Genomic DNA, 118,688 nt, shown 5'->3' with positions numbered 1-118,688 from the left:
GAGACATTTCTGCAGAGCCTTTTTCAAATCTGTGATGGGGAAAACCTCAAAATTCTCAGATTTTCCAAGAGATCTGTGCAGAAATGGGCCCTAAATGTGCAACTCCAAATCCCCTGGCACTGATAAGGGCACAAACCTGGCCCCAGTGATCCCAAAAGCCCAAATGTGTCAGGAGTCTTGCCTTGAGGAAGGAAAGGCACAGGGAGTTGCTCTTAGTGAAGGATTTTGTCAGGTTTTTGTGATTCCATTTACAGAGGAATCAGAAATACTGAAATGTTTCCAAGGGTATTTAATCCCAGATGTCTTTCCCTGTGCACAGCAGAGAGATAAAGGACAGCTTTTTGCAGCAGTTCTTTGAAAGGTGGTTTTATCATCCATTTTTATGGTAACTTTTTTCTGCTCCTCTCTTCTAATAGGGAAAACACTGAAATTAATTCAAAGGTTCAGTGCTGGTTCATTAGTAAGGGATCAATATTTCAGGGAAAAGATGAGAAAATAATTCAAAATCTTCCTAAAAATTACTGTCTGAAAGGAAGGATGATAATGCACTTTTTTGATGTAATGATTTGGGAGAATCAATAATTTTGTTTACACAAATTAAACAGAAAAATAAAATCCAGAAGAAGGTAGTTTATGTCATGGCAGCCTTACTGGGAGCTGTAGTTGGTTCAGAGCTGGAAAAAGCCATTTCAGTCCTTCTTGCCCCCTCCAGGTGGGGCAGCAAGAGCTGGAGCTTCATGCACAGCCCAGCAGTGACCTGAGAGCTGTGCCCAGGCTGCTCTGCTCATTTCCCTGGCATCTCCCAGGTGGTTATTTAACAGGAATATGTTCACATGCTTTCTCCCAGACTGGGATTGAAACTCTTTCTTGATTGCTCTCTCCCAGAGTTGATTGAAACCAAGTCCCACAGCAAAGGCTCAGACTGGAGCTGCAGCTGCAAAGTCAGTGGAGTAAAGCTTGACTTTGTTGCTTTGACTGGGATCCCATTTCCTTAGGTTAATCTAATGTAATTAGCAAGAAATTCACCTCTGATTCAAAGCTGCTCATTGATACATCATGCACTGGGATTAGAAGATTTACTGATGTCAACCTGTCTTTGTTCTCAGAACCATCAGTGAAAACTCTCCCCCACATCTAGGACTGGTTTGCAGACTGGGCAAGCCCCAACTGGTAAATGTTGGCATAATGTAAAACTCTGTCTGTTGGTTTTATTTGCACTCAAATATCTTTCCTTTCTCATTTTGTCAGGCCACAACTGCAGAGGGCTGGAATCCTTTTAGCATGCTAACACTTCCTTGACAAACATCCTGCTGTTCTGTTGGCTGCCCTCTTGCAGTGCAGGAGCTCTTTCTTGAGGGGGAGAAAAGAAAAAAAAAAATCTCCAAACTCAAGGATTTGAGTTTGCACTTGTGTTTGGTGACATCTGCAATCACTGAGTGCAGATCTGCAGCCTTTTAACCCTAATCTCTAGGGCAGCAATTTTGTGCCCTAGTTCCTGTGGGCTCTTATTTGCCAGTTTTTCTTTTTCCAGGAGTATAAGATGCAGCTTCTTGCCGTAAGAAAAGCTTTGGTTGCTTACCCTAAGAGCAAAAATCTGGGCAGAAATCCCCACAGGGTAACAAAACCCTTCCCCAGGGAAAACATCCTTGAACTAGTTTGAACTGAGAGCTCCCAGTTTCACCGTGCCTGTGGCTGGGAGATGTAAATGTTCCAAGGGCTGTGGCAGGATTAAAGATTTTCTTGTCTCAGCTTCTCATGGAAGGGTGCAGATTCTCATCCTCCTATAACTGGAGTCAATGAAAACATTCTAGGGTGGGGGGGAGAAACAGACCTAGGATGGAAAACAGACAAATAAGGGTTTCTCAGGGCTTTTCCAGTTCTTTGCCCCTGCAGCTCTTTGCAGATTTGTCTGTGTCCCTTCCAGACAGTGACCCAAGAAAATGTTCTCAACTTTTGCCTCAGTTATAGTTCTGGTTTGGAACTGGGCTCTGACTCAAGGACACCAAACTCCTTTCAGAGAACTTTCTGGGTACTTGGTCACTATTTCTCTCAGCTCTCGTCTCGGGGAGAATTTTGCTGCAGGTTCAGTTCATTGCAGTTCAGTTTTTTTCCACCACCTGAGTATTATTTTTCTTTCCCAGCTATTTTCTATAAGGTTTGTTTGTAATTACTGTCTCCCCCAGAGCCTGCACTGCAGCATTTCCAAGCTCAGTGTGAGAATAGGGTAGACTTAGTGAAACTGCATTTCTGATGTGTGATCGTGCTGCAAATCCCCAATCCTTGCAGACAACCCAAAGCTGGGGAAGAGGGAGAGGCAGCAATATCCTCTCCTCCTGCAGATCCCCACATTCCACAGCCACTTTAATGGAGCTGAATGCTTCCAGGGGAGAGACAGTGATGTTTTGTCACACACAGAAATGGCAAAGCTGAGGCACCATTTCCATAAACAGATGCTAATTGTGGTTGTTTTAATTGATGAGAGGACAGCTGTACAGAATTATTTCCTACCTGCAGCTTCACTGCTCTCAGGATACCCAGCCCTGTCCTTCCCTGCTGCCTTTACTCCTTGCTTTGGAGGGGGAAAAGCAGCACCGGGCTGAGGGCTGGGCCCCCAAGAGCTGTAAAGGTGCAGGCACATCTGCAGAGGAGAGGAGAGCCCACCCCTGTGCGGGTTTGGGAGGGTCAGGAAGGAGTTAAATGACAGCAGAGGGAGAGGCTGTGCTATTGTTCAGGCATCCCTGGGTCCAGGGTGGCTGATCTCTATTCCCGGATCTGCCTCTGGCTTCCTGCACGACCTTGGACCGCTCCCTTACCTTTTCTTTTCCTTAGCTCCCCAACTACAACATGGAAATCCTTCTCTTCCTGTGGTGCCTCGTTCCCCGCGGGATTCAGGGGCTGAGGGAGATCAGGGGAGCACAGGAACGCGTTTCCACTCAGAAAGATTTAAGGAGAAGGCAGCAGTTTTGGGGGCATGCTCCTGTTCGTTCAGGTCCAGCACGGGCTGTGCATATTTGGGTGATTTTGGGGGGTTTTTAGCAGCAAACTTGTGCTGAAAGGCAAATATTGGTGCAGCTGCCCAGAGCGCTGCCAGCTGCAAGGAGCCTGTTCTTCACTAGATGGTGCTTTGATCAAAGATTTGGATAACCGCAGTTCTTTCTGCACAGAATTTCCTAATTTTTCCTTCCCCAGTCTCCATTCCTGCCCCTTTTTCTGTGCTTTAACACCACGGGGGACACTTAATGATGCTGGATATCGAACAAGGCTAATCTGTGGTACTGCAGGCTCCGAGCACCCACCAGCCCGCCGGGCTCCCGGGCTTTGGGGTTTGAAGTGTGGATCAGCGCTGCTGGGCTGTGGCAGAGAATTGAATTCTTTCCGTGTTTTCTATTCCCATAAGGAAAAGGCTTCAAAGAGCAGGTCCCCTCCCCCTCTCTGCTGGTGAAGGGCATTTAGGGAAGCTGGGAAAGAAATCCAGCCCTGACAGACGCATTTATTTAACAAACCACTGCCTTTCCCTACCTTAGCAGAAAACTGGGTGTTTTTTAAAAAGGGGATTGCTGCTTTTATATCCATCTTTGTATTCAGGAGATGGTTACCTAGCCAAGGTCATTGCTGCTGCATGCCTGGATCTAGCAGCGAGCAGCTCCCCTTCGCGAATGAGCGCTGCTTTCAGTGGGGCTGCCCCAAGGAAAAAATAGGAATTAGGCTTGGATCTGGGAGATCCAGGCTGCTGAGAGAGCCACAGGAACAGCGTCCCCTTTTCCAACGGCAGCAGAGGGGATGAATGAAGCTGTAATCAAACATTTCCTGTGCAGACATGCACGGGGCTGGGCTGGGCTGTGACAGCCTGTTCCAATCCGGCTCACACGGGGACAGCCAGCGCCTGGGCCCCCGCCACGTCTCCCTGGGGCTGTCGCCTCCCTGGGGACGGTGCCTGCAGCCCGGTGTCGCCAGTGCCTCGGTGCCAGGCGGCTGTGCCAGCGCCCGCGGGCATCCCCATCGCGCACAGCTCCCTCCCGCTTTGGCGAACATCGATGAATGGGCTGGGGCTGGAGATGGGGATGGAGATGGGGATGGAGATGGGGCTGGGGATGGGGATGGAGATGGGGATGGAGATGGATGGGGATGGAGATGGGGTTTGGTGGCCGCTCTGACCCCACGGCCCCAGACCTCGCTCCTGCCCCCGGCACCGCACCGGCCGCTGCTGCCAACGCCAAGGTCGCGGGTTCGATCCCCGCTTGGGCCGTTCACGTCCGAGTCAGGCTCGATGATCCCTGGGCGTCCCTCCCAGCTCGGAATTTCCTGGGATTCTGTGCCTGCAGAATTCTGTGTGTGCCCGCAGCACCCCGCTCCTCACATGCAGGATGTTGTGCTCAGGGCAACGGTGTCCCCATAGCAGGGACACAGCGATGCCGGGCTGCAGTGGGACACAAAACTCCTCTGGGGAGCGGGAGCTGACAGGGCTTTCTCTGTCATTCCCCTGTGAGCGTCCCACTGCACATGCATTTGTTCATCGTTCTTAAGAAATTGATGCTGACTAAACCCTGACCCTGCATCGCACAGAAATTCTCCCAGAACTATGGGGTTCAGGGAGAGTGAGAACATTTCCTCACATCTGCTCCATCTGGAGAGCAAACCCCTCTCCCGGTCCCTCCTGCCTGACAGGGAAGGGGTTTGGTGACCCAGGAATTGCATCACTGGCGCGTGCAAATATTTTTTTTTCTTTTCTCCCCGAAATGTGCTTGTTTTATTGTTTTCCTCCGATGGAATTTGCCAGCGTGTCCAGAATTACGTGGTTCTGAGATGTAAAAGCAAGATACCTGTGTGGGGGAGAGAATGAGTGGCTCTTCCTTCCCTCCTCCCTTCTCCCCACATCCCCATGTGCTGTGGAGCCAGCTGCTCCCGGAATAGTTTGGGAATGAAATGTCACCATTTGAAACTGGTGAGTCACACTTTTGGGAGGAGGGGAGGAGAGAATCTGAAATCTTGCCGTGTGGCAGAGCGTCTCCTGGTGAGTACAGAGAGATTTTAAAACCACAGACTCCCTGATGATGGAGTTGAGGGGCTTTGAGCAGAGGCTGCTGGGTGTGTCCACGCTGCTCTTTTTTGGTTTGGTTTTTTTTTTTTTTTCTTTTTTTTTTTGCAGGAGGATCTCAAAATCTTCTGCAAAGTTGAATTTTCTTCCCCAACATGCCCACAGCAGCTGGATGCTGGTGCCTCCTCGAGCAGCCCTGGGTTGTATCCATCTGACAACACACCTCCAGTGACTCTCTTAATTAAGTCTCCCGCACTGCTGCGAGGTGTGTAATTACAGCGAGACCTGACTTAAGCATCCACTCGAGGGACTAACAAAAAGAATTCTTTACCAGAGCAGGGAGGAACAGAACTTTACTGAATAAATTTTTAAAAATATATTCTAGGGGAAGTGTATTAAACGAGGGAGGGTAATTATTTTGGGTTTTCTTTCTCCCAAAATAAGAACGATGCCTTTAATATATTGAGAATTAACATAATCAGCTTTTCTTTCCCAGCCAAAAGCATACTCGAGAAATTATGTCCTTTAACAGAGATTACTATTAAAAAGTGTCAATTAGTGCAAATGGTGGCCATGATCTTGCAAAATGAACTACTGTTTATCAGAAGCTCAGCAGTTTTCCCTCTCTGCCCAAGCCCAGTGACAGATTATTTTAGTGGAAGGGCAGCACTCAGGATTTCAGTTTCAGGGTGCTATAACCACCCATTTTCAGCACTCCAAGATTATTTTAGTGGAAGGGCAGCACTCAGGATTGCAGTTTTAGGGTGCCATAACCAGCTGGCAGCTTGGCCTCGCAGGTACCAAGATCTGTAAGTCTGGAGGAAGCTGTAGCACTAATGGTGCCTCCCAAGGAGTGCAGCAGTTCCAGGAAGGTGGATTTTGGCTCTTGCTGCCCCAGCTCGCTGTCAGGGGTCCCAGTCCTGCCCCAAGGTGGCAGCTGGGCTGTGGATTAATACCCACACACAGCCCAGGGTATTAATCCAAGCCAGCAATCATTTCAGGTTCTGTTGCTATCCTGAGCACTGCGGTGACACGGAGAGATGTGCCACCCATCCTGCAGCCCCAGTGATCTCCAGCTGAAGGACAGGGAGAGGCTGGAAATAGGAATATCAGAAACAGCCCCCAGAGGGGCTGTCAACCCTCAGGTCCCACCTTCAGTGGCATTCTGAGTTCATGCTGTGAGTAAAACTCCCAAATCGCTCACCAAGCTTGCAGCGAACTTGGTGGGGATTTTGCAGGCAGAAGGCCCTGGAGGGTTTGATGCCATCTCTGCTTTATTTGGAAGACTGAGCTCAGAGCAAGATTTTATGAAGTGTGCATTTCTATCTCAAATTCTAGATAGCTTTAACTAGAAACCCACATCCTCCATTGTCACTGGATTTGACAGAAAACCCTGGCTGCAGAAATTTGCTGCAGAGCCTCAGATTTTCTTTAATACAAAATAAAACCTCAGAGACAGCACTAAAAAGTCAAATCTGGGTGCTACTCCACGTGCATTTTCTCAGCAGAAAAGCCTGTTTATTTTCTTAAGTGTATCACTGTTGTCCTTTTTTCTTAACTCAGACTGTCACAGTGATTTTGCACTGCAGAACTCCACAGAGTCCAACCAGCAAAGCTGCAGGAGCTGGAAGTTGCAGCAGCAATGCAGGAGTGAGCCAAGGAGCCAGGTCAGAAAAGAAAACCCCTCTGGGTACCTGCTGCACCCTCAGGTGGGAACTTGGAGCTATTCCAAACCAGTAACTCCTAAGAGATGGGATGTCAGTGGATCAGTAATTCTGAGGCACAATAACAGCATTTTAGTGCTTGGTATTGTCTTACCTGTGTTTGTTCTAGCAGAGGTGTCTGCCTGCTGGGTTTAGCTCCCCACATTCCTGATGGGGATTCCCTTTAGCCTGCAGCTTCCTGCAGATAACTCCCATGATAATGCTGAGAATGATCAGTGTAAATACTCCCTATGGAAAAGCAGCTTGTTTCTCAGAATGAGGTTATTGTCCTTTCAAATGGAGTAACAAAAGACAAATTTACTGAGTGTACAACTCACTGAAGTACTGCATCTTTCAGAGATATGTGATGATTTCTTTAAAACTTGGTGGATTTTTGCCCAAATCAAAGGATTTTGTCTCATCAGCTACACTGGGATTTCCCAGAGGGCCTGAGACAACACATCCTCAGCCTCTTGGACCTTGGCTGAACTGATACATAATGTGTGGAAACTTCCCAACAGGAACAAGCAACCCTGGAAGGCCAAGATTACCACTGATCTGGTTTTGAGGGAAAAAAAAAAAAGAAAAAGACAACTGAAATGACGTTGGACAGTCATTAGCAGAGCATTGTCAGAACACAATGGAAGAACAGACAAAAGCCAGTCCAGATTCTGTGGTATTTCCTAAAGGGCTCCCTCTGGCACATGGCTATTCCCTGCCAATCCTTCTGTATTGTTTTTGATAATGAATAGAAGCTGAACAGATGATTGTTGTATTGTCCACTAAGTGATTCATTTACATTAAATAGTGCTCCAAAAGTAGGCTTTGGGTGGACTTTTTTAGTCACTTCAGTTATTTATTTATACAGTTTAATTACTGTCTTTTAACTCTCCACTGTAATAATTATTTCCTGATTGCTTCAGCTAAATTACTCCTCTGAAGTCAGTGGTCCAACAAGCCCTGACATGAGAAGCAGCATCCACTCATTTTCAAAGGAGCTAATTTGGAATGGCCACCTCCAGGGAAGTGCTCCTGCTTTGGGAAGGTGCTGAGATCCTTCAGCACCTGCAGGTCCCTGGTGTCCCTGGTGCCTGGCACTGAATGAAGCAGGAGATTTGCTGCATAAACCATCTCAGTTCCATGAATTTCTGTGTTAACCTCTCAACTTCTCCTATATCTTCACCAAGGTTCTTGATTAACCCAGGGCTTCCATTGCAATTTCAGAGTTGTCTTACAGAGGTCAAAAGTTTTGGTTTGGTTTGGTTTGCAAATGTGGCAGATGTCATGTGCTCAAGGCCATATTGTTGGAGAAGAACTTCAGTGTGAGAAGATATTTAGCCCCAAATCCACATCCAGGGCTGCATGACCACTGATTTGGATGTACTAATAGGTGGGGGAGAATGACATGTACTGAAGGGCTCTTTGATGGCTGAAGAATTTAGGAAATCAACACTCCAGGCCTTTTGATCTCCAGTTCTCTGAGAAGCTGCATGACTTTTTTGAGTGACTGCAGTTGCATCTCAAATTCCCTGATTTTGCAATTATTCTCTCGTCCCTATGCCATGTACAAGGCAGGGAACCAGGGACACAGAGAGAGGAAGGGAACAGCCCCAACAGTGTTGAGCTGTCCATGTCATGTGGCCCCAGTTTAAACCTCCCAGGGCAGAGCAAGGCAGCCTTTGCAGGCTGACATTCAGTCCCCTCTCCTTCCATTTGGGAAAAACAAACTTGCTAGCCCTGTGCCAAGATCCCAAAGAGAGAACAGAAGTTTGTTTTGAAGAGTTTAGATGCCTGTACCTGCCAAAATGAGGCAAGATTGACTTTTTGCAACCAGTTTCCTACCAACTCCTCAGCCAAATGAACACAGAGGACAAGAACATTCCAGTTCCACTGCAGCCTTCCAGCTCCTTACCATTCCCTACTGCTGTGGCTACAGAAACTGGGCAGAAGCTGCTGTGTGAGTACCTAAGCTTTAGGTTTGTTTGTGTCACATTTTAGTTACCCAGCTTCAGAAAGTGCCTTTACCTGACCTGTGATTAAAGCAAACTACCCACCCTCAGGATGTGCCTGAGCTTCAGCCTTCATCTGGGTTATGTGGCATCATCATCAATGATGAGACTGAGCAGACACAGAACTAAAATCCTCCTTCCCCCTGCATAAACCCACAGAGCAGTGCCAGGGTTTCCCCTGCTGGCTCCCCTTTGCCCTGCAGCGTTGCTCTCCCGTGCTCCTGCTCTCCCCGGGGCTCTGTGCTCAGAGGCAGCCATGGAATCCAACCCTGCATTAGCAGCTCCATAATAGCTGTGCTCAGTGGAACCCAGCTCTCCTCATTAATCCAGAAAATGAGAGTTGTTTTCGTACATTTGAGAAGCTAATTATTTAAGTGCTGGGAATTAAGGCTCATCAGATGCTGGTGGCTGAGTTTGGCTTTGCATCCCCGGGGATGGAAGGAGACCAAGGGAAGCTGGTTTTGCTCAGGTGAGCAGTACAGCAGCTCACCAGCTGGGAACAGACCCCTGCCTACCTGGTGCTTAAAACCCCCTCTCTTTGTACATCTCTGTTCTTCCAGACATCATCCAATGACTCAGAGAAGTTGTGGATGCCCCATCTCTGTGTTGTTCAAGTGTTCAAAGCCAGGCTGGATGGGGCTTGAAGCCACGTGGTCTAGTGAACAGTGTCCCTGACCACAGCAGGGGCAGGAACTGGATTATCTTCAGTATCTCTTCCAAGCCAAACCATTCTATGATCCTGTGATTCTTCCCATTCAAATAGATTTTTTAATCACCACTGATCAAATAATTCTATATATATGATTTTATTTTTTCCTACCAGGAAAAGGTGTGCCCCACTCGAGGTTGACCTAACCTTTATATTTTGCAATAAATCAATATTGCCTTGTCTCAGGTGGGTTTTTAGAAAAGGAAATGAGTTCACACCATTTTTTCTCCTATAATCAGTTGTCCTTCGGCTTTACCTTTGACCACCATACTCAGAGAAAGGTTTAGATAGAAATGCTGCTCCCTGACCTAACAGGGGACCTTCCAGTGCCTTGGGAAACAGGAGATGAACCGGGTGAAAACCCCCCTCATCTGTGAGAAACCACAGATGAGGCCAGATCTGCTGTTCTAAACAAAGTTTGTACAACAGAATGACTTGCAACAGTACATGGGTGCTTTTGACATTGTTCCCAGAAAGTGACAGAAAATCTATTGATGCTATTGCCAATAACTATAGGGTAAGGAACAGGGACTTGGTTCCTGGATGTCACTGGATGGATCCCCTCTTCATTACAAGCAGCTTGCCAAGGACAAATGTTGCATTTTTTATGGAGATAGCCAATGTCCTGTGTTGTCTTCAGAGACTGAGGGAGTGAACTGCTCTGTGTGTTCACTCGAAGCCAGATGTTAAAAGTATTGTCTGGATGTAATTGCCTTGACAAATAGCAGGAGTGACATTTTAGCTCCATTCAAGTCAGTGGCAAAATTCCTGTTGAGTTCAGCTGGGGCCAAGATTTCACCCTCTGACAGCGCTGACGGGAAATTTAACGAGTGATCTGCAGAAAAATAAGCAGAGACATTGTGTTTTTCTAGGACTATTTTCAATCCACAGGCCATGAATCCTTGGAGCCTTGTGCACTGCTTTGAAGAGCTCTGCAAAAGATGTCAAAGACAAGAAATTTAGTGTCAGTACCTTTAAATTTGCTGTACAGGGTGCCATGATTCCAAGAGAGAATGGGAAGAGTTGATTACCAAGTCCAAAGTCAGCTTTATCCACAAAAATCCACCAATCTGTGCAACCCTTGGACTGACAATCATCCTTCTGGCAGGATCTGCTCAGCTGAACCAATCCTTTATCATGGAATGTTGTGGATTCAAGAAACCACTCTGTGTCCTGTGCCAAGACTGAGCCACATGGAAATTCTGCTCTGGCACCTACCAGGTGCCATTGCCAATGGATTGGGATGAAAACAAGAATTTTTAGAGAAGCTGGGACTTTACAACCCATCTGGGTTTGCAGCAAGGTCAGTACCCCATCCCTGAGATAAATGACAGGTACCAGTGTTTCCCTACAAACCTTCAGGAGTCTGAGGTCACTCAGCTGAACTTCACAGGGATTCAGAAGCAATCAGCTTCAGGAGAATCACACAATGGATTCTGCCTCTGGTATCTCCAGGGCTTTTAGCCCTGCAGCCACACATTCAGCCTCATCTGCTCTAAAGGCAGTGGATTAAGCAATGGCAGTACTACTTGCATGGAAGTTTACAATGCTTGGATGACAAGATTTGAGCTCAGGGGAAAAAAATCCTGAAGATTAAAAATAGGGTAATTTTTAAAAGTTAAAAGTGTTCTTTTTAGGCTTTAAAATATTTTTATGTGTGTGTTTAGGTAAGCATAGTAGTTCTGTAAATTCTTCCCTTTTAGAATGTGGAAGAACTTTTATTTTTTAGAGTGCCTGAAAAAATGCAGGAGAGGTACTGAGGAATCCTCACATATTCTGCACTGGTTATCAGCATGGAGAGCCCTTGTGCTTGCAGGAGAAAAGCTCCTGAACATCCCCCTCCAAATCCACTGTGGAACAAGGGGCTTCAGCCTCTTGCAGGTCCAAATTTAGGCCAGCTCCACTTGTAATCCAGGATTTGGGAGGAATCCCACCCAAATCCTTGATGCTGCTCACACACCTGGACAAAGGGAAAGGTTCCTGTTTACCTGAGAATGAAATTGGACATTTTAACACATATCATGGCAAAGCGTGTCCAGGTCCTGAGGTAACAGCTGATTCATGGCTATCCAGAGGAGCCCAGAAGTGCCAGCTTGGGATGACATGGATAGAAGAAGCAGTTCCTTTGCTTTTCCACGTGAAGAATGCTGCTTCTCCCCAGCTGAGCTATCATGGAACGCAGATGACTCTCTGGAGGAAGACTTTGCTGCACATTTGCAGTGTGTTTTAGCTACTATCAACATTTATATTCCACTGGCATTTGAGGGTAAGCACTAATTAGCATAATCATCAATGCTTTAAAATTAAAAATTCTTCCATGAGACACAGGAGAGAATGAAACTGTTTCCTCCCCCCAGAGGCAAATCCTTTCCCAAGCTATCTGCTGCACCAAAGGGTTTTTTTCTAGAAACAGTCCCAAGCTATGCCCAAGAGTAAATTAAACAACAGCAAGCTTGTAAACTTGTGTGTGTGTGTGGGCAACAAGCAGGCCCTGATTTAACAATTACTACCTGACAAAATGTTGTCACTGATTTCCACTCCTATTTTGTTTTGGCTGCTGCTCTGTGCTGTTGTGTCGCCTTCAGTGTGTGGGCTGCAACAAGCAAGAAGTGTTTGTAGAGTTGGAAGTTTTTATACTTCATAGGAAACATTCTGGTGTCTTCACAGGACAGAAAGGAAAGGGTTTTAATGACATGTGTAGAGTTTTGCCTCAAGCCCCTCAAATCAGGAGCTGGCCTCAAAAATAATCTCAAAAGCTCCTGTTTTCTACACTGTCCCAAAGTGGATTTTTACTCTGGTTCCAGTTTACCAAAAGAAGCTCAAGCTGAATTTCTAGCATAAATAAACCCCATTTATGGAGAATAAGGTGCCAAGGGAACCCTGGGGGAGCTTTAAGTTTGAAAGGTAACATCTACACTTTGGAAATATCCCCTAAGAATTGATCTTTAAATTTCTGCACTGCTGCCTTTGGGAAGTGACAGTGGGTGTCACCAGGTGTGCTCCAGGATAGGTGTGCTCCATGTGGGTCTTTTGTGGCTCAGAGGATGCTCCTCACACCCTCAGCAGGGTCAGAAGCCTCCAGGACAGGAGTAGGTAACTCTGCTAATTGTCCTGGAAGTGGCCAGACAGAGAAAGATCAGTATTTTCTCAAAGGTTCTCTCTTTGAAAGAGAACCACTAAAAAATGTGTTTCTTAAAGCAATTGTGTTTAAACTCACAATTCTTGTTATTTCTGCATAAGACAGCACACCCTAAAGGGAGTAAACACGGGGACTCTGCAAGACAGAGTGGCACAGAAATCTCCGTGAAAATTTCAGAGTCTGCAGGACACTGAACATATGTATTGTCTCTTTGGTATCCTGTTTTTTCAGCGAGATGGACATAAATTTCATTGGCAGAAACTCTGTCTTTTATCTTTATCTCCTGTTTTGATGTGGTAGCCATGGAGAAAAGCCCCAGATTAGTAACAGTAGGTTGGTGCAGAATAAGAATAACTTTCTTCTTGTATTTAGACTGTAGCAATATCTGAGGCTTTGTTTAATTGGAAATATTCAGAGAATAATTATTAGATGCTGTTAGGACACTAATCACCAATCCTGTTCCTTTCTATGCACTTTGAGCTGGCAATCCCTAACTTCCCTCTTTTCTGAGGGTGGTTTTCTCAGGGAAGGGGCTGGCTCTCTCTGACTCCTGTTTTTGAAAACTGGTTAACTCTCCTGAAAGTTGGGTTAACACAGGAAGGACGTGCAGCACCAATTCCTGTTCCCATTCCAAGGAGCTGTAGGCTGCACTGTGATGACTTAATAGGTCTAATGATTACACAGGGTCAAAGAGAAGGTACAGCCTCCCTCCACATTCCACTCATAATCTTCTGAAACATTCAGTGCAACTTGTGTACACAGCAGGATAATCGGGCCCTCTCCTGGCTCTTGGCACCTTTATTTTTCCACCTGTGGGGCAATTCCAGGTTTATCACTGGAGTATAATCCCCAGACTGCGTGTAAGGGGGATTTCTGGGAGAGGCTAATAAGCAGTGTGAGCCAGGAGGAGCAGCAATTCCAGGTGTCCCACGCAGAGGGACAGCGTGTCCTGCTGCTGCCTCAGCCTGGGGGCACAATCCCAGCTCTTTGCTCAGCCTTGCTTGGCCACCAAACCTTCTAGCTACACACAGATCATAAACCAACATTCCTACTATTTACCTTGCTTTCTTTTTAAACCAGCAGCAGCTCTGCAGGAAACGGAAAGTCCTCAGGTGATTGTCACAAATTTTTGTATTTATTTCTCGCAAGCTGCAGCAGCAGGTGAGGAAACTGGACACTATATGGGAATCTGCAAGGTGAAGATTTCAAGGTTACAGCTCCTGAGGAATGGGATTAGCACGCACTGAAAAACGGGATTGGTGAAATAATGTGGTGGAACTTCGCCACTTATTTCCTTGTGGCACAGTGTTTGCAGTGATTGTCTAAGAAGCCTCTGCAAAGCCTCTGCTCTCTCTCTTGAGAAACCACGGCATAATTCCCATCCTTTCTCTCCTGTCTCACTCCATTATGTAACCCTATACTGTGTGTGGCATACAAGCTGAAAACTATGTACAGATCCCAGCATTTTACACTGTCCACCCATTTCCTTGTATAGGAAAAAGCTGAAATAACACCAGTTCTGGTTATACACCGCTTTTGTTTCTCCCCTATGGAACACCAACATGCAGGCTGGCGGTATGGAGGGAACATATATGGTCCTGGGAGCCGGTCGGAGCAGGGCGCGGAGCCCTCCCGGGAGCCCGGGGATCGCTCTCCCCTCAGGAGACCCCGCTCCCCTCAGGAAGCCACTGAAGGAACGGCGAGAGCGGCACCAGCGGATGTGACAGCAGCGCAGGCTGCTCTGGGAGGGACCGCCCCCCTCACGGACGCAGCCAAACCGCTCTCCGCCTGCATCGTGACTGACGTCCAGCCCAGCCAATCACACCGCCGCTCCCACCACATAGACCCCACCCTTTATTTCCGTTGGTCAGATAAGCTGTTAATCGTCCGGGATGTCCCGCCTTTTTCCGGCGGGGGAAATGCTAGGTAGGAAGGGTGGAGGGGGGAGAGAAGAAAGGGAAAGCAACCAATGAGCCGCTAGAGATGGGTGGATTGACAGGTACGCGGACCAATCGGCGCGCTCCTTCCCCCCGCCGCTCCCTCCCTCGCGGGCGGCGGGGCAGAGGGGGCGCTCCTCCCGCACCTTCCCCGTTGGTCTATCCCACTTCGGGCCGGGCGGGCTGGGTTGAGTGAGCGGCTCGGACCATTGCTCGCGGCGGGCGGGGGGGGCGCGGGCGAGGCGGAGGAGGAAGGAGCCGGCGAAGGAGGCGGGGGGGCGGTTTAAAGGGACAAGAGCCGTGCGGGCGCCGGCGGGGGAAGCCGGAGCAGCGGCGGGCGGGGACTCGCCCCCTTCCCCACACACGCCCGCTCGCACCGCGGCCGGGGTCGCCGCCGCCAGCGCCCCCATCCCCTCCCTTCCCCTCCGCCCGCCGCTTCCACAGCGGCCTCTATGAGGTAGAAGGGAGCGGCGGCCACTCCGGGGGCGGCAGCGGCCGCTACAGCCGCCGCCTCCTCCTTCTCCTCGCCTCAGAGCGCCCCATCTTTGTGTGTGCGGGAGAAGGGCGGGAGGGAGTGCGCGCTGCCCGCCCGCCGCGCTTTGTTCGGAGCCGGGGGGCCGTGGCGGAGCCCCGGCTCTATGTGCCAGCGGCTCCCCGGCGGCGGCGGCGTGAGGGGCCGGAGCCCCTGAGGGCGGGGGGGCCCCGGCCCGTGTCGGTGCTGCGGGGCGGGGGAAGGGGCCGGCTCGCTGCCCGCCGGCCCGGCCCGTGTGCGGGCGGATTGATGTGGGGGGGTCTGACATGAGTCCGCCGGCGGCCGGGTGCTGCCATGTGACCGGCTTCAAGGTGGAGAACTGGAAGCAGAACCTGCGGGCGATTTACCAGTGCTTCGTGTGGAGCGGCTCGGCCGAGACCAGGAAGCGCAAGGTACCGGGGGCGGCTCGCATCCACCCCCCTTCCCTTCCCTTCCCTTCCCTTCCCTTCCCTTCCCTTCCCTTCCCTTCCCTTCCCTTCCCTTCCCTCCCTCCCCGACCCACCCGCCGCCGCCTCGGGGAGGGGACGGGTCCGGTCCCCCTCCAGCCCTCCCTCCTTCCCTCCCCACGGGGCAGGTGGGCCCGAGCTCCCGCACGCGGTCCTGGGGGGAGGGAGGAGGAAGCGCTCGGTGCCTCCGGGATGGCGAGGGGGGGGCACCGGGATGGAGGAGGGAAGCAGCCCCGGCGGGGCCTCCCTCCCTGCCACCTGCCCCGGCGGCTTTTCCGCAGCGGGGCTGTTCCGCAGCGCCGCCGCTTCCTCCTCCTCCTTCTCCTCCTCCTCCTCCTCCCGGAGGTTTCCCGGAATACCGGGGGGAGGGGAGGCCCGGGGCACCGGGCACGTCCGGCCTGTGGCGGAGCTTTGTGGAGCCCCGCGGGGCCGCGCCCGAGCCCGGGGGCTGCGCGGAGCACAATGGCTGGGAGCGGGTCCCGGCGCCGGGGGCTGCGGCTCGCTCGGTTGTGTGTGTGTGGTTTTCCTTAAAAAAAAAAAAAAAAAACCAAGGAAAAAAAAAAAAAAGCTGCTCGTGCTGATAATCCACTTGGAAAAGGGGATTCCTGCTCTGGTGGGGCGTGGGGAAAGGAACTGGCTCAGCCTGGAGTGCGGGGAAGGGCAGGAGGGGTTGGCCCCTGGGAAAAATCCCTGTAAACCAGGCAAAAAGCAGCAAGAGTGCTTTTCCCCACCTATCTCCTATAATAACATCCTTATACACATGTATGCTTCTGGAGGGCTGCTCTATGTACTGTGCGACTAATTACTGTTTTTCCCTAGAATCAACTAGTTTTTACTTCAAAGTGACTTGGCAGATTTCTGTCAGTCGTCGCATTGGTGACTGAGGAGGGGAAGGCAGCAGCTACACGGAGCAAAACTTGGGGTTTGGGACAGCACGGATTGTGTTTTTGTTGGAACAACCCATTGAAAACTTTGTGATCCCAGTGCTTTGCATTAAGCTGCTCAGCTTATTATTCATAATAGAACTAGAGCATGAAGGATGCACTTAAAGGGTGAGGTGCCAAACCATTTCTCTGTGCTCAGTTCATGTTCTCAGGATAATCCAGTTTCCCAGTTTTTTTACCTAAAGAGGAAAAAAATGGAATCTGAGAAGAAATATGTTTTAAATGGGTTTAATTACTTGATAGCCCTGCAAAGTATGGCCAGACTTGTTTTAAATACCTTACAATTCCCTACGGGTCAATATTATGGAGTATGTTAGTCAAAATCTGGGTTTATTTAGCCTATAGCATGTTAAAATACAAATTGGGATATAGTTGATGGTGTTTTCAGCTTAAATGGAGAAAAAATTGTGTCTGTGCTGTGGAAGAAAAAAATGGCAAGTGAGGTATGAAGATGTCTCAGACAAATATAAAGCAAGAGCTATGTGGAAGAATGAAAATAAAATTTCATTAGCAGAATTACCTTTTTCTAAATATGGAGCATCCTGTGTAACCTGCATACCTCCTGTGTGCTGCAACAGCTTTTTCCTTCTGAAATATAATGCAGGGATGTGTTCATCATTGCTTAAGAAAACAGCTGAAAATTGAGAATATTCCATTGTAATCAATCTGTTCTCACTTCCTCTTTGCACAGCCAGGCTCATAAAGCAGAACAGGATTGTTTCAAAATTATCTGTCAGCCCAGGAAAAACACCAGTTTTCCTAGTACATGCTAAAAATGCTTTTCCCCCCCACTTTTTTTTTAAGCAGGTTGCCAGTATGGAAACAATTAGGTTTCTGAATCCAGCCCACCTGAAATATGTGGGTGTGCATGATCAATATGGGGCAACATTTTGGGTAGCTAAATTTGGATTCAATTCCCTGTCTATGTTTTTAAGGATTGAAGGAAGTCTATAAGTGACAGTTATGGTACTTTATTCACCCTTTATATATAGGAACATGAGACCTTCTTCTGTGGAATTTTAATTCATTGAAATTCCCTGTACATATGTGTGCCTGACAGATTTACATGTAAAATTAGGAAAAGGGTGTTTTCTGTTTGGTGGTGTATTTATAGTCTAATAACTAGAAATAAAATTACCTAGATAGTCTATATAACTCAGAACCAATCCTTTGTCCTTTAGTAGTTAACATACACATATATTATGTATACGTGTATATATATTTTAGGAGCAAGCTGTGACTGCTTAAGAGCACCTATTCATTGGTGAAGATTCTTCTTAATCCTAATCATCAAAACGATGAGGCTAAATTAAAGGTTTATTAGCAAGAGATACTCTTTTTATTGCATGATCATGGACAGTCACATTATATGTTTATCACAGGAAACATTCCAAACATATAAAATTGATCTTTATGGAAGGCACTGGGCAGTTTAACTGCTGCTCAGATGAAGGTAGGTGTAAAAATGCCTTGGCTGTTGGTGAGAGCCAGCTGTAAATGGTTCTGGTTCTAGAATGGTAGCTACCATCCCTCCTAAGCCTGCCTTGGCAATCCAGGGAGCAGTGGGAACTGCAGGGGGCAGAAAGGGTCCGTTCTCGTGCTGTACCTCCGCTGCGTTCTGCCTTGGCAGACCATTTTAGTGCAGTGCTGTTGCTTTACTACGCACCTTTTCTGTGAATAAGCTTTTACGAGCTCCAGCTCACGGTTCAGTTTGCTTTACAGCCAGTGCTTCCAGCAGAATGGCTCTAAAGCCTGCTTTATAGTGGGAAAGCTGTCTCCTGAACGTGTATTTCAATCCTCAGTCAGAACCAGGGGGTAATTATGTACGTGTCTTTGTAGGCACTGGGATTCTGGTGAAGATTTTCAGTGTGTTTGCTCCCGAAGCGTTGGCTGTGCCGGGATTTGAGCTGTCATCACGGTGCATTGTTGTACCCACACCGAGGAGCGAGGCTGGGACTTGCCTCATCTCACTGCAGCTTGGCCAAACTCAAGTGCAGCACTGGTACAAGCTGTTCTAGGCACGGGGATTGCCGTGGTGTAATTGTGTTGCTGGTGGTGAAGCCTAAGCAAAGACAAAGCTGTCACGCTGAAGAGTGGAACAAGAGAAGCAGGAGAAATCCAAAGACTGACTCTTGAAATTATAGTTATTGTGATTAAATGTTGGAGCTAGGTTTTAGACCTCCAGTTGTGTGTGAAGTGACATAAAATTAGGGTGGACTTTTTCATTGTTGGGGCTTTGACTTGTAACTCTTGAGTTTTAATTTGCTGTAGTTAGAATCTGTTTAATAACCTGATGGCACAGCTCGTGTTTCTGTAGGTCATGGACTTTACCTTGAGTATTTTGATCTGAAAATTACCTCACACTTAATTAAGTAACACTCTAGAAGAGGTCCTTAAATTTGTCACCACTACTCCCCATTCAGGAATTAGGGAGCAGGCAGAGGATGCTGAAAAGGCTTGTGCCAGACCTTCATGTCAGCTTTTTCCATTTTTTTTCTGTAGAGTCACACTTGAAACACTTGGCTTATTCCTTTAGAATTACAGATGAGAAAAATCTGTTTTGCAGTGCTGAATGTAGCTTTTGTCCCCATCAGTGAGCAATTACACATGTAGATGTATCTTTGTGTCCAGGAGTTGGTAAGTAATGGTTTCATTGCTGGAAGGGCAACTGAATTTATGATTAAATTCCCTCTTCCTGGACTCTGCGCCTTGGAGGAAAACTGTCTCATTTTGAATGGTTCTTACTATCACTGCCCTGAAAAGGCTCTTGATGATAAAAGTAAACTGGTCATTGTGACCACAGTCGTGATATGCACAAGGTTCTGTGTGGAATTTCAGAATGTTTGTTCAGTGCTTCAGCCAATAGATCAAAGAATAATTGCCTGTCAGGGGCTGTGCACTTTTACTGACAGCAGCTGCATTCTGGCATATTTCTGCCTGTTTGAGAGCTTCTCTTGTTTTTCCCATTATTCTCTCTTTACATGGGTCCTCCAGACCAACTGATCCTTTCAGATAGGAAGAAACATTTCCTTTTATTGGTGATGACTTTTCATCAGGTATCATTCCCCCCATGAACTGGTGACTTCAGTGTGTGGCTCTTTGTAATATTTTGACAGATAATAAATTCTTAGACTTAAACCTGAAATGACTTTGGTTCATTTCCTAACTTTCAAAGTTAAAAAGGTTAAAATAACATGGCAGATAACTGCTGTGTCATGTTTTCAGTAGCAAGTATTGTGGTTCACAGTCTAAATCAGTGTGTCATGTTCTTGCTGAAGTGACTTTGCAGTCTTCAGGGTAAGCTGCTGGTGGAACTTCTCATCTTGTGCCTGTTGAGGCACGTTATCTTCCCAAGGGCCTTGCCCATGTACCTGTCCAGGAACAGGGAGGTGCTGCTTAGCTGATCTGCTTTGTGCTGTAACAGACAGGCCAGGAGCCTCACCAGGCTGTGCCATCTTCACAGGCTTGGTGTTTGGAATGCTTAAATTAACGAGGAAATCTTAGCTTGTTTTTCTTTAACGTTTTTAGCGTGTGCACCAAACTTCTGGATTGCAAATCCTGTGAAGCACTCGAAAGAGGAATCCAGGATTCAAGAAGCATGTCTCTTTTTCAGCTGTGCACTCTGCTGTGGCTGCCTGAGTGAACTGTGTGACTCAGGAAGGATGTTCTTTGCCATGTGCTGTGGGAGCTGCCTTCTCCCTGAAAGCCCATGAGAGGTGTCAGAGTCTACTGCAAGCTTCATTGTTCAGGAGTTTCAGTTTCATACCTGAGCAATCTTCCTTAGTTCTTAACCACTAAGGATTGAAAAGGTCCTTAGAGCTGCTCAAGGTAATGTTCTCTTTCTCTCAGTGTGAAGACATGACCTTTGGTGTGAGACATGCCCAGAAATGAGATTTTAGCTCTGTACTCAGCAGAGCCTGGTGTACATGGGATGTGCCAGATAGAGAATGCTCAGCTGAGCTTGTGTCTCTGGTGCTGAAGAACATAATACAAGACTTTCCTCTTCCTAGTGGTGCTAAACCCTATTTTGTATCCTGTATTGTGATTTTTTTTTTTTTTTTTTTAAATCACTTGTTGGTTTCTGGTCCAAAGGTTAGGAATTAGTCGTGCACCATGAGCCTGAAGATGGTGAATAGCAATTTTTAAATTGTGGGATCTGAACCATCAGGACTTTTTGGTTTTTGACATGGATGGGAGAGACAATAAATGCAGTTTTCTTCCTACTTGTATTTGTTCCCTTTTGTAGAGCAAGGAGATGGATCTGCACAGGCTGATGAAGGAAAGAATAGGGATATGTTGGACAAGAAGGCTTATTTCTTTTTTTTTCCTGTAGTCTTAGCGGCAGTCAAAGGTTTGCTCATAGCCAAGCTGTTTGTCAGAGTAGTTGTAGCATCTCTTTAATTTTGTCTGCAGTCAACGATTTCATTTGCTTAATGCTGAAAGCTTTTAAACTGAAATGACAGGCAGTAGTGTGAAGGTGAGCAGGGTGGAATGGCTTTGTTTGATTTGCTGGACTATGTGTTGAGCTTTATTTTAAGCCATCAAAGCTTTAAACCCCAAACAAAGGTTAGGTGATAGCCTCATTTTTGTTTCAAGCCTTAATCTGTGGCGTTAAGGTGAAACCAGAGCTGCAAATTGCTTGCAAACCTCGTACTCTCCTCCTTTCATTTGAGGATTTTCTGTTTCAGTAACCGGTGTAACAAATTTAGAGGCAAATATTACTGACTGGTAGTGGAAATTTTCTGCTTATGAATTGCTGACTCTCCTTCTCCTGAATTACTGCTCCTTGAGTTGAGCAAAAAAAAAAGTGTTTTCCTTTGGGATGGACTCTGGGGATCCTTTTTCGTTACAAATACTCTTGCAAGTGTTAGTTTGATTCCCAGTGGTGGCTGATTTGTTTTAAGCCAGAGAAACATTAACTCTGTTTAAAACCTTGTGTTTCCCACATTAAACCAAGCACCCGCAGTTTTTCCTGTTCATGTGCAGATCTATGAATTCTTGTGAAGAAACTGGTTTCTTTCTTTTCCCTGGTAGATATGGAGCTTTTTTTTTTTATTAGCCACACCTTTCTGTTTCACTTGACTGATGGCTACTTTAAAGCAGTGGGTTTGGGCTTTTTATTACCTATATTCCCGTGGTTCTCCAAGTGTTGTAATGTGTCTGTAGCCTGCAGCAGCATCCAAGGTGAGGAGATACACATGTCCTCTTATTATATATCAGGAGAAAGGCAGTCTGAAGGTGACCCATACACATCTCACTGGCCTGTTCAAAACATTATTAAAAAAGAAATTATTTTTTCCCCACCCTGCAAAGAGCGACTGTTGGAACTTTTCTAGACTTGGACAGAAAGAGCTGCCTAGAGCCACTGTCTCAGTCTCTCGTTAACCTGTGGACAATGGAGAAGTGAGTGAAATGCTATAATGACATTACAGTTTATTTTGTTATCCTGCACTGTGCTGACAGCAAGCAGGGCTGGAGTGTAGGGAGAGCCATATGTTACCCAAGAGGCCTGAACTGGGAGCCTTTCCTTAGCAGAAACAGTTCTAGAGGCTGATAGATCTGTTCTGACTGGATGAAAGCTCTGTCTTGGTAGTTGTATTCTCTTACATATTGATCTGGCACTCCTTTATGTACACTCGGCTTAATTCAAGCTCAGAACTTTGCTGCATTAGCTGGTAATAGAATCAATGTAAAGAGTTACTCCTTGCAGAATAGACCTGCGTTCTGATTGGGAGTGGGAGCACATAATGCAACTGCACAGCAGCTCAGGAACAATCTGTGGTCTGCTTTTAGCTGGAGCAGCTGCCATGGTGCTGATCTCTCTCATTGAAGAGAAAGAATCATTTTATCTGTCTCAAGACCTATTTGAGGATCGTAAAGTGAACTGTTACCAGACACCAGTTGACTCAAAGTAACCTGAGATTCACTTTATCAGTTGATAACTGATTAGCAGCAAGCAGTCCTGTCACATTCTTTTGTGTGTGGAATACAGCAAATACTCTACTTTAGATTTTGCATTTCTCTACTTAAGTAGAATGTTCCTTAAGGTTTGGTTTTATTTTTCTTAAAACATCTCAATGATAAGTGACGCTAATGTAAAACCGTTTTTTTTTTGGTTTGGTTTTTTTTTTTTTTTTGCCTGTCTCTGCTACTTTTAAAGTTGCTAAAGAGAACTTTTCCCCCTCCTCTTATTCTTCCTTTCCTGTGTTTAATGGAGCTTGAAATTAACGTGGCTCTTCTTGTCTACCTCTTGCATAGTATCACTGGTGATGTCAGCATATCCCTGGTGGGAAATATGTCTGTGAAGATCAACAGTGCACTAAATTTGTCATTGAATAAAAAAATTGGGTTTAGACAAGGTGAAACTTGAAAAAAACAGAAAAAGTGAATATTGGTAAGAAGAGTTCTTTTCAACATACTTCAAATGTAATGTCTTTTTAATGAAACTATTGAGGGCTAGTGCAAGTTTTCATACCCTGACACAAATTCTGACATTAAACATGACAAATATATTTAATATATCCTCATATTTCAGGTAGTGGTGAGAGGCAGCTCCCTAACTGACACTGCTGGATAGTTAAGTCTGAAGTCAGAACGGGGATTTGACTGAGCTTAAATGGTCTTGTCCCTGTACCATGCTGGTTTTGCCATGGTTGGTTTGAACACACAGCTGAGCTCTTCTGCACATACATGTAAGATGTGAAAATGTAACTATTCATACATTCAGTGAGTTGTGCTTGTGTAGAATTAAGATGTAGAGATCATTAATCTACATTCATTCAAGAGATCATTGGAATATCTCCTCTTTGTCATTAGTGCCTTCATCTGTGTTTCAGCTCTTCCCTAGTATATTAAACCAAGTTTTCATCCATGTATTAATCCATAGTTTGAAATGTATTATATTTAAAAATCACCTAGTTATTAGTCCCTTTATTTTTTTTTAAACTCATAAAAGAGCCTGCAGCATTTGAATGTAGTTCAGTGGTGGGGATGATGGAGGATCAAACACCCATGTGGCACCGAGTTCCATTTGCCTTGCTTGTCACTCAGAAGTTCATGCATCCAAGTAGCCTCTTTTAAATAGGGTTTGGCTTTGGATTCATCTCACTGAATTGACTGCCAGGGCTTTTATATGTATGTTTTGCTTCTGTTTTTAAAGGGCTTTTGTTTTTGAATCAAGTACAGACTTGAATTACTTCAGTGTTTATCAGCACAAGGAAAGAAAGCAGCAGTTTATAAGCTTTATTTTTGCCTACCTCCCCCTTGCCAACTTCTGTTTAAAAAGTATCTTTCCCTCCTTGTGTCTTTGTGCAGCCTGATGTTATTTCACAAAGTTTGTCTAATTGCAGTTTGTACTTCTGTCCTCTGCAATCAGCCTTGTTGTTGCATTGCAAGTCAGATTTTAAGGGACCTTGTCTACAATATGCTTGGTAAATAAAGGTGAGATTTATTGCACAGCAGATGCATGACAGCTCAGTGAGTGCAGACAGCTGAGATAACTGACTGATTTCAGAACCTCGTTTGTGTTAGGTGAGCCTTTGTGACCCTCTGCCCTCCAGGGACAGATGCAAAATTTCTCTTAAGGTTTTATGGTTTTCTTTGCTGTGCTTCATTATTTTCATATTACTGCCCAGTTTTGCCCCTGACTGGATCTCTGTCCTGGTGGCCAGGGTGAAGCTGTCACTCACACTGGCCTCTGTGCATTGCTGAATTCTGCCATGCTCTCTCAGCAAGCATCCCCTCCCGAGAGATTATTATGGGAAATGTTTATCTGCATGATGAACACTCAGTTCTTTGGTCACTCATGACTACATTTTGTGTTTTTGGTTGCGGGATGATCTTGATGTGGAGAACAGGATGAGAAATGCCATGAAAATAGTTTCAAAGTTCCTGCAGCTCTGTGCATAAAGAGGAACAAGACTTTCCTCTGTAATGATGAGGCTGTTCCCCAAGGAAATTTATCTTATACTGTGTTCAGCATAATTTTATCTTACTGCCCTTCGTGATGTATTTCCTTGTCACATAGTAGTTCTGCTACTCAGAACTTTTCTTGCTATGCAAGTTTCTGAGTTACTCCAATAAACTAAATTTGTTTTCTGCATCTCTTTGTAATAATTATGTCTTTATTGAGAGATTTTGGGGAGTAGGAGATATTTTCTTTGTCTGCCTTAGGCTGTGTACTGCAAAAATCTGACTATAGAAAAACAGAACTCCAATTTTGTAGTTACCTGAAGAATTACTTTATTACAGCAATTCTTTATAAAGCAAGCAGTTTAATTGTGTAAGCACGTTGTACCCATACGTTGAAACTGGCAGGCAAGTTGTTTTATGCAGTGGTGAAAAGGATGTTAAGGAGAAGGTGAGTTAGCAAATCTGACAAGTTTTAAAATCTTGAATTGAAATTTTGAAACTAGTTATAGATATGTGTTCCAGTGAGACAGAAGTACATGATGGAATTGGTAAATGGTTTGGGTGAGAAGAATGCCAATGAGGTAAAGGACAGGCAATATTTGATTTACCAGAGAAAAGCAAGAGATGTGAAATTTGAGCCTTTCTGTGCATTATCATGGAGACTGGTAAGTGAAGAACATGAAAACCAGCTCTTCTGCTCTGGGTGAAAAGGTGTCTTTCCTCAATAGTGTAAGGAATTACCAGCTCTGGGCTGCACATTGCTGCTGTTGTACCATTGCTGTGTCATGTTTGTGTGGTTGTGCCATGAACCAGAAAGAGCAGATGGAGATGAAATTTATTTTTTTTCCTCCTCTTACTGATATTTCACCAACCTGAGTAGTGACACTGGGAGGCTGCATGTGAATAATAACTGCTGCTGTGCTCTGGACTGTGCCAGTGACAGACCCTGTGCGAGTGTTATCCTAATGGTGCCTTCCTCTGTAAAGGATTTCTAATCCTCACTTCATCCAGAAGGTTCTGTGAAGGAACCTCTGTTAGTGCTGCAGTGCTGTGCTTGTGCCTGCTGTTCTCAGGTGTGTGCTGAGCCTGACACATGAAACTTGTCTTATGTCTGCAATTGTTGGAACTTACTCCTGTATGCAAATAAGTCACCTCAGTTTCCTTGTGAAAAATAAATGAATCGGGGAGTGTGGAATGGCTGTAATGTGTGATCAGCTATTACAGTAAATCTACTTTTCATATTATGTTTAATTTAATGAAATGAAGAGTGTTTTTCCAAGTAATCAAGTTATGAGCCACGTGTGTCCCTCTTTAAACAGGCCCGTCTCTAAGTTAAGATTTCCGTCTTTTACAATCAACCTCTCGTAAGCTGATGTAACTTTTTTGTTGGTTTAAAGCATGTGGTCATGGGCCGTGTGCCTAGATCATGCTCCTGCTGCATGTAGTTGAGGATGATGGGATAATGGGACTGTAAATTATCTCTTTATGGTGCTGGTTTTCCTCTGGCCTCCTCCCTTGTGCAGTGTGGAGCAGCCCCAAGGCTGTTCCGAGCGGTGCCAGCTGGCTGGAGCCCTGGGGGCCGCTGTGCCAGATGGAGACAGCAGCGCTCCAGTGAAAGCCAAACGTGCTTCCCTTCCCTGCCGGGGTCGTGGAGAGGTGCAGCCTCTGCAGCCCCGCCAGGATCCCTGGGCAGGAGCTGCCCTGGGCCTCGGTTACTGCTCTACTGCAGCCATGAAAGGACTGGGCTAGGGCATCTGTCAGGCTTTTTTTTTTTGGAGTAGATTCATAATTCAGTATTCAGCTATTAAACATTTTCAATGTGTTAGCATCTCCTTTTTCCTGGTTTATGCTTCTGTACTGTATCTGTGAAATGTTCAATTCCATAGCGTGTACAGATGCTTGGTATTGAGACAGATTTTTTCAATTTGATTAAGTGTGGTGGTTCCTGATGTGTTGTCCTGCTTTTTTCCTCACTACCAGCAAATGCTGTTATTCATAAGATACTGAGACTAGAAAAAGCTTGTTAATGCTGATTTTTTTTTTCACTAAAATGAAACAAAACCCCCAAATCCTTCATTCCACTGTCTGAAATGACAACTTCAGACATGCTCAAAAACAAAAGCATACCTTCATTTGCCTAGTTGACTTTATAGTTTTTATTGAAAAAAAAAAAAGGTTTCTTAGAATACCACTGAAGTCAGTTGTTGGTGTTACTGCATTGGATTCAGCCCTGTGGTTTTTTTGTATTCCAGAACAATCTTGGTGTAGAATAACCTCATCTGCACAAGATGTACTCCACAAAACCCATGTGTTTGAATAGTCCCATCTTGTGGAGATGAGGACAATAAATAGGTGAAACTCTTTGAAGAATCCAATTCCCTGGTGGCTGCTCAAACAAGTATTTGTTTCACCAACCTACCCAGTGTTTCTCACTCTCCTGACCCAGAAGCTTTTGTTCTTATTGACCCATTAATGCAGCTCACACTTCTAATCCAGGAACCCAAAATAGCTGCCAAGCCTGGATTTTACTGTGGTGGCATTTGCTGCACAGGTAGTTGATAAACCCCTCAGGCAGAGTTGCAGCTGAAAACCCCCCTGGGCTGAGGCACATGAGACTGTTTTGGGCAGATATTTCAAGTGTCTGATTTAAATGAGGTAATAAACCCAACTTGATAGTATGTACAAAGGATTTACTGCAAGAACAATACATTGTGAGTCAAGTCTCCCTGACAATCTCCAGAACTGGATGTGAGTGGGAATGGGGAAGGAAGGATGTGCCTTGTGGCTCCTTTGCCCTGATTGTGCTAGAGGAGTGAACTACAAGGAGGATGGACCACAGGAAGTGGTAGTTACCATATTCCAGCCTAAACAGAATTTATCTCTGCTCTTGTAGAAGGAATGGTGGTGTTTTTGTGATCTGCTAGGACATGAGTGAGGTTTGGGAGTGATCATTCAGTCCTGTATCAGCAAGGGAAGTTATTTAAGGCTGAGTCTATCTTGAAGGACACACCAGTTTGAAATAATGAAGCAGTGGGAAGAAATGTATGGTGAGAAATAATTTAAAGGCTTTAGATGCATTTCCCTGATTCTTTACAAAGTAGTTTTTTCAAAGTGACCTTCATTTGCAGGAACTGTTTTTACTCAGTGTGTGCTCCTCTTTGCTACACAATATTTTTGCTACCTTTTTACTTGGAGAAGCTTCAAATCACAGGGAATTGGAGGTAATTTCCTAGCAAGGTAGTAAATGACTTGTAATAGCTTCCTTACAAAATTCTCAACACATACTGTTCTCTTAATACTCTTTTTTGCAGGTGTGTTATATCTACTTACAGGTATCTGAAATAAAGCTTTTCAAGGAAATTGTGACATTTTCCTTTTGTCATGCAGAAAGCTCTGTTCTATGTAAACCCTTGCTGAGTGTGGTGCTTGCAAGACTGTTCCTGTCACTTTAAATACTTTTATATCCATAAAACTAATGAATTAGTTTTCTTTCAAGATATGAAATCCTTTTGTCCTGCTCTTCCTCAGTGCTAAATCCCTTAACCTCACCAATTCATATGTTTCAATTCACACTGCTTAACTGCTCAAAGTATTTCCTTCAAGTTAAGGTCCTGAAAGTAGAACATATAATATGTGAAATCAACTCCTACCAGCATTAATGTACTTTTCTTCTGCTTCATGAAGCAAAAAGATTGCTTTAGAATTGAAATTGGTGATTGGTGGAATTTCCAAAGTGTTTATTGAAAAAAAAATTAGCAAACCAGATCAAAGAGCAGAAGTCATGCTTTAGTTCTGTCAATTCTACAGAGCAGAAGATTTAAGTGTGGTGAGTATTCAAGCAGGAAGGAGATTGCACTGTGTGTTCTTCAGCTTTGTCCTTTGCTTCTGCAGTTTTTGCTTTAAGAACTTGTGGTGAGGAGCTTTGGTTCCAGGTTTCTTTGTGGTCAGTTAGCTGGAAAAGTGGAATGGATGACCAGGAGTCTGCTTCTTAGAGATGGATTTGATGTAATTTCCTCTCTGACCTTCCAGTGGGGCCAAAGCTGGTTTTGAACCTGCCCTTAACTCACAAGTAATGGTGAGTTCTGCTGCAGAGCACACAAGTTCTGACAGACTTTGAAATGTCCTGAGTTGGATTCGGTGATCACACCAAGCTCTCAGTGTCACTTATTTCACATCAGCTTGGTTTGACTGGATATGTCAGTGATTTTGTGCTAAGCAGGAGCAACCTGGTGCATTGTTTCCTGATTTTTGTTCTGTATCTGTGCTTTGGAGCAATCCTCTACAACAGACAGTACCTTGTTTTTAATGGCTACTTTTTTTAAAATTCTTTTTTTCTTCCATAACATGAGTTTTCTTTCATGTTCCTACTTCTCTGGCTGTACACTGCCTTTTCCCCTAGAAATTATCTGTTTGTTTACAGTTTAGACAAATGTCTGCATTTCTGTGCTCCTAATTTCTTACCATGAGCCCACCCTTTCGAGCCTGAGCACGGAGCACTTCTCCTGCCACAGAGTCTGAGCAGACTGTTCCTCATGCCAAGGTTGTAAGTGTTAATCTTGCTGCAGACTGGGGTGATAATTCATTGCTGTCACAGCAACACATGCTGAAAGTTGCTTCTTGCCAGATTTGTTGGCTATATGCTACACTAGAGAAAATTATTTCAAGAGTCTTATTGCATAGCCAGATGCTGCAGAACTCATGCAATCAACCTCCCCTCCCCCCTTTTTATGGCTGCTCTGACTTCAGGGAGGAAAAACTATTATGTGCTGAAACACATTCCTGTGTAACACTAGTAAAGACGTGGATGAACTTCTGATTGTGGCTAATTTTTCTCGTTTTTTATGTAGGGAAGTTCTGGTTTGTGTTCAGGATAAAAAGGAAGGAAAGCTTTTAAGGTGGGATGAGGGGTATTTAAAAAAGGAAATTAACAGTCTCTGCCATAGTTGGGTGCTGTGGAAATTTTGTGTTTTCTCTAAGAGGTAGTGACTGGGTTGGCTCAATTCTGAAGAACTGGAGCCTCTGCCATCTGTGTCCTTAGAATCTTTCAAAAGCAGGAGAACTTTTGTGAACTCTGGATATCATCATATCTCAGCACTGGCCTAAAGATGGTGTTTGGTTTAGTTATATCTGAGATGTAGAGCCCTGAAGAGGAAAATAAGTGGATTTTTGGTACAGAATCTGAGTCCCCTGTAACAACTTAACATTTGCTCTTATATATGTGCTGTAGAAAAATGCAAGTTATGTAGGTTTTTTTTTCCCAAGGTATCCATTACATTTTGAGCATAGTGGTGTCTGATTACCAGGGAGGTGAGATTTACTGACTGTTTAGTCAGACAGAAATACATTTTCCCAATGTATTTCCAGCATAAATCTCATCCTATCCAGTGGCTGGGCATTGTGTCACCAATAATTTTATCCTCTCTTTGTGTTTTAAGAGAAGGTGCCATAGAAGTTACATTATTTTGAATATGTTCCCATAGGACAAAATCCAGGTAAAAATGCAGTGTTGGAGAGTTTATTATTACCCACACATTGTGTGTCATGCAGAGCTCCCCTGCTTTTCATTTCTTTTGCCTCAGCTCTTTGCACTTCCAGATCGCAGGAAACACTGCCCTGAAAATCACAGCTAGGAAGGGCTTGTTTTAGACCTGAGCAAATCACCTCTGTGCTGGCCAGGGACAGCTTTTCAGCAATTTCAGGTACTCTAAGAAGGCCTGAGGCCTCAGTGCTCTCAAATGCTTTTTTAATCCTGCTGTAAAGCACAAGGCCATGTATTTGTCCCCAGAACACCACCCATGTTTATAACTGTGGAGACAAAGCAAGAGATCAGGACTATAAATCTGTACTGGCTCTCATGGAATATTTTTGCTCTAATCTATGTGAGATTACTGGTGATTTGCAATTGTAATACTCTCCTGAAGAATCCCTTGGTTTTACTTCAAGCTCTTAACTGGTTTTTCAAGTGCAATATGCCAAGGAAGTTCTGGCTTTTGTTCAGATAAAAGACTTTATAATTCACTTTCTCCCTCATTCCTGTGTTTCCTGCTGCTGTGGTTTGTGTTTGTATCAGCCTCTCATTTTCCCATGTGCAGGGGCTTTAGGAGCCCAGACAGTTCCTGTTGCTGGGGTGGCCTGCACAGCTTTGGGAGCTGAAGGGAGAAAGGCTGAGTTCCCTGCTCTGTTTCTGGCCTCCACTGCCACATCCAAATGATGGATTGAGGCTCAATCTGTGCATTATAGATGTTGGATTTATTCCTGGTACTGTTTCCGTGAATGCAGGAATAGGAATTTGTTTAGAACAAATTGACAGATGAGTTCTCTGTTCATACCAACATTCAGATTGCACTCTGGTTATTTTTAATAGCAAATACAATGTCTTTTTTTTTTTTTTTTCTTTTTCTTTTTAGCAATGCCAAGCACACACAAATGTCTGCTGCTATGTTAACTTTGGTGAGGGATTTGGAGCTTTGATGAGCTCTACTGTATATAGTTAATGTTTTCCCTAAGTGTTGGGAAGTCTGTCTGAGTTTTGGAAGCTGGGACAGGCTAGATCCATGGAAGAATGGGTAAAAATGTGTCTCATATGCCAAAGAAGATTTGTTAGTATGTTCAGGGCAATAAATTATTTAAAGTTTCTGAAAACTGTTAAGGTTTGTGTGATAGGGGAAGAAGGAAAGCAAATGATAAATACACAACTTCTCTCTTTCCCAGTGAGACTGCTGTTTGAGATCTTCAGGTCCAGCTGTTCCCTCCCAAATTCAGTTGCTCAGCTGGGAGACAAGAAGTGTTAAGTTGATCTGTTTGCTTGAACTGATTTATTTCAGACCTCAGTCATTTACAGCTTTGGGGCAGAGCTTGTGGAGTCCTACCTTGTGATGATGTTTCCCTGTTGGAATGCAATGTGGTAATTGCTGAGATTGCATCAGATGGATTCCCTGCTGAAGGGGAAGCTGTGGATTCCAGCAGCCCATCCACCTTCCTTTGGGGAGAGAACTGAAATTGAGAAGGGAAGGCAGGACCCACAGAGCCCTTGCTGCTGTCTGAGCATTGGTTATTGGGCTTCTCTGGAATTCAGTCTCCTGCTTGATTGAAATAATTACCTTCTGACACAGCCAAGCTTTGTTTCTGTATGGGTAGGTAAGTACATGGAAAATAATGGGAGATGGAAGCCTGTACAACATCTCATACAAACTGAGGGAATGTGGAAGAGTTGGAGGCAAAGCCTCTTTGTTTTGGGTGGGGGATGATGAGGGAAGAGTGTTTTTAATATATTGGTTGTTTAGGAAACCCCTGAATAGTGAGCAGTGAGGATATGGCAGGGAATTCACTACTTGAGTGTGGTAGAACAGCCCAGAGCTCTGTTCAGGTGTGATGATCCCTCCAGACCTTAAGGGAGAAATGGGATTTGAGGCTGATTCTGTCAGGGTGGTGTTTGGTGGCACAGCTGGTTCTGCCCATCCCAGCAATGTGTTCTGTACACAATTGTTAACACGAGGCCTTGGCACAGGAACTGTTGGCCAAGTTTGATTTCCCTGAAGGACATTGGAAAGGCAGCAGAAATTGCAGAGTAGATTCAGCTCACAGAGAAGTTATGGCTCTTTCCTGTGGATGCACCTTCTTGATTTTTGTCCTTTTTTAATGCATATGTCGAAATTCAAATTTAAAACCACATAACAAAGGAAACTTTTTCTGTCAATCTGAAACACAAAACCCTTTCACTTAGTGCTGTAGTAGCATGGAAGATTCCTTGATTGTACCAATACTCCTTATTCTTGGAGAGTCTTGAAGTAACATATTGGCTGATGGGAAGCCAGTAGGAAATGAGAACTCTTTTCTACAATTGGAAAACCAAATGAGTATATCCTTAAGTCCCTCAAAAGCACTGCTCATGCTATCTAATATCTGTTAATCATTTCTTAGGAGAAATTATGGAAATATTAGTCAATGCACTAATTCTCTACAGTGTTTCTAATTACTCCATTGATTATTTTGAAGCGTAGATTTGTGTAAAGGAACACTGGGGTATATTTGAACAAATACAGAGCAATAAAACTGTAATTGTAATTCATGTACATTCAACAAACAAAGCATTAATTTTATTAGTTTTTCCAGCAGTCTGTGTGTTTGAAGTGTGTGGCTGGTTCTTTCTTAAGTCTGTGGCTCATTAAACTTTCTGTACTGTATTGTCTCATCTGTCAGGCAATCTCACATTGATTTGGTGTTTTATATGTACATATTGTACAAGTAATTAATTTTAAAAAGTAAAAAAAATGTGTGCAAAGGTTGGTTTGGTAGTTGTTTGTAGTAAAGTTTTACCATTCTCCATGGTATTGTCTTAATCATAAAAGAAAAAAAAATGTTCCTCAGGTTGTTCCAGTCAGTCTGCATTCAATGAGTGAGTTCTGGTCCACTGAGCAGTCACTGCTCTGTTATATCAGAGTTAATAACACTGTGACTTCATCTATTGTTTCACTAAAAATGCCAATACTTATTGTAAGTGGTTATGAAATTTCTTTCTTTCAATCCCAGTGTCTCACAACAGGCTCCTATTAAACTTCATCCTGTATTATGAGAGACCAGAATAAGATGAGAAAATGTGTTTTGGTGTTTAGAATCCTGTAAGAGCGCTTTCTTATTTCATTTTTGTGATGTTGTCGTTGGGTGGAGCTCAGTGCTTGAGTTTTTTTTATTCCTGTATAAATGCATTTCCAGATGTTGACTTTTGAAAGTCTCAGTTTGAATTTTGAGGTTTTAATCCTTCATTTCAATGCACAGAACCATTGTAGTGGATTTTTTTTTGAAGTTTAATTAGGGGTTTTTGATGTGTGTATATATGTTAAAAACCCACACACATACAGTCACTGGTAATTTGCTTAACCTTGGGCAGGAAAAGTGGAGAGTGGTAACAGGAGATGCCTCAAGGTGTGTGGTATCCAGTGTAGTACAGAATCTGTTCTTTCTCTGCCTTTTTAAGCCTCAGGTTCACTAATTTAACAATCAATTAAAGAGGCTTCAAGGTCTGCTGTGTTTTGTCAGAGCAGCAGAGCCAGACCATATGGATGATGTTTTCTCCCTTTATCCTTTTTTGTAATTTCTTTGGGTGTGTTTGGCTGTTGGTGTTTGTTGTCTTACTCTGATTAAAAGATGAATTTAGTTTGTGATAGGAGTTAAAGAGCAATTTGTTTCACCAATGTGTGTTCCAATTTTCATTAGTCTTTTTTCTAGTTGGGAGTCTTCAGATAGATGATTCTTTTTTCCAGAGAAGTTATTTAAATCACATGATTATGATATTTATGCAACTGAAGTTTTCTGTGTTCTGCTTTGCACAAAAGTTCACGTGTACTAAGTACCCTCACACTCTCCTGATAAAATAAGCTCTAAATTACATCTGAGTAATTCTTCTGAAGCTGTCTGCAGCTTTTGCCCTTTTGCTAAATGCAACACTACTTATCTTAATTAATAGTGTTAATGGACGTGGTGTGGGCTCAGTATTTGCTGTTTCCAGGTAGAATCTCAGTTTTGTCTTTTTGTGCCTGACAAATGTGACAGAGCTGTAGCTCTGAGTGTGGTGTGTGAATGAATCAGGGCCACGTGCACCAGGAGGTGCTGGCAATCACCTGGAATGCAAAAGCAACTTCTCTTCTTTCAGGCATCTTCTGCAGGCACTGGTACTCCTGAAATGCCTCGTGCTCCTCATTTGTCAGGTGCATGTGTTCCACTGATGGCTTATGGTTTCTTCCTCTGTTTTTCTCTTCTTAAAGGTCTCTGAGCTCTTACAGAATCTGCTCCTGTCCAAGGATGCAATGTGAACTACTGAATATCCATGGCATTAATAAATAGATCAAAGCCTCTACAAAAACCCCACGTATTTTCCCATTATACAGACAATTCTTGTGTTAAGGTATCATTTTTAATTGAAATTGCAATGTGTCCCTGGTACTTGGTATTTGCTGAATGTTAAGAGTATATAAATTGTGTTCTGAAACCATCTTTGTCGGAAATAAGGATTCAAATTCTGTTTTCTTCCTTCTAAGTAAAATGGTTACACTTTTTAATACATTGTGTGTGTGTGTATGTACATAAATTGTATTTTCATTTGAGAAGGAAGATTAGTTCTTTCAAAAATGCAGAATTTCCCAAGAGCCAGTGAAAGAAAAAGGAGCTGAATGGGCTGAAACTGTTTTGATCTAGGAAGCTGTCACATTGAGTGGAGTTCTATTTTCCCTATTTCTTCACAGTATTCCTGACATGTCGACCATGTGGATTTTTTCTCCTTGTTGCATTTTAGTGTTGTCAGTTGACTTGTGTCTAGCACAACTGCAGCGATGAATTTGCTGTGCAAACACTTGTTCAAAGGGTCATGTGGAATATTAATAGATCTGATATTTTCTCCATGAGTTTTACCTGGGAATGGTGAACTGGAAAGTCCTAATGCAGATTTTGGGTTAAACATGTGTAGGTATCTCCCCCCATCAGTTACCACTGCCATCACTTGATTGTCAGGAAATCCTGCTCTGATTAAGTCTTTTGGCATGTTAATTTCAATTACTTCATTACTGAGGAAGAAGTGCCAGGGAATGGGTTTGCAGGACTGATGAAAACCACTTGAACGTGCCTGTAAAGTTTCTGAAAAATCTCCCCTCTCTTAAAGAATCTTTTAATTTCATCCTTAATTTCTGTGTGATTAATGAAAGAATAACTGGATTAATTCATTAACTTTGACAGGCAAATTGTCTTTTACATCAGAGTACTGTTCTAGCTCTCTGGCAGTGGACAAAATTAAATCTCTAGGAGGAACCTTAATGTCTTCACAAAAAAAAAAAAGGTGGAAAATGTTATGTATTATGTAGCATGTTACTTTTTCTTGCTTACACACAGGGCACAGACATAAGGGCTTGCAGAGCACCTGGAAGGTGAGAGGTTGTGTTTGAATTCTCCACTGACCTGGCTCCTCTAAGGGCAGGAGTTAAACCCATTCCTGTTCCTATTTAAAATCAGGTCTTTGTCACTAAGCTTTATCGGCATTTTTGGTTTGCATGTAGGTTCAAGATATTCTTTGACATCTTGAAACATTTTGCTTTGCTGTCTTGTAACTTGAGTTGTTGTATTCTGGTTTAAAGAGCATTTTGTGGGGATGTGAGGCAATGGCACATTATGAGTTCTGAAGTACTGTCAGAAAGATGCACTGTGGCATCGTGTCTGAAGTGTTCTGTCTTGCTGGTTCCTGTTCTGCAGAACTGAGCAGTTTCAGGAGCTGGAATAGTTTTAGGATATTTTTACAGTTCAGATTTTCAATTATTTAGGTTTAAAGCTGTGCCCCTTTGGAAATATCACCAACAACTGCTCGGAACTGGCTACCAGAGATAGTTCTTGGAACTGCCCACTTGCTCTGTAAGATGAGTCTTTTGTGGGGTTCAGCATTAAGGAGTTGTTCTGCTTTCTGGTTTGTTTGGGTGGGGGGGTTGTGGTTTTTTGGTTTTTTAGTTTTTTTTTTTTTTTTACTTTTCACACACTGTTGAAGACGCAGGATTTGATGTATTTGGTAGTATAAAGGCAGATGGATTTTTTATCTCCCCAGGACTGGGTAGCATTTCAACTGAAATATCATCTTCCTTTTTCATCTTTTATATTTTAATAGAAGCTTTAGAATTTCATGTAAACTAATCAATTCAGAAAGAAACTGGTGTTTACACAGACAAGTTATATAATGCCCACATTATATTTTCATGCTTTACATCCAGGAAGGAAGGCTTGCTTTAGTTCCTGCACTTCTAAATTTTATTTTGACCCTTTCTGCTGCAGCCTTTCCAACCCCTTCTTTTGGGAAGCTGAGGGTAGGTGAGACAAGCTTCTCTCTATAATATGGCAAGTCAAAAAGTGGAGGTGTCTTGGCTTTGGTTTATTCCATCCTCTAAAGAGACAGGAAAATAGGGAGAAAGATCTGTAGTTGATATTATGAAATAGACTTTGACTGTAATTAACAGCCTGGGAGTTTTTCTGCTTGCTTTTCTTATCCTGGTGTTGCAAAAGCTTTTGCTGTCCTGCTGGGATTTCTTTTTGGAATGCAGAGGTGTGCTCTAGCTAAAACATGTGCTTTGCCTAATAAGCTTTCCTGGCCACTGAGCCCAGCTGGCTGCTGCAGTCTGCATTTGTTTTGTCTTAACTAATTTTTATAGCCATGCTTTAAATGAAACTAACACTTTTTACATTAAATGACAAACCAAGCACAATGTCTAGAAATGAAACCCAACACTATAATCTACTCATTTTTGCTTTCAATGGGTAGCATTATATAACCAAGCAGCCTACTAAAAAGGAAGATGTGGAAATAATGCCGGTGGGATGTGAATGGGGCTAAGCTGAAGGGATCAGCATTTGTTGGAGGGAATGTCTGTGTTGAGTTAAGGGTTTAGCACTTCCTCTGATAAGAACAGAAGATGAGTGAAGACAGTGGGGCCTGGCTGGTCAGCACAAAATGTTCTTGTCAAATCTTGGTATCTTTTGCTGGAGGTGATGATGAATGTCATCAACATGTAGCACTTTGCTGGAGTCTCCCGATGGGTTAACTTCCAGGGTTGCTGCAGTCTTGCAGCTACCTTGAGTTGATAAAAAGTGTTCAAACACTCTGAAATTCAGCCAAATCTTTCCAATTTGATCCAAATTATGAATGAACAGAAGAAATGTTAGAAAATAAAACATGAAATAGAAAATCTGTTTCAAAATACTCATGAATCATTGTTTACAAGTCTACAGCAGTGACACTGGAATTGTTGTGCAAGTTCTCCATGAATTTGTGGAAAATAATGTTTTTGTTCTGACTTTGTGCTGAATGTGAACATTTTTCATATAGTACTCGTCAAATATACAAAGCTCTGGCCAATTCCTGCTTGGCTGTTAGTTTCAGTGGAGCTTTTTTTAATATGATGGAGCAGCTGCTTGGAAATTAAATTAGAAACAAAAAACAAACCCATAACAACAATAATAAAACCACTACCAACGAAATACCTCTGTAACCCTGTTTGTATATTTCTTCTCACAGATATAAGGGCAGATTTTTTTCTTTTAGTGAATTCACATAGCTCAGAGCTGCTATGAGCAGAAACTTCTCCCATAGCTGTGAGGGTGTCATCTGACCTGCACACAAATGTTCTTCTGGTCCTTGTGGGCAGCTGTGTGAGTGGGGTCAGGCTGAAGGTTTCAATCTTTTTGTTGGTTCTTTTTGCTGCTTTTTGAAGAATTGAATTGCAGTGAAGCTCTAGACCTCTTTTTTATTTTTTCCTTTACACAAATGTCAGTGGACAGATTTAGGGCCTGGATGTCAACTCCATTCACTTACAGGTTTGCCTCATGTTTATTAAACTGTGACTGGTCAGAATCATGGTAAGTTTTTTGGAGTCAAAATTACTTAGGATGACACCTCAGAAAGACACAGATAATTGCATTTGCACTATTTAAAAAGAGTAGACTTTTTCATGTGACTTTAAAAAAAAACAAACAAACACTTTTTTATTTAGTAGCACTCCTTTTAGTAATTTACAGAAGAGACTATGCAAAATATCAGGATGAATTTCTGTGTGCTCCAATTAAAAAATATCAATTCAGAAATTTGTCAGTTTAGGCTGCCTGAACTAAGCAATGACCCTAATATATAACTAATCTATGAATGGCCTCCAGGCAGCTGTGAGAAGAAAATATATAGATTTTTACTTAATACTTGTGATTGGTACATTAAGAAAACAAACAAACAAAGTGTTGTTGAGTGTTTGAATATTGCTAGGAAAAAAAACCAGAGATCTCTTTAGATGTAGTCAATAAACTGCAGTGAGGAAAGAATGCAGAACTTGCTTCTATGATGTTGTCATCCTACATCCTACAGCTCTTCCTATAGCTGAAACCTTGTTAAAACACACAATAACCAAGTGGTGTCTTTAATAATCCTGATAGCAGTGGGGCACATTGGATGACATTTTTGTTGTGATTCCAAAGTTCTCTGTGTGGGAAGCGCCCCTTCCCTGAGCCCTCCTTAACCACAGCAGGTAGAATTCCCTGTGCCCTGATCCTGAGGCACTCATAGTTTATCAGCACCTTCCTCCCAGTTCATTCCTATGGGAGGAGGGTAAAATGCACATATTTTGCAAAACAAAAATGTTCTAAATACATCACCAAGTGTTAGAACATCGTTGGCTGTGCACTCTGTGGAAAAAGACAGAAGCTCTTTGCTCAGAATCTATCGCCCACCTTCCTAAATACTTTGTGATTAATGTTTATTATATTATTGTGGGACTGCAGCAATTTGCAAACTCTTTCAATGGATGAAGGAGTAAATCACTGTCATGAGAATGCTTCTTTCCCAGCTGTTTTTCTGAAGATGCTTTCATTCATCTTACCAGTTTTAATAGGAAAAATCTAAGCTCCTTTTCTCTTCCAGAACATATTTTATGCTTATTTTGCTTTAATAATGCTTTAATAATGTTTTTCTATGCTGACCTGCCTGTCTGTAGAGTTCAGAATATCCAAATATCCATCTAAATCTTGCCCTCTAAAGGGTGAATTGCAATTCTGACTACCTCTGTCTTATCTCCATAACTTTAGGCTTGCAAATTAGCATAAATGTTTTGTAGTGAATGAAAGACATCTTATTTAGCTCTAGTAGCATGAATTATTAATTTGTTTTGTATAGAGGTGTGAGGAAACAGTAAACTTTAGCTCACTGGATATCAAACATGTTCTGTGCAAGCACATTGAGAATTTGCTTTCATTCTCTGGCTGTTCCTCAGCTTGGGGTATTCCTGGACATAAATACTCAGGTGCTGACTTCTTAAAATCATGAGTGGAACGAGACAAGCAGAATTTCTAATTTCATATATGTGTCATATATAAGAACTCAAATAAGTTTTGACAATAGATGTGCCCTCTTCAGTGTGGCCTTGGGGTTTTTAAAATCATAGAATGACTTGGATTGGAAGGGACCTTAAGATCAACCAGTCACTAACAGGTGCCCTCTGTCATTCTACTGCTGCTCATTTTCTACCGTTTGTCTTTCTTTGCCATATTTGTCCCACTAGTAAGTCACACCATGGAGAATCTGTGTTGTAGCATCATCCCATCCATCTTTCTTACAAGCAGAATTGCTCTGACTTTGATCTGAGCTAATTAAGTGTCTGTATTTTTATGGCTATCACAGAGTAGTTAAAGAAAAGATAGCTGGAATATATGTGCTTTTCCAAATGAGCCTGTAGGAGTTGTTAGGGCTTTGATCCTAAAGTTTCATTTTTCTTGCCTTTCTGAAAGGATGCTATCTAGAATATTTCCATCCAAATACTGTGGCAAACTTCCCAAGAGCATTCCTGTTTTCATAGGAAGAATCCCATTTCTTAGTTTTACACAGGGCAAACAGGAATCTCTGCAGCCTGGGCAGGGTTGAATGAGACTCTGCATAGCATCAGGCAGGTTTGGCTGTTTAGGTTATTCCTTGAGCCCACAGAAGAGATCAATATGTTACCTAATAGGACATTTAAAAACATTTCCAGGATTTGCTGACGTGGGGGAATGCTGAGGGAGAGGAATAGATTCTGCACTGATCTGAGCACACACTGCTGCGGTCTTGGCAGGGCCCTTGTTCTCGTGTGGAATTTGCTGCTGCAGTGGTGCATTGCAGGAAATAGATAAAAATCAACACAGAGAATGTATCCATGCTATGGATGTACCCAGGGAAGGAGCAGAGCATTTGAACCTTAAGCAGCTTATGTGTTTTCACAAGGCAAATAGACTTCCCACTGTTAAAAGAATCTTACTATAGAAGGACACGTGTTTTAATTTGAATAAGGTCCATTATTTAAATGGTTTAAAAACACAATAGGCTCTTAACTGCATCTTTTATAAAGGACTTGAGAAATCATTTAGGTTTGTAAATGCTGGTGGAGGAGATGAGCACCTACCAAAGGAGAAGCAAATAAGCAATTTCAGCATAGTCATTTGAATTCCAGAGAATTGCTTTGTTCTTGTTGAAATACAACTTTTTACTACTGTGGCTATGTACAGGAAAAGCAGAATTACATTTTTAGAGCATCCTCCTATTTTTCCCTCTAGCTCATGCTGTCTTTTAAATTGCACAACTCTTTTCCTCCCAAGTTTCATTTCAGCCTTGTACCTGTTGCAGAATTTTGTACCAAAGGAAAATTGGAAAAAGTTTAAAAAACTGCAGGGTTTCAATAACTATCTCCTGAAATGACATACATCCTCCAGAATAAGGAGAGCTGGAGAAAAATCTGTATGTAGAATTAATGATACCTACTCAGTTCTGTGTTTTGCCCCCAGACATCATTATTAATTTCATCTGGGTTATGTAGTTGTAGATTGGCTTGCAGGGTTCTCTTGATGAGAGCCCTTGAACCAAAGTCATGTTTTTGTAACTTGGATAGACCTTGGCTATGGCATGGTTCTCATTTAACAACGTCTTCATTTCAGAGTAAATTCAAAATAAATGTTGTATTTCTTTTGAGTATTGTCCATGCATGTAACCCCTATCAGATAAAAGGGAAAAAGTTTCCTCAAGTTGCTTTCTAGCATGTTGAGTTTCCTTTTTCTCTTCCACAGTTTATTCAGTTACAGACAGAAGTAGGACTCACTGGAATCAGCAGCAAGCTGCTCACATGGTCATAATGGTATATTTTTATTTACACTCCATCTGAGAACTGTGATGTTATTTAACAGCTTAGGCCATTTCATCTTTAATTATAAATTGTGATATTGTTGTCTTCAAACTTCAAGCAGATGGTCAGAGCCAAGTGTCCTGTTCAGTCTGGGAGAGCTGTGCAGACATCTCCTCTCTGCCTTTTTTTTTTGGTTCTGCTGCTGTCTAAACAAACATTTAAAATAACCCAGTTTATGAAGTTACCTGTGATATTCTGAGCACTTGCCAAACTCAAAAATTCTGTAACTAGTGCACAGTTTTGCTTGTACAAATATAACCTTTATGGGTACCCCTGACCTCAGTGGGTCTGAAAATAAAATTTACAATATTGATGGCATGTTCTCTTAAAGGCAAATTTGACATTTCCAATCTTTCTAATTAAGACTTGGTTGCAGGAAGTGAGTGAACAATACTTAAGTTGATTTTGAAATTATTTAGAGCTGATGTGTCAGAGCAGTGTACTGACTCAGAGTAACTGAATCATCCTATCAGCATGTGGAGGAGTGATTTATATGCCATATCATGCAGAACTGTAGAATCAATTCCTTCTTTTTGTCTCTTCAACTCTAAGAACACGGCTTTGAAGTTTAAATTATTTAAATATCTGAAGTGTCCCAGCCCCTGCACTGGTGTTTGATGGATTTGTGACAGACTGGTGTCAGGAGCACAGCACGGGGAGTCTGGGAGTAAATACAGACTAAGGAGTGACAGAATTGTTGTGAGGCAGATTTGACCCATTTTTGTTACTCTTGAGGTACTCAGGAGCAATAAATGCTCTTGGCTGTGCTTTCCCACTGGCTCTGTCCCCCACAGGGCAGAAGAAACTCCACTGTTGGAACAGCCATAGGGCCTCCATCTTCAGCAGTGGTTGGTTTCAGGGCCTTTTGTGATTATCTGTCCCTTTTTCCTTTCAGAAAATAGGCCAAGGGAAGCACACTGTTCATCACTCAGTGTGAGCTGCTGGGGCTGCTTTAGGTCTGGGAGAGAATTGGTTGCAAGATGAATGAATAAGAATAAAAATAAAACCCTGTGTCCAGGCTGTGATCTAAACATAGCAAGGGGAATAGAATAGGCAAAAATTCCCAGAGAGGATTGGCTGTTCCTAAAATGTGAATATTAAGGCCTGGAACACTGAATATGTGAGAAAATGTTTAACTTTTGCTTCAGTGTCTTGATCTGTGGCCCAGTGAAGGCATTTGCACTTAATATTAAAAATTTTCAGTCTAAGGTCTCTGACTTTGCTAGTTTGGGTTTGTTTTTTCTTCTTTCCCCTGGTCTGCTATTAAGGCAATGAACACTGCAAACCTTAACTCAGTCTCTTCACTTTTGTTCATGTGTCTGTAAGGGATTAAGGATTCAAGAAAGCAAAGTTTTATTGCAGGAACTGTCACAGATTCCTAAGGCTCTACACAAGTGTTGCTTTCACCTTCTTTCAAGTGCTCTGAAGCACAACCTTGTAAGGAATAGTTTGGCAGAGCTGAGGTAACACTTCTGGAGCACAAACACTGCTCCTGGGGAACAAAGCAGGTTTTGGTGGCAAACTTGGGCATGGAGGCAGAATTTCCCACATATAACTATATTCTCTGGGTAGACATATGCAGACCTGCCCAACAAACACCTTAATCTGTGCAGACTGAGAATAAAGTTGTCTCTGAAGAAGGTTTGGGCTGGAAAATGAAGCATCCCCACCAGAAACTTGCAGTAATGATTATAACATGTTAGAAAATTATATACTTCCTATTTCTTCTGATGTGTCTAAACATTATATCTGTTTTACACAAAAGACTGACTTTAAAAGATGGGAAAACAAAGTAGATTTGGTTTGGGAAGCTTTTACTTTCCTAATGCTACAAATCTGTACCTGATCAAACATTGCAGGGATCCATAACTCGTGTTTGCTTTAAGACTGCCTTAAGAATCTGCTTCTTTGAGTTACTTGTGAACACCTACAGGGTAGCAACACCTTCCTTATGATCTTTTAACCTCCCAAGCCTCCCACTGTCTTGTTAGTGTTACCTCAACCATCTTTTCCCCTGTACCTTTGTGGTGGAGATGTTTTGCAGACTGTGAAAGGTAGGAGGTCTTTGGCTTACAAGCTTGTAGCTAAAAACCTCTCTGTTCTCCAAGTGCTTTGATATATTTAGTGTGAGCATAAGAGGCAAGACTCCTAAGTACCACAGTGAAAAACTTCTAAAAAGATGTTTTCCTCTTATCATATACAGTTAAATAAAAATTGTACTTCTAAAGCTATTTCTGAAACAGTTGCAAATGTGGAAGGAGAGTTTGTAATAGCTCAGGTCACTGGATGCCTCTTGCTTTGCCTGCACTATTGGCTTTGTAGGGATGGTTTATATCAATTTCCATTGCCATTGGCTGGTTTGAGGAGCCAGTATTACAGAGGTTGAAACAGGTTTGTGGGTCTTTAGAACTACTGATGCTCCTGCCCTCCTGTGTGACCTCCTTGCTTTAGGTGGAGCCTGAGCTGGCCCAGGACAGCAGAGCAGGAGCAAGGACAGAACATCAGTGGATGTGTTAATTTTCTCCACTGCTATTCTGATGGTTTGATGGTAAACTAGTAATAAGCTGTTCTGATAATTTGGCAAGATTTGGAGTGTCAGCTCTCTAGGTTTTGTCCTAGTGATGCCTGCTGCTTTCTTTTTAAACTCATTTTGTATCATGACTGTTCACAGCGTTGAGAGCAGTTGTTGAACTCTTGCCTTGCCTTAGGGGTGATCCCAGCCAGTTCCCCTGTGTGTGTCAGGCTCTGATGTTTGCCCCCTCTTCTGCTGGGCTGAACCTCCTCTCTAGAGGGTCCAAAACCATTGCTGGGGCTGGGCCTGTGGGTTAGCCCAGCCCTGGTACCAATACAGGAATTGAGGGAATTCCTCAATTGAGATGCTGTCAGAACTGTCAGTAACACTCTGTATGTGCACACACCATTTATATTGTGCAGGACCATTCTTTTCTATCGTTTAAAAAGTGATTATACTCTTCCAGAAGGAAAACATTCACAGCCTCCTCTGGTTTCTATGTGTGGTTTGTTGGAATATCAGAGCAAAAACAAAGGGAACAGACAGAGGTTTAGTGTGGATTGAAGGAAGACTGGTTGGGGACATGAAGATAAGGGATTGTGTATGATGAGGTGAAAGATGGAGAGATGAGGGTGAGGATAATACAGGAAGGAAGCAGGAAGAGAGCAGAATAACAGTGGGAGAGAGTGTGAAGGAAGGGGAAAGCTCTTGGATAAGGAAGGGATGTTCCTGTATCTTGGGGGAGGAGAAGTGACAGGTTGATTCTGTAGCTGAAATCCTGGTTGAGTTCCCTAAAGTATCCAGCCATAAGCAAGACCTAACTTGCCTTTTTAAAAAGTTGAATGCTGTTTTAAAACAAGCTGGTGACTGTATGGATCCAACTGCTTCTCATTACTCATTTGCAGTATTCTGTTTCATCTTAAGACTGTAGCCTCAAGAGATGTGAGCAGGGTGGGAGTATTATGAAACAAAGTAATTTGATTATTTGGGGTGGGGTAGGAGAGTGGCAGCTTTGTTTTAACTTAGCAAATTGTTTAAAAGCACAGACAGATGACAAGGAGACAGCTAATCTGGTTAAGAATAGCCACTATGGTTTTTGATATTGATTTCTTTCCTCACTCTCTCTTTTAACCTTGTTTTCTTACAACTTCTGAAAAGCCACCTTGAGCTAAACTGAACAAACAGAGGATATGGATAAAACAGCTTCCTTCCAAAAGGTCATTGAACTGCTCTTTCAACTTTCACTAAATTCCTTATACATTCTTCAATTTAGTTTAATTTCCATTGCAATAAAAACTCTTTACAGTACGAATTTTCTGCCTTTTAGCCTAAAATGACCAGCTTTTACATGCTTGTTATGTCATGTGTTTACAATACATTTAATGCTAAAAGATTTATTTTTAGCTGGCTCAGTAAAATAGCTGCTTGCTGGAGTTGTTGTCATAGCAGCAATCTTAACAGATAGGCTGATCCCATTTAGCTTCTGCAGCCAACGAGCGGCCGTTAGGCAACAGTTTGACAGTTCTGCAGCATTTTTCTAAAGATGGAAATTTTGCTGGTGGTGGTGAATTTTTTTTGGCCCAACTTTAAAATATTTCTTTCTGTAGGTGTGTGGAGTTCGATTCAACATTTTCCCCTAACAACTTATGATAACTTTGAATACACAACATGTGAGATTCAGAATTTAAGTCTTAATTTGTAAGAGCTTGAAAATAAATTACATGGTGCAACATATTGCAAGCTGCTTTGATTTTTTTTTAAAAAAGCCAAAAGTATTCTGAGAGAAAAATGCCAGACTAGAGAACAAGATTTTGCATCATTTATTCAGCAGTAATTTTAAGTTGTGGCAGACTGGGCAAATATTACTGAAGAATTTTGTGGGTTGTTTTTGATAAAATGCACTGCCTGGGTTAGATAATATCTTAGGATTTTAGTAATCCCAATTCTTTTTTCTTTTTTTTTTAGTATGAAGAGAAATGGGTCCTTCTATATTGTCAAGCAAAGAAATAGTATTTTCAGATTAGGCTGTAAAATCAGACATAGCTCTAAATATTCTTTGTAGCTCTAAGCTGTTACAGAAGTTCAGTTGCCCTCAGACATAGGTCTGAATGCAGTTCTGAGATGAAAAGTGAATTTACTGCAAGGAATTTCTCCTGTCTCTGTGAGTTCCAGTCAGATGGTATTGAACCTAAATTGCTTTCAATGTGGTTGAGCAAAAGACTTACTCTGAAAACTCTCTTAAGTCTCTTTTTAAACAGAGTAATTAAAAAAATATTGAAGTACTTTAGTTTAATGCCAAGAGATGAGTTTGGATGCTGTTGGCTTAGAGTGCTTCAAATGTGATTAGGAGTCAAAAAGTCTATTTAACCTTCCAGTGACTTTTTTTAGTCCTTAAGACTCACTTGTTAAAATATATTGCTATCATAGACTGTCATATCAGGGGTGTGTGCTTATAAATTTCCAATGAACCAGGGTAACTTTCCTCAGACCTGCCCGTTCTGGGCAGTTTTGGGGAAACTTTCATTGCTCCTGGTCCAAAGCCAGGCTCAGAATGGCAAAGGCAGCTTCTGTAACTCTGGCTGGTATGGGTTTGATACTGTGCCACTGTTCTTTGGACTAATGTAGAAAAATCTAATGAGGGAATCTGGCAGAATCTCTCAGCAGAGCAATGAAATATCAAATACCCACACACATTTTAATGTCCAAGTTGTATTACAGCTTTTGAGAGCATCAAGGAGGTTGGTGTTGTGAAAAAGGAGAGTTCTTGCTGTGATCCCACCACCCCAACTGCTGCCTCTTCACCCCTCAACCTCCCTGCTGGGCAGCTCCTTTGCTTGGGTTCTGGTGTTCATCTGAATAAATCTCTTGGACAAATGGAGGAGTTTCCTGTGTTCTGTCCAGCTGCTGGTTTTGCACATGAGGACAGAACAGTTTCCCTGTTATGCTGGTTTTGCACATGAGGACAGAACAGTTTCCCTGTTATGCTGGTTTTGCACATGAGGACAGAACAGTTCCCCTCCTGTTGTGCAGCAGTGCACAGTGAAAGGGAAGGGTGGCCATGAGTGCTGTGCCTGGGCTGGGGGATGCTTCTGGCTCTCACAACCTGTGTCTGTTTTGCTGTTTCAGGCAAAGTCGTGCATTTGTCATATGTGTGGTGCCCACCTGAACAGACTCCACTCTTGCCTCTACTGTGTCTTCTTTGGCTGTTTTACAAAGAAACATATTCACGAGCACGCGAAGACAAAGCGACACAATTTAGGTGAGTTCTCCTCCCAGTGGTGTTCATCATCCTCTCTGTTATCCCTCTCCATTCCAGGCCAGCAAAGTGATATTTTCTTGTAGTTACCTCAGTAGGGAGAGAGATAATTTTATATTTGGGTTAGTTTAGTGGTATTATTCTAAACTTGGTGCTTAAACTTCCATTGCATCACTGTTAAGTTTATCTTTGCAGTTAAAAATTTCCTTAGTAGCTTGGTATTTATGAATTAATGTCATATTTAAAAATGTGAGGAGGCAGAGTTTGGGTTTTTTTTTTCCTAAGTGTTAAAAATGGTGGGTTTGATGCCTGGAACTAGAACATTTATTTCAGTAAACTTTTTTTTCAGGAGGTCATGTTCACTTCTTTTATTGCTGAGGAAAACACCCATCATTTCTATCACAAAGAAGGCTAATCAAGTAGCAGAATAATCACAATTATTTAAACTGCTGAAGTTTGGAGGCAGGGGGAGTTTCTTCATTTTTCTGTGTTGGCTTCTTGTTTCTGTTGGGGTCAGTAACCTAAGTAGTAACAAAACAGTTTAATTCATGTGGATTACCTTTCCCTCAACAGTCTCATAAAATGCTGATTTGAAGGCCAACAAGTTCTGTTCTGTCAGCTTTGGTGCTATTTCATGTTCAAAGCCAATAAAGCCTTTTTTTTTTGTTTCAAATTACCTATTGCTTATAGTTCAGAACATTATTGAGTTATAATGCAAAATCCTGATCCATATTAAAATTCTGTTTTAAAATGGATGAATATAATTTTTCTCCAAATTAAAATACATTCTTAGTGGGGTTATGTAAGAAACAGGGAAAAAAAGGCATTATTTCATGGCATAAATTTCCTCTTGACCAGTGTAGCCACCATTCCTAATTTAATTTATCCTAAAGTGCTTATGGAACAAACTGTCTTTATTTTCCATGAAGACAGAGAAGCTCCAGAAGGCCAACAGAGCTGTGTACTCCTGTGCTTAAGAAATGGGTGTGTAAGTTTACTATTTATGGAAAAGATTATTTAAACCAGCAGATCGTTATAGTTTCTTCCTCCATATGTGTCAAGAAAGAAAAAGATGAGGCTCAGTAGTGGTAGAGTTTAAGTTTGTAAATGTCTTGAAAAACAGAATACTGGAAAATAGTACTGAAAATTCCATCATGGTGTGGCTGAGAGCTCTGGGACTGCTCAGCTCACAGGAGAGGCTCAGGGGAACCTCATGAATGGGTACAAATACCTGAAAGAGGGGTTAAAAAAGTGTCCTGGGCTCTTTCCAGTGGTGTCCAGGAGGCAGAGAAGACAAAGTGAAATACAGGAAATTGTGTCTGATTACCCAAACTGGAACAAGCTGCCCTGAGAGGTGTGGAGGGTCTGTCCCCAGATATATTCAGAATTTCTCTGGACAAGGGCCTGGCAGCCTGGATGTGCTGGGTGGCCCTGCTGGAGCAGGGGCTGCACAAGGGGACCTCAGAGGTCCCTACCAACCTCAGCCATTCTTTGAAAACTGAAAATACCAACCCAACCCCATGTGACATCTTCTAATTGCTTTTTGCAGAGTGGGATCTCAAAGAGCTTTTAAAGTCAATTCATTAGCTGAATTTTTTTTGGAATCTCTACCAATGTGGAAGTGCAAATTATTTGAGGTAAACGTGAAGAATTTCTGGTAAAAGGGGTGTGTGGGTGTATATATATATATATATATAAAACAACCTTTTATGCTAGTACAAGTTTATGGCCACATTTAAGGTTTAAAAAATACTGTGCTAAATTGAGACTGCCAGCAGTATTTACCTGTTTATCTGTGGACACTTTGTAAACACTGTAATATTTTTACCACTAAACTCACCATATTTATGGAGAACCTTTTAGAAAAGCTTTATAACTGCACACATTCTCAGCTGCTGTTTATGTATTTGGGAAGCTTGAATTCAAGTTATTTTTTCTGCAAGACAGAATTTGGTGTTGTCTGCTGTAGTGAATTAGCTTGTGTTTCCTTAAAGGAAAACCAAAACTGGATTGTGGAGGAGGGAGATTCTTAAAAATGCTCTTGCTTAGGGACTGTTGTGGTTATTGTCCTGGTATTTGACAATTAAGGCTGTGTCAGAAAAGGTATGTCCCAAAAGGAATAGCCTTTAGATAAAAAGGGCAAGAGTTAATTAAACCAAAATGCAAAATACTTTTCTGAATAATCCCAAAAAGGATTCTTCTGCAGCTAAATATAAATTACTTGGTGCACAAATACACATAATGTGAAGATTGTGCAAGTGACTGCTTGATTTCTAGTTTTGGAGATTCCTTTCTCTCAATTTTTTAATGTATATTTTGATGTTTAATTTCCAGCTGCATGTAAAAGGAGCTTTGAAAATATTTTTGTAATTTTACTAGTGCTTTTGGTTGCTTTTCCTGCTGCAGTGTTAGTTGGGAAAATAACATCTGATAGGCAAAAACAAGTTAAGTGCTTTGAAATTTCAAAACGAAGAGGAATTATTTTAAAGCACTTGGTGACTTTTTGCTGAGCCAACATCAGTCTCCATGGAGACAGGCAGGAGCTGCACACTTTATCACAGTTGTAAGAAATACCATGGATTTCAGCTGTAACAGCTGTCTGAGCATGGCAGGGATGTGTTTGCAGCTCTGCTGTCTTCCAGGAGGCTCCAGCATCAGATTCCAGAGTGGTTTTAAACACATCCCTTGCTATCTCTGCCTGCCTGAGCCATCTGAATTAGGCACTGACTTTACAGTGATTCCTGTCCTCTTGAATCTGCCTCCTGTTCAATGTATATTAATAATGCTGGACTTCATTTAATGTATTCTGTGAGTTGTGGAAGTGGGTGATGGGTAGGTGAGGGAAGATCCAGCTGAGGAGCTGCTTTTTTTCATCCCTGCATTGCTCAGTCCCCATCAGACAGCCTCCAGGACAGTCTGATACTCCCACTGGGCTCTGTGTGTCTTTTGTCAGAAGTTGTGAAATGCTGAGAGCAAAGTCCTTACTGAGCTCCTCTGGGATTTTTCCTGTTTTTGATCCTGTCAGATGTTTCCTTTTCCCCACCCGAACAATTTTTACCTTTTCTTATTGAAACTCTTGTATGATTCTCATTATCTTCATCATACTTCACTTTGCCAGTTCTAATGTGTCCATTTCTGGCGCCAGCCCTTTGGATTAAGACAGTTTGCTGTGTTAATGACTTGCATTCTTAGTTAATACTTCCATGACTTCTATTTTGTGCTTCTTAACCTGCTGTTCAACACAGAGCTGATATTGTTACTTGAGATTTAAATTCAGGGACTCCAAAACTTCTTTTCTGATTGGTGTTACTTGTCTGTCTCTTTAGTGGGTGGAGTTTCACTCTTGGTGCTATTGCCTATTTGCTAAAGAACTTGAAATCCTTCTGCATTTACTTTGATTATACTAAACGAATGTGTGCCATCAACATATTCTGTCAGCTTCCTAAATAATCCTTCCAAATCAGGTTCAGCACCTGGGGAATCTGCTGGTGGATTCTATCCTTGTAAAAATTGATGGTCTCTTCCTTATCTTTTCTACAGCTGCTCAGTGAAGGAAAATACACAATAACTTAGTCCCAGAGTAGCAGAAGCAGGAAGATGTCTGTGAACAGTAGCTCTAAAAGAGAAGAGAGGTTGGTACTATGAAGTTCATCTCAAAACTGCAGCAGTGATTAATTAATCAGTTTCCTGACTGGGACTGAAAATTCCTGGGCAGACACCAAATGAAGTTTTAGTATTCTTTCTGAGTGAATATTTTCTGTTGTTTTTTAATACACACACACTCATAGCTGCAGAAAACCCACTGCTAGAGGGTTTACAATCCATGTATTTCTGAATGGGGTCAAGGAGCTGGAATTAATATTCCACTCATAACAACATAAAATGCTTTGACACACTGTGGTTCCTGTAAATTAACAGTTAAAAGCACATTTTCAATCTAGATTCCATAGGGACACCAGGACATTTTTTCTTCATCTTATCTTTCCTGGCTTGGATTCATGTGGAGTTGTAGGATGATATTCTAAACCATCACAGAGTGTACAGCACAGGGGCTGCCCATTTGGCTCCTGGTGTTAAGTGGTTTGCAGGATAATATTGGGTGCTTGCCATGTTTGGATTGCAGGCAAAATGAATTTAAACATTAAAATTCTAGATCCATATGGGGCCAATAGGCATCTTGAAGACTTCAGAGCCACAAAAACACTTCTCACCTGTTGACTCCTGTTTTAAAAAAAGAAGAAAAAGCAGTACTAATGGAATAGTTCTACCTTGAGTATTAGGAGAAGATACTGAATGTGAGAGGGAAGGATAATGCTTGACTGACTGTAGTTTTTAATGTGGATTAAAAAATTTTGGCAACAGAAGGAAGCTTGGGGTTTGTTTTGTTTGGCTTTTTTTTTTTTTTTTTTTCCCTGACAGTAAATACCTGGAGTTCTCAATGGCTGGATGATAATTTAGCAGGAGTAGTCCCTTTTCCACCTCTTTTCTTCCCTTCTTACCAGCTCAGGAATTCTGAGCTGTGGTGCAGGTTCCAGGTGCCAGGAAATCAGGAGGAAGGCAATCATATGCCTGCTTTGTGCTGATAGATCACAGACAAGATCCAGTGGAGAACTGGCTGAAGTTTAACAAATCACTTCTTGGGAACCTGAGCCAATTACCTGGAATGGGTTTAATGATTAACACTCAAGGTGAGAAATCAGGGAGCATGAATTAGCTTTGGATATTGGCTTAAAATGGTCTGAAAGAATTGCAAATTTGGCTTCTTTTGTTACAGAAGTTGAAGGAAATGCAGGTTTCTTGCATAGAACACAGACAATGTTGATTTGAGGTTGATAATATGCCAAGACTGAGTCACAGAAATTCACAATGGAATTAATTTCAGTGCAGGTAAAAACTGACCTCAATTCTGAGTTGCTGCTGGATTTTTTTTCTTTTCTACTTGAGTGCACCCAGTGATCCAAGGGAGATGATACCACAACATGATTCACAAATATCTTCTGTCTGCTGAATGGTATCAAATATTATGGTAAAGTATCCCATTCCCAGCTGAGCAAAGTCAGTTCTTTTCACCTGGATCGTTCAAAATCTGAACATCCAAGGTCTTTTACCTGGAGGAGATATGCACACTCTGGATGTGGCACACTTCCCTGCTTTTGTTGTATTCCCATCCTCTCTGGTCTCTAACATTTTCACAAGGACATCAGTTGATATAGCTGGAAAAATAAAGCCCTTGGGCTTAACTAAACCACTTTACTTGGCTCCCAGCTGCAGTTTGAAGACTTTTTGCTGCCAGATTTAAACTTTCACTCCAGAGCTGTTGTTTTTTAAAACTTAGTGTTCCTTGCACCATAGATGAAGTTGTTGTCGTTCCTGCATGATCATCTGTGCTGCCTCCTTCTTTCTCCAGGCTGATAGTGTTATTTTTGATACTGTTATTTTTAAATGAAAAATAAAATATATTTGCATTCCTCTCTTGGGTTGCAGCTGCTTATAATTTTGTATGTAAAGGAGTGCAAGGAGATCGGACTTTAAGGAAGGCAAGCTTGTCAGGACAGAAGGTATAAAAAAGCAGAGAAAAATGTTACATTCCAAGAGGTCTTTTCATTCTTAAATTGCTCTGCCTGTGATCACCAAGTAGGTATTTTGAATTCCTAAACCAGGAATCTAGATTGATCAAATTTAATAAAATGACATTATGATTCTTTTAAATTGCTTTTGGTTCTTCCTTGTGAAAAAAGGTAGATTTCTGCTTGCTGTATATTTTATTTTCCAAGGGTAATAAATTCTGTTTGTGTATTAAGCTAAAACTGAAGTTCACTGATTTTATCCCCCTGTACCTTCCTGAGAGAAGGGTTGGAGTAGTTTTAGGAAAAGCAGACCCTGGAAGTTGGGAGTAGCAGCCATTCCACAGGAGCTCCCTAAAAGAGAAGTTCATTGTGAGGAATGTGGGGCATCCTGCAGGCTTGGCAGTGGGTTAATCCCAAACACCTGGGCATTATTCCTAGGTTGGTAGTTTTCAAACTTTTTATGAATTTGAGGCCTTTTTGTTAGTTTTGTGATCTAAAATATCAACACAAATACCAGTGCTGAAGTTTGCTACATGTGCATTCTCATGCTTTACTGTCATGTTTTGTAAGGAATTTTCTGGCCAGGTGTTTCAGTTTGGGATAGAGCTTCATGGCACTTCAGTTTAAAACAAAAAGGATTTAGCCTAACAATGAGGTGGAATTAGTTTCAGTCCCCCCAGTCCTTTGAGGGAGAAAGTTTTGTGTGGACTTTGTCCTTTGGGTGTGGTAACTTCAGTCAGTGCTAAGGAATTGCTTGCTTGGGTAGAGTTTCTGCCTGTAAAACAGCCCCTTCAGTGGTTCCTCTGTTCTTCTTCACCTCAAGACAACCAGCATAAGAAAGTTTAAGTGTATTTCAAGGAAAAAAATTCAAATTACATTAACCTGAAGCAATTAATTCCCAAACTTTACTAGTGGGCTCTTTTCCTGAGCAGCTCTGTTCAGGTTCCATGAGAAACTCCTGCCCTTCCTCGTGCTGTGGCCAGGCCTGTGTGGCTGCCTTGGCACTGGTGCTTGAGGTAATTTGTCCAAAACCCCCTGCAGTCATTAAAAAGGCATTGGAAGTGTTGGCAAATGTACCACTGCATTGTTCCCATAAGTGTGTTGGAGAGAGGCTATTTCCTCAAGAGTCCTTAATCAGGTGCTGGACAATTAGAGCTTTAACTCCACCAGTGTTTCACAGAAACTTTCTGATCCTTTACACCAGAAATTCTTTCTGCTCTCTTGTTGGTTTAGATCTTGACATCTCTATTTCATTGCTCAGGCATGTAAATCCAGCAAGAAAGGAAAAGTAAGGAATCCTCTGAGCGCAGCTATGCCTACATGTTCTGATGGTAAATTGTAACTATTAGTGCTCACAGGGTCCTTTTTATTCAATATTCTACCAGCCCTGTTCTGTTATTTAGGGGCCTGTTGGTGGGATCTTTTAAAAGTATGTGGAGAGCAATATTTGGGTTTGTGTTTTAAGACTGATATTTTGGATTGTCTACAGATTTTTTTGTAGAAAACTGTGCAGAAGTGGTAATGCAGTAAGTAATGGAGTAAGTATTGTAGAACTCTAATACTCTGTAAGTTGTGATATACCATCCCTGCAGTTACTGATTCTCCACCACAGCTCACAGTCTTATCTCCTTTTGGAGTATTCTGCTAAAGGAATTTATTCAGTCCTCTGGGCATCAGGGTGAAATATTCTGGTGTTGAGACCCTACACAAGGTAAAGAAAATCCTGAGTTTGTGACTTTACATGAGGTAACACAGTCCTTATCCTCTTCCACAAGCTGAGTGGTCCAGAGAGGCAAAACAGAAGAATGGAGCACATCAGCAAGATGAAAAACTGTTTAAAGTAATTGGGATTTATTGAATAATAGAAGTAACAAACAGTTGGCATAATCATTGAAAAGGTGATTTTAAAAGAGAGGAAGGAGGAAAAAAAGCAGCTTGCAACAGACTAAAGAGGAGGGACAGCAGGTTGTGAGGGAGTAGAGGCTGTGAAGGATGAGGAGATGGGGTTAGAAAGGAACTTTACCAAAAACCCTCCCCACAAGCACTGCCCCACTGCCAGGGCAGCACAGAGACTTCACCTGTGCTTGCCTGCTGAGATCCATGGCAGAATTCCTGCTGCATGGCATGTGCTTTGGTTTATTGAGCACTTCAGAGTAATTCCATGCTGTTTCTTGCAGGCTGCCTAATGTGGTAATGGTTTCCTGTGCTTAAAACAAGTTTCCATTGCAGTAAGACTATTCTAATAATGCTATTATCTGGAAATAAAAGGAATTAAAAAACAAAATAAATGAAACCTCTATACTTGAGGGAGAAGGGTGATGTATTTCTTAGCTGTTTGCTGGTGCAGGTTGTGTTTTAGTAAGATTTGTTAGTGCTCACAGATTTTTAGCTTTCCTGTGATTGTGGCTTTTTTCATATCTGTATACTGAAAATCAGCAGTTTACTATGATTACTTTGCACTTTTTCCATGGTATATGTTGGAGTAAAATGACATTTCTCAGTTAGGTATTTATTTTGTTTCTTGGCTTTCTTTTGTTTAAGGTTCTGCAAGAAAAATATTTTTAACATTGGGCAGTGTTCATTTGTTTATTCTGAAAGGGTGTGTGAAATGAAAAATTGAGACAGAAGTAACCTGTGGCATAAACTACCCTGGAAAAGCTTTCCCCTGGAGAAATAGCTCTGAATTTGCTGTGCTGTCTTCTGTTGGAGCCTTCATCTGTATTTTAACTAGGTGCTTCCTAATTATTTTAATGGCCTTGAAGAGAAATAGCTGAAATCTTAGGAATAGACAGTTCAAACTGATACATCAACTCTCACAGGACTGGTTCTGTGTGTGTTGTAGTCAGTCACTGTCCTGATGCCTCTTGGTAACTCAGGTGTTTGAAAGGTAAATTGTGGGTTACAAACAGCCTGAAGGCAGCTGATGCTTTGTTGTCCTGCACAGTTTTCTTGCTGTGCCAGAAGCAACTGAATAACTCACACTGAAACTGGAAAAATGTCTGGGTTTTTCTCTTTTTTTTTTTTTTTCCCTTCCAGATTCTAAGTACAGATTTTTCTTCTTTTGTGGACTGCTTGGAAGAAGGAGTGCCTGACTTGGAAGCCTGCTTTAAAATGCCTTCTGGTTTATGAACTCACATCTTTTTTTCCTCCTCCCCAACTTCCCTTCTGTTTTGCAGCCATAGACCTTTTGTATGGGGGTATATACTGCTTTATGTGTCAAGATTACATATACGACAAAGACATGGAACAAATTGCCAAAGAAGAACAACGAAAAGCTTGGAAATTACAAGGTTTGGTTTTCCTGCCTGAATTTCTTGTTTCTGTTTTTAATCATACCTGTCCCTCCCATTTGTTCAGTGGCAAAAAAAAACACTAAGGGGAAGAAAGAGCTCTTTAGAGAGAGTAGTGCAGGCAATGGGAGAGAGATGTTCTTCCTTTCCAGGAGTCAGACTGTGGGTTTAACACGTGCACCACACCTAATTGTAGCAAAAATATTTTATCTTTAATTGCAAAAAAAATACAGAAATATCTAACATTAATCCTGCAAAAGCTTGCATATCAAAAGTTAGATCTGTATTAGGTAGAGAATGTAACAGTTTGCTCCTTTAGGCTTATTTACGTGGTACAGGCAATAAATGTAATCCCCTCACATGAAATGCTACCCTTGTGTGTGATTTTTTTTTAACTTTTTTTTTAAATAGATCATTCCAGCTTACTTACACACCTGTGCTTTCAGGGTACACGCACAGTATCTATGTAGAAATATTTACACACAAATATATGTACACACATTTGTTTTATTCAGTTTGCTTTCCCTAATTTTTTCTTTTTTAGCCTTCACCCCAACAGTGGTTTCTCACTACCAGTGTACAATGACAGGTAAGAGGCGTGGGCTGGCGACGCACCTCACTAACAAGCGTCCCTTTGCTGATTATCCTGCCATTCTAGACATGAATCACAGTTAAGAATGCCACTTTTATCGTGCAAATCGTTTTCTTCTTGTTTGGATATGTTCCAGTGATTGAATAATTACAGCAGACTTGATTTCATATGCTCTTTCCTTGATAGAATTCCTCCAAAACAAACCTTTTCTCTTTTTTTGTTTTGGTTTTTGTTTTGGTTTTTTTGTTTGGAAAGGAAATATAATTTATTCTAAACTGAGTAGTTTGTAAGCATCAGTTTTAAAAGCTTGTCATCTTCCATTTCCAGTGGCCTCTGGGGGGTATGTTTTCTTAAAGTGGGAAAGTCTCTATTTGAAGACAGATGACTTCTGTCTAGTAATGTCTCTTCTGGAATCCATGGCATCCTGTTTCAATGTGACAGCCTTAGTCAGGGCTGATATGACTTCAAACCATTCTTAACCTCATTTCCAATTTTAAAAATAGCAGCTAACATCGTATTAACGAGAGCTTTTCTGCTGGCTCAAAAGATAGCTGCCTTCACTTGGTTCCTACTACAGATCCCAGGCTGCTTCCTGCTTGTTTCCTCTTTGAGGGAAGAGAGTCAGGGGAAAGGAGGATTGTGAGTCCTAGAACAAGGAAATACACCTTAAAATCTTTTAGCACAAAGCACTGGTTTTCAAAGCAAGACAAAATGGGAGTAGGTTTAAAAACCTTTCATCCAAACTAGCAGCTATTCTGGAAACTCCTTCAATCTGAGTTTGGGGCACCAAATGAATCAGCTGCAACAACAACAGGTCTTCATTATTCCATAGAAGAGGAAACCTCCCCCAGTCCTTTACTTTTAAATATGCAGATTTAAAGAGTAATGTCTTTTGTTATATTGTCCTTACCAATTGATACACCTGTGCCTTGTGGACTGAGATGCAGCCACTTTGTCCTGCCATGGACATCAGCCTGCTGTAGTTTATATTCCAGGGAATTACAGCTACAGGATTGTTCCTCTGGTCATCTTGGACCCCAGAGTTGTGTAGAGAAGGTCAAAGAATCACCCAGAGGAACTGCCAGGCAGGAATCCTTTGTACTGATTAACTGGCTATTGAATGGCGCATTAAATATATATACACAAATGCATATTTGTGTGGATCTGCACATTCTATCTTCTGTCCCTGGAGAACTCATCTGCAGTGAGCAGTGAACACAGAAAATCAAGGAATAGACCACAACACTTCAAATTACTGGAGTCTGCAATGTAGACTTTTTTTTTTTTTTTTTAAGTCATGGCATAGGTTCTTCTTTGTCTTTTTATTATGAAACCATGTGTTTCCTCAAAAATTTATCTAAGGAATGAGAGAGAATAATGGAGAACTATGTCTGGTTTTTTCCTTCTCTCTCTGTTGTTCCAGTCTCTGTGCTCCCTCCCTCCTGTCATCTCCAAGAGCCCTTCTTGCTCCAAACTGCATGTCAAGAGGAGCACAAACCCCAAACTCAGTGTCTTGGGTTTATATTGCTACCACAGAGTTAATTTACCTCAGATCTTGCTGCCAACTTTAAGAACTTCAGAAGTGAATCCAGTCTGCAGAAACTGATTGGCCTTAAGACTGAAGGCTGAATGCAGAAATGTTCAAATTTCTCTCCACAGTGCTGGAAGGGTGTTAGTTTATACTTTAATAGATGCTCACATAACAACATGATGCCTGGAGAAAAAAAAAAAACTTTAAGAAAACCCCCAAATATCATGAGATTCATTTCACACTCCTGTAGTATTAACTCCCAGTGTGCTGAGTTCCCCAGTCCAGCTGGAGTTCGGGGTTGTCTGATGTAATTCTGAATGTTGCAACTTGGCTAAAATTTTTTCCTTTGGTATCGAATATTAATAACAGGGGAGGTGAGAATACACAGAGCCCTTTGTTCTAATTAATGTCTGAATTTTTGGGAGAGGAAAAATTGGAATTTGCTGAAGTTTAGCAAAGTAAACAGTGATTGAAAAATTGTGACTTTTTATACACCTGAGCCTTCATTGCCTTTTCCTTCACTCATCCCTGCTCCCCTGATGAATTCTCTGAGAAATGCCAATTTGAGTATTTCACCCAATAAAAGAATTTCTTAGATGGAGATTTCACGTGCTGACTTGAATCTCTGACTATTTTATAGCAGCATTTTAAAAATTAGTAATTTTCACTTGTCTAACACTACTTTCCTTTAATTGTAAATGGTGACCTGTGCATGGTTTGCAAATCTTTGTTTAAGGTAGATTATATTGGAGTTTTTGGCATGCTTGTGAGTGTTATTAAACCTTTTTATTAAACCTCTCTCCTTCTTTGTCTTTTGGTTATTTTTTGTTGTAGTTTTTCATTTTTAAACATCAAACCATTCCTAATAAATGGGTCTGCCTTTTCCAAATTTTCAAGAGTAATATAACCTCAGCATTCCTGCTAAGTTATATAGCTGGAATGGAACATGTTTTAATTTCTGTGTCTGACTTAACTTGTGCTCCTTCTAATGAAAGGCTTCTGCAAGAATGTTTTCTGTCTGGTTTGCTCTGTTTGTGGCATTAATTGCACATGATGTTTTGTTTCCTTTCATTTCTTTTAAATTGAACAAATATTTCATTCACCCAGAATCCTTAAAAGTAATCCAGTCTGTCATGTTTAGCCTTACCTAGAGTTGCTCTTGTGACATGCTTTAGTCCCATCCTCTACAGTATTTAAACTATATAATTATATATAGATATATATAAATATATATTAATAGTGCTGCTGATATATGTGGAGCTATTGCATGCCTAAAGTGCACATGTGTTTCCAGGTATGAATTTTGTTGTATTTGACTTAAACCAGGATTTAAACATATCCAAGGGGTTATTTTTTAATTGTTATCAGGGTTCATCACACTGACTGGCTGTGTTTGGCCATGTTTTACCTGTAGTGAACCCAAACACAGCAATTTACAGCTGCACAATGCAATTGCTGCTGCTAACAAGGTGTTACCAATACATTATATAAATTCCTAAGGGAGCATTACAAATATGACCAGGATTGCTGGAGACATCCAGTGCCAAAGCTGTTGGAAGCCAATGTTCCATCCCTGTGAAGTGTCCATCTGTGCATCTCCAAAGGGTCTCTGCAGACATGCAGTGTGTCCAAAGCATTGCAGCTGTGTTATCTCATCAGTCTCAGTCATTCCCTGCCTTTTCTGTTGCCCTGGGTGTGTAGCTTGATGCTGAACCTTGGATAAAGGAAAGGGATTCTGGAATTGTTCCTTAAGTTCCTTGCATAATCTGTTGTTGAATCAAATAAAGTGAGAGATGGGTATATTTGTGTAAATAAGAATTCTCTAGGCCTTGAGAATCTAAAAATGAGACCTTCTGTTACTAGAACCTGGAGGGTCAGTAGTAACTATGAATTGAACATTTTTGGGAGGGTAGTTTCTGACAAGCATAGCTATTTCTGAAAATGAAGATCAAAGAGCTATTAAAATTTAATGTACATTATGCAGAATGTGTAAGCCTCCAGCTATATTTTTCTACTATCCTTTTCATATGTATGATTTATAATTTATTTTCTGTAGCAAAGCGCTGCTTCTGCTCCATGCATTCTGTGAAAAATAACTCTTAATTGACTTTAATTCTCAGTTTTAGAATAGACTGCTTGCCATCTTATAATTCTTTATTTTTAATGCCAAGATGCCTTTGTGACTCACAGTAATTGACCTTGCACAGCAATTTCTGTGCTACATAGAAAGCTGCAGCAGTACTGAGCTGCTCAGCACGTGAGTCTTCACTGTTGTGTTTTCTTGTATCAGGTTTACACTGAACACAGCTCTGTGCTGCTTTCAAATCTGGTCTCCATACTACTGACCTGGCTCATTTCTACTGCACTTTCCTTTTGAGTAAAAGAAATCTTGTGGAAATGCAGTGTTGGTCTTCAAAAAGAAAAATGACACATTTTAGCTCATGAGAAGGGGTTTAATATTTGGAGAGTTTTGACTGGTTGGTGGAGGGAGGGTGGTGTTTAAAACCTACTACTAATTTCATTTTTAGATAACATTATATATGTCAACAAAGTGAATGTCAAAAATTAAAACTTATCTAATCCATTAATAGTATAAGGAGAGGTCATTCTGTGTAATGGCATATACATGTAGTGTGTTCAGTATATTGAGTTATTAAATTCTGCTGTTCTCTAAAGATTATCTGTCCATTAAGTTGGATCAGTTTAGATTCATTAAATAACTTGGAAAGTTCATCAATGCTGGTTGTGTCATTTAACCTCCTCTGAGCACAAACAATGTATTTTTGAATAATAGCAAGTTTATTCTTGTGCTGGAATTTCTTTTTTTTAACTGAAAGGAGGATGATAATCCAATAATGGAAAGTTTATTGGCCTAAATGTTCTTTATAAGTAAAGAAGTACCTTTGTTTTCTTATGTTAGTTCTTCTTTGTTCAAAAATTTGGTGATAGCTTTTCAAACCATGTTTTTTGAGAAGGGGTAAAAAGCAGTCAGTGTCCTTAAGTTATGCATAAATTGAATCTAGCCTAATGGACAGCACATTGAAAGTTTTGACTTGAACAGAATTTTCAATCCTTTTACTAAAGAACTTCCTGAAACTTTGTTTTATCTGCTTAGGCATTGGAGAGAAGTATTCAACATGGGAGCCGACCAAGAGAGAGTTAGAATTGCTACGACACAACCCCAAGCGAAGAAAAATAACCACAAACTGCACCATAGGTGAGTTCCAGAAATCCCTTCTGGAGCCAAATTGTCACTGATTTGTATGTTCAAAATTCTGTGCTGTTTTTCCATTGGTAATTGTAGTGGATTTCTGTAAGCTTTAGAATGACAAGGTCAGTTTATTTTACACTACCTTTTTCTTGCTGTGGATGGATATCTGCTCTGTCACTGCAGGTACTGCTGATGATTGAGCTGTGTAAGAGCTACAAAGCACAATCCTTTTTTGATAACATGTTTGTAATGAGAAATCACTGATATATCTCAACTCAGCCTTCATCAGACATCCTGTGCAGGGATGTGAAGGGAAATCCTGTAGTTGGTGCATCCTTAACCAAAGCTGGTAAATCTCTTTTAGCAGAAGCAGCACATTCCTACTTCATGTTTTACACTCTAAATGGGATCTCTTCAATTTCATATGAACTCTGAAAAGTGATTTTATTTCTCCAGTGGTGTCAAATAGCAGGTTTGAAATGCATCTCAAAGGTTTAATGCTTTAGAGTTCAGTGGTCTGGAGCAAAGAATTCTCTGAAATGTGTGCATCTGCTTCTGGCTGGACAGTATTTGGGTAAAGGTGATAAAAATGAACAGTTCTTCCAATGTTTTCCCTGCTGTTTTTAGGTTGGGTAGCAGGGGGTTAAAATTAGCTCCCTGACCAGCTCTAATTAAGATTATTGGGCATTTTCTTTTGCTGTTAAATGCACAATAACATTTTAATGGTGAGGTTTGGAAAAAAATGGTTAATGGTACATGATTGTTAATTGTACAAGGTTGGAGGTGTAGCCATAGACATTGCAAGTAGGAAACTGAATTTTTTTCCACAGTTTTAAAGCTCTGTACTGTTTCATGGCACATGTCACGCTTTCAGCGCGTTTGCATTTGTCAAAACACACTGAACATACTTTCTAAAGCTTTCTAATGTCATGTTTCTAATGCAGTAAGTCATTGAATCCAAAATATGTGTATATTTATTTGGAAAAAATGGACTGAGAAGCACAGAGTAAGTTGAACATGTATATAAAATGGTAATTCTAAAGAACCTATGTTTGTGCAGTCGTGTGACAGGGAAGACAGTTGGAAAAACATCTGGACTTTGGAAACATTAAACAGCCTAGGAAAAATTAACTAAGCAAAGATTGCTTGCATCATGTTCACATTGGGATTTGTGTTCTGAGAAACTCCAGTATATTTTGTAAAGAACATTACAAGTTAGTAAAGATAATAGAGCTGGGGAGGGGGGAAGAAGTTTGATAAAATTTTGAAGGTTACCATGACCTTTGTGAAGAACTGAAGCACATTTCAGTGTTTTTCTTTGCAATCAGAAGGAATGCTCTGCTTGCTCTTGGAGGATTTGGGATCTTTCAGGCTGTTTAAAAAGGCCCTGTCTGGTGGTGTGAAATCTCATCTGTGGCTGCCTGGGCGGGGGAGCTCCGGGAGCACGGGGACAAGGCTCTGACTGATCTCCTCACTTCTGCAGGCCTGCTTTTAAGAGTTCTCCTTCTGAGCCCTGGAGCTGCCTCTGTGTGCTGAGATTTAGAAAGTAAAGAAAAAAAATCAAAGCACCCAGGAGCCATAATGCAGTTTTGGGCTGCAGTTAAAAGCAGAAAACTTGCTTTCTTTCACAAAAATGCATTGGGGGTTTAGCTCAAGGAAGAAAAGCCCTGCCATTGTCCTTGAGCCTTTTCTCTCCACCTAACCTGATGCTAAATATAAATCTGCTTCAGAGTCTTTTTGCCTTCCCTTTCCTCACTTTGACTTGTCTGTTTGCAGTTTCAGATCAGTGAAGAGCCTATTTGCAGACTGAAATGCTGCAGTAGCTGGACAGTTTCATTTCTCTCTTTTTCTAATACTCAATTCTTTTTACATCAGGTTTTTATCAATCCCATAGCAGATATTAGTGAATCCAGTTTATCTTCTGAGGTAGGTAAATGGCTGAGAGAATAGGCATGATGTCCAGTTTTACTGGTTCTGGAAATGAAAATGATGCTGATAACCATCTCTGATAGGCGCTGCACATCTGTTGAGCACTTCTGTTTACACAAGAGTCTGTTAAAACATAACCAGCTGCCTTTTATGCATAAAATCCTCTTTTCAAAGCTGTTTTAAGAGGAAGGCCAGGGGGAGGTTTGTGGCTTTCTGTCCTACCCCAGAGATCCACAGATATCACTTGGGTGTGGAACATTCTGCTGCTCTGCCATGACCTGGAATGGTCGTTGTGCCAACATTTGTTTCAGCATTTGTATAAGAAAATTTATCAGTGTTACAACTAAAATACATGGGATGACAGACTGAAACCTGGGCAGGTGTGGCCTTGAAAGGATGTACAGAACTTGTATTTGAAGGATCTGCATATGATTTTGAGACCTGACAATAAAATACATTAAATTTGATGTTTTTCCTATCTAAACCACACTTAGGTGGTACAATGTGATTATTGCAGTTGCCTGTCACTTCTGTATTACGTGCATGACACTCATTTAGGTGGATGTTTACTCCATGGCTGAACATTCTGGGTACATAAAGGGAATTTTTTTATCCCAGATTTGTAGCAATCTCATGGTGCTTCTCAAAACAGCTGGATGTGTCTGCTGCTTTTTGAGCTGTTTGAACTTTTGTACAGCTGCAGGATCTTTTGTCTTTGATCAGCACCATGAATTAAAACTGAAGAATACTCAGACATGAGATGAATATCTTATAATGGAGACTTGAACTGGTAGTTCACTAGAGGAAATATGTGCAAAACTCACAGCTTTTGATTTTTTTACTTGAGTGACAATTTGAAACTCATTGAAGAAGGAACTTCTTATTCACATCTTCAAAAAAATGAGGAAAAAACAGAAATCCGTAATTTTTCCTTGATGCTCTTTAAATGCTATGTTTCCATCTTATAGATACTTTTTCCATCTAGTAAGAAGATAGTGCAGGTAACTTGACTTGAATCTCTATTTTGCCACTGAGCAAATTGCTCTTGAAATGAGAACTCACACTGGGCACTTCTGCAGGCTGTGGAAACTGTGCTGATTCCTGTCTTTTGGGATGTGCAGGGTTGTTCCCCATATTGCATATAAGGACCTTCAAAGTGACTTGGAACACACTGCTAACCAAGTGGAAACATTGACTTGTCTTACAGGCAAAAAGCCATGATGAGAAATCCTTGCAGTGTGGATTTTGTGTGGGACATTGCATGTTCTGCTGTCCTGACTTGACATTTTGATGGAGCTTCTGTATTTCAAGACATTCAGGAGGAATGTCACGTTTACTCAGACCATAAATGTGCTCTGTGGAAGCTCTGTCAGCTCAAGACATTCTCAGACCTTGTTCTGCCTCCAACACTTGAATGTTGATTTTTTTCATTGTGTTGCCACAGCTTTTTCCACAGATCAGACTGAAGGGTTGGCATATTGTGGGGAACATAGAAATTTCCCAAATTATTTTATTTTGCTCTCATCAGCACACCTGGGTAGTGTCCTGGACTATTCAATATTCATAGAAATGCTCGTCTTGGTTTTGGCTTGAAACTATGTTTCAAACATCCCTAAACACAAAAACTTTTACATGGAAAAATTAGGTAAGACTTAACAGCTATTAAATTAGATTCTATGTTGTAAAAGAAAAAAAAATCTAATTTATTCAGTCTCCTCTTGTCTGTAAAGTGGCCTCCCTCTGCAGGGGAGGGAAGGGACAAAGCTCCACATTCACAAGCAAATTATTTGTTAGGGGGTTGAACCAGAAGTGATACAATATCTTTTGGGAACTATTTTCCAAGCTCATCTTGCTCTGCTGTCATTAATACCCCCAGCAGATCCATTCTCCTGAGTATATGAAATATTAGCTTGGGATCAGCTGCTCTCTGATTAGCATATGAAGTGACTTTGTGGCTGAAGATGGGTGTATTAACAATGGGCAGAATTAGACTCCCAATGCACATGGGTAATTAGCAGCAGCCACCCGGGATTCCCATTTGCAGGGCTGCAAAAAGGCAGAGGGGAGACAAACCTTTCCAGGAGACTGAGCAAATCCTCCTCACCAGGAGTGATGGCATGGAGAGGTGGCAAAACCAAAACTGCCTGGGATTAGAGGTGCTTTGGCAGCTGCAGTGCTGAGCAGCCTGATGGGCCAAAGAGCAGCATAAATGGAATAAATATTGCAGAACTCCTGTGTGAAGGTGGCAAGGGAAGAGAAACAGTGACCTGGAAAATATTTCTGTTCTCTAGACAAGCCAGCAGAAGCATTTTTGCTTCTCTAACTTGGAAGTGTTGAAGGCTGCATTAGTACTTGGATGTTTTTTGTGAATGCAGCAGCACTCAGGTGTGCTTTTTCTCCTTGGATGGCACTTAATGTAGCTCAAGTGGAAAAGTGGAATGAAAAATATGGTTTGGTACAGCACCACATTTTTAGCTATGGCTTTAAATTTAAATTACTGATTTGTAAGCAGTAATGCTTTGATATTTGAAGTTATGACTGCACAAAGTGCATCCTGAATAGAAATCTCTGATTCTTAAATTCCTTTAGATTGCTGTGTGAGGAAGGAAAGAAAACCACCTTTAAGACTACTCAGGTGAATGTTTCCTCTTTGGCTTTATTTATATTAAAATAAAACTTCATTATTAAAATGGTTTTCTTGATGAAAAATTGTTTCTTAAAAGGTTGGATTGGTAAAATAAAAAAAAAAAGATACCTTCATATCAATAGGGAGAGCCTTCTGTTCCTGTTTTACTTTGTCACGAGCTTAGCATGTCTGACCATTGTGTAATACATTTCTTAGGTCTAAAATTGATAAAGCTGATCTTAAAAATAGATTTTAAAAGCCCTCTTCTCTTAAAGCTCCCAGGGAATTCTAAGAAAAATTAGAAGGATGTAATTATTTTAAGAATTCTAAAATACAAGTAGTGATTTGCTCTCTGAAGTTTGTAGAGCTGTACTGTCTGAAAATCTTGTTAAACTTCCTAAATTTAGCTCTTTATCAATATAAAATAGAAGCTTTCCTCTGCAAAAGGCTTTGTGAGGAGAAATTCCAGATTGGATGCTGCAGTTGCCTTTTTGTGTATTGACTGTCTGGGAACTTGTCACCTGGTTTTCCAAAGCTGGTGCCAGAAAGCAATTTGCATCACTGCAGTCATGTCACTGTGTGGTTTATCTGCACAGCAGTTGATTATCTGTGATTTAATTGTTCCTGAATAAGATTAGGAACATCAGAGTTATCAGTGAAGTCCCTGCAGCATTTTCCTGCTTAAAATGAGCAAACTTTTGTTGCAGACACTTTTGTTAGACAAAGATCAGTCAGCATCTGAAGAGCTGATTGATGAACATCACTTCCTCAGAATGCCTTGTTGCCACCTGGCCAGCTCCAGTGAGGAATGAGGGGGGTTCTGATCTTGTTACCTCAATATTTGTTTGAATTTTAAACCCTCTTTGAGGAAAATCAGGAGCTGATGTCACTCAGTGTATGAGCTGTCCTGTTGATGTTTTCATTTCACATCAGCTAAAACCCCTGCAGACTGTACAAATTGTATGTGAAATCAGAAAATTGCAGTTGGGGTTGAATTTTTCTGTTATCCTGTCTTGGAAAATTGCCATTCCTACTTGCATAGAAAATACTTTAATTTTGTAACTCTAGGTGGCTCTTGGGGATTGGAGGCAGAGGAAGATACCCTGTGTGTGCTTGCACAATGGGAAAATTCCTTAGAAGACAAGGCTGTTGATCCAGGGCTTGGATCGTGTTCCAAACTTCTAACTGAAACCTGATTTTCCTGCTCTGCACTTTTTAGAAGTAGATCTATGGTTGTTACTTATCCAGACACATTATTTTTAGTTTACAGACAGTGTTTTGATTTGATTTTTCTAAACTGTGCTCTGCACTTCTTCAGGTGAAACTTCATCACTTAAATCAAGTTGAATAAAAGCAGCCAAAAAAGCCCTTCTTTTTCTTCCCCCTCATAGATGCTGATTTCAAGTGTAAAATGTTTGCTGAGTTGTCTTACTTCTTTCTCTACTGGTAGTTAATTTTTTTCCTGTGTTTTCTTCACTAAGTCATTATGTAAACTTCAGTATGCAGTCAAAACAGCAGCCTTTCAATAAAAAATGCAGTTGGTGTCAGTGACTTTGTCATCTGTTTGAATGGGTTTTTATCAGAATCTGAATTTTCTTACCAAGGAAAACCCAACAGCAGCACTTAGCCAGAATTTCATTATGGCCCTCTGAACAGATAGCTTATTTAGATAAGGTATTTGTTGTTACAGATATGGAATTGAGAATTAGCCCATGGAGACAAGTGCCTGTCGTCTTGTCATGGGCAGAGCTGTGTCCTTAACATGAGAATCTTCATTTTCTTATGCTTAAAAATCATAGAATGTGTTGGGTTGGAAGGGACCTTAAAGTTCATCCAGTTCTACCTCCTTCCACTATCTCAGGTTGCTCCAAGCCCTGTCCAACCTGGCCTTGGACACTTCCAGGGATGGGACATCCATAGATCTCTTTAGCCACCAATTTGATATAAACCTTGATTTACCACTGTATTTTCACCTGGTTAGCTTGGTGTCAGCGCAGCAAGCGTGGCGTTTTCAACAAGGCCAATCATCCCCATCTCAGTTTTGTTCTTTTGTGGATTGCTTTTGGATTATATTTACTCTGACCTTCCATTCTGCTCTTTCCTGTCTGCTTCCAGAGTTGGCTTTATGTGGCCAGAAGGTAGATACAGTATATGCTGCAAGCAGGAATATGCATAAACAGCATGTGGCATGGTTTGTGTGTTGTGGATTGTTGGACGAGCTCTGTGCCAGTTCATCAACAATAATTTGTGCATATTAATATATTTGGATGCGTTTAATTTCATTGGCACTTAGCCTGCTCCTTAAGTTACTAATTTGTGAAATCTGTTAGGAGGAAGGGTAAAAACTTGTAGGCAGCATATGGTGTGATATTGGGGGGAAAGGACGGCTGCGGGTGTGAATTTTATTTTGTCAGTTTGGTGGGAGTACCTCTTGTTCTTTATGGGTGCCATCTGCACAAGGCTCTCTCTGCAAGCCTTGTGCACAAGAGCTCGCTGAGCTTTTAACTTTGGCTGCTTTGGGGGAGGGCAAAGAGAATATTTTATTCTGTGCCACCTTTTGAAGTGTTTTGTTTTGTGTAAAGGCTTTTCTTTTGCCAGAGGAAAACACCTTGAAGGGTCTACAGCTTAACTGGCTGTTAAAGGCCGGTGTCATAAAGCTCTGGATCCATCATTCAGGCATTTTCACAAATATATTTCCTGTTCTTTGCCTGCTGCTGTTACTTTTATGATGCTGGATGTCTTCTGTCTATTCTTCCTGACCTTCCAGCAATTATGAGAATAATCATTATTTCCATGCTCTGATTCTTAGGACTTCAGTGTCTTGAACTTCATAAGGTCTGTGAGACAGGGCGGCTCCTGATTGCTTTGAGAGCTTCTTCATAGCTGTATTCAACTTTAAATTTGTTCAGCTTTGTGTATCTGAATATACAACAAGCACCACAGTTGAGAGGTCTCTGGCTTCAGCAGTAAATGAAGGCATTTTGTTCAATGCATATGCTTAAATGTGACATTTCATGTTGTTCTTTCTGCTTTTCAGGACTTGGTGCCTTTTTGTTTCTGAAGCTCTTGTTGTGACATGCTTCCACATCTCCAGTGGAATGAATGGCAGGGGGTTGGAATTTTGAGATCTCTAAACTCTCTTCCAACCCAAACCATTCCAGGATTCTGTGATTCTGTCTTTCTTCTCCAGCCAACTGATCTTCATATTTTACAGAGATCATATAATGCTTTGATATTTAATAATTGATTTGATTATGTGGTTATTTCCAGTGACATGTTTCCTTCTCCTGTGTGTACATTCCCCAGTGTTTTCTCAATGCTCAAAGATCTTGACAGAGATTGGATCAAATTGAAGCACAACAGGCAAAATTTGTTCAGTGGGTCTTGATATGCCAGGAATTCAGAGAAGTTTGGTTCAAGTTCTACTGCAGAATTTAATGGCTTTTTCAGCTTTTTTCATTTCAGCTGAGAGAATCAAACAGAGATTGTTGCTGTGGATGATTACATGCTGTGTAGGTTTCTGGGTATGAGAACATGCTGCATTGGTTTCTTCCTGACACCTGAGAGAGAAAAACAATTTCACAATGCAGATGGTCAATAAAAATGCTGAAATACAAAATTACAGATATAAAAACTGGCATTTTCCATGACCTTGAAAGGAAAAAAAAAAAAGGCCTTTTTTTGTAGGGTGCTCCTGGGTCCTCTTCTTGTGAAATGATTTACCAAAAGGTTCCAAACTACACTCACAAAATGCAGAGATCCTTTCCTTTAGCCCCCCTTTTCCTTTCCCCCACATTTATTTTAAACTTAAGCTTGCTGTGGGAGACAGTAAATCCATATAGATAGAAAAAACCAGTGATAACCCAGTATTTTGGACAAGTTGTCTTCTCCCTCATCTTTGGAGCTTTTGTAAAGCAGTTGCTGTTTGCAGCATTACATTCATTCTCATTCAGAAGCTCTAGCACTAGGGGAGCTTATCTGTAGGTCTTGTTGTGTGTGTATCTTCCATGTTAATGTTGCTGCAGTTCTTTGTTTGTTTACAAAGATGAGACCCTGGAGCACTTCAGAATACAAGAGGCATCGGAGAATATTGCAGAATCTCATCACTGAGGAGATTTAAGAACAATTCAGAGAAACATTTGTCAGGAATAATACAGGTACTTTTAATTCTGCATTGAGGTATAGGAACAGATCAGGTGTCATCTCAAGAACTTCTACATCTGTTTCCTGTGATTTTAGTGCAAGATTCAATGCACTTTTCAGTGGCTTGGTCAAACCCCCTCATTTATTTTGTTTTGGAAACATGTTTCCTAATTCAAATTCAGAGGGAAGAGATACTTGCAGTCCCTTGTCTTGCTTGAAACAGCTTCTCTATTTACACAGGCCATATGAAAAATTAACCTTAAGGGGTTTGTTTGTTTGTATTGCCAGATATTTTAGGATTGCTGACTCATTTTACCAAGCTGAGGGTGTGCACACAGGAGCCAATTGCCACCAAATCAGAAGGAGGAGAACTTACAGGACATCAAGTGCTCCTGTCCTGTCTGTGTGCTTGGTCTTAATCTGGGCATGCAGCCACTGCAGAGTAGTGACAGGCTGTAACCTCACAGCCCACACCATCCAAGGAGATCACTTGCCTTGTGTGAAGTGCTCTTAGCCTGGAGAAACAGGAATAAAACCAATCCTAGCTGAGCAGTAGCCCTCAGAGAATCAGGAACACGGTGCTTGCACGCTGCTGAACACACAGAGCAACCCCAGGAAATGAAATCTCAGGGATGTGCCCTAAGGCAGGGAATGGGAACTCGTCTGAGCAGTGGAAAGGCTCCTGTTCTGGCATCATCAGTTTGGGAACTGGCTCAAAGATATACATGTTGGAAGTAGAGTATAGAGAGTACTTTGTGTGTCTGGCACACTGTGCATACTCAGGAGTAATTTCTGGCTCTGAGATTTCATCTGAACAGTAATAATATAAAATGATACACTTGGTGTTGGCTCATGCTCTTGGTAACTTGTTTGATGTGTTTGCTCCAGCAATGTCACTTGCCCTTAGGTTCTTCCAACAATATGTGTCCGAGTAGGATGTGTGGAAAGGCCAAGCTGTTGCTCTGGGGAAGGATCTGTAGTAAAGACATCTTTGGTAGTCATTGCTTAGAGATGTCATTTTGCTCCTAAATCTGGCAAAGGACAACCTTCCTGAATCTCATCTCCTTTTGTTGCTGGTTGTTTCTGTGTCATTGCTAGAAATTCTTTGTTTAAATAAGTTACTAACACATATCTCCTATGCTGAACCCTAGGTCCAGTGTTGTGCCAGTGTTATGGAGTTGATTTTAATTGAAGGTGCAGCACAATACAGGGACTCCATTGAGCTCCTCCAGAATTGATTTTAAACTTTCTTGTTAGGTGCAAACTTAAACTTTCCTTGACACACAGCAGCATGTGTGACACAAAGGTAATGAATCCCAGACCCCCTGGATCTCTCTGTATTATCCTGTGACTCTTCTTGTGCATTACTAAATGGAGAGAGTGATGCACTGAGCCACAAATGCAGAAGCCCATGCACAGAATACCTATGCAGTCTAAAAATAACATTGAGGAGAGTTAGCAGCCCTCATTCCAGCGGCAGTTGTTACCTGTTCTCCAGCCTTGCCTGAGTGGCAGCAGGGCAGGTAATTTTGGTTTCCAGAGCCATGAGGCTGAGTAGGGATCCAGGGATGAGGATCTCATTCCTGCTCACTGCTCAGCCTGTGGCTGTTTTATCCACCTGCCTGCACTGGAAGTTTGTTACAGGAGAGGGGGTGAGGGGTGGCTGGTTTTGGGAGGCTCTACATCCCTCTCTTGTTCTGGCACTGTCTGTGTGTCCTGCTCTGGTGTGAGCTGGATGAAGCTGCTCAGACACTCATTGCTGTGTACAGGGGGTGAGTTCAGTTCATCCTTTCTGTGACCACCTCTGCAGGTGGCATCAGGTGGGCTGGGCTGTGGAAATGCCCTCACCTTCCTGCCAGGGCTGGGCTGTGCTTTGTACCAGCTGTGATACCAGTCTGAGTGGCTGAGCAGTCTCAGGGTGACAAACAGGGAAGGATATCAAACTCTTCTCCTGAGTTAGGTGCACTGGGCTGACAGAGCTGCCTTTGGAACCACTCCAACAACTCAGAGTCTCAAACTCCCTCATTGCAGTGTTTTCTAGCTGAGACAATTATTTTTAATATCTAATTAAATTTTACTTCTTGTGAGCTCAGTCTTTTTTTATTATAGCTTTGGTAGGTCACAAGAGTTAATTACAGTCCTCATTGTAGTGGCCTGTAACATACTTGAAAATTGTCAGCCTGGCTGTTCCTCCACCAACACTATTTGGTTTTAATTAATTAACTCAGCCAGTGGATTTTTCAGTTGTTTCTCCAGTCTCAAATATTAATTCCACACAAATTTTTACTCACGTTCTTGACTTTGCATAATTTCTTTTTAAAACGGGTGCTCAATTCCAGACATGCAGCTGAGATTTACCTGTCACCAGAGCAGAATGGCTTCCAGGCCTTCTCCTATTCCTGTTAAGTTCCAAAATGCTGTTTGTAGAAGAGCTACAGCTCAAGATTAAGTTGTTTAGGCTGAGTTTCTGTAGCCATTGCTCCTTATTTTGTGTTTGTCTGCTTAATTTTTCCTCGTTTCCTACTTCACAATTGTTTTTATTGAATTTAATTGATTTCAGATAGTTTCTCCCCTTTAACAAGTTGCTCTTGAGTTATTGTTTTGTCTTCCAATTACATTTGCACTGTCCTGATGTGGTTTGTCCTTTCTCTAAGTGTGTATTATGTGATGTCACTGAAGCTATTGAATAGGAATAGTGAATGCAATCAATTCCCTGTCAGCTAAGAGGGGTGGAGGCAAACTGAATGCTGGAAAAACATATTTGGTGTCTCAGTAAGTGCTGTTGTTTCCATGTGGTTTGGATGAGCTAGGTCCTCTTCATGGATGTGCTAGAAAATGCATTAATCTCTGCTGCTGAACTGCTGCAAATCTCACTGTGCATCTCTCCTGGCAATGTAATATAGGTGGGTTGTTGCCATTTGGTAACTTTTCATGGGTTTACGGATATTTTAATGGAGGAAAAAGAATACAAACATTCACTTTTGAATGGCAGTTCTAACACAACATAAAGAATAAATCTGGAAAGTCTCCTAGGAATGCTGAGGTCACTCCAGAACTGCCCAGTTGCAAACAAATATGCCAGAAATTATCCAAAAAAAGATTTGAAGTTGCCCTGTGAGCTTGAATAAAGTACTTGAACATGCTTTTAAGCATTGGATTTAAATCAAAACACATAAAGTAGGATTTTTCTTACAGACTGGGAAATATGAACGGCTGTGTTGTTTTGTTTATTTTGAACCACTTAAAATCTGGAAGGTAGGAAATTAACTCTCTTTTGGAAAAACAAAACCACCCTTGGTGAGGAACGAGTACCTTAGGAAAAGTGAGTACATGCCAAGCACCTGGCTGAGGTGCCAGCCTGCGTTAGGTGCTGGGACACATTCACCTTTTGGCTCTGGGTTGTCAGCTGCTCAGGTAGAGTGTGAATTGTGTCTGGATCACTCCTTTAAAAGTCTGCCTGAGCCGGTTGTGCCTCGGGGTAGAGCTGTGTTAACTGAAACAGGTCAGTAATGAGGATGAATTCCTCCAGCTCTGTACAGCACTGACACACCAAGACTGAGAACTTTGGGGTTTGATGATTCAGCCTTATAAACAGCCCTTGTCTTCTGGTGCTGCTGATACATCCAAGGAGGAATAATGACTATATTGTTTTCTCTCTACAGTTAATGGTTTTGCAGTACATGTGCCACTCATGGCATATTCTTCTTCCCTCCAGTGTAGCAGCTCCTGTAGTTGGACTCCAGGGTTCCCAACCGGATACAAACTCATGGACAGTTTCCTTTTGTGCACATAAGCAAATTTTTTGCTATTGAGCAATGTTTTACTTCAAAAGCAATAGAAAAAATGCAGTGATCCAGAAACTTTTAGCTGGAAATGGGAAAGTTAAAGATGGGGTTTCATTTAAAATTCAAATACTTATTTTTCCTATGATGACTTTTTTTTTTTCATTCTAGAAGGCCTTTTCTGATTTATTTGCCTTTCTGCTGTGTAGGGGTGGCTAAACTTGCGTGTTTTGATGCAGTGCACAATGAAGTGTATCTAAAATAGTCCTGTAATTTATTTCTCTCTGTTTACAGGAGTTATTTTTCATAGTCTTATGCTCACTGCTTCTGGACTCAGTGTCTTCTGGATTATTAGAGCTTATAGATGAAGGGGCTGTTTTTTATTTCAGTCCTGTCAGTGACAAATGAAAATACTTACTTATAGTTAAAACAGGAAAAAGAAACCCAAATTTTCATAACAATATTATCTAAATACAATGTCCTCTGTCATCCTCTCAGCCTCCCAAAACTGCAGCATTCAACATGACTTATGAATCTTGATATGCACACACATATATATGCTATTAAAGAAATGTTTTTCGATAATGGAGTGGTACAGTGAAATGTTCATGTATAGAATATAACATATGTAGAAAAAATTGAAAAAATGTATTGCAGATCTCGTTTTCTAAATTAAAATGTATTGCTCTAGAACTGTATTCTGACTTGTGATTTAACAGGCTTAGCTTAAAAGTTGGGTAGAGCAGAAGAATGAGTGGAGCTCTCCAGGTTGTGCCTGTTGGTGATGGAATAGCTCAGGGGGTGAGAGGTGGGTGGGTGGTGCTGGTGGAACAGCTCAGGGAAGGTGGTTTGTTTCCAAAGGGATTTACAGTGATTCAAACTGAGCACTGACTGACCTGGCAGCTCTGAATAGCTGGAGAAAAGGAGTCAAGTCAGAAAAATAAAAAAGAGGGAGCATGAGCATGTTTTCACCTGGTTCATGAGCATGTTTTCACCTGGTTCAGCAGTAACCCAACAAGGGAGGATTATTGCCCTGAGTGTTCATCTCCACTTCTTTGATCTGTCATGTAATCCCTTGCTTGGTGTTGCTGTCAAAATTACTCTATTGAGAAAAAGATCTACCGATGAACCAATATTTTCTGCTTCCTCTTCTCCCTACCAAGATGCTTTTTTTCTTTCTGGGTAGATTGCATGTTCTGTGTTTGCTGGAAGCAGTTGAATTGTTCAGTTAGTTTTTAAGATCATGTGGTTGAAATTTCTTCATTTAATTTGGCTGTGGCAAAAGTTTCTGTAGCTTTTTCTTAAACAGTTGCCAAAACAATTTAATACCCAAATGTGTTATTGGTAAGCTTGTAAAAAATGTTCTGTAAGAACATCTGAAGAAAAAGTTCTGATTCATTTGCCTCAGTGTTCCTGCTTCTGTAGTTGCTGTGGGTTCCAGTCCCTGAGAAAGGATGCTTAGCTGAAGTGTTGGGGAATAAATTAACCAAAACTGCATGGTTGGGGTTTTTTTGGTCTCTCACGTGATCATTGGTGTCACAGAATGTGATGAGCTTTCCTGTGTAGACTTGTCATTTCACATATCTGTATACTGCTGCTTTCTGAAATGAGTATTTTTGTATTAACATTTCAGAAGGGATTAGCTTTGGAAAATAATTGCTGTCACTAACCCCATTAGCAGAACTGCTGCTCCAGGCATGCAGGTGGAACAGCAGCTCTGGGTCTGACTGGACCAGTGTTTGTGGCAGCTCCATTCAGGTCATGTGTAATATGTTCTACACCTGAAACCTGAGAACTGAGAGAGAATTTTGTTGTAGTTTTAGGTGCTGGAAAATAGGGTAGACCTCTTCTGAAATACTTTCAGAAAGATGCTCTTAAATGTTGTTGCCAGTTCTTGTTGGATGAACTTAGGATGAACACCCAAAATTATTGTAGAACTCTTCACTGCTGTGCTGTTTGTTTCCAAGTGTGATGTTGAACTGTCTTTAAATATTTCAGTGAGCTCTTGCTCAGCTTGCAGTGACTTGTGACACTGTCTGATGGAGCTGCAGGGAAGCATCAACACCAGATGGGGAGCTGGGCTAGGGGACAAGGATTGCTCTAAGGTGTTGCCAACCTGGGCTTCCTGTAGAGAGGATCTCACGCTGGCTGTGCTTCACTGCATCTGAATCATCTCCTGGTTGTCTCACCAAGCTGCATTGTCCAGTGACTGCTGCTCTTCCTTCCAGAACCTTCATTCCACTAAATCCCAGGTTTCTGCATGGGAACATCTGTTCAGACTGGTTTGTTTGCTCTTTCCAGTCCCAGCCTGAAGCCTGGGTTTAGAGGCAAACAGAACCTCCTCCATGAGGGCAGGATTGGGTTTTCTGTATTTTCTATTCATGTGTGGTCCTCTCATTTCCCTGCTTCCACACCTCTAATAGCTGCAGAGTTGCATTTCACGAAGAAGTGGAATTTCCTTATCTTGTCTTGGATTTTTCATCTCCCCTGTGTGGGTGTACTGGCAGGACCAGTGCTCTGGATCTCCCTGCATCCCAACAACCATTGCTGCCCAGTGTTGCAGATCTACTGCTTTGAGCAGTGGAACAACAGAACCCATTCCTGGAAGAAGATGGAAGAATTGAAGCTGACAAAGGTAAGCCAGCCAGAATGCAGTCTTGAGACCAAATGTACAAAACTTCCCAGATGGGTTTCCCTGTGCTCAGGGCATTGCAAAAGTAGATTTCTTGCCTTTGCTTATGCTCTGCCTGCCCAGCTTTTGGCAGAATGAGAGTACTGTTTGTATTCCATGATGATGATTAAAGGATATTTCCTTCTTTTATGATTATACCATACATGACAATTTTACCATACATGACAATTTTGTCTTCTCAGCAACATTAATTTATTCCAATATTTACAATTGTATCAGCATGGTTCAGAGCTAAAACTTCTTTCCTGTGAAGTACATTTACCACAGCAACACACACGCATGTGTAGAAAATATTAAGTATCTCACAGGTTGTCCTTGCTCATTTCAGAACAATTAATAAGAAACAAAAATAAAGACAATGCTATGAAGCACAGCAGAAGTTTGCAAAGTACCAGAGCTTTATTATTAGTTGAGGTTGGAGCCTGCTGACAATCCTTAGACTGTGACACTGTGTTCTGATTAGAGCCTGGTGGGAACCACTGTTGGTGCTCTAGCACAAATGGACTGCTGCATGTGAGGTTTTGGCACATTATTTTTCTGTTAATTTATGACCCACATGTTGCAATGCTTGACTGTTCCAGCAAAACCTTGCCAGGCTTTATTAAAGGGGAGGGAATAGGTGTGGCAGGCACAAAGCTTTTACATTCTCAGTGTGTTATTGACCAGAGTGCTGTAGAGGCTTTAATTTTTAGCTGTTTTTCTTTCCAACAAAACTCATTATTCCCCATAAAAGTTAAGCAAAACAGGATGTGTTGTTCTGAGTTCTGTCAGCTCTTTAGTTTACCTACATCAAATTCTGATGTTTTCCAGTGTGCTGCAATTACTTATGCAGTACCTGAGCTGTAGTTCCTCATACCTGTTTCATTTCAAACACCAGTTTAAGAGACTGAGCAGCAGCTGCAGTCATTGCTCCCACAAGGATAAGACTGATGTGTGCTGCTTTCCTTTTTCCCTTTTCAACTGAGTAAGTTCTCATGTTTTGCTACAAATCACCATTTTCTGATTTTTATTGGAGTTTGGAGTATTCACATTTCAGCCTTGTCTGTTTTGCAGGTTGCTTTGTCTTGGTTCATTCAAGTGAAGTCCCAGCACATGAATTGCTCCATTTAGATCCATGAAAAACTGACAGCAAAGGCCAAGCAAGCAGAGTAAGCCAAGAGCATTCTGAGTTTGATGCCTGAAACTGTCTCCTGGTGGCAACTTTAAGGAAGATTTGATTCTTGTGGTCACAGGGAAAGACGGTCCAGCCACAGGCATGTAATAAATGATGCTTAATAAATGATTCCAAAAAGCTGCCTTTATGTGTTTGCTTTTGTGACTGCTCTATTAGACACCAAAAAGTGCTAGGGGGAACCTCTAGATTTACTACTGGTTTTCTTCTAGTTTTCTGTGCTGAACAGGCTGGCTTTGAAATCTGGTGCTAACCAGAGGGAGAAATAGGGAGAGAATAGAATCTTCTACTTCTCAAAATGCATGTCAGGGAGCCTTCCAACCTCCTGTGAGCACAGCCTGTGATTTAAATAAATCCAGTCAATTTTAAATGGCAGAAAACGAGGGGAGAGGTAAGCAAGAGGTACCAAAATGTTTCTCCACTTGCACAGCACGAGCCCCCTCCTGTTGTGACATTGTTTGCAGAGACACAGACTGGGAATTGAAATAGGATTGTGGACCAAGCTGAAGCATCACACAGTATTTCAAGCTGCTCCAACAAATTAACTATTTAACACTCTGCTAATGTTGTGCACACACTTATTGCCTCCCAGCATGAAAATCAAGCAAATAATTGCAACAAGCTTCTGCCCAGTAGAAGTCACTGTAATATAATGAGAAACTTTGTCCTGTGAGTACACAGAAGGAACAGGAAGCTGTTGGAAGCAGGTCGATGTTGCTTTAGATACAGGAAAAAGGATTCAGGAGTGCTCTGTGTCCCTGCCTTCAGCTCTGGGTGCAGCTCAAGCTGCTGTGGTGCCTGTTCTCGGTGGTAACATAGCAACTGGACCACACCCCCTCCTGCTGCAGGATGCTAAAGAGCCCTTGGAGCACTATCTGCTGTACTGCACGGGAACTGCACCACTTCTAATTACCACACCACTGCCAGCTGAGAGGTTTTTTCATCCCATGGAATGACAAGGAAATTCCTCGTTCTGTGACTAGTAATCCTGTTGTGTTTTCTTTCAATGTTTCTGTAGTAATCCTATTTTTATTGCAGAAGAGAACTGTGTTGATTTTAAATCAATACCAGAGTTGTATCTATCGGTGCATTTTATCTCATTTCAAAGTAAGTTGTTGATTAAAAATAAGCATTCTTGGCCACCTGATGCTCTTCTTGTTTAGTGCTCCTGTATGGTGGTATTATGTTAATATTTTGGAAGAATACTCAAGGATTTGAGCATGTTTTTCTTCTCACTTAGACCTTGCAAAATGACTGAAAAGCTTTCCCCACTCCTAACCTCTCTTCTGTTGTGCAACAAAAGAGCTTTCCTTTAAGCATCTTGGTTTCCAAGCACAAGGAATCGTCTCTGGGCATTACTGAACGTTTGACTTAAGGTGTGATGAATCCTCTTATGCCAAGTTGAATTTTTTAATGTATGCTGTAGATTAATGTTTAATTTACCTAAAACAAGTGTGGAATTAGTGTTGTTCAGAGTTTCTTTTTTTAAAGTTGTTCTGTTCAGATCTTGGGTTTAAAATCTCTGAAGTCTGCATTGGATGGCACAGCCTGACTTGGTTTGTCAGGGCTGTTTCCTTTGCTGCTTGTCTTAGAAAGATGATGATTATAACAGTACAAAAACCTTGTTCTGGCTTCATGACCTGCATGGGGCAAAGCTTTTTAAACAATCTGAAAACTTACTCACTGATTTCTTTAAATGTATTGGTTTCTTACTGTACTGACTTAGCAGTTGTTGTCATTGCACTTTGGTATCAGTCTTGGGGAGGGACATGTTTTGGTGACATGTGGCACAACAGCCATTGCAAAATAATGGTATTGGTGTTGCTGAACTTCTAGGTTTCCTTATTTCCTAGAATTTAAAAAATCCTAGTGTAGCTCAGAAAGCTTCTGCAGCTTCTTGTGACTTGAGTACAAAATTACCAATAGCCTCCCTAAACCAGTATAAAACTCTATTTGGAGCTGTGCATGTAAGACAGTAAATCCATGGCAATATTGTGAAAAGTGTATAAAAATGCAAATCTACCATTTTTTTAACTTGATAATGCTTATGCATCCCCTCCCCCTTTCTGTCTTTATAGGTCTACGAGGGCTAATCAATCTTGGGAACACATGTTTTATGAACTGTATTGTCCAGGCACTTACCCACACTCCACTGCTGCGAGATTTCTTCCTCTCCGACAGGCACAAATGTGAAATGCAAAGCCCCAGCTCATGTCTGGTCTGTGAAATGTCTACGCTCTTTCAGGAGGTGAGTGCTGTTTGCCACAAAGCATCACCTTGCCACAGATGCTGCTTCTTAACCCAAAAGGAATTGTGTTCTATTTGCAAATATAAAGTGAATGCAAGTTGTGTTTCCCCTCAAAGTGTAGTAAAATAAAGCAGTAAAGATTGAGACCTGGCTGTCAAAAACACCCAGCTGCTGAAAGGAAAACTAATGGCTTTTAAGTCCTATTGTGAAGTCACCCTTGTTTAGGCAAAGCTGGTATGGGAAATAATTACAGTGCTGCCTGTTCTTCTGAGACTGATCTGGGAATCCTTAGTCTTAAAGATGAATGTGTGCTTTAATTAAAGGTGCAAGTTGTAACTGGAAAATATGTCACGAGCTCTTCAGGTGATAATGGGAGTGAGAATAAAGCAGTAGTATACATCCTTGTGGTTTAAGGTACTGGATTATGTAGGTCTGTATGAATATTTTAAAGATCTCAATTTAGTGCTTGTTCACCAGCTGAAACATCTTTTCTGTCATCTCTTATGTGCAAACCCAGTAAGGGCCAGGAAGGAGGATTAAGAGAAGTGAATGTGTTGCTACAGTTTGTGTCTTCCCTGTACAAGCTGCACTTCTGTCCCTTTCCCACTCAGGAACTTGGCTTTGCACTGTGTCTTTTCTGTAGGTTTGGTTCATTTTGTGTGAGATGAGCACAGGCTTTTCCTTAATAAATAGTCCAAGAGCTTTATTATCTATCTTAATTCCACATCAGTATTGTAAAGACTGTGGGTGGACATGGGCTCCTAGTTCTAAGATGTCTTTCAAAACAAACCCAGTTTTGTACCTTTCCCTCAGTGGTAGATCTGCTTTCTTGGTGAGTAAAATAAAACCAACCAAAAAACCAGAAAGAGCTGTAGTGTACATGCTGTCATGGAGCATTTAAAATTGCTGGAGATGTCTGTACACAGAGCAGGTTTTCTGTGGATGTGCTGTCATGGAAGTTCATTCTGATAGGGACCAACCTAAAATAGCTTTACCTTTATCTCGTGATTTTCAATTTGATTTTACTCTGGTGCCTTTTTCACCCGAGATTATTCTTTTTGGTCACTGCAGGTGAGTTAAACATACATAGAAGAAGGTAAAGCCCCCTTAGTTGTTCCAGTACAAAAGTTGTTTTCTGCTTATACTCAAGACTTCTGAGGATTTGCAACATTTCATTCTGCTAATCAATCATTAGCTGTATGCTACATTTTGTATTTTTTGTTCTATTTTCAATTGTTCTGAGTCTGTCAGGAAAGGAGGTAAAAACAAAAGGCAGGCAGACCAATAGGTAGCAGCTGTAGGATTATTGAAACCAGATGTGCAGTTAAGTGGGGAAATACCACAATACCTAGATAAAAAAATCAGTCATGGTATAGAAATATCAGTTTCTGTAGACTGTTAATAGAGAAACCTATTTCCTTATTTAAAAATAAGGAACTATTATATTCTTGCTATCCTTTCAGCAAATAGTATATAAAGTCTCACACTGCTGAACATCACCACACTCTATTTACACATGCATTTTTAAAAAAATCCCTTGGGAAAGGGGAAATGAGTGTTACATTACAGATTGAGAGGCTGCAGGAAAGATCAAGACTCTCTAGGTAATGATTTTTGTTTCCATTTTTGTGTGTGGAGCCCTGTTGATGGCTCAGAATGCCTTTTGCTCTACTGTGAGCATGCAACAAAGAACAGGCTGTTACCCAAAATGGGGCTTAAACACAGCATTTGTGTTATTGTGTTAATTTCAGTTGTAATCAAGTTTAATTTCATACACAACTTTGGGAAGCTCAGCCTTCATTTTCAAGTCCAAATTCATGCCTACACTTGCATTAGTTCTATTAATTAAATGTTCTGCAACATGAGGGTGTATGGATGAGGGAACAGCCATATCTGTGACACCAGACTGTGCAGACAGCAATAGTCCCTGTCCTTATTTCACATTAAATACTGCAGCCATGTGCTGTGGGAGGACACAGAAAGTGACTCAACCTCCTAGAAGTAAAACTGGAGCTTAATCCTCCTAAGCAAAACTGTTGGGTCTGTAACCAACTTGGTATATTTTAACTCACAAGCAGTAAATACCTTGTTGTGCTTTTGGCTCTGTCAGCACCCATTGTACAGTTCTGTTCCCAGTGAGTTTTAATTTCTTTGCTTTCACAATTAAAACAAAAATCTTATAATTTTTGGAGCAGACTGGTTATGTTTCATGTCCCAGCTCTATGCAGTGGTTGTAATGAAGATTCTGTCACTTCCTTTGCAGAGCTGAGGTCTGAGCAGAGGAAGGCAAACCAGGAGATCTCAGTGCTATGGCTGAGAATTCCTTTGTAATTGAATTACCAGGGAAACTTTGATTCAGGTTCTGTCTTGTTTCTACATAGCTTTCCCACCAGGATTAGCTGGTGTGGTTATCCCAGAGCATCTTACCCAGGGACAAACAATCAGGGCAAGGGTTAATTTCATCTCCCCTCCACCCTTCTTTTCTGAAGGTGTGATCTTAGGCAAATGGAATGCCAGGGGATCTGCAGAGTGCCTGAGTGGGAGCTCTCAGGGAGGAAAAGAGAGACTGTTTTGAACATTAAATAAAACTTACTATATATAAATAAGCAAGTTTTGCTCTTTTGCCTCTTAAACAGAAGTTACCCATCCCACTTTATTTCTTTTTTTGCTTAAGATCATGTAGTTATATAGATTGGGTGATTTCTCTGTGATAAATAGGAAGCCACAAAGTTCTTCTACCTTGAAGTAGGTTGGTGGTGAGTAATGACTGTCAGATGGTTCTCAGGACTGAGGTGTTTTTTTCCTGGTAGCTTTTCTGGCAGACACACCAAGTATTGAGCTCTGTTTGTTTTAAAAATATCTGACTGCATCAATTAACCTTCTTCTTTGTGCTACATGAAACCCATTTCTCAATAGAATCATGACATGACTTACACTGTATAAGAAAACGAATGAAAAGGATTTGGGAGTAACAGATAGTGGTGAATCTGGGCAGGGGGAAGATGGAACACACACAATCCATTCATTGAGCCTTTTGGCTGAAAGGGTTGGGGCACTCCTTTTTACCTACTGGTGTTTGTGTTGTAGTTTTGTTTCACCAATGAAAATGAATTTCAGGATAGCCCACACCCTGAGGTTTATCTAAATCCTTTCCAGAATGACCACTCAGGAAGGTGGGATTAGATCTGTGTCTCGTGCTCTGTGACTGGAATAGATGGAATGGGAGGGGAGCAGAATGCATCCACTCAGAGGTGGAAGGAACAAACCCTTCCTTTTCCCCATCATTACTCATCCCTGTGAGCCTAGCACAGCACACAGCACAAGCAGGGGAAGAGTTGAGAAGTGAGCACCAAGAGGGAAAAGGAGGAGATGATTTATGGCTTTGATATCTGAAGATGCTACTGTAGAAGTGACTTCTGTATAAAATAAGTTACAACAAAGGTACTAGAGGGGAGAAAATGCAGTTAGGCCCTTTACATAGACAGAAGCTTGAATTTTGTCATGGAAAATAGAGTTTGTGCTGGTTTAGTAAAATTTGGTACTTTTCCCTGAAAGAAGTGAAGAACATACAGAGTTCATGCAAGAAAAATGTATTTTGTGATTCTTTGAACCATTGTTCTTTGGGTAGCCTCCAGAAGGTGTTCTCTTGCATGAGTTCCAGGTGTTCCCCAGTCCTTTCATCCATTGTAAATTGCCAGAAAATTTAAAGTCCTTACTGAGAACCAGTTTCCAAGAGGAGTTTTTGAATTCTCAAATTGGACTTGAACCTGGTACAGGATTTCTGCCTATAAACTCATAACTACAAAGCTCAGAGACTGCTCAGTAGATACATGTGCGGAATAAATCAAATTTATAAATCTGCTCATACACATAATTGAGAAACTTCTGTGCATGTTTTTGGCTGGAGGAGGAAAAAGAAGTACAGATGTGTACAGTGGGGTCTTGTTTTGTTTTAAAACCTCACTGTGTTCTGTATATTTTTTTGTAACAAAAATGCAGATTACAAAGCCTATAGTCTTCTAATTCCTCCATAGATTCTTTCTAGAATGCAACAGCAAGTGTTTCAAGTGGAAAAACAAAATTAGTTTTACTTGGTCTGTGTAAGAATGGAGGCTTTGAATCCTGGTTGGTTTGTTCCTTTCTCTCCTCTTCCCTTTTTTTTCCTGGAATAGCAATTAAGCAGTGTATTACCCAGCACTCTGAAATTGCTCAAACCAGTTCTCTCCAACATAAACAACTGATACTGCTGAATTGAAAACAAATTTAAACAAAAAAAAAAAGTTTAAATTATGTTTGGAACAGTTAACAGTTGTTTAACAGCTGTGTTTTAAAGGTGACTTGCAGATACATCATTGTTTATATTTGCACACTTCAGTGAAAAGGTTGGAATAAAACTTACACGGACTCTTTTCCTTTTTGCGGACTGGAACTGCTCTGATAGGCTGCTTTTCCCAGCAGAAGGAAATGACAGAGATGGGATGGATGTTTTATACATTCCAGTTAAAATATTGTTATTGAATGTGCTCAGATTCTTTGTTATATTTAATACTTATTTGAGCAGTGAAGCTTTTCCCCCACTCCACATTCTTACCAGGCAGGTTTCTAGTTTATTGTGATAATAGTTAATAATTTGATAAAGCTTCATGTCAGATCTTTCTCATCCTACTGAGGCAGCAGAGAATGTAGAATCTGCTGGCAGGTCTTGTGTCTGCAGTGGAGTAATTACATGGAGTGCTGGTGGTTAAAATGACCAGAGAGCTCTGGGACTAATTGTGAGGAGTGACAGAACAGGGAAGTTTTATTGCTGCAGTTCCCTGAATTATGTTGAGCAGCAGCTGCATCAGCAGATTTCAATTACCACACTCCTGCTTCAGTCCCTCAGTGTCATCCTTGTTGGCATCAGAGTAACTATTGATCTTTGTATTTATAGGAGCATTTTGTGGTGTTTGGCTGCAGAGGTGCAGCTTCTTGGTGGGGAAAAGTGGAGCTTGTGAGGAAGAAATTCCTGTGGGAGGAAATACACTAAAATCATGTAGGAGGCCCTACCAATATGAGGATTAGATGAAGATTGTGCTGCCTTTTGCCAACCTGTCCCTTAAAATACAGTGTTTTCTCTCAGCAGGTTTGTAGCACAGTGCCTGTGATTGGACTTATATAAAATGCTCAGAGACTGTGCAGGGAGAGACTCAGGGCTGGGGAAAGAAGCTCACTTTTCCAATAAGGATGAGAATTATATACTGCTGGGGGTTTAAATCTTGTTTTTTGTTCTGTGTATTTGCCACTTACTGTCTTCTGTTTGGGAAGAGTAACTGAAAAGAAACCGCCATGGATTTGATAGGATCTTGGGAAAACATAATTGTGGTGTTGCACGCAGCATTTACTGCCAGATACCTTTGCTGAAGGTGAGGGAAGGCAAAATGACTCACAAATGTTCACTTCTTAAAAATAAAATGTTACTCTGTCAAGTGAATAAACTCTTCTGGGCCTTTTCTGACTCCTGCAGGGACAACAGGAGCATCCCTGCTTTTCTTTTGGAACTGGTATTACTGTGCAGGGAATAGGAAGGGCTGAACCTCAACCCAGGGAAACACAGACCCTTAGCATGGGTGGTTTTTGGGCATGTTTTTTTGGGGGTGGGTTGGTTGGGGTTTTTTTGTTGATTTGGATTTTTTCAGGTGGGACCTGGCTGGTTTTTAATTTAAAAAAAGTTTCTGTGGGCAGTGTCCTCCTGCCCTGTGCTCATTTCCCTCCCCAGCACTGTCACCCCCAGCAGCAGCAGCAGTGTTTCACATCAGGCTGTGCTGACTGAATAATTCATCTATGCACTCTCTAATGTGCTTCTGGCACAATCACCTGGGGCAGTTTTAGTCACTCTTGAGCCAGCTCATCAGATTTGGACTGGAGCAGACGAAGGAGCAGATGCAGGAGCTGGTCCAGCACCAGACTCCCAGGCAGGGGACACCCTGCTGGAGCAGGGATGGCAGCTGGCTTTGGGCATCACTGCCTGAATGGGGACCTTCAGCTCTGCAAACAGCTGGCTCGATAAAGTTGTTTTTAAAGCCTTTCACAGTGAAAGGCCAGTACTGGCATGAGGCTGCTGCCCTGCTTAGAATTTTTTCCATAAATTGGAGTGTGTACAGCATTTGGATGCAGAGTTGCCACGGGTCAGAGATTGGCTGACAGTCAGCATCTAATATTCTCATCTTCAGTGTTTGTTCTGATATGGGGGGAGGCACTTCATTCACATAATTTGTGAATTAAATTGCTGCTCCTTTTCAAATGCAGGATTTTTTTTCCTTTCTTTCCTCCCAGGCTATTTTAATAAAAGCCAATGGTATCAGTAAGCAAATTGTGAGTGATGTTTGTGTCTGCCTACCCCACTCCCTGCACCCCCACATTTTTCAGGCTAATACATCACAAACTGATGGAATTTCAGGGGAGAAAACTGAGCTGCTCAGTTCTGAGATCACTTCTCCAGCAGTCTGTGACAAAAGCTGTTTCTACCCTTTATTATTACGGCCATCAGAATTAAACGGTTTAAATTGATTTGACTAATTGCTCTCATTTGACTTTTTAATAATGCAGTGCACTGAGGCTGTGCAAGCTGTTAACAGTGATGTCCTTCTCTTTGCTTTGAGCAGTTTTACTCTGGGCACCGATCTCCTCACATTCCATATAGGTTATTGCACCTGGTATGGACTCACGCACGGCATTTAGCAGGGTACGAGCAACAAGATGCACACGAGTTCCTCATTGCTGCATTAGATGTGCTACACAGACACTGCAAAGGTAAGGCTTGTCCTGAGGCTCCAGTCAACCAGGATTATTGCATCCAAAGGAGGTAGAACCATCTCTTCTTAAACCAAGTTTAGTGCCAGTGCAGCACTCTTAGCAAATTCCTTTAAAAATGTTTGGTAGACTTAAAATGTTTAGAAATAGATAAACCATTCCCACTGTCAAAAAGTACCAAAAGTTATAAGCAGCCAAGTCAGTACATTGGTTTGAATCACCATCATGATGTTCTCTTATTGGTTGTGAGTCAGTGTCTTTTTCTTTTAAATTGCCCTTTTATTCTATTTATACGTTCAGTAGTTAGAACTCTTACTCAGTGTGTCATGGGACTGATGAAAATAACATAGGGGAGAGGTTATATCTTAATACTTAATACTATTATTCTGCTTAAATATGATTCTGTTGTATTTCTGATACCAAATTGCTTACAGAAATGTGAATAAGGAAGAGCAATGGGTGGCTGTGGTTTATCTTGTTTTATTAGTCTGTATAGAACAATACGTAATTGTACAATACAATAAAAACATTCAGTGTCGGGCTTTTTGATACGAAGTATTTAAGTCTTGATTTTTGTAATATCATATGAAATGATGTATTTTCTGTTTGTTAGCTGAACTGAAAATTTCCCAATCTGCCAGTGTTTGCTCTAACTTGATTCACTTCCTGCAGCAGTGAAATTTTTACTGTTCCTCCAAGGGAAAGTAGAAGAGTTGATACTAACAGAACAAACAAAAAGTCCTTGGTTATCAAAAAGAAGATTTAAGCACTCAGCTTTGCTCAAGGAAAAGCACTTAGGGTTTAGTTTTTTGGTTTATCAGAGGACTGTCCAAGGGAAGGCTGCTGCTGCTTCTCTGAACCATTGTGAATCTTGCTTTTATCTCTGAGGTAGCCCTGCATGCCAGCAGATGGGCTTGTTCACATGCATAATTGGTGCCTCCAAAAGAATCTTCTCCAAAAAAAGTATTGCTAAGGACAGGAGTACACAGAGCAGTTCCTATGCAGTTATTAATGTCTGTCATTTGACAACCACTAACTGGATTTCAATAATCCAAATTAAACTGGTGTGGAAGTCCAGTAAGGAACAAAATCTAACCAAATATTGACTTCTTAACCCTGAATAAATTCAGCTGCAAACAGAAGCACTTCTTTGTTCATGTTAAATTTCTGAACCATTTCTGATCTAACAAATCTTGAACTTTTTTTCATCATCTCTGATATAAGATAATGCTCATATTTCTTCTACACATCCTCATTAATTAATGGAGTATTTGTGTCTCAGAATCGTAAAAAGAAAACCTTGCAATAGTGAAGGTGCCTGAGCTCTTCTCAAACTGATAAAGAATCTGAAAAGACTTTAAAAAAAAATGTGGTTTGACTTTAAGAATCTTCCTTGATATCTCTTCTGCCAGGTTTTCAAATTTCTGTTTTTTGAAGAAATAGAGAGGCTTTTATGAAATCATAGTAAATAATCTATACCACATCAAGGTAATTTAAAAGAAGTGGTTGAGCAGTTGTGTGGGAACCAAACAAGTTAATCTAAAACAGAATTTCAAGTATAGTCATGCAAAACCACATTTGGAATGAACTAGCTTTCAGTGTAATGAGAAAATTTTCCCACTTGTGTATCCACACAGACACACTTGCATGTGAAGTGTGCAGATGTAAAAATATTATTACTAATAGTGAGAATATGTCCTACAGCTACAATAAGCAAATAATACCTCCTCTGCCAATATTAAATATTTATTTTAATGAATGAAAAAAGCTTTTAAAGCTTCCAGTCAATAGTAATGAAGTTTTGCAATTAACACACAGTGAAATAAAATAAAGTCATGGGGGAAATTCTGCTCTAGTTTTTGGACATTATTCATGATCACCAAGGCTTCAGGCACCAAAGTAAATGAAAGTATTCCTTAGGTATAAATACCCAGTGATGTTTGTTTGGCTGCCATTAGTCATTTATCCCTTTTCCATTCTGTGTACTCAGCTGTCTAGGAAATGTCTTAATGCAAGTGAAGACAAAGCTGTGAATATTTGTTGTTGATTTGTCACTGCCTAAATTAAGAAAAATACCTGATTTTGATGTCCATTTAAAGATAAATTTTGTAATCCTACAAGTGCCCTGAGATGATTATGTGGGCAGGCCAGCCCAGGTAATTTTGTTTTGATTTGGTTGGTGTTTTAAATGCTGGTTGAATCTATACTTTGTTTTAGTGTCATCTGTGGAGTTTTGGAAGGCCGGGATACCTGTCTGATGTCCATGTAAATGATGTCCTGTGTCAGGGGTGATTGGTGTGCTGCCACTGTTGGGTTGAGCTGTGGCATCTGGGCAGGGCACATTCCAAACCCTCAATGGGCTCCTCTGAGCTGCTGGAGTAATAGGAAATATTTCTGAATAAAAGGGGACAAGTGTGTCTTGCCTATGCATCACTTTTTCATTTCAAGAGCTGGAGGCAGGTGATCTAACTGGAAAGTAGTATTTTAGTGGAAGAAATAGTGTAAATAATCTGTATTTCTGCCCAGGCTGTAAAGCATTAAGTCAGCTTTCAGTCAACATGACAGATGCATCTTTATCCCCAGTGCTCTGGGATAAATTTGAGGTTCTGATTCTGCAAACTTCCACACCAGTGAGCTTCCAATCATGCAGGCACTTTTTAGTTTCCCACCTTTGTCTCAGACATCTTCAAGTCAGAATTACTGTTCTCTTAAAAAGATCAAGACTGCAAGTCAAAAATTACGGTTCTGTCCAGTGGCATCACTGCTGTGGGGGTTTCTGTTGCAGGAGCAACAGGACTCAAGAGATGGGCACTGATACACAAAGGTTCAAAAAGCAAGATAAAAAATAGAAGTAATCTGTGTTTTTATCCCAGACTTTATTCAGTAGTTTTAGAAAAGGGAGAATAGTACCTTAAAGCTGATTATTCCTCATTTATTTAGATTTCTTGAAGCATTTTGCATTCACCTTTAACAAGGAGTGCTACAAAACAAATGTGAAGGCAGAAAAAGAATGATGTACTGAGATTTGGGAGGAAAACACTGCCCTGCTCTGTGAATTCTCTATGATATTCTTACGAATTGATAGAGCATATGCTTGTGAAACATGTCATCTGCTCTGATCCATATAGATTTGTGTGTACACTGCTTTGTCAGAAATAACAAGCACTTGTTCAGAACACCAGGGACCAAAGCAAAGCAGAAATATTAACATTAATGTCTTGTTTTGATAAATACCTCTTTTAAAATCTGACAATTCCTGACTTCCCATTTCTCATTTAAAATACAGAATGAAAGATTGAGGCAAAACTTGTATTTTTATATCAAAACCAAAAGCAGTCTTAAAAACTTCTGTATTTTTAAGCTGTTTTTACTGTTGCTGTGCATTATTTACCTTTAGTGGTATATTAAATGCCTATTTTGAAATAGATTAACATCTTAGTTATTTCACAGACACAGTAGTAACCTGTGTGGGGTTTTTTGAGAGTTGAGTGCAAACTCCTAAACTCAATTTTCAGCCATTCTCATAATCACATTAATATGTACATTGATTTTTTTTTAAGTTGGGTCAGCACAGGACTAAAACCATTCTTAAAAGCTGCTGATTTCCCTGGACTGGATTTAACCCCCCAAAAAATATCTGAAATTTAAAACCTCATTTGGGAGACAGAAATGTTGAAGGCAACCTTAACTTGAGCACAACAATCTAGCAGCTTCTAGTTCTCAGCTGCATAATATACCTCCCCTCAGCATCTGTTCCATATTGACAAGTGTGTGTAGGTGGTAATCTTACTCTTTTTTCCCTCCTCTCCAACCAAATGTCATGGGAAATAATGTTGAGTGGGTAATACCCTTCTGTTTTGCTGGGAACAAGCTTGCAGGATATTCATTTGAGACCCTCTCATCACTGATCCTAATTGACTTGTGTAATTGAAAAGGGAGAGCTCAGCTCTCCCTGTGGGAGGAAATGCCTGTCTGCTGAAGGTGTCCAGCTGGGATGGTACCTGTGATCCAGGGAAAAGCTCTCAGCACAGCTTTCCTCCTCCTGCCCCCTCAAAACAAAGCAGAGACAATGTTTGAAATGGGCAGATTACAAGGATGTGGTAGCTCTTTAAAAAGGAAAAGTGGAGCTTTGACTAAAACCCAGTTAATTCTATTTTGAATTTTTTTTTTTTGTTAATGCTTGTGAATATAAGTGAATCTTTTTCTGTAGGTGAAGGATGCCTTGCACAGTCTCTATCCTGTATGCCCTCTTCATTAGCTTAGCATAATTGAACCCTTTAAAAGCTCTTCAGTTCAGTGAGATTTAGCTGAAATTCCCATCAAGAAACACCTCAGACCGGGTGTGATAACCCCCAACTTGAACCTCATACGCTTGAAATCTAATTTTAGAGCATTTTCTTCAAGAGTCTTTTTAAGGAAACAATGTGCTTTTCTTGGCAATTCAAACAAAAGTTTCTAAAGCCTAAATCTGGCAGCTGAGGGAGAACTTTCCTGAGGCATTTAGAATCTAATTAACTCAAGTGGCCCATTGCAGCTTAGTAGGTATCACCTATGACTGCTTTTCCACACTTAGTATCCAGTGGAACCTTTGCCAGATTATTATATAATACTTTCAAGCATAATTCTAAATTTTCATTGAAAAAAAAAATTCTATCTGTTCGTACTACAAGAAAACTCCAGCTAGAGCACCTTAAATACATGAAAATGGTCTATTGCCCTGCTTTTAGAAACTCTTCATTTCTTCAGGTGGTTTTTTTTTTGACATTCTTGAGTAGAAAATAATTGGTTTTGAGAAGTAGCAGAGATTTGAGGAGTATTTCAGTCTTAGCATTTCAGTTTCAGAAATCAAATACTTCCCAGTAAGTTAAATACACTGGGAAACCTCTCCAAACTTAATTCTGTTGTAGCAGTTGCTGTTGAAGGACATGGAAAAACATCTTGAGATCTATTTTAAAAAATAATTAGCTGGTGCTGTGTAGTAGTTGGTGTGTGCATCTCTGATTGCAAAGCAAGCCCAGTTGCATCTGTCCTGCCCAAGCAAAATAAGCAGTGGACAGTCTGGAAACCCAAGGAAAAGGTTGTCCTTCCTACTTCAGCTTGGGGAATGGAGGGAGAGGGCTTGGAAGCTGAGAACTGTGTGCAGAAATGTTAAATACTCTGGTTATTTAATACTCTGGTTATTGTAAGAAAGTTGAATTGGCTTATCTCAGCACTCAAGTCCTAAAAATGACACTTTCCTCCTGGGACCTGCAGTGACAGTGTGCGATGCCTCAGAGATGGGAGTGTGTTCACTGCCATGTGTTCTGCCTCTGGAGAAGCTGGAGGAGGACACAGCATTACCTCCTCCCTTCAGAAAAGGACATTTTTCATTTTCTCACTGAGGAAAACCTGCATGGAAGGTGCACATTGATGGAGGCATTTGGCTGGGGATGAAGGGCTCTTAACAAACCTTCTCCCCTCATTCTACTCACAGAATTTGACTGGGATAGAAGTAAAAATGTAGCATTTGCTGGTGTGAAATTTAAATATCAATTTTCATGAACCACCTTGGTAACTCCCTTGTCTTAGGAGCTGATCTTTTTGCCAGGCAGTGGAAAGCAAACCTCTGTAAAGGGAGATACCCAGAGCAAGGGTTTGGCTAAGAACTGCTATGGCTTAAAGCTTCACCTCTACATTTAGTCAACTTTTGGTTATCTTCTATATTTTTCAAGTAATTCCAATCTTGTTTCCTTGTTTTCTTCGATGCACAACTTCTTCAGGGTTCTGTGTTATCCTTGTGAACTTGCAGTATAAGTTTGAGTTAGAAAGAGTTACTGGAGACACAGTCCAAGACAAACCACTGTTCCCTCAGAGGATTTTTGACTTCTGAGCCTGTGTTTGCATTCCTGCAGGTGATGATAATGGGAAGAAGGCCAACAACCCCAACCACTGTAACTGCATCATAGACCAAATCTTCACAGGCGGACTGCAGTCGGATGTTACCTGTCAAGTCTGCCAGTAAGTCACTTCTCCTGATCCTGATCCAAACCTGCACCCCTCCAGTGCAGTGCACTGAGCCTTTCCTCTCTTGAACACCATAAATACTGGCAGAACTCCAGAAAGACAAGAACTGTGTTGGTGCAGCACCCTGAGGCACCAGCACAGATTTCCCAGAGCAGCTGTGGCTGCCCCATCCCTGGAAGAGTTCAGTGCCGGGCTGGATGGAGCTCTGAGCAGCCTGGTCTAGTGCAAGGTGTCCCATGGCAAGGGCTGGGATGAGATGATGTTTAAGGTCTCTTCAACCAAACCATCCTGGGATTCTCTAATTCTATAATTCTGACAGCTAAATGCAATCAGTTACCAGTTAACTGCCATGTATTAAAACATACCTAAAAAGCTGCCTGGGAAGTACTACAGGCTTATGCACACAAACCTCTTACTAGTCTGGAAAAGGTGGGTTTTTTCCAAATTCATAAAGAAAATACTTCCAAGATCTCTTGGAATTTCAAAATACATCATTGCAAATACATTTGAAGAAAATTCTGATGTAGAACCACATTTTCTTTCAGTCAAGAATCACATGTATCATCAGGAGAGGTTTCAAAGAGGCTCATGCCTAATATAATCTCAGGTACCAGAAAAAAAAAGTCTTTACAAGAGTATGGAAAAGTGTATTTATTGTCCTACTCTGTACTGGAACAAGTTGACTTCTCTTTGGACATGTTTGGTGTTGCCACAGTGCAGAAGTCAGAGTTCTTGTTTTTTGTTCTGCCTCACATTCTTGCTGTCCTGCACATGGGCTGGGCTTGTTTGAATCTGCTTTTATTCTCAGTTTCCTGGAGGGATTTGCAAAAGATTTACTGTAAGGAAAACATAGGAAATTTTGTTCTTTGCCTGGTAGAGCCACAGAATCCTTATGTGATAATGCAAAGCTTGATTTGTTATGACACAATATTAACATTGATGGAACTTTGACAAAAGAAGTTTCCTTTTGAAATTGACAACTTTTGCACAAATGAAGCAGAGGGAAAAGGCAGAATACTGAAGGCTTAATGAAATTGCAGATTGAAAGACACTGGTTTTAGGGGAAGAGAGAACTCAAAAAATAAACATAACAAGAAGCCTAAACCCCTGAAGTTCTCTTAGAAATGTGGATGCTGGAAGAAAAGATTTGAATCAATAGCAGTTAAAATTTTGAGCAGCTTTTTCCACAGTCTGGCTGTTGACTTGTCTTCAGCTGTCTTTAGAGAACTCTGATGGAGAACATGAGCTGCTGCTTGGTACAGTTACTCTTTGGCCTCTAAAATCCCTAAGGCTGTAGGAGATGCTGAGAGGAGCTGCAAAGCTGAATTCAGTACACTGCTGGACAGCAAGAGTATTTTTAAAGCCTCTTTTTTGAGGTAGCCTCAAGCACCATCTTCCATGTCTTGAGCAGACAAGACCAGCTTGTAAACTAGTTGGATGGCATGTATCTGTTGTCACAGATGTTAACTGGTTTATACTGGTCAGTGGTGCCTCTGTCTCAGAGCATCAATGCTTTGAGTCTCAGGGCTCCAGTGAGTGGCAGAATGTCTTAAATACTTTTATTTTGCATTTAATACATCACCTACATTTCCCCAAACATACAGCTTTTAAATATGCAGGGAAACGATCCATTGTGGGCAAACACTCAGGAGCAGCTCTATTTTCTGTCATCTCTGAGTGCCCTCTAGGGGTGATGGAGATCCCAAAGTCCTTAAAATTAAGCACCTGGAGTGCATCCCAAAGTGAGAGAGAAACTGTTCATTTGGCTTCCTTTAAAGTTGTGTATGTGGTATTTTCTGGGGCCCCCAACGTGGGGAGGAACAAAAGTGATGAATCTGACTCCATGTTCTTAGAAGGCTAATGTAGTATTTTATGATCTATATTATATTATATTAAAGAATGCTATACTATGCTATACTAAAGAATAGAGAAAGGATACAGATAGAAGGCTAAAAGATAATAATGAGAAACTTGTAACTCTCTCCAGAGCCCTGATACAGCTGGACAGTGATTGGTCATTAAATCAAGATAATTCACATGTTGAATAAACAGTCTCCAACCACATTCCAAAGCAGCAAAACACAGGATAAGTGATTCAGATAATTATTGTTTCCATTTTTCTCTGAGGCTTCTCAGCTTCCCAGGAGCAAAATCCTGGCAAAGGGATTTTTCAGAAAATATGAGGGTGACATGTGTGGAACCATTTGTGTCCCCCCCAGTGGCGTTTCCACAACGATAGACCCTTTCTGGGACATCAGTTTGGATCTGCCAGGCTCCTCCACCCCCTTCTGGCCGCTGAGTCCGGGCAGCGATGGCAGCGTGGTCAACGGGGAAAGCCACGTGTCGGGCACCACCACCCTCACAGACTGCTTGAGAAGGTATTGATTGATTGATTAAAATATGGATATTGATCTGGTACTGATACCCAACTGTGGCAGACAAAAACTCTCTAACGGTTTAAAGTTAGAAAGTATTTGTTTATTGTGGGATAGCTCCCGAATACACACTGCAATTTACAGGTGATTCCAGAGTCCTTTTGTCTATGCAAGTATTGAATACCCAAAATACAAATGCATATTCAGAACTTTGGTAGATCCCATTCCCAGTATGGATATTGATCTAGTACCAGTATCCAAAAACTCTCTAACGATTTAAAGTTAGAAAGTGTTTGTTTATTGTGGGATAGCTCCCAAATACACACCACAATTTACAGCTGATTACAGAGTCCTTTTATCTATGCAAGTATTGAATACCCAGAATACAAATCCATATTCATAACTTTGGTACACCCCATTCCCCACTTCATATGGTAATTAGGTCAAAAGCTATTAAGCATGCACAGTTTGCTCCTTGAACTGGGTTGGTGGTCCCTTTCATGGGGAGGGGTCCCAAAATGAGGAAGTAAATGAAGTCTTCCTCGTTCTGACCTTTCTACCTTTTCAATGCAAATATGACAAATGAATCCTTGGTAGAACTCCCATTCCCCATCTTCAGTTGGTTTCAGAACAGAGGAGGCCACAATTGTCTTATGTTCCTAAAAACTAAAATGGTTGATTTACTTTTTGAAAATCTAAACTTGGGGGAAAGGACTGAGAAAGAAAAGTCCATGGTCCTGGCCTTTCTGTGCTGAGTTTCTGGAAAAGAGGGATTTTGCTTTAGTTTGTAATGAGAACATTGAGGTAGTCCATTTTCTGTGAGCACTTCCCTGTTCCCTAATGGTTTCTTCCCATGGCTCCTTTGAGCAGTTCTGTCTGAAAATTTTGAAAGAGATTTTTGTCAACAAAGGTTTTTTAGAAGGGTATCTGTATTTTCAAAAGAACTTTGTGTTTACAGGCCTTTCCATCTCAGAGCTTTGATCCCAGCCCTGGAGGGCTACAAGGTAGGATAGTGTGTTGCAGACGAGTGTCTTCCATATCAGTGTTTTTGGGTTTGAAAACAAAAGATCTTTCTTTGCTTTCTGTATGAAAATGAGCTGCTCTGCTGTAGGAGATGAACTGACACTGAGCTCCTTTCTCAGCCACTGATTCACTTCAGTGCAAGTCAGAGCAATGATCCATGTCACATTTGGATATCTGAGCCATGGCACTTTACATTATTCTGGTTTGATTGCAGGTTTTTCCAAAATTACATAAAACCCACTGACTCTTGTCTCTTGTGGTGCCAGTGACCCACAAGTGAAAGCGTTTCCAGCACATGTCAAAAACCATCTGATTGTTTTGTGCATTCCTTTGCTTTTCAATATTTTTTTAGGTTTACAAGGCCAGAACATCTAGGAAGCAGTGCCAAAATCAAATGTAGTGGTTGCCATAGCTACCAAGAATCTACCAAACAACTCACTATGAAGAAGTTACCCATTGTGGCCTGTTTTCATCTCAAAGTAAGTTCACAGGGGGCCAACAGAGCAGAGGATGTGATTTCCTCTCTGAGAGGATGAGCTGAATTCCTGGACATGTCTTCTGGCTTTCACTGACTAAACTTTTATTATATAAATTAATATAAAGAACATCTTGCCTTGCCAGCTAGGTTTTCTATTAAGATGGTGTTACATTATCTCTGATGTAGCCTTGCAGTGTGTCTGGGGGAGCTTAACCAGCTTGAATCTAGAGACAGAATGGAAGGCTGGTCCAAAAGCTGAACCAGCACAGAAACCAATTTCCAGTTACACCCCCTCATCCTACATGGTACAATTTTTACACTTTCACTGAAAGATTGCCACTGTATTGAAGGGAAAGCATGGAAAAGTTCTGAGGTAAATCAAGGTGAATGTGCTCCACTCCTTTCCTATACTTAGTTCAGTATTTGTCTTATTCCAAATGACTGAAGATTTTTTGGGAAATAAATTACTTTTCCTAAGTAATTGTGTTGTCCTGTCTATGCAAAATGCAAATTTCATTTTGTGTGTTAACACAAGAGAGAAACACAAAAGATAAGAATTACAGAAATCTCAGCTTTTCACATCTGGATCTGTTGCTAGGGAATTGTTACAGCATCACAATTGGAAAATAATTAACTTGAAGTGTAAATAGAGAAAAATTTCTGAGAAATGGAGAGGGAAGCTGCCTTTATATGGAAACTCATTCATCTCTTTCTGGTATTTGTTGCTGATCCAATTTGATGTTCAGTGAAGGAGATGAGGAGAGGGTGGTGGGTATTGCAGGCCCCTTTTGGCTGAGGCACAAGGCTTTTTTTGTTAGTATATTCCATTTTTTGCCTTAATTTGAATGGGCATTACTGTGTAGGCTTGACTCCTGTCACTTGAGACGATGGGATGGATGGATTCAGAGTGCGAATCTGAAGGCAAACTCTGTTATCACCAGTTCTGTGAGCCAGGGTAGGCAGCAGCCATGGGCTTGAATAGCCCTGGTACAAATGAACACTGCTTTGGGTAAAGGCTCTGTGTGCTCGCCTTGTTTAATATATCTTTTCTTTGATGTCAGGTGGGAATAGGTTTGTATGCATACATATCAAGGTAAATAATCTAATTCATACTGTGTTAACATTGAGCCCACAAATGGTGGGGTTTTTTTCCTGCTAGAATGTGTTGTTATTTACATGGACATCCCACAGAGCTGGTAGGAAAACTCTGGGGCTGTCCCTGTATAGTGACTGCTAATGTGCTTTCATGTTATTGTCTCTAAGCTTAGGACATTTATAAAAGAGATAAAATTTACCCTTTCTCTAAAGAAGAAACCTCTTGCCTTTGCCTGCAGCGGTTTGAACACTCAGCCAAACTGAGGCGGAAGATCACTACGTATGTCTCGTTTCCCCTGGAGCTGGACATGACACCTTTCATGGCTTCCAGGTGGGTTCCCAGCCCAGAACACCCCACAGAGCTGGGCAGAACTGGTTCTCAATTCACACACATGCAGCACAAAACAAGGAGCATTCCTGAGGGTACAGAACAGTGTCTGTGGTGGCACTCCTGCCATGAGCTTCTCTGTGGAAGATGTAGCTTCTCTAAACCCATTTTTAGATAAACTGTTCAGTTTCATGTGCCTGAAAAGGATTTATATTTAAACATTGTGGTGGGGTTCTGTAATTAATGTGTGTTATGTTTCTGTTGCCTGTTCAATTTATAGACCCAGATCCATCCTGCCTTCAGATCCCTGCTTTGGTCCCATCCCCTCCATGCCCACCCACCTGCCATCCTGTGCAGTTGGCCAGAACAGAGCCAGCCTAATCCCTCACCAGTATTCCTCAAGTTATAAAAATCCTTCCTTTTTATTCCTGCACATAAGCAAATCTGGGGGTTTTTGTTTAGTACCTTCAGCTTCTGTTTAGAGAATGCTGCAAGAAGCAAAAACATAGTCCAGATTAAAATAGGAACAGCAAGACTTCTGCCACCTCCCAGGTTTGTGGAAGACGTGGCATTTATGTAAATGCACCTTTATGAAAGGAGTTTAATCAGCTTAATTAAAAAGTATTTGTCAGACATTCATGCAAATATGCAAGAGGATATTCAGATTTAATTTATATCTGAAGCAGTGCAGAAAGCCCCAAACCATGGTATCGCTTAACAGAGAGACTCTGTTTGATGCTGAAAGTTTATTTATAATTTCAAGCTTTGCCTGCACTCCTTATTACCCAGGAAAGAAAGTAGATGCTTCTACCAAGAGGGAAAGAAGAGCCCTATAGCTCTGTTAAATACTGTTATATTAAGAATATATGGTTTATTCCAATATATTTCTGAGACTTCCTTGTTCCTCTCTGGTGAATTCTCCCTGGATTGAACAGGCTCTGCTGATGAAAGGTATCCAGCATAATGGAATAGAGATGGGATAATCAGCAGGCATAACTCAGTACTCTGAATTTCACCAGCTAGGAAATCAACAGCATAATCCTACTGCTGCTGTCAAAACACAAAATGAATTCAGAAGTCAGAGCCAAGATGATTGACCCATTACAAGATAAAGGATTGATGTAATTAGATAATTTCCCAGGTTTCAAATACAAATCTTTTCTTAACCTGTTTTGAAGCTTTTTGGATAAAACATTTGACGTAAGCAGATGTGTGTTTGCAGCACTGGAGCCTTGACCAGGAGGAGAAATGGTGTTTGTGATGTAGCACTGCTGTGAGAGCAAATAAAGCATCTTTAGCATCCTAATCAGCCCTTTGCTGCTCAGCTGGAATAAGGACCTGGATTCAGAAAACAGGCTGTGTGTCATGTCAGAGCAATTTCCTGGGTTTGGGGAGCCACTGCTTTAAGTGACTGGATTTTTGTGTGTGTGTGTTGCAGTAAAGAGAGCAGAATGAACGGGCAGTACCAGCAGCCGACGGATAGTCTAAACAATGATAATAAGTAAGTGGTACATTCCATGCCTCCTGTTGTGAAAGGTATTGCCTTCTACAAGGAGATAGTGTTGCTTTATACCCTGCAGTGCCAGTGCATTTCCATATCTGACAGCACAGTAAGTCTGGAATATTGCAAAGCAAAGCTTCACTCACTGCAGTTCTGCCCTTCTGTTCCAGAGCTGAGGGTGAAACCCTCAAATGGTCTGTGGGCAAAATGAAATGCTGTGGTCACAATGTTTGTTACAAGGGATGGGTGTTGCCTTGAAATATTCCTCTTCCTATTGCAATGGCAAAGGGAGTTCCAGAAGACCAAAGAAAGTAATTAATTAGAACACTGACACTCAAAGTCAGGAGCAGGTGATCCCAGTAATCCTGGGGTCTCCTGGGCAGGTATTGATTCCAGTCAGAATAAATGATGGACTGGTGTGGGCCTTGCTTAAGAATGTAAAGGGGGTGTAATTGAAACGAATAGAAATGGTCACACAAACCTTACCTCTTCAGTTAAATAAGATTACAATTTTCATTGCTGCTGTTGTGTATTTAAATTCAAGGCACTTGATTTGCCACTAAAGGTTTCAGTAAGAAACTGGAATCACACAAATATGTAAAACCAAACTAGCCAGGTCTTAGTGCAGGTGTCACCATGCAGGTGGTGTGTGGGCCTACGGCTTGAATCATTAGATGTAGGGCTAGAAAAGGTCTGAAGGTAACACAGCTGATCACTTTTGTGGTTTGCACATGCCTTAACTTGGAGAAATTGTTGAAAATTAAGCAGATTTAGGTAATGAGAGCAGAGACTTCTCCTCAGGGATCTGGGTGCCTGGGAAGGGCTGGGGCAATGTCAGAAGGCTCCAGCTGGGACTGAAGTGTGCTGTCCATCCCAGCTGGATTCAAGGGCTCCCCTAGAGAGGGTGGCTCTAAATCAGTGGCTCTGTAGGCAGTCAGTGAATAGGTGCCTTGTTGTGGCACCACTGTGTCAGAGAGTTCTGTGAATTTTCAACTTGAGTAGGACAATATCAAGTGAGATTAGAGAGATTATTTTACCATTATTCAGCTGTGCTTGTGTCACACACAAAGTGTGAGGGCAGCATTTTAAGAAAAAGTTAAAGAGAGTGGAAAATGCTTGAAAAAGAGCCACTAGTGTATTTAAGACTGGAAACAAAATCTTACCTTAGAACAAAAGAGCTAAAGACTTCATTCTTGCACTTTTAAAAAAAGAGAAAGAAAAAAAAATGAGAGCAACTTGCTTATCAGTATCTTTTTTGGAACAGAGGTAGACCTGCAAGTTTTCAGGCAAATGCACAGCAGCATCTGAGAGCTGGAAGTTGAGGCTGAATATATTCAGTATTTCAAAATAAGTACAGGCTTTGCAGATTAAGGGCAGTTAATCAGTTCAGCAGTTTATCATTAGAAATATCTAAGATTACCTCCTTCCCATACCTCAGATGCATTTTTTCTGGTTCACTAGAGTAAATCAGGGAAGTAGAAGGTCAGACTGGGTAATCAGTGTTCCTCTTCAGGAATGCACCAATATTGATCTACTTTAGAAGCAAATTTGGTAGCCAGTATTGATAAAGCTGACAGTGATCACCAAACTGGAGAGTTGCAAAAATAGCAAACAGGAAAAGAGAAATTTTTCTTTTTTTCCCTGGGCAAGGCCACCCTCTTCCCATCTAGTGTTAGAGCTGCTGTTTTACGGTGGATCAGATCCTTTACCATTACTATGTGTGCTTATGAACAAAAGTTTCTGCCTGTCTGAAATGTCTGTTCTTTCCCCCTTTGGATGCACATATTGATGGTCTGTTTCCTGTCCCAGGTATTCCTTGTTTGCAGTAGTTAATCACCAGGGAACCTTGGAGAGTGGGCACTATACCAGCTTCATCAGGCAGCACAAGGACCAGTGGTTCAAGTGTGATGATGCCATTATCACCAAGGCAAGCATTAAGGATGTGCTAGACAGTGAAGGGTAAGTGGTGCCCTGGGAAGGGGAAAAGAAGGCAAACTTTCACCTTTGTTGGGTTTTCCTTACTTAAAAAAAACCCTTTTAAATCATAGAGAAGGATAATTTCTCTCTTGAATATCCCCTGTAATGCTCAGTGCTTCAGCATGGAGGCTGCACAGTTACATTTATCCATGATTGCTTTATAACCCTGGATTTGCTGAAGGAAAGGAAGGGGAAGGACAAGGGACATCAGATGACTGCAATGTCTGGAACTGCTGCTCATGGAAGGGATTCTGAAAACCAAAGTGATGTGATCTCCCAGTGCAGGAGCAGTGCTTACCTCTGACACAATCCAGTCTGTGCCTGCAGAACCTTTGGATTATGATGAGTGTAAAAGATTGGAAGAAAAGCCATGAAGGAAGTGCTGTGACCCAGAATAGCAAAGCTCTATGGGAGGCAGGTAGAGAACATGAGCTGTTCCTTAGCTCATGGCTTTAAATTAATCTCAGATTGACATTATGGCTTCTGATATTTATATTACACAAGCTTTGGGAGGACAGAGCACTATTTTTCAAGGAAGCACCGTGGTATTCCTTATTTGAGGGAAGCACTGGGGACTGGTGTATGTTCCAAGAAAAAAGCAACTTAAAATCTGAAGTCTTCATTTTGCATTTTCCACTGTGGACTTGGTACTGCAGAGATAAGTCTTTACCATTCTTGTTTTAATTATTCATGACATTTTCAAGGATTGCTGCAGGCACAATGTTCAGGTTGTAATTTTTTAAATAGATTTTCCCCGTTTTTCCTTTTTTTAAACTTCAATCGGGAAGTAAAAACAGAAATCTATAATACCTGAATTTTAGTGTTAAATGACTTGACAGGGAACTTCTGCTTTGAGGTGAGCAGAGAAATGAGTTTGTTGTAATTCAGTAACACATGCCTGGTGCTCAGGTGGGGTTATGCCCATGGAAGAACCTGCCAGAGGCAAGGAGGAGAGGATGTACAACACAGCTATTGCCCATAAAGGCTGGTTGGAGCTTTGATGCATTTCCCTGGTTCAGATAAAGGCTGACACTTTAGCTCTGCATCTCGTGAGGGAATCCACAGGGCTTGGATGGAATTGTAACAATTGGAACGTCTCAGAAGTGCTCTGAGGCTGTGTCAGGGTGGGTAAGGGTTGTGTGGAGATCAGTCCCCTTGTTCTGTGTGGCTGCTGAGGAGCTGGGCTCTCTGCTGTACCAGTACACACACAGCAATTAGGGTCAGGAAGAACTTCATCCTTTAAAACACAAGATTTGAGTGCAGATTGACACATCAGACATTTGACTGGGACATGAGTGTTCACCCACATGGCTGCTGCTTCACTTTGCTTCTGTTCCAGTAAATGGGAGCAGTTTGCAGTAATCCTGGTCTGATCTCTGGTAGTGTGACTCTGAAGCAACAGCTGTACCTTAAAGCACCTTTATTTTGTGCCACATCAGTGTTAAATGGTTGCTGCCTGTCTGAGCACCAACAAAATCCAATCCTCCAGAGTTTTCAGGTCCTGAGTAGATTTTACAAGGTTCGACTCTTTCATAGAATCATAGAATGGCTTGGCTAAGAAAAGACCTTAAATCTCGTCTCATTCCAACCCCCTGCCATGGACAGGGACACCTTTCACTATCCCAGGTTGCTCCAAGCCCTGTCCCTAGCCTTGAACACTTCCAGGGATGGGGCACCCATGGGATTCCTCTTTGGTGTTCAGCTGTTCAGTTCCCTGAGTTGCTGGTAAAATTATGTCAGCTGGCTTCCCCCCTTCTCATCCCTGGAATCGCCTCAAATTGAAAAGAAAACCAAAATTAACAGCCCTCATGTCTTATGGTTGCATCAATGGAAACTCATCTGCTTTGGCACAGAACTGCCACTGTCCCTCTGCTCTCTTGCAGATATTTGCTGTTCTATCACAAACAGTTCCTGGAGTATGAATAGCCTTATCCAGCAGCTTGTCAGATGTAAACAAGGAAGAAACAACTCAAGCCTTCTGAATCGACACACAAACCTACCTGAAATGAAAAGACCCATTACAAACCAACTCGCACTGAGCTGTAACAGGACCTACTTGACACTGACTCACAGCCTGGAGAGTGAGAAATGAACAATGTCCAACGTGTGTGCAGTCCCACGAGGACAGAAAGGGGGAAAAGAGGCTGCAGTCAGTCACTTAACAGAGGAAATATAAAATGAAAGGAATGCTCTGGGTGGGGGAAATGGGAGCAGAGGAGTCCGGGCACTGGTACATCTCCTGTGTTCCTCCAGAAATGTGTGTGGGAAGGCAAAGGATTCTACCCTCATCTCCATAAAGCATCTTCTCCATTTGGTGCTTCAGCTCCAACGACCAATCATATTAACAGTTAAAATTAAAAATCCAAACCCATTTTTTTATGCATATGGGTCTGAAAGCAGTAGAGTGGAGGAGGAGGGGATGAGACAACTAAAGGACTTTGCAAGTATCTTTTTATTTGTGAATTTTAGTTATTAAATAAATACAGTATGAAACTATTAGGCTCTTTTTTTTCCAACAACCATAAAAGAAATCCTGGATTGTGGGACTGAAGCTGCAGTACTCAGACAGGTTTTCAAGCATGCCTGCTTGCACAGGTAATGTTCAATGCCATCGGACTGCTCATTCAAAAGCATCAGCACAGATTCTGTTGTTTGAGCCCTTTTTTGTTTTGTTTTCTATAAATAGCTATTTTCTTAATTTTTTTCCTTTTATTCCCTTTTTTCACGAGAATGAAATTCATAAATGCAACCATCAGTAAAAATGAATGAATTGGTGTGTTTATACTGTAAGAGTGGTCTTGGTTCTTTTTGGTTTTGTTTTGTTGGTTTTTTTTTTTTAATCTTGTGAATAAGTTTGAATTTCTCAAAAGCGCTTATTTTGTTGTTGCTGGTTTTGGTTTGGTTTTTTATCCCTCCTGCTGCTTTCCAAAGGTGGATTTATATATATCTGACACTTGAGAGAACCTCAGTGGTGAAAAATGTACCATCTGTTGGGAGTGGTCGCTGCTGGGGCAGCTTTGAGCGATGGATCTGCTGCTATTGAGCCCTTCTGCAGTGCTCTAAGTAAACAACACATTTTCCTGGTATGTGCTAGGCTGGTATTGGTTCCTTATATCCTCCCACATGGATTAACTCTTCACGAGCTCTTCTCCTCTAGCAGTGGCACAGTCTGTGTGTTGGTGTTCTCAGCTCTCAGCTCTGGGGCCTTTCCTCCCCTTCTGTCTTGTGGGGAGGCACCAGCAGGAGCTGCTCGTGCTGGATCTCACTCTCAGGAGCTTGGGCTGGGGGTGGAATTGCAGCCTGGGAGAGGAAACCTTCAGAACAGAGCTAAGAGCAAAACCAGCTTTGTTCTCCAGTGTGGAGAGGGTGAAGAGTCAGCTGGGCACTGTGTGAATTGGTGTCACACCAAAAGTCACAGAATGGTTTGGGTTGGATTTTCAGCATCATCTTGTTCCAGCCCCTTCCACATTCCCAGGTTGCTCCAAGCCCCATCCAGCCTGGCCTTGGACACTTCCAGGGATCCAGGGGCAGCCACAGCTGCTCTGATCTTTAATCTCTGAATAAATCCCCTGCCAGGCATTCCCCAGCTTTGCCAGTGTGGGAAGGCAGGGAGGGATCGAAGCCTTTAGGAATGAGGTACAGGTGTCTCACACAGTCTGATAAACAGCAAAATAAGGGAATTGAGTGTTTGGGTTTTAAATTACCGTCTTACAGGAGCAGCTGAACAGGTGGAATTCTTCTGATTTGCACACAGACTGGAACAGTACGAGGAGGTTTTGTACATCGGTGACAGGGCACGGAGGAGGGAAGGACAAATAGAACATCCCGAGCCAGACCCAGGAGCTGGGTGTGGTGCGGGGGTGCCCGCACTGCCGAGACCATCGCGTTCCTGCCTGTGGAACAATTTAATTCCCCTTTGTGCTCGGTGCCGCCCGCTCTGAGCCGAGCATTCCTGAGCAGGAGCCGCAGGAGAGCGGCCCCTCCTTCCCAGGGCGAGCACGGCCCCGTGGCTGCTCTCCGTGCTGGTTAATAATGCAGCAGCTTGCGGAGGAAGGCAGCGACAGCCAGCCCTGTCATCCCCAGCGCTGCTGCGCTGCATCCCGGCCGGAGCGGGACTGCCACCCCGCGGCAAACGCCGAGGAGCATGAGGATGATGATGGCGATGAGGATGGTTCCAGCGCTGCCTTCGCTTTGTCGCTCTGAGCCTTTGGCTGCCCTTTTAATGAATTCTGTTTTGCACAGCACACGCTCAGCCGGCGGAGCTGCTGCAGCCGGCTTTGTTACAGCCTTTAGGAACAAATTGTTTGGGGCCGAGGCGCCCGAGGCAGCCGTATAAATCACCCTTAATTTTTCCTCCCCGCCCATCTGGTGGAGAGGCTCCTGCTCTGTGCGGCTGCACCGGCGCAGATGGTTCTCGGGGGGAGCTTTCAAGGCTCTCTTTCTGGTTTCAAAAGCAGAATTCTTAGGGTATTAAAAGGTCTTTTATTCTTTTCTTACCCCCTTCTCCCCCCTGCCAGCCCACCCCCCGTGTCCCTGCCCCAATCACACCAGGTTCTGTTTCCAGCAGCAGTAAATCCACGCCGGTTCCGAGAGGAGGGGACAGCATTTTCCCTTTTCCTATAAAAATGGAAGAGCAGCTGCTGGCGTATGAGCAGCCCTACCCCTCCTGCTGCTTTCTCTCACACACAGCCCTCTCTTCCCCTCCATCCCTTCAGCCCTGCAGCTCCTGCACTGAATCATTCCCGGGAGGTTCCTCTGGAACTCCCTCAGCAGCGCCTGCAGGAAAACGCTGGGGCAGCCTAAGGGAGGGTGAGGCAAAGGCTCCCTGATGTGCTGACAGCCAGCACCGACAGCTCCTCATCCAGGGGAGCACTTTGGGCTTGATTTGTTTGTTTTGAGGTACATTTTCTATCGGCACAGCTGGTCTGTTGGGAGGAGGCATTTGCAGAAATGACTGGAAACAAAGAGTGGTGCAGCCGTGCAGGCTCACGGTGGGGTGTGTTCTGTTACCTGCCAGCAGTGAACACGGCTCTACAGAGGACACAAAAATAGCCAGAAAGTGCTTTTAGCTCCATTTTCATGTCCCTCAGCCTCTGGAGTAGAGATAAAGCTTTGCCTGATGCTGGTGCCTGATGGAAAAAGCAGAAATGTGAGAATTGGTTAAACCCTGGGCAGGAGATCCTGCTCAGAATCAGTGCCCTTAATTCCCAATGGGGTTGGACCCATCCCATCTGGAATTACTGTGTGCTGTTCATGGTGTCCCTCTGACACTGGAACTGATGTCTCCAGGTATGCTCTTTCAGAGCTGCTGTAAAATGCCCAAATCCCCTGATTCCTCTTGGCTCTGCAGCTAAGGGTGTTTGTTATTTTCCTGCTAATTTGTTCAAGTTGCTCTCTGTTACCTTTTCTGTGCTGATAATTATAGTTCTATTCCCACAAGGAGGGGATGGTGAGGGATGCTCCCCTCCTGTGTCTGGGCAGGATTTGGCTTCTGCTGAGAGTTTTCCCCAATTTTTGGGACACCACACGGTGACAGGAGGAGCAGCCCTGTCCCATCCTGGCTTTGCCTGGGTGTGAGGTGAGTGACCTCCTGAGCCAGCTGGGGCTCCTGGTGCCACACAGGGTGAGCTCCTGCTCTCATAGCACAGGCATAGCCCTAAAATCCTTCTCATTTGAATAATTGATACCTCTTGATCCTTCAGGGATGCCCTAATTGCAGCAGTGGTGGCATGTGTTCACTAATTCTATCCTGTTTTTAAATAAGGTTCTGAATCTCTGTGCAAATGCCATGGCCAGGGGTTCCTGGAGGTGGCACCTGAAGGTCTGTAGGGCACCAGAGCTGGCCTGGATCCAGGTGTTCCCCTGCTGGAAGGGGCAGCCTGGGGAGGCCCTGGCTGATGCTGCTGAGGGTTTTCCTTCTCCTGAATTCCCTGTCCCTGCTGGGAAGTTTGGGCAGGGGGGGCACAGAGCTGGGGGCATTGGTGCCAGGGGAGGATGTGCTGGTGCTGCCCCAAGGCAAGTGCAAAACCTGCTTTCCAAGGGGTGCATATATTGAATTACATTTATTCTTTCAAGTTTAAAGCTCTAGTTTAAGACAGTGGAAGGGATGAGCTCCTAGCAGGAGTGATTCTTTGCAAAAAAAAAAAAAAAAATCTTACAGTCTCCTTTAGTGGAAATGAGAACTTCAAATTACATGTTGAAACCCCTATTTTTCTGTGATAGCTTTCAAAGCCAGGTTAGATAAAAAAAAAAAATATTCTCTCAAAGCAGCTTTATCTCCAGCTGATTCCTCACTTTTACCAGTTCTTCAGAATAACCCAGGTCAGATATACATAAATCCAGTTTTGTAGAAAGTTCTCAGCCTTGGATGAATTTTCATATTTAAACCCAGTTCCATTGAGGGTTTTGGTGCCTGTCCCAGCTCCTCATGTGCAGCATCATGTCCTGGTCCTGAGGCAAAGCCTCACCATCACCCATGCCAGTGCTGGGAACTGGCACTGGAGCTTCCCACACTGGCTCCTTATCAATTTCACCAGTAAATCCTTGGACCCAATTCCACATTTCAGAGGTTTACAGCTGTGCTGAACATTGTTCTGATTGATGAAGGAATCTGCAGGCAGGGAGAGGAGAGGAGAGCAGGGATCCTTTGCAGGGATGCTGGTGTGGAACCAGGATGAAAAGCCCCCATGAGATGTCTCCAAGGGCTGGGATGCACCCAGGTCAAGCTGGAGGATGAAGTCAGATGCTGCCACATGGGAAGCGACTTCTTTCACTGGGAGTGCACAAGAAAAATGGGAATTTGTTTTCCTGAGTGGAAGCAAACAGCTCTGTGCAGCCTCCAGCCCTGTCTGTGTCCTGCAGCCTGGGCTGGGCAGAGGCTGTGCCAGGCAACAGAGGGTGAAGCAGCTTTGGTTTGGGGGCACAGAGAGCATCCTCCCACTGTGATCCCGTGCTGGAACCCCTCTGTGCTCACACCATGGGTGTTTTCTCCTGGGCAGGAGAGCAGATGATTTTGAAGTGGCCGTCCTCAGGGCTGGGCAGGGCCCCGGCGCTGCCCGTGCTGCAGATCCCGGAGAAGGAGGGAGCAGCCCTGTCCCCAGGGTGGCCGGAGCTGCTGGGGCACGGTTTGGTCTCTTGGACAGCAGAGCCGTGTCCAGGGAAGCAGAAGCCACAGGTTTCCACTGGCTCTGGGATTCTGATGCTGGTGAATCCCTCAGCAACGCTGGCGGCTTCCACCAGCCCATCTGCAAATAAATGCATCAGCTGAGGGGCCCAGGAGCAGCTCTCACCTGGGAATGCTCTGGAGTGCTGCCCTAGAGCCGGTGAAAAGCTGCTCCTGGACCTGGAGAGGACACCCAGCTCCCAGCATGGACTCACTGCACCACCAGAAACACCCAGAGAATCTCTCCAGACCTGGTGGCTTATCTTAAAGATCACCCTTTGATCCCTGTGTCCTTCAGCAAAGCAGACAGGAATGGCCTGAGGGACAGTCCCTGGAGTGACTCCAGGTGTCACATTGGCTCATGGGGTTTTCCTCAGTGATTTTTGACATTGATGGCTTTGAGGTGGATGCATGTAAACATAGGTGTGTGTGATGTGTGTGCAGAAACAGGTAAGTAGGCATTATTTTCTTTGGAAAGGCAGGAGAGAAGAAAAGGAGGAAGACTAAAACCACCTTTTCCATGGTGAATTGTTCCACAGTATCCTTTCTCCTGTTCTCCCTGACACAAGGACTTGTGAAGCCCCTCTGGTGGCAGAACTAAAACTGGGTATTTATGGGGTTTTGTGGGACAGATGCTCGTTTTGGAAGAGGGTTGGGTTGTTTTCAGGTGTTCATTTTGGAAGAGGGTTGGGTTGTTTTCAGGCGTTCATTTTGGAAGGGGGTTGGCTTTTGTCCCCTCACTCTCTGGATGGAGACTGGAGATTTGCTGCCCGTGGAGCAGCTCCAAGAGGGAATCTGTGCCTGGGGAAGGAGTGATTGAAGGGTCAGGGTGGAGAATCGGGCACAGGGCTCCAGTCCTGCTCCTCTCCCAGGCTCATCCTCATTGTCTTTGCTTTTTCTCCCTCCCTTTAGGAAATAGCTCTGCCCAAGCCTGCCTCCCAGTCTGCCCCCGTCCCGGTGTCACCCACCTTTGGCAGGGTCCTCCCGGCAGTGGCAGGGGGCGGCGCTGGGCTGGCAGTGTCCCGGCTCTCCCCTCCTGCGCAGGTGGCTCCAGCCCAGGAGCAGGGAGCAGCCCAGGCTGGCGAGGCACAGCCCGAGCAGCAGCCACAGCGCCAGCCACGGCTCCTGCTCCGCGCACGGCTCCGGCTCCAGCACGGCCGCGGGCGTGGCTGCGGGCAGGACAGACAGACGGGACACCTCAGACACCTCTGCGGAGCCTTTCTGGCAGGGAAGGAGCTGCCAGCGCTGTGCCCTGCGCTGGGAAAGGGTTTGGGAGCAGCTCCGTGTCCCCTCTGCCCGCTGGTGCTTCTCCATGGTGAGGTGGAGGAGACCCCTTCCCGTGCCCCTTTCACACCGTCCCACATCTTCAGGGGGTGTAGGACCCCAACCCCAGTGTAGGACTTGGGGATCTTGGGGCTCTACCTGTCCCCTCTTTCTGCCCCTCCCTGGGGCAGCTCAGCCGGGTGGGACCCAGGGCTGCCAACTCCCCCCTGCCCTGGGAGCTGCCCAGGCTGCGAGCACCGGGGAAAGGCCGGGGTGGGATGGAGGAAATGGGAAATGGGCCCTGGCTGCTTTCCCCAGCCCCAGTTCCAGGACAAGGGGGGGTTCTGGTGCCCCTTGCCCAACTCACGCTCGCAGGACGGGGCGCATTCCCGGGGGTGCTGCCCGCACACCGAGCTGCACCTGATGCAGCTCTTCACCAGATCATCGTAGTAAAACCCAGGTCTGTTGTTGCAGTCCATGGACTCTGGGGAAGGAGAGAGGAGGGGAGTGAGATGATCACGGTGTCCTCAGCACATCCATCCCACCCCAATGCACGGCAGGACGAGCCCAGCTCCTGCTCTGGCAGCTCAGGGGGGACCTGCCTGCACCCCCAGCACTGACAGCATCTGTGGGGCTGCCAGGGGGACAGACCCGGGATTTGGGGTGGAGAGCTGGGGAAAGGCCCCTGCTGGCAGCTGAGGGGAGGGGATGGTCTCAGCCAGCCTGGGCTCACCTGGGGGCTCCTGGCTGCTGCTGCTGCTGCCCTGGGGCTTGCACAGCGCCTTGGGACACACCAAAACCTGCCTCAGGATGCCAGGAATGGCATCTCCTGTCCTCAGGGAGGAGATGTTGACCTGTGGCTGCTGAGTGAGCCCTGGAGGGGTGAAGCCACCTCAGCCTGTGGCTCCAGGAAGGGTGCTGGCACAGGGCTGGGCACCAGAGTTCATTTGTCCCTTGTCCTCCTCCCCAGGTGTTTTCAGGCCCTGTCCCAGGCTGGGGGTTTGTCATTATCCACATCCCTGCCTTTGGAGGGTGGAATGGGGCATTCCCCAGTAGGGAACAGGAGTGCAGGTGCAGCCTGGTGACCCCAGAAGGGAGCAGAGCTGCAGCCCCTGGTCCTGCCAGCCCCAGCCCATCCCTGGGGAGCTGCCACATCCCGCTGTGCATTTGGCCTGAGCTGGCTCTGAGCCTGCCCTGGGGCTCATCCCAGGCTCTGCTCCTCGCTCCCAGCCTGGCCCCATCCCTGGCTCTCCCATGCAGGGCAGCCCAGACTCACCACACACAGCATCACACTTCCTGGCCAGGGACTGCCTGCAGGCCAGGCTGCAGGGGATGCACTGCGAAACGAGGGTGTCCCAGTACTGCTGGTCAGTGCAGTTCCTCATGGCATCCTGCCCTGCTCGTGGCCCATCCATGGCTGCAGGAGAGACACAGGTGGGTGTGGGGGGGTCACCATGGGGAGCTCTGCAGCCACTTTGTCCCCTTCTGGGGCTGGCACCCTGCGGGGGGATCCTGGCTGTGCCTCAGCCTCTCTGGGCCCAGGCTTGAGCAGGAGCACACAGCCCAATCTGCTGTTCAGGCTCTGTGTGTGTCCTGTGCCAGTGCCAGGGGACACACACAGAGCCCACCCTGGCCTGGAGCTGTGCCCTGGGGGTCTGGGGGTCCCTGCACCTGCCAGAGGAGCACTGGGGACTATTGCTGTCCTTACAGGCTTTTCTGAAAGTACCAGAACCACCACCTTGTGTGTCATTGCTGCCCTTTCTCTTGGGTGTTCTGGTGTCATAGTGAAACCAGGCTGATGAATAAGAAATGTCAGAGCAGAAGAAGGAGGGAAATCTCCCCAGGAGACTTCAGGCACCAGTTTAAGCAGTGCCAGCTGGAGGTGGACGTGCTCTTGTCCCTGTCAGGGGTTCTTGTCCCATCCTCTGCTGCCCCAGTGCTCCCAGTGCCATTGTGCACTGGATGTGATGCCAGAGGCACAGGAGCAGCTCTCAGCAGCACAAAAACCACCCAGACCTCACATTTAGAGGAATTGGCTGGCTGATGACAGCCCCTGGGCTGCGCCACACGCAGGGGCTGCAGCTGCAGGAAGCTCAAACCCAGCCGAGGGGGGCAGTGCTGGCCATGAGCCCTTTGCAGCCTGAGAGGGCTCCCGAGAGCCCCATCCCTCCCTGAGCCCTCCTGGAGCTGCAGCTCTTTCCTGCTGGTGCTGATGGCCCCAAAGGCTCAAAGCTTCCCCAAGCTGCACTGTGAGCTCTGTGTGCCCACAGGCTGAGCTGCTGCTTGGCAGGGCCAAAACTTTGATTTTTATAGAGAAAATCCCCAGTGCTCCTCCAGGATCTCTCTCCAGGACTCAGAGATTGGGCACTTTGCACATCTGTGCTGCCCCTGCCCATCCAGAACCTTCCCTGCAGGATGAGCTGGGTCCTGCCTGGGGCAGCGTGAGAGAAACCCACCCCCATTCCCAGGGGAAAATCCTCTCTGCACTGGGATGTTGCCCTGACACTGCCAGTTGTTCGATTAACATTGCTATAAAATTAAATAATGACTTATTTAATTTTATATAAAATATAAAAGAGACATCCCCAGGGCAGAGCGAGGCTCAGGCCACTGCTCCCCTCGGGTGCTCTGGGACCAAACCTGAGCTTTGCCCCCAGAGCAGCCCCAGGGCTGGCAGGGAACCCTTGGGGGTGGCAGGGGCTGAGCCAGCCTTGGCCTGGGTGGATTTCCCATGGGATAAGGGATGGGAACAGATCTGGGGCTGTGTTAAAGCTGAGGAGCTGCAGCCTGGGCACCTCCCTCCCAAGGACACCCCCAAGGAGATGTTTGGTCTCTTCTAGGACAGACCTTCCCCTCCCTGGGGAGTCCCAAGGTACACGTGGTGCTCCCAGCACGGAATTCTCAGCCATGGATTTTCCAGCAGAGCCAGGTGAGTCTCTCCCTCTGCCTCTCAGGACCCTCTGAATTTCCCCACAGGCCCCTCATGCAAAGCTTCAAGGAACCACAGGACAGGGGGGAATGGCTTTTAGCTGAAGGAGGGTAGATTTAGATAAATTATCAGGAAAAATTCTTCCCTGTGAGGGTGGGCAGGCCCTGGCACAGGTGCCCAGAGCAGCTGGGGCTGCCCCGTCCCTAGAAGTGCCCAAGGCCAGGTTGGATGGGGCTGGAAGCACCTGGGACAGTGGGAGGCGTCCCTGCCATGGCAGGGGGTGGAACAGGATGAGAATTCAGCTCCCCACCAGCTCAAACCCTTCTGAGATTCCCCCTCCAGCCCCACAGCAGGGTGGGAGCTCTGAGCCGAGCCTCCCCTCCTTGCTGGCCCTGGGATCATGCCCAGCCCCAGCCCTGGCCCCAAACCCCCCATCCCACCCCAGAGCCCCCCATGGGTCACTCACATGTGGCTCTCAGCAGTGGCTACTCCCCCTGGGCTCCAGCCATGGCCCTGGAGCTGCAGCACTGAGCCCTGCCTGGCCCGGGGTTATTATTAGAGAGATTTGGTTAATGCCTGGCTCTGCACTTCCTGGGGCTTCCCCTCGTCCCTTCCATGCAAATCGGCTGCACACTCAGGGCCCTGCCTTGGCTCTGGGTCCCTGGGCTGCTGGGACAGCGTGGGGACACTGCGGGCTGGTGTGTCACCAGGACAGGGACAGGTGTGCTGGCCCAGGTGGGCACATTGCAGAGGGCCCTGTGGAGTGGGAGCTCTCAGCAGAATCCCAGAATCACAAGGGCTGGGAAAACCCTCTCAGACTGAGCCCAGCCATGTCCCCAGCACTGCCACGGTCACGTCCCCAAGTGCCACCCTGAAACACCTTTTAGATCCCTCCAGGGGTGGTTCCACCACTGCAGCCTGTGCCAGGGGCATGTTTCCTTCAGGGAAAGGAGTTTTACCCTGCCAGGACCAAGCACTTCCATCCTCCCCATGTCCCCAGCATGGTCAGCACAAGCCACTGTCCTGTCTCCTGCTCACAATTCACAGAACATGTGAGTTGCCTTAAACGCTGATTTTTTTTTTTATTTTTGTGAGGTGCCTTAAACGCTGATTTTTTTTTTTTTAGTGAGGTGTCCTAAACACTGATTTTCTCAGGTGCCTCCATGTCTGGGAGGCAGGAGGGCTGTGCTATGTGCCATGCCCTGCATGGGCAGCTGAGTCCTGGCTGGGCTGGGGGCACAAAGCATAAATAACTCATTAATAGCACATTAATAACTCATTAATAGCACACTAATAACTCATTAATAGCACATTAACAACTCATTAATAGCACATCTGGTTTTTACAGAGGCAAAGAGCCCCCTCTGCCCTGCTGGCAGCCCCAGAGCTTTGTCCCTGCTCCTGCAGGGATGCTGGGCATGGCTTGGCAGCACACGAGGTGCTGGCAGCATGGCACAGCCGTGACTCAGCTCAGCCCAGAGGGACCTTTCTGCAGAAGCAGCTCAAGGAGGAAGGAAGCAACAATACCAGTTACTAAAAGCACTCGTGGAGCAGCACCAAGGGTTCCTCTGGTTGGTTCAAAGCTCCTGATTTGTGCTCGCCACGTGCAGCTGGAGAGGCCAGGGGATGTTTGGCTGCCGTGCCCATTGCAGGGACACTGGAGGCTGGTCCTGCTCAGGGGGAGCAGAGCCCAGAGGAGCCCAGCACCTCATGGATGTGGCCCATGAGATCCCAGATCCTGAGGGAGGGTGGGTGGGAAGCAGCTCTGGCACCATCCTGAGCACCTCAGGGCTTGGAGCAAGGAGCAGCAGAGGAGGCACCACAGGGACAGTGCCACATGTACCTGGCACAAAGGATGAGGTCACTGCTGTGCTGAGCCTCCCCTGGCAGGGACATCCCCATTTTGGCACTGCCTGAGCTGGGTGAGTGTGGCAGAGCAGGAGATGGCCCTGCAGAGGCGGCCCCAGCCCCGAGCTGCTCTCGGGGTTTTGCAGGGGAAACTCACTGCTGTAAATAGCAGCAGAGACTCGCAGTTTCCACCCTGGTGAGCCCTCGGGAGGGAAGTGAGAAGCACTTGGGGGTGGTTTGTCCCTCCTGGCTGAGCAGGGAGCAGGCAGTGTGCTTTCAGCTGTACAGTTCTGGGGCTGGCTGGGCTGGAGCCCCATTTCCTTGGCTCTGTGCCCCATTCCTCACCCCCTGTGCCCCAGACACCCTCACCCCTCCTGCAGCCTCTGAGGGCTCTGAGCACCTCCAGACACGGTGCCCCATGAGCTCCTGCCCCACAGCCAAGGCAGCGGCTGCCACCCTGGGGCTGTTCCTGAGCTTTGGGCAGCCACCACCAGGATTTCTGCTCTCAGCCACCCCCTGCTCTGGATTTCTGGATTAAACCCTTCCTCTGCTGAGTTCACTGCTTCCCCAGAGCATCAACCAGGATTCTTACAAACCAGCAGCTCCCTGTGCATCCTCCCAGTGCCGTGAATCCCTCAGCAGGCTTTGCATCCCCCTGCATCCCTCTGCATCCCCCACAAGGTTTTGCATCCCTCAGTGCCCATCTGCACCTGGCTCTGGAGGTGCCCCACTCCCTCTGGGGTGACAGAGCACAGTTTTTTCCTGACAACAAAATCTATTTTTCTGCTGGGCTCTTGCCCCAGCAGCAGTGCTGCAAGGAGAGCTGCAGGTGGCACAGGCAGACAGAGTGGGCAATGTTTGGCCCTGAAGTTTTAGGGGTGCTTTGCCTTCCCCTTGAGCAGCTTTGCTGGGATGATTTCCTCCCTCAGCCCGGCTGCTTTTGGCAGTGCTGAGCCTTGGGCAGGAGGTTTGCTCACACACCTGCTGCCTTCAGGAGCTGAGAAAAGGGGCCGAGGGGGAAGGAGAGGAAGAGGAGCTGAGAGGGGAGCAGGGGAAGGGGAACAGGAGCCTTTTTCGGCCGAAACTGCCGACTGTGGGTCGGGCTGAGCGCAGCCGGCTCCGAGGGCTCATTCTGAGCGCAGCCGGCTCCGAAGGCTCATTTCTGTCACCCCAATTCCCCGCGGGGCGCCGAGGCCAGGCTGTGCCTGTCCCGGGGCATCCCCCTGTCCTGTCACCGTCACCTCACAGCACACCCAGCGTCACTGCAGGGCTGTCACTGCTGTCACCAGGCTGTGCAGGGCCCTGGGGACACCAGGGGGCTCTGCAGGGCCGTGGCCGTGCTGTGGCACCGCCACTCGTGAGGGCATCCCCGTGTCCCCAGCGTGCGGCTCCTTGTCCCCACTGCTGTCCGGAGCTCCTGGGCACGGCTGTCCCCAGGGTCTGTCCTGTGTGTCTGTCTGTCCCCGGGGTCTGGTCTGTGGCTCTGTCCTCAGGATCTCTTCTGGGGGTCTGTCCCCAGGATCTGTTCAGTCCCCAAGATCTGTTCTTTGTGTCTGTGCCCAGGATCTGTGGCTCTGTCCCCAGGATCTGTCCGTCTGTCCCCAGGCTCCGTTCTGTGTGTCTGTCCCCAGGATCAGATCTGTGTGTCTGTCCCCTGCTCTGTTCTGTCCGTCTGTCCCCAGGATCAGATCTGTGTGTCTGTCGCTCTGTGCTGTGTGTCTGTTCCCAGGATCTGGTTTGTGGCTCTCTCCGCAGGCTCTGTTTTGTTCCCTGCTCTGTGCTGTGTGTCTGTCGCTCTGTTCTGTGTGTCTGTCCCCAGGCTCTGTGTGTCTGTCGCTCTGTTCTGTCTGTCTGTCCCCAGGAGATGGCACCCTCGGCCAGCCCAGCCCGGCTCCCGCTGGCTCCGGCTGTCCCCGCACCCGGAATCCTCCAGCGCGGCCAAAGGGAATCACAATTTATGGAATGGTTGGGTTTGAAAGGACCTTAAAGCCCATCCAGTTCCACCCCCGACAGGCACAGGGACACCTTTCACCAGCCCAGGTGGGACAGGTCCCTGTGGGACGCAGCCCCAGCCTGGCTCCTGCCCGTCCCTGGCACCTCCATTCCAGCACCCCCAAATTCGGGGGTTTCAGAGCCCCCCTCTCAGCCCACACTGCTCCATTCTCCCTCTGCTCCTCGTCCTGGCACCACCCCTGGGGCATCACCCAAGGGTGCTCAGTGCCCACCGGGGCCTGGGCACCCTGTGCCAGCTCTGACCCTCACAGAGGCTGTGCCAGGGCTGTGGGTGAGCCCTGGGTGACCCAGGCTCCAGAGCTGCATCAGCAGGGTGGGGCTGCAACAGCCTCCTTGCCAAAACCCAGCACTGATCAGGAAAAGGAAAGCATTTTACCAAATTTTACCAAAACCCAGGCTGTGCTCCCCAAACCCAGCTGGAGACAAGGATGGCCAGATGGGGAAAGACCTGGGTTGGCTGAGGTGTGGCACAGAAATGAGGAAAAAGCCCTAAAAACGCGTAGGGAAGGAGCAGGGTTCAGTGGCAGGGCTGTGTGCTGAGGTGTAAAGCGTGGGTGGTGGAGAAGGGAGATGAGTCAAAGAACAATCTTTGGCCAGAACAGCTGATCTGATTACGTGGGGTTTTGACCTGGTGGGAACAACTCCTTGCCCTCACTGCTGAATTCTCTCTGGAGAGGTGTTTTCCTGGCAGAACCCTCATGGGAAGGGGTTTGCAGCCTGCCCAGGAGCTCTGCTGTTAATTTTTAACTCTAAAACCCTGGGGAAATTCCAGAGGACTGGAGGGTGGCCAGTGGGAGTCAATTTAATATTTAAAAGGGATAAAAGGGCTGATCCTGGGAATTACAGGCCAGGTGAGGCTGATCGCCGTCCCCGCACAAATTATGGGCTGGGTAATTGAGGATGGTGTCAGCCAAAAATTAGAAGCTAAAAATATAATTAAGGTCGTTAGCTTGGTTTCATGGATGGCAGCTCCTGTCAAGTGAGTCGGCTTTGGTTTTTTGGCATGACTCTGGGCTGGCTGATAAAGCTAATTGTGCTGCTGCTTTATAATGGGTTTCTCCAAAGTATTTAATTTAGGGCCATGTGACATTTTCATTTGTAGGACTTGCATTCTATGGAGCCAGCAGAGCAGACATCCCACGGCCGCGCTGGCGGCTCGGGGCGGTGGCCAAGGGGGCTGAGGTTTGCACAGGGTGCTGTTTTCAGCAGGGATGCTGAGGTGAAATGGGGTTGGCAGGGCAGGCAGCCCCACAGGGATATCCCCTCTGCCCTGCCCAGCAGCCAAAATGTGGGGAAAACCAGGAGGGAGCAAAAGATTTGGATTTTCCTGCTAAAGCACAGCGAGGTCTGGTGGCAGCAGCAGGCACTGATAACCCAGCTGTAGGTGTAATTAATCAATTTTCGGAGTAAGGTATGAACTCGCAGACATTTAGCATCTCTGGACAAGAGGAAAGTTCTGCTTGGTGGGAGAGGATTTATTGTGGTTTCTGGGACAAGCCCAAGCCTCTGCATGCATGTGCCGCTTGCTCTGGCCCATCCTCACGGGCCTTTCCAGCCCCATGGAAGCTGCATCCTCCCCTCTGGACTGCACCAGCTGCAGCTGAGAGCTGTGGGTTTCCTCCAGTGGATCATTTTAGGTCATCATTTGGGTCCTTTTAGTTTTTGTAGTGGGAAAATTGCAATTGAATGGGGCTTGGAGCAACCTGGTCTAGTGGAAGGTGACCCTGCCTTGGGACAGAGGGTGGAACAAGATGGTCTTTGAGATCTCTTGCGACTTGAACCACTCTGATTCTGTGACAGCTGGGCACAGGGGCATTTCTCTCCATCCAGGAATGTGTTTTTCACCCCATATGGATTTCCCCCCTGTGGGTCTCACCCCTATAGGACCCACGGTGGCTCCAGGGGCATCCAAGCCTCCTTTGGTCAGTGTTGCCTTTGGCAGACGTTCCCCGGGCAGGGCTGTGGAAGGCTCTGGATCCCTGCAGATGCAGAAGGGATGGGATGCTCCCACTCCAGGTGGAGCAGGGCAGGACGGGGGAGCCCTCTCAGCCCAATCCCGGACCCAGTGTGGATCCCAGGGCTCGCCAGCTCCGAGCCGTGGCTCCTGCCCACTCCCCCAGGCATCCATCCGTCCGTCTGTCTGTCTGTCTGTCTGGCTGGCTCCGCGGTAATGACGGCGGGCTGGCGGCACGGAGCCATTCAGGGACTTGCCCAAGGTCCCGTGGGGAGCGATGGCCACACGGGAGGAGCACCCGGCTGTGCTGCCCCTGCCCGGCC

General features: G+C 43.3%; 2 protein-coding genes across 3 annotated transcripts; one reads left to right on the top strand and one right to left on the bottom strand.

Moving 5' to 3' along the window:
* The first annotated feature begins 14,792 nt into the window (after positions 1-14,792).
* USP22 (ubiquitin specific peptidase 22) lies at positions 14,793-103,978 on the top strand. Of its 2 annotated transcripts, XM_059484529.1 has the most exons (14): positions 14,797-15,456; positions 46,716-46,848; positions 55,589-55,702; positions 56,247-56,291; positions 60,941-61,042; positions 79,458-79,627; positions 86,269-86,416; positions 92,308-92,413; positions 94,639-94,797; positions 96,170-96,296; positions 97,630-97,721; positions 99,157-99,219; positions 101,029-101,178; positions 103,080-103,978. In XM_059484529.1, the coding sequence occupies exons 1-14, from the start codon at positions 15,331-15,333 to the stop codon at positions 103,120-103,122; spliced, it is 1,578 nt and encodes a 525-aa protein (XP_059340512.1). In that variant the 5' UTR covers positions 14,797-15,330; the 3' UTR covers positions 103,123-103,978. The 2 variants fall into 2 exon arrangements, with proteins under 2 accessions (XP_059340514.1, XP_059340512.1); XM_059484531.1 differs by lacking the exon at positions 56,247-56,291 and having other exon boundaries at positions 14,793-15,456.
* Positions 103,979-108,165: 4,187 nt separating this feature from the next.
* TNFRSF13B (TNF receptor superfamily member 13B) lies at positions 108,166-113,082 on the bottom strand. The gene is made up of 5 exons (XM_059484624.1): positions 113,017-113,082; positions 110,898-111,038; positions 109,989-110,105; positions 109,327-109,527; positions 108,166-108,440 (listed from the first exon to the last, which is right to left on the bottom strand). The coding sequence occupies exons 2-5, from the start codon at positions 111,034-111,036 to the stop codon at positions 108,166-108,168; spliced, it is 732 nt and encodes a 243-aa protein (XP_059340607.1). The 5' UTR covers positions 111,037-111,038; positions 113,017-113,082.
* Between the last annotated feature and the right edge of the window lie 5,606 nt (positions 113,083-118,688).

This window comes from Ammospiza nelsoni, chromosome 17 (genome assembly GCF_027579445.1).
Source record: "Ammospiza nelsoni isolate bAmmNel1 chromosome 17, bAmmNel1.pri, whole genome shotgun sequence".
Taxonomy (NCBI): Eukaryota; Metazoa; Chordata; class Aves; order Passeriformes; family Passerellidae; genus Ammospiza; species Ammospiza nelsoni.
This window is presented reverse-complemented; position numbering and strand designations above follow the sequence as displayed.

Bases quoted from the DNA above. Each gene is read 5' to 3' on its own strand.
- USP22 (XM_059484529.1), top strand. From the start codon at position 15,331: ATGAGTCCGCCGGCGGCCGGGTGCTGCCATGTGACCGGCTTCAAGGTG. The intron at 46,849-55,588 runs GTGAGTTCTCCT...TCTGTTTTGCAG, and splicing joins GACAAAGCGACACAATTTAG to CCATAGACCTTTTGTATGGG. The intron at 94,798-96,169 runs GTATTGATTGAT...ATATTTTTTTAG, and splicing joins CTCACAGACTGCTTGAGAAG to GTTTACAAGGCCAGAACATC.
- TNFRSF13B (XM_059484624.1), bottom strand. From the start codon at position 111,036: ATGGATGGGCCACGAGCAGGGCAGGATGCCATGAGGAACTGCACTGAC. The intron at 110,106-110,897 runs GTGAGTCTGGGC...CTCCTTCCCCAG, and splicing joins GAAGTGTGATGCTGTGTGTG to AGTCCATGGACTGCAACAAC. The intron at 108,441-109,326 runs GTGGGTGACACC...ATTTATTTGCAG, and splicing joins CCGGGAGGACCCTGCCAAAG to ATGGGCTGGTGGAAGCCGCC.